Source organism: Chrysemys picta, chromosome 15, assembly GCF_011386835.1.
Source record: "Chrysemys picta bellii isolate R12L10 chromosome 15, ASM1138683v2, whole genome shotgun sequence".
In the NCBI taxonomy this organism is placed as follows: domain Eukaryota; kingdom Metazoa; phylum Chordata; order Testudines; family Emydidae; genus Chrysemys; species Chrysemys picta.
In genome coordinates, this window is record NC_088805.1 from 16473068 (window position 1) to 16586610 (window position 113543).

General features: G+C 42.1%; 2 protein-coding genes across 13 annotated transcripts; both read left to right on the top strand.

Annotated features, from left to right (window-relative positions):
• Positions 1-19550: 19550 nt before the first annotated feature.
• Positions 19551-43126, top strand: TOP3B (DNA topoisomerase III beta). 5 transcript variants are annotated; one of them, XM_005281096.5, is made up of 18 exons: positions 19551-19794; positions 21559-21722; positions 22575-22706; positions 23758-23864; positions 28123-28197; positions 29144-29340; positions 29813-29969; positions 31130-31243; positions 33042-33132; positions 33500-33654; positions 33915-34020; positions 35602-35748; positions 36514-36687; positions 37539-37667; positions 38163-38312; positions 39479-39579; positions 39837-40038; positions 42616-43126. In XM_005281096.5, the coding sequence occupies exons 2-18, from the start codon at positions 21653-21655 to the stop codon at positions 43083-43085; spliced, it is 2577 nt and encodes an 858-aa protein (XP_005281153.1). In that variant the 5' UTR covers positions 19551-19794; positions 21559-21652; the 3' UTR covers positions 43086-43126. The 5 variants fall into 5 exon arrangements, 4 of the variants coding, with proteins under 4 accessions (XP_005281153.1, XP_042697488.1, XP_005281152.1 ...); XM_005281095.5 differs by having other exon boundaries at positions 19788-21395; XM_042841554.2 differs by lacking the exon at positions 35602-35748 and having other exon boundaries at positions 19585-19794.
• Positions 43127-46105: 2979 nt separating this feature from the next.
• Positions 46106-90875, top strand: PPM1F (protein phosphatase, Mg2+/Mn2+ dependent 1F). 8 transcript variants are annotated; one of them, XM_065568394.1, is made up of 9 exons: positions 55630-55942; positions 69772-69902; positions 76396-76595; positions 77360-77548; positions 79249-79392; positions 80786-80879; positions 81378-81616; positions 82183-82658; positions 89560-90875. In XM_065568394.1, exons 1-7 carry the CDS (start codon positions 55767-55769, stop codon positions 81389-81391), a joined length of 948 nt encoding a protein of 315 aa, XP_065424466.1. In that variant the 5' UTR covers positions 55630-55766; the 3' UTR covers positions 81392-81616; positions 82183-82658; positions 89560-90875. The 8 variants fall into 8 exon arrangements, with proteins under 8 accessions (XP_065424462.1, XP_065424465.1, XP_065424466.1 ...); XM_065568387.1 differs by lacking the exon at positions 81378-81616 and adding an exon at positions 85279-85429 and having other exon boundaries at positions 82183-82832; XM_065568389.1 differs by lacking the exon at positions 81378-81616 and adding an exon at positions 85279-85429.
• The last annotated feature ends 22668 nt before the right edge of the window (positions 90876-113543 follow it).

Sequence of the window (113543 nt, forward strand, 5' to 3'; positions counted from 1 at the left end):
CAAGGCAGGACATGGGATTAGGTACCAACATGCCTGAAAATAAGGTCTGGAGAGGAGTGAAAGACATGGAGGCTTCCAAAATGCCAGACAGTGTTGTTCTGGGCTGGGGGTAGGATACCTGTGGTGTGGCTTGCCTGCCTCTTGGCGTGAGTGGGGTTCCGGGCTCTGTGGGGCCGAGCTGCTGCTGCCTGCTCAGGAATGGTTTATTTCAAAAAGTCCTGTTACTTTTCTCTCGCTCTTTTTTTTTTTTTCTTCTCAAAAACAGCATGTTACGCACCAGCATGGATTTCATGTCACTTTATTTTTTAGGATTTTTCTGTTTGTTGTCAGTGTGAGGGGGAGGGAAATTTATTGAAGGAGGAAAGAGAGAGGCTGCCTGTCTGAGAGCATGAAAAGTCTCTGACACAGGGTCAGGTTCTTTTTGTCGTCCATCTTGAACTAAATATCTTATAGCGCGGCTAAGCCATGGAATCTAATAACTATCTCCAGGTATCTGAAGAATATAAACTTCAAGGAGAAAGAGTTCTGTAAGGTGGCCCAAGGGAATACAACTCCGAGGAATGAAATGAAACTTGGTAAAGGAAAATTAGGCGGGATATCAGGCAGGACTGTTACATTGAGGAAGAGACTCGCAAGGGATAAAGTGGACTCCCACTATGTAATTTAAAACATAATCAGTCACAACATTCATGAAAATTCAGCAGGTGGAGTTCGACGAGTCATTCATAACATGCAATTTATTAGGCTCTTTATTCAGCCTCTTTTTCTTGCAACTCTAACACCTCTAGTTCCAGCACCTGTGGCTTGGGCTGTTGGTCTGTCACAATTTATTACAAATATTTGGTACTCAAAATTCAAGCTGTTTGAATTAAACAATTCAGTCACATGTTACTGGGCTGAACTGGGAGCAAATTTTTCAGTAGTGCCTAAGTGACTGAGGAGCCTCTGTTCCATTATGCTCCTCAGTGCCGAAGTTGCTTTTTGAGTCCCCTTGAGCACTTTTAAAACATTTACCTGGGGTGAGTGTAACTCTTAGAATCAGGGCACTGGTGCAAAGACTCATGACTCAATTTGCAATTTTCATTCCTTGAATATTCTACAATATCCCCATAAAATATTTTAGCACACTGTCACCACTTAGTGAATAACAAGTAATAATGAAACTGGTTTTTGGAGTGAACACTCTTGCCAGTGAATTCATTTGTTTGGATTTTTGCAGGAGGCAAACACAAGGAGAATGAGCACAGGCTGATATTCAGAATTCAAACGAATAGTATTTTTTTCTTCAGTTTTTATCCATTTCTAAGTATCAGGAGTAACAGTGCACTGACTGAGGCCCTATTCAGCAAAGCACATAAGCACATGCTTAACTCCCATTGACTGCAACGGGGCTTAAGAATGTACCTAAAGTTCAGCATGTTCTTAGTAGTGATGGACAAGATGAGGTGGTCTTCCATCTCTAACTTCTGTGATTTGGGGATTTAGTTACCTATTTATTTGATTTAAATAATAAATAAAATATTTAAATAATATTTATTTAAAACCAAGTTAGCATCACTTCTTCAAACTTCAGCAAGTTTAGCTGAGAAGCCATTTGCATCCTGAGGAAAGTTTAGGTCACTTGTTTCATCCAATCTAGTTTGTGGGTCCCTAATTGTAACTGTACCCTGAATTTTTTTGTTGGAAACCTCTCAGCATGAGCCAACTGGGATGAGCACTCTCTGAGCACAGGCAGTGTAGTATATATCCAATGCATATTTGCATTAAAAGTTCGTAAGCAAGGTTGATTTTTGTGCAAAACGTATTCGGTGTTTGTGTTTTACTGATCTTTGGAGATTGAAGGTGAGCACAAAGGGGCCACATGTAACAGGACAATAAATCTGGAATCTGCTAGATTTCATAAATGTGGCACACAATGTTTCCCTTCCTGTAGTTGAGAAAATATTGATTTGATCCTTGTTAGGTGATGAATGCCCACAAAATAAAACCCTTTTTCTGGAATGATGACCAGGGGCAGATTAGAGCAGCTAGGAAAGAAATCAGCAAGTATTTATCAAAGGCCTCTAAGGCAGTGCAAACTATAGTGAGTTCAAAAGCAAGAGACTTTTAGTCTTCATACAACTGACAGGGTCATAACGTTTCAAGAATTCCAAGAATCCATGTGGCTGTTCCATTAAACACCCCTGATTAGTGAACGTGCTGATAAACTCCAAGAGTCAGAGGTCAACATTGTGAAGTGAAGGTACCCCAGGTATCTGAAAGTGTCTTCAGAATTCGTACTTCTCTTGTTCAGTTAACCCTTCCTTCACTTTACAAACTGCTGCTGGAAATGCAAAAAAGAGAGAAAGAAACCATCTTTCAAATAATAGTTTCAACAGCATTCTGTGTTAGTATGGAGGGTTCTTTTGAAAGCTATGCAAAAGTGACCTAAGAGCATCACCTTGAAATTGATTTGGGTTGCTAATTGTTTTTTTTTTTTTTATTTCAGATGCATGCTAATGCAACAGATTGAAGAACTAATAAACATGTTAAATACTGCATTTACCCTCCCAGCTCATCCAACCTCCTGATCACCCCCTCTATGTCCCTCCCCTCACATACCCCATCACATACCTCAGATGATAAAATTATGGCAGCAGCCCATCCATTTAACCTATCAAATTGCAAACTGAAATGGAATTTCAAAATACCTGACCGGGAGCAGTCACACAGCTCTGCCAACAAATGAAGCTCTCTGCTTTGTTAACAGTTTTACTGTAGTAGCTACTCTTGCGAAGTGACTGTAATAAACAACAACCTACAAATGAGCTTGAAATGATTGGTAAGACCAGAGAATCACAGCTGCATGTAAGTGATATTTGCTCCTGTATAACATAGACATACTTACCAAAGGCTAGCAGACGCCATGGCTTTCTTAGTGCAAGTGTTAGATTTTAACTATTCTCAGGCCATATCAATATTAGAAAGTTGTACAGGTAGTATTTGTGCCAACATACCACTGCTGACATTGCAATTTCACTAGCGCTCATTCACGCTTGGCTAACCTTTCCTGGTGCAGCGTATGCTCACAGACTAGTGAGTTGTTGTACTGGCAAAAGACACATTGCACTGTAGGTAGGCATCACAGTCCCCGTGCCACCATCCAGTGAACTGCCTGTGGAACTTTTTGCAGTGCATTGTGGAATACCAGTGGTCCTCCCAGGGGATTATGGGAGTGTGGGGTGAAGCTCCCACAATTTCCTCTGTTCCAGCCCATAATCTTATCTTTCATGCCATTTTTTTAAATTCCTACAGGTCCCTCTGGTCTGTCCCATAATTTACTACTGTTTTTCACAACAATTTTCAGTCTCAGAACATACAACACTTCAAACTACATTGTGTTTTTGACCATCTGGAGGGTAAAAAAGTTCATCTCTTGCTCAGTTTAGGACCTTGGCTTAGCTTACCAAGAAGTTTCTGTCAAAGGAAATGTCAGAGAATGTGGGAAAACACAAATGGAGGAGGGAAAAGCCATCTCGGAGACAAGCAATGTCCTGTAATGGCTATAATGATTTTGAAAAACACAAGGTCGCAGATAATTAGGAACCTAATTCTCCTTTGAAAGAATCTGTCAAGCTGCTTCCCTAGCTCAAAATAATTGCTGATTGACGTTATTGCTGTGCTAACAAATTCATTGAAGATAATATCTATGTAGGTTGTACTGCCCATGCTAACCAGATGAAGTTCAGTAATTACTGCCTTGCCTTGAAGTAAGACCAAATGAAGATTTCCATTATTCTTCTAACAAAATAGATCTAACAGGGCTTGATTTTCAGAGGTGCTGAATGACTACAACTTCCAGTGAAGTCAAGCTGAGGTGCAGGTGCTCAGCTCCTCTTAAAATCAGGCCCATGATTGTTTATGCTGGATATATCCATGTGGCCAGGTGCTTTGTGGGGCTACGTCGGAGACTGAGTTCATTTACTGAGAAAGTGAAAGAAATGATTGTCATGCAAATGAAATATTAAAAGAGGAGGAAACAGGCAAAGAGTAAAATTAATTTGTTCCGTGTTCTGGTCACAGTTGGCTGGTTACTATGACAGTATGTATTGTTTCTTTAAAACTCTACCGAGACGCCAGGTAGGAGTGGGGCTGGTGAAGGTTTTAACACAAGCTTTGCAGTAAAAGAGAGAATAAGATGGTGGGTCTGATTCTCCATCCATTGCCTGACACCCTGGGTAGTCATTTATACCTGTGCCAGGAGGATGTAAAATACTGTCACTCTTATCTGGTAGGATTTTACACCCACTTTGCACTGGTGTCAATGGCTATACATCCACATTGGGGCTAGTAACTTTGGGGATAATATTGTTTTTCCTTATTCTACGAAAGTTTTTTCTTCAGTGAAAAAAGTCCAACCTCCAACCTCCAACACCGTTTTGGTGTGGTCCACAAATGGGATCACAATTCAGTTTACATCTAAAAAAGCACCTGGCAAAGAACTAATATTTAAAACATCAGCACAGGCAAGAGAGAGTGGCTTGTTTCTTAGTTCATGGGGTCAAAATAGTATCTGGCAATGGTAGAAATGGATTGGGCTACTATTAGTAAGAAGTTCACTGCTTGCAACATGATAGGTGTTTCCCTGTTGTGACAGAAGCAGCTGCACAGACTTGAACGGCTTGAGAACCACTGGAGTTGGATAAGAAAGCTACATTGTCAAAGCAGTAAAGAAGTAAATTGTTGTATGCTAGTTACACTTGGAATAGAAGGATACTCGAAAGGTGGGGAGAGGGGTGGGTGGAGATGAATGTCTAGTGTGGATTACAGCAAAGAAGTTTTATAATATTTGAAGCAAGTGGCTCAAAAGGAGAGACCACCTAAGTGAAACAGCAACTCCCTGACCAGGTTGAGTCAGAGGGTAAGGATTGAGGAGCAGAGGAAGTAGGGTATAAAAGAAGGGTGCCTCGGATCGAGAGAGAGTTTGGAAAACCAGGAGGATAATAGTGAAACGAATTCTGAGAGAAGAATTCATGCATCTGAAGAAGTGAGGTTTTTACCCACGAAAGCTTATGCCCAAATAAATCTGTTAGTCTTTAAGGTGCCACCAGGCTCCTTGTTGAATTCTGAGAGAGTAATACTTTGCTAGATAGTAATGTACCATCCTTTCCTAATGATTTCTGAGCATTTGATAAGCTATAGACAACACCGCTGAAATACAGCCAGCTCTGGGGTGGAGTGCAATAGCATAACAGTACGTGTGTGCACGCACATGGCTGGAGGTGGATTTTGACCAAAGAGGCAACAGAACACGTTTACTCTTATGAAAAGTACCATGGAATATATAATGTTAGTGCAGAGCAGACAGGACCTCAGTTTCGAAGGTCTCATTCAAAACAGCCATTCAGCATAAACTATATAGATCTCACTGTTCCTTCCTAAGAAAGATGAAAGGATGAGAAGATCCTGCTGGAATTGGATACTGTGGTTGTAAACAGTCTAACAATTTCAAGTCTGGTGCTTTGGCCACTAAGCCATCCCTTCCACCTGGATGGGATCCCAGCAGATGTGATGGAAGATGGGGATGATATGGCTCTTGGTGGAGTGAGGGAGCAGTTTAGCTGCAGTATCTTGGACACCTGAAACTTAGCGTTGGATATAGGAAGACCATAGAGGAAGGGGTTTGCAATAATCAAGGGAAGAGCTAATGAAAGCATAGCTAAGGAGTACAGCAGAAGCAGGGTCTCTTTAAGGATGACATCTGGCCATGTCTGGAGTGAGAGGCAAGCTTAAAGCCAAGGGAGGGATGGGAGGCTAACATTGTATGCAGGTTTTTTTTGTTAGGACATTGGACCAAATCCTCAACTGGTGTATATTGGTGTAGCTCCACTGAAGTCACCAGTTGACAGCAGCTGAGGATTTAGCCTATTAATTTAACACAGAAATTTTAAATACAAGGTTTGTTCCAAAACAATCAAACAAACAAAAAATTGTTTCCCAAACCAGCTAAGATTGCTAAGTGACAGCCCAAAGTTATCATACCCATAATTTATAGAATCCAAGCCTTTAAAAGCAAGGAAATGAATCATTAGGGTCATAATAAAACTTGTGCAAGCCACATAAGAAACAAACATATTTTCTTAAGTATAAAGAAGTATGTATTTCATCACACTACAATCTTAACTTTGACCGATGGATACTTTTAATGTATTCTTTTTCTCTTGAATTCAGTATCTAATTTTTTTCTTTTAATTAATACTGTTAAATTGGAAATATCAGTTAATATATTTATCAATTAAAACTGGAAATTTTTTTGTGATGTATTTATATTGATTACGTACAGTAGATGGAATTTACTAGGAAATGTATAACATTGATTTATGGTGACACTGTATGTGGACTTGCATTTGAGGCTACTTACTATAAGAACACCATTCCTTATGCTTCTTGATTTATAGACTCATAGACTTTAAGGTCAGAAGGGACCATTATGATCGTCTAGTCTGACCTCCTGCATAACGCAGGCCACAGAATCTCACCCACCCACTCCTGTAATAAACCCCTAACCTACGTCTGAGCTATTGAAGTCCTCAAATCATGGTTTAAAGACTTCAAGGTGCAGAGAATCCTCCAGCAAATGACCCATGCCCTACGCTGCAGAGGAAGGCGAAAACCCCCCAGGCCTCTGCCAATCTGCCCTGGAGGAAAATTCCTTCCCGACCCCAAATATGGTGATCAGCTAAACCCTGAGCATGTGGGCAAGACTCACCAGCCAGACACCCAGAAAAGAATTCCCTGTAGTAACTCAGATCCCATCGAATCATAGGCCATTGGGCATATTTACTGCTAATAGTCAAAGATCAATTAATTGCCAAAATTAGGCTATCCCATCTTACCATCCCCTCCATAAACTTATCAAGCTTAGTCTTGAAGCCAGATATGTCTTTTGCCCCCACTGCTCCCCTTGGAAGGCTGTTCCAGAACTTCACTCCTCTGATGGTTAGAAACCTTCATCTAATTTCAAGTCCAAACTTCCTGATGGCCAGTTTATATCCATTTGGTCTTGTGTCCACATTGATACTGAGCTTAAATAATTCTTCTCCCTCCCTGGTATTTATCCCTCTAATATATTTGTAGAGAGCAGTCATATCTCCCCTCAGCCTTCTTTTGGTTAGGCTAAACAAGCCAAGCTCTTTGAGTCTCCTTTCATAATACAGGTTTTCCATTCCTTGGATCACCCTCGTAGCCCTTCTCTGTACCTGTTCCAGTTTGAATTCATCCTTCTTAAACATGGGAGACCAGAACTGCACACAGTATTCCAGATGAGGTCTCACCAGTGCCTTGTATAACGATACTAACACCTCCTTATCTCTACTGGAAATACCTCGCCTGATGCATCCCAAGACCCCATTAGCTTTTTTCACGGCCATATCACATTGGCGGCTCATAGTCATCCTATGATCAACCAATACTCCGAGGTCCTTCTCCTCCTCTGTTACTTCCAACTGATGAGTCCCCAGCTTATAACAAAAATTCTTGTTATTAATTCCTAAATGCATGACCTGGCACTTTTCATTATTAAATTTCATCCTATTACTATTATTCCAGTTTACAAGGTCATCCAGATGGTCCTGTATGATATTCCAGTCCTTCTCTGTATTGGCAATACCTCCCAGCTTTGTATCATCCTCAAACTTTATTAACACACTCCCACTTTTTGTGCCAAGGTCAGTAATAAAAAGATTAAATAAGATTGGTCCCAAAACCGAACCCTGAGGAATGCCACTAGTAACCTCCCTCCAACCTGACAATTCACCTTTCAGTATGACCTGTTGTAGTCTCCCCTTTAACCAGTTCCTTATCCACCTTTCAATTTTCATACTGATCCCCATCTTTTTCAATTTAACTAATAATTCCCCATGTGGAATTGTATCAAATGCCTTACTGAAATCAAGGTAAATTAGATCCACTGAGTTTCCTTTGTCAAAAAAATCTGTTACCTTCTCAAAGAAGGAGATCAGGTTGGTTTGGCACGATCTACCTTTTGTAAAACCATGTTGTATTTTGTCCCATTTACCATTGATCTCAATGTCCTTAACTACTTTCTCCTTCAATTTTTTCCCCCAAAACCTTGCATACTACAGATGTCAAACTAACAGGCCTATAGTTACCTGGATCACTTTTTTTTCCTTTCTTAAAAATAGGAACTATGTTAGCAATTCTCCAGTCATATGGTACAACCTCTGAGTTTACAGATTCATTAAAAATTCTTGCTAATGGGTTTGCAATTTCATGTGCCAGTTCCTTTAATATTCTTGGATGAAGATTATCTGGGCCCCCCGATTTAGTCCCATTAAGCTGTTCGAGTTTGGCTTCCACCTCCGATGTGGTAATATCTACCTCCATATCCTCATTCCCATTTGTCATCCTGCCATTATTCCTAAGCTTCTCATTAGCCTCATTAAAGACTGAGGCAAAGTATTTGTTTAGATATTGGGCCATGCCTAGATTAACCTTAACTTCCACTCCATCCTCAGTGTTTAACAATCCCACTTCTTCTTTCTTTGTTTTCTTCTTATTTATATAGCTATAGAACCTTTTACTATTGGTTTTAATTCTCTTTGCAAGGTCCAACTCTACATGACTTTTGGCCTTTCTCACTTTATCCCTACATGTTCTGACCTCAATAAGGTAGCTTTCCTCGCTGATCCCTCCCATCTTCCACTCCTTGTAGGCTTTGTGCTTTTTCTTAATCAGCTCTCTGAGATGCTTGCTCATCCAGCTTGGTCTACAACTCCTGCCTATGAATTTTTCCCCTTTCTTGGTATGCAGGCTTCTGATAGTTTCTGCAACTTTGACTTGAAGTAATTCCAGGCCTCCTCCGCCTTTAGAGCCACAAGTTCTTCAGTCCAATCCACTTCCCTAACTAATTTCCTTCATTTTTTAAAGTTAGCCCTTTTGAAATCAAAAACCCTAGTCACAAATCTATTTTTGTTTATCCTTCCATTTAGTTTGAACTGAATTAGCTCATGATCACTCGAACCAAGGTTGTCCCCTACAACCATTTCTTCTATGAGGTCTTCACTACTCACGAAAACCAAATCTAAAATGGCATCCCCTCTTGTTGGTTCAGCAACTACTTGGTGAAGGAATCCATCAGCTATCGCATCCAGGAAAATCTGAGCCCTATTATTATTACTAGCACTTGTCCTCCAGTCTATATCTGGGAAGTTAAAGTCTCCCATGATCACACAATTCCCATTAGTATTTACTTCATTAAAAACATTAAAGAGGTCTCCATCCATATCCAAATCAGATCCTGGTGATCTATAGCACACCCCAAGCACTATCCCAGGGGAGGCTCTAGTAGCTTTTTTCACCAATGTGATTTTTGCCCAGACAGACTCTGTCTTATCCATTCCATCACTTCTTATTTCTTTACAGTCTACCTCATCATTGATATACAGTGCTACTCCACCACCTTTGCCTTTATTTCTGTCTTTCCTAAACAGCACATACCCTTCAATACCTATATTCCAGTCATAACTACTATTCCACCATGTTTCTGTTATCCCTATAATATCTGGTTTCACTTTCTGCATCAGTAACTCTAATTCCTCCATTTTGTTACCTAGGCTCCTCGCATTGGTGTACAAACATCTTAATTTTTGCTGTTTGCTTCTCTCACATTCTTTACCCTATTAGGCACAGGCATTCTACCACCAGTATCACCTATTAGACTTATATCTACACTACCCTTCCTCCTTATGTCCATTCTCCTACCCATGGCTGTATCCTTTCTTACTTCATTTTCTTCCCTCTCAATGTTAAAATCCGGCGTGGAAATTACCTGGACATCTCCCAACCATCTCCCCCAAATTCCTAGTTTAAAGCTCTCTTAATCAGCTGTGCCAGCCTCCATCCTAGAAGTCTATTTCCCGCCCTACTCAGGTGGAGTCCATCCCGAGAGAACAGTCCTCTGTCCATGAATGCCTCCCAGTGGCCATACATCCTAAAGCCCTCCTTATAGCACCACTGCCTGAGCCATCTGTTGATCATCATAATCTTGTCACACCTTTGTTGCCCTTCTCTAGGAACAGGCAGAATCCCACTGAAGATCACCTGAGCCTCAATTTCCTTAAGCATCTTCCTCAGCCTGGCACAGTCTCCCTTGATACGTTCCAGCGAGACTCTAGCCATATCATTTGTTCTCAAATGAATGACAATCAGTGGATTCTTTCCTGCTCCCTTAGGATCCTCTTCAGCCTTCGGTCCACATCCCGTATCTTAGCACCCGGCAGACAGCACACCCTTCTGTTCTCTGGATCAGCTCTGGTTACAGGCCTATCTATTTTTCTCAGTAAGGAGTCCCCAGTCATGTAGACCTGCCTTTTCCTGGTGATGTTGCAATTCTCTGGTCTATCCCCTGTTCCCTCTGGCTGCAAGTCCTCTCAATTCCTATTCTCCCTTGCAATCCTTTGTAACCCATCCTGTATCCTCCTGGGGCTCATATTTGGTGTTATCTCCATTGACTCTTCCCCTCTTTCTATAGAACTAGCTGCTCTTCTCTTCTTCCTTGCCTCCCACCTTCAGTGACCACTTGCTGTGCCCCTTCCTCATTTTCCAACTCCACAGACCTGTTCCTGAGCTCTATTTCTCCTTCACTAGCCCGTCTTTTCCTCTGCCTGGTTCTCTTAGTCACATGTTTCCACTGTCCACTTTCCTCACCCAGCAGTCTCCCCTCAGAGTTCTTTGGTCCTGCTTCCATCTGCAAGTCTGAGCTTTTCCCTTCAGACTCCTCATGTCTTTGCTCCATCATCTGCTCGAACCCCCTTCTAAACTCAACCAGAGTTTCCACCTGCATCTCCAATCCTCGGATCTTTTCTTCCATCAGCTCTATCAGGCGGCACTTCATGCAGACAAAACTCTTTTCAGGTACCCCCTCCAGGATCATGTAGAGGGTCTCTCTCCAGCTGCTGTTATTTACTCTGTAATTGTATTATTTACTGTAACTCCTTTGGAAATAGATTGTATGGAAGATGATAAACAAAATTAAGTTGCACTGTATATTGTCCTATGACTGTCCAAACATCAAACAAAACGGAGACAGCATACTTATTCAGTTTTTCTTCCATACTTGTGAGCCTGTTTCTCCTTTACACTACAGCCCTTTTACATCTCTCTGGCAGTGTAAAGGGACCTTGTAGTGTGTGTAAATGTAATTAATATAATGAGAATCAGGCCCTTATGTCTCCAGGTTCTTGCCTTCCTCATGTTCTTTCCCATTAACTTTATTCTAGCACTTTTTTGTCTTCAAACAGTATTGCTGGCTACCACACGTGTCTACAGGATTGGATGTATATAGGATTTGCAGCCTGGATGTCTTCTGGCATAGAAGCTTGTTTACCTGATAACTTTTTTCTCTTCCCCTGGATAAAGGGCTAAGAATCTGAGAGAAAAGTACAAGCAAGATCCATCAAGTTGATTATCCTGTTTGGTTTGGGTTTTTTTCCCCTAGCAGCTAATAATATACTGCCCCTGTCCTTGTCTGAGCACGACAATCACTATTCAAAGGTTTTTTTTATTTTGTAGAATGGAAGCTGACTATAATTTTTATCATACCTATGGCCCTCCAGTAAGATCCATTTCAGTGGATATTGTTTGTATCTATACCATGGAATTCTGTCTGCTCACTCTGAAAGCACAAAAATCATGCACATAGATTTCGTACTCTGAGTTCCAAGCACCTTTTTGTGGCTGCACAGTTCTTACATAGTTTTATAAAGTTTTATGTTAACAATTTGACCTGCATTTTCCTCCTTTTAAATTTCTGAGGCTTCCTTCCAGATGTGTTTCTGCCTGCCTGACCCTGCTGTCAATATCTGTTAATTTCATGGCCATTTGTGTGTGTGTGTTTGGAAACAAACAGGGAAAAGTAAATTTGAAGTCAAGAATGAGCCCAGTGCTTCTGACAGAGGGAACAACATTATTAATCATCATCACCAACAGCGTGATTCTTCTATATCTTCTTCCATCTGACAAAATCAATGTGCTTCACAAACATTAGTCCTCAAAACATTCCTGTGAGGTAGAGGAGCAATATGCCCCACCTTACAGATGAAAGCATTGGATGCACAAAGAGTTTGAGTGACCAAAGTTACAAAGTGACTTGGTGGTACCAGTGGGACTCGAAAACAGAAGTCCAGACTGCAGGTCCTGTTCTTTAACCACTAAATAATCTGCCTCTCAGTAACTGTCAGAGAGATGAGACAGACATTTCACCTAGCAGGGGGACTTTAGTCTGAAATAATCAAGAATAGGAAGTTTGGTGTAGCTAGGAACTGAGATTATTTAGTTCAGTTTAAGCATTTAGCCAAAGATCTAGCATTATAGATTCAATAATTAGGAGTAAGGCAGATGAGTGTATTATGCAATTCAGTGTAGAAAATATAAGCTAAATATTTTAACTAGGAATGAAATGCGTCTTCCTCTGACAAGAAGGATGGGAAGGGGCTGCTTCCTTTTTTATAGCACCCCAATCAGACAGCTATAGAGTGGCATTTTTATGGCTTTCAGCTGCCCCAGACAGAGAGAGACTGAAGAGACAAGGACCAGTTGAAAGGATTGGGGTGGGGGTCAAGTTAGTATGGGCTAAAAATTGCACCTAGTACAAAGGTTACTGTTGGGGGCTGGGTAACTGAGATGAGGGCTGTAGTCCCAATCTAACATTCTGCTCCACTTCTTCAAGAATTCATCTGCTGTCCGGCTTTTAATTCTTGTGATGAGGAATGAACCCCCTTCCCTAATGGCCTGAACACTCCCCCAGAACGGTGATGGGCATCAGTATCAGAACAGAGATAGACAGATACCTTTCCTCCCGTACCAAACTCATTCAACAGAATTTCTAATATACGGGCTAGTTCATGCGACGTGGTAATAATTCTGTGACGCAGCATGAAGTAGCCCTTGTAAAAGGGCTAGGGCTCTGGATCTCCAACCCTTTTCCCACAGCTCACTCTGACTGTCTGTCACACATTTGGCGAGAGAGTTCTGCCTGTCATGGAGAATGCATGGGCCGCAGTTCAGCTTTCCATGTGGGAGATGATACAACTGGGAAGGGAACAATGTGAATTTATAATGTCCTGGAGCCAGGCCCACTGTTACCTAGTGTTGCACTGAAGAAAGTAAGAGCAATGCTGTAAAATGTGTGTCTCTGTGAAGTATTAATCCCAGTTTGCTCACTCGTGCCGTTGATCTAACAGGAGTTTCCAAGATCCCCATTCCAAGTTGTAACCAACTGCGTGCCTGTCTCCTGCTACCAGCCAGAACCCAGAACCTGGCCAACAAATATGTTGCAGTGTCACTGCCCTCTCGTGGATGGAATATGCTAGACCTACTCCAGTACAGCTAAATATCTGGAGCTGTTTGTGTAGTGCAGTGGTTTACAACCTGTGGTCCACCGCCCCCTAAGGGGCCGCAGACTTGTCTAAGATTTCCAAAGGGGGCTGTGCCTCCATTCAAAAATTTTTAGGGGTCCACAAATGAATGAAGCTTGAAAACCCCTGGTTTAGTGTATCACATAGATCAGTGGCTCTCAACCTTTCCAGATTATTGTACCCATTTCAGGAGTCCAATTTGTCTTGCGTACCCCCAAGTTACACCTCACTTAAAAACTACTTGCTTACAAAATCAGACATAAAAATACAAGAGTATCACAGCACGCTATTACTGAAAAATTGCTGCCTTTCTCATTTTTACCATATAATTATAAAATAAATCAATTGGAATATAAATGTGTGTGCAAACCCAGGAAAGGTAAAGTCAAACTGGGCCCAAATCCAGAGGGATCTGCATGCAAATAAACAGGGCTAAAAATGAAACATCCTTCAAGAAAGGAAGATCAAGTGAAAATGTCGAGGCCAAGATGATCAAAGGTGGACTTTGAAGGTAGCCACTGATGGACTCCAGAAAATACCCTCAGGAGAGAGCTTAGATAAGGGCCCTGAACTGAGAAGCCCAGTTCAGCTGGAAGCTGAGGACAGGGATCAAGGAATGCTTGTCAGCTCAAATGACTGGTTCAAGGCAGCATTTCCCTATTGACACAAAAGCAACTACTATGAATACAAGAAACTAAAAAGGATGGGGGGGGGGGGTTGTTTAACTTGTCAACTGGGTCCACTTATGTTGTCACAGGAGGGTTGTGACAGGGCGAGTAAGGCATTGAGAGGGGGAGGGATAGCTCAGTGGTTTGAGCATTGCTCAACTTCAGGGTTTGAGTTCAATCCTCAAGGGAGCCATTTAGGGATCTGGGGCAAAAATCTGTCTGGGGATTGGTCCTGCTTTGAGCAGGGGGTTAGACTAGATGACCTCCTGAGGTCCTTTCCAACCCTGGTATTGTATGATTCTACATCACAGTGACAGAAGCCAGGTAGTACTTAGATAGATAGAGGAGTTCAGTGACTTGCCTGGGCAGTTGCCTAGTGCATTAGGCATTGGCTGTAGAATCAAAGGATCTGTATTCTAATCTTGGGTCTGACAATTTGCTATGATTAGTTAGCACTTTTTACCAACATTTGCCTTGCACTCATAGACTTTAAGGTCAGAAGGCACCATCATGATCATCTAGTCTGACCTCCTGCACATACATGACTTAGATGCATAGTCAATGTGTGTGTCTTGTCAGTGTGCTTGAAATGAGACAGAATTGTGTTTGGGCCATTACAAACTAACTAAGCTAGTACTACTCAAGCCTGTCAATGCTATTTATTTAAAATTTAGAACATTGTTCCCCAGATCCTAAGCTGCAGATGAAGAGCACTCAGCACAGTTCACGGGGTGTGGGTGCATATGGGTTCCTCTAGTACAAGTGCAACTTAGAGCAGCCCCCGGGCTGCCTAAGACTCCTACAAGGCATTCCAGTAGCTAGGATAACAGGGAAGTAGGGATGCCCTGGCTTACCCCCCGAACCTCTATGGCAGCGCGACATTTGTCGAGTATACCCCAATGCTGGGAGGAATCATCCGTACAGTGTGTAAGGCAGTTTTAGCACATCTTTGAGCTAGCAGACAAAGAGATGCTGTTCTTGAGTATACAGAATATGTATTTAGAGCATTAGTAAGTGTTCTTTAGTGCAAGGGGCCCAATTCTCAGGTCTAGCTGAGCATAGTTTAGTGTAGTACCTGAGGAAAGGGGGAAAGGCAGCTGTATGCCAATTTTGTGGCTCCCTGAACCTGGTATTTTGGCCCCCTCTGCAAATTAGAGCAAACTCAAAGCTGGTCTAATTTACAGCTGCAAACAATCCAAAGAGGGATTGCCAGAATCTCTGACACACCACACATGCTGGGATGGAAAGGGTTGGCATAGAGGTGGCTATGTCAGCTTTGTGCTAAGTTGGAATTCCTCCAGGCCTCATGTGGCCAGATAAGCCAGCTGTACAACCCCTTGCACCATCAGAGCTGCACACACAAAGGGACCGGAGCAGGGCTAAGGATCAGGCCCAGGGTTTTTCAGCCACAAATTAGAGAGATGCTACAGTACCTCCATAGTTAAGGATGTGTCATAATTTTTATGTTAAATTGGTCATTAAAATGTTGGGTTTTTACTACAGGAAATTGAAAATATGTATTTGACGTATCTGAAGACCGTTTTAACTTTCATCCTGATTATTCCAGATGTTCTCCAGATGTCTGAGGAATAGACAGTTTGAAACAGCAGAATGCGTTGGCTTTAACAAGTCCCTACTTCAGAGCAGCCAAAGAACTAAGAACTTTTTGTTCATTTTGATTTTTCTTGTACAGGTAATTTCAGTCACCAGTCAACAAAACTTACTTCCAATCAGTCAAATAAAGTGATTTGTTCCTACACAGAGAATGTGCATGGAGAGGTACATTCTTTCCCCACTGCTTCCCACTCTATTCTGTTTGGGTTTGTATGCTACAGTCATCATTGCGGTATCTGGGTGCCTCCTGGCACAGAAGGCCCAATAAGCAGTGGAAATTATGTGGTTCCATTGTGGAGGGGGTTGAGGTAGGGGCCTATTGGGATCCTGCATAAAGGGTTTGCAAAACTTGCCTATTTGGGGGCTATACTTTTCAGAAGTTTCCTCCACTGCAGCACATATGGGCACATCGGAGTTTGTAAGTTGATATGCAAATACACTGATCCATTAACCAACACACCGGACCCACTGTCACCCTCAGAGGGGAGCACAGCATCCTTCAAACTCAACAGCAGAGGTGGAATGGCTCTGCTGCCCCTCTGTGGTGTGGGGAAAGTATTCCATTCTTACCTCCAACCCAGAAGAAATCTAGCCTAACCAGTTCCAGGATCTGGCCCAGAATTTGCTGTCTTCTCTCTGCAGAGAGTACTGCAGTTGGAAAGGCACATTTCTAAGTCAGGCTTCATTTGTAAGTAAGTGGCAAGTGAGCAATCAAAATCTGATTAATATTTTAATATTTTATTCAATCCTTAGTGATCTTGCCAATAGCTTGACCTGAGATAAAAGCCATTTCTATTTAATTCATTATGTGGGAGGAAATAAAGTAGTTCTTAACACTCCATCTTTGTTCCTTTACATTCCAGAAGTCAGAGACAGTGAGAGAGGTCACCTGTAAATTGTGCATCTATGGCAAGGAACCATGAAGTGAATGAAGGATGAAAAGCTTGTCTAAACACAGAAGTTGCACTGGTTTAACTTAAATTAGTTGAATTAACTGGGTACAAGATTTGTGTGTGGACTCTTTTATATTGGTTTAAAACTGATCATATCAGTTTTGCTTGCACATTCGATGTAAGTCAGGTTTAAAGTGACAGAAGAAGTCTGTATACAATTGCACTGGTTTAACTAAATAGGTATAAAATTACACCTTTAGTTATATTGGTAACAACTTTGTTTGTAGACAAACCTAAGTGAAAATCTTAACTGTGAATTTCCCTGCTATTATTAGGATCACCAAGATATTTAATTGTACTTCAATATTGCTTCTTGCATGTTTCTATTTTATTAAGATTCATTGAATAAAGAAAATACATATATGAGAGTCTGAGAGACTTCTAGAATTGATATTATTTTCAACTTATACCAGAATGGTGTCTTAGAAAATAGTACTTAAGGAAATAAATTCTTCTACTAATAGGAAAGATCACCATTGTATTCAGAAACTCTATATAGTTCATTGTGCCAGTGGAATCTAGTTTACTGTAAAATAGAACACTACATGATTCAAGTAATAAACTGGCTTGTATATGTCTACCACAGCCCTCTATTGAATTTAAACACAACTGTTCAACTGCATATCAAAGGACTAATGTAGGGTATTTTCATTTTTTTTATTGTAGCAGAGGTTAATGTTTTGAGGAGCAACTGTAACTTCTGCTTTACAAAGTCTGCACTGTCCGCTCCACATAGAGGTGCCTAAGAAACAGGTAGTGGCAGGAACTGCCATGTGGAAGAGACCCTAGAGAACAACTTGGTGGGGCAGCTTTTATTGCCTTAGTATGGAGAAAATTACCAACAGAGGAGTTAAGAATGAAATTCTCTCTCACCGTGTCCAATAACAGAGGCACGAGGAGGGCAGGGGGCAGCTATTGTTCATCTCCTTTCAATCTTTTCCCAACTTAAGCTCAGCCTGGACCAGGGGCAATTTTCAAAAATTTCCCAACATTGCTTCCAGTTCAGCTCCACTAGTGTCAGCAACATTGGGAGCCCTAGTGCCTGATTCTCTGTTGCCTTGAACCTTGTGTAGTTATTGTGGGTGCAACACACACCTACTTTGCCCTTTGTGGTGGTATAAACTGTGCAAGGTGCAGGATAATGAAGAATCAGACCCCTGGTGTAGAGAGGGCTTCCATGGCTGCCCATGTCATAAGCACTGTGTCCATAAAACCTACTTTGATCAATGTTAGACGACATGGGTCCTGATGCTCCATTGTCCTTGTGCAGTCATTTATACCTGTGCAGTGAGTGCAAAACACTACCACATCAGAATAGTTGTTTTTTACATCCACATGCACTGTTGCAAATGATTGCATTAGGTGCAGGCAGTTTTGACAATGCTCATGATTTTATTGTGACTCTCACAATATTTGGTATTACTCTTAAAGCCCCAGCTCCCAGAGTCAGGTGATTTACTGAGACTCTCAACTTTTTTTTTTTTTAAGGAGGTTTTTAGCCTTCATGGTCATGGACAAAAGCTGGAAAACATGAATCTTAAAGGCTCAAAAAACAGAATAAAAAGAACTCAAATTTATTAGTTTGGGTGTCTATCTTGTAATTTTTCAATGCTTAGAGTGGCAATACTGTGCACTGCCAGTGAGAGTTGGACCCATGGTTCTTTGAATGTAGGGTGGCCAGGTGTCCAGTTTTCGACCAGAAAGTCGGGTCAAAAAGGGGACCTGACAGTGTCCGGTCAGATCTACTGACCAGATGCCCAAAGTCCAGTTAGTGCGGGCAGGGGAGGGGCTGAGTCCTCACCCATGCCAGCCCCTACTCAGCCATGGCCACCTCCGTCTCTGCAGATGAGTCCCTCCTGACCCACGCAGGGAGGGTGTGAGAAGGGAAAAGCAGTGAGCAACGGAGGGAGAAGGAAAGAGGAGCGAATGGGGGGGGGCAGGACAGGAGTGGGGCCTCGGGGGAAGAGGCAGGGCAGGGATGGTTCTGGCAGTCCAGCCGGAGTGTTGGGCTTTTAAATATTACAAAGTCTGCAACCCTATTCAAATAGCAGCTGCTTGAGGCACCACAGTAGCACTGGGGTACCAGTGTGGTTCACGCCAGTGGAGCTGAGCCAGCATGAGCAGATTTGCTCCCAGCCAATGAGCTCCTGAGGGAGTGGGTGGCTAAAGCCCTGTTACAGCCCTGAAAAAAACAGGCAGAAACAGCCTGCCAGCATGGGAGAGCCCCTGGGGCAGAGAGGAGCATTGGAGGCACAGGGAAGGGGTTTCAGAGTAGCAGCCGTTTTAGTCTGTATCCGCAAAAAGAACAGGAGTACTTGTGGCACCTTAGAGACTAACAAATTTATTTGCGCATAAGCTTTCGTGGGGTACAGCCAGGGCTGGCTCCAGCATTTCTGCCGCCCCAAGCAATAAATAAATAAATAAATAAATAAAAATTAAAAAAGCTGTGATCGCGATCGGCGGCGGCAATTGGGAAAAAAAAAAAGCCGTGATTGGCGGCGGCAGTTCAGCGGCAGGTCCTTCACTCCTAGAGGGAGTGAGGGACCTGCCGCCCCCGAATTGCCACAGGTGCTGCCCCTCTCCCTTGGCCGCCCCAAGCACCTGCTTGTTAAGCTGGTGCCTGGAGCCGGCCCTGGCTACAGCCCACTTCACTAGATGCTTTCAGTGGGGAGGCGGAGGTGCATCTCCATGAGAGGGGCAGGAGAGGCTGTCCCTGGGGGAGAAGGAGGGGCCAATGAGGGAAAGCATCTCCCTGAGGACAGGGGGCGGGGCCAGTGGGGGGAATTAGTGAGGGGAGAACAGCTCCCTGAGGCTAGGGGGCGGAGCCAATGGGGGGAGAGCATCTCCCTGAGGACGGGGGGGGCGGAGCCAATGGGGGGGAGAGCATCTCCCTGAGGCCAGGGGGCGGAGCCAATGGGGGGAGAGCATCTCCCTGAGGCCAGGGGGCGGGGCCAACGGGGGATAGCCTCTCCCTGAGGACGGGGGGGGGGACCAATGGGGGGAAAACATCTCCCTGAGGGCAGGGCGGCGAGGCGCGCGCTCTCTCTCTCTCGGAACGGGGGGGTCAGTCCCCTGCAGCTTCCGGCGCGGTGTGACCCGGCAGTGGTTCGGTGTCAATGGCGGCGTACGGAGGCTCTGGGGCCGGTGAGCGTGCCGCTACGGGGGGCGCCTTCTGGGTCAGGGGCTGGTGGGGAGACCCCGGTACCGCCCCAGCGGGACTCGGCCAGTCGAGCGGCGCAGCAGGGGCCGGGACGGGCCCCAGGAACATTTCGCCTTGTCGGGGTGTCTCCGCGGAAGCGGCCGGGCGCTGTTGGGCTGAGCAGGGAGGGAGTGGGACCGGCAGCCTGTAGCCCGGGTTGGGGGCTGCCCTCACCCCGGTGCAGGGAGCCTGATCCCCGGGGGCGGGCAGCTGCGCTGTGACAGGGCCCCGCTTCTGCGGTGAGATCGGGCCGGGCACAGCGCTCCCTGTGCGGCATCCCGTCTGCGAGATCGGGCCCTTGGCGCCCACAGGCCCCCGGTGATAGCGGCTCTGAGCGCTGGTGTCACCACAGCGGTGTGAAAGCCGCCTCCGCTGCCCTCCGGGGACTGCGAGCGTTACAGTCGCTTTACAACTAAGTGAAATCAGTTTCCTGTGGAATTTGCGTCGTGAAACACCTGGCGTCGCTCAGGAGTTTCAGACTAGAGCAACCCAGAGCCAGGGGAATCGGACTAGTATCAGAGGGGTAGCCGTGTTAGTCTGAATCTGTAAAAAGCAACAGAGGGTCCTGTGGCACCTTTGAGACTAACAGAATCGGACTGTGGTTTAGATCAGGGGGTCTCAACCTTTTTCTTTCTGAGGCGCCCCCCCCCCCCCCATGCTATAAAAACTCACAGCCCACCTGTGCCACAACAGCTGGTTTTCTGCTTAGAAAAGCCAGGGCCGGTGTTAGGGCGTAGCAAGCAGTGCAGTTGGCTGTGGCCCGATGCCACAGGGCCTCCCTCTCCCCCCTCCCCCCGAAGCTAAGGGCTTGTCTACACTGGCAATTTAGAGTGCTGCAACTTTTTGCCTCAGGGATGTGAAAAAACACCCCCCCTGAGTGCAGCAAGTTTCAGCGCTGTAAAGCACCAGTGTAGACAGTGCACCAGTGCTAGTAGCTACACCTCTTGTAGAGATGTTTTTTTTAGAAAGCGCCACAACTACACAAGGCACGTTAAAGTAGCGCTTTAGCGTTGCCAGTGTAGACTAGCCCTAAGTTGCTCAGGCTGTGGCTTCTGCCCTTGGTGGCAGGGCTCAGTGCCCTGGGCTTCAGCCCCATGCAGCGGGGCTTCAGCTTTCTGCCCTGGGCCCCAATGAATCTAACACTGGCCCTGCTTGGTGGGTCCCCTGAAACCTGTTTGAGGCCTCCCCAAGGGGCCTCGAACCCCTGGTTGAGAACCACTGGTTTAGATAACCTGGGAAAGGAGGATGGGGAATGAGAGAACTACTTCCTTTGTTTTGGACTTGGACAAACAGTGTTTAAGAATGCTAGTTCCCATTATGGACCATCCATCCTGGAAAGTTGTGTTTGATGAGTGGAAAAAAAAAAGTCATGGGATTTTAAACTAGGCTTCCGAAAGTGGAAATTTCTATTTTCTCCAGTCATTTAAAAGTGTCTGTGGCCCCCAAAGGAGTTCCTGGTTGGAAAACTATGGCAGCTTTCATCCTGGAGTGAATTCTTAGTCAAGCTATAAACCTCTGCATGTTAATAGAAATGCTGACACCACTGGTAAGTAACCACAGGAGTAGCTAAAGAAGTGCTAGGGGAAAGGAATAGCTATTTGAAAAAGAATAGGAACAGGAAAATGTGTATTGTTGCACACTTTTGTATACCATTTTTTCCACAAATGATTTCACTTAATTTCGAGCTGTTTTTTTTTTTTTCTTTTTAGGTCGAGGGGTAACACAGGGAGAACAAACTGTAGTTTATGCTAAGCTAAAATTCCACGATTAAGGCGTGAAGCCCTTTGAACTCCTCAACTGAAAATGAAGACAGTGTTTATGGTTGCAGAGAAGCCTTCTCTGGCTCAGTCTATAGCCAAGATCCTCTCAAGAGGTAAGATGGAAAATTTGCTAATCGCTTCAGTCTTTTTTGTTTCTCTTTCTGACAAACAGTATATTTGTATTGTAGGGACTAAATCCATTAGAACATGTAAGCATAGGGCTTTGCTTGGAAGTGAAGCAGTTTACTGATTGCATGTTACAAAGGCTACTGGACTTCAGGGAAGTTGGGAGCTAAAAAAAACCCTGGACAGCTAACTTGGATGCTGTTGGGCAGCTGTCACCTCCCAGTGTTAATCTGGGCTGCCAGCTGCAGACAGCTGATCATGGGGAAGCTGCATGGCACTCAGAATTTAAAAGATTGTTCTAGAGCTCTCCTACATCATTCCATTTTCCCGTCCCCTCAGACAACCATAAAATTGAAAAATAATGTAGCAGCTTCTGTGACAGGAGTCTGCTTTTGTTATTTAATATAGTATTTTTACTGTACATTGAGGTGTACTGTTGTTGAGAGATGCCGAATAAATAGCAGATCCCTTGCTCTGAGGTTTTTCTGGCTTAAAGGCATGAGCTGGTAAAAGTACAGATCATATATAGAGCAGAATGTGTTCATTATACTTGTATTGATCCACAGGACAAGTTGAGCTTTCAGAAGGAATTTTTGAAAGAGGAGAGGAAGGAAGTTTGGGATATTTTAAATAGATGGGTGTTCCAAATATAAAGTGATATGTTAATAAAGGCCCAAAAGTGGGAGTTGGCAGGAGAGAAACTTGTTTAGAGTGTGGAAAAGAATTTCAGGGAAATCTGAGTTGAGAAACAGAGGGAAGAGCGAATTTCATGATGCAAGAAATAAGATTACTTTCAGTATTTTAGCGCCTGTTAATAATTATTATTTTTATTGTAATAGGAAACATGTCCTCTCATAAAGGGCTGAACGGAGCATGCTCTGTGCATGAGTACACTGGATCATTCGTAGGACAGTGTGTCCACTTCAAAATGACATCTGTGTGTGGTCATGTGATGACTCTGGATTTCATAGGTATTGTCTATCTGTTATCTGTTTGAATTTGCGCAGTTTGTGCAACTATTTAAAAAACAACAACACTGGTGCAAAGTTAACTCTTGACGGTAAAATCAGAGTCAGCGCTGCAGTGAAAATTGGATAAGAGAAAGGAGGGTGAAAGGAAGGATAGCCTTCAGGTTAAGACATGGACTAAAGTCGGAAGCTCTAGGTTTCATGCCTGACACTGTAACAGACTCTGTGTGATCTAGGGCAAGTCACTTACCTTCTCTGCCTCCATTATGGGGAAATGAGGCTAAATTTGCTCAAGTTTGTAAAACACACTGAGATGCTTGAATGGAAGGTACTTTATAAATGCAAAATATTATTAAAAGGGCACTGTCTAAAATGTGATGGAATATTCAAGGCATTGTGTAGTGGCTTAAGTACATGACTGGAAACTAGGAACTCCTTGGTTTCTAATGTTATCTCTGTCACTGATTCACTCTGTGACATTGAAGTTGTCATTTGAGAACTGTTTTTCAATCTGTAAAATGAAGATGATACTTAACTACCTCACAGATGTTAGGAGGATTTAATAGTTTGCACAGTGCTTTGAAGAGGTACGGCACTTGTTAGTGCTAGAAATTACAATCAACAATGACTTTGAGATATGGAAGATAAAAGAAACAAGCTAATGGGACCCAACTGACTGTATAGGAGAAACAATGAAATTGACTATGTATAAAGGACTGTTAAATGCTCAAAGTGAATAAATTGCCGAAATAGAGAAAAATAGCTTTTTTTTCTCCTCTTTAATCTTTCAATTATAGCAATGTGTTACAAAACAAATTTCCTTTAGAAATGTGTTTTTAATTGATGTCCCTTTAAAATATGACCGACCTTAATATAAATCCAAGTTAGAGGTCATTATGGTACCTGGTGGAGGCGTATGAAGGACTGACCTTCCCTAACGAATGCTATTTCTGAAGACAGCATGCTATGATAAGCTTTGAAAGCCATGTGTTTGTACAATAAATGTTTCATTTAAGGTATTTAGAACTCCAGTTAATACTCTTTCCCATTTCAGGAAAATATAACAATTGGGACAAAGTGGATCCAGCAGAACTTTTTAGCAAAGCCCCTACAGAAAAGAAAGAAGCTAACCCCAAATTGACTATGGTGAAATTTTTACAGGTACTCTTTGCGATGTAGGCAGGGGGCTGGACTTGGCCTTTCGGGGTCCTTTCTAGTTCTATGAGATAGATATATCTCCATATATTTATTTAAAGCTGGTGTTTTTTGGGAGGGGAGAAATTAAATGGTTAGTGTTCTCTCTAACTACAAGCATGACTAAATGTGTGCATCTAGGAACAAAGAACAGAGGCTTCATATCCACAATGTGAGGATTCTATCCTGGGAAACAGTGAATCTGAAAAAGATTTGGGGATCGCCGTATATAATCAGCTCAACACGAGCTCCCATGTGATGCTGTGGCCTCAAGGGCTAATGCAGTCCTTGGATACATAACCTCTCTACTCCTGCTTGAGATTACCTTGTTATCTGGCTTCTTTATTTAGCACTAGCGCAATTGCTGTGGGAATACTGTATCCAGTTGTGGTGTCCACAGTTCAAGAAGGATGTTGATAAATGGGAGAGGGTTCAGAGGAGAGCCACGAGCATGATTAAGGGATTAGAAAACATGCCGTATAGTGATTGATAAACTAAATAGATTGAGCTCCCTGAATGTAAGAGAACGTTAAAATTGTCACCCCTTACGGCCTATAAGTACCTACATAGGGAACAAATATTTAATAATGGGCTCTTCAGTCTAGCAGATAAAGGTATAACATGATCCATTGGCTGGAAGTTGAACCTAGATAAATTCAGACTAGAGATAAGGTGTACATTTTTAACAGTGAGGGTAATTAACCATAGGAACAATTTACCAAAGGTCATAATGGATTCTCTATTGCGACAATTTTTAAATCAAGATTGGAAGTTTTTATAAAAGATATACTATAAGGAATAGTTTTAGGAAGTTGTATGGCCTGTGTTATACAGGAGGTCAGACTAGATCAGTGGTTTTCAAACTGCGGGTCACGACCCAGTACTGGGTCGTGGAATGTAAGGCATTGGGTCACGGTGGCTCTGGTCAGCACTGCTGACCAGGCTGTTAAAAGTCCCGTCGGTGGTGCTGCCCGGCTAAGGCAGGCTAGTCCCTACCTGTTCTGACACCACGCTGTACCCTGGAAGCAGCCAGCAGCAGGTCTGGCTCCTAGGCGGGTGGAGAGCCACAGGGCTCTGTGCACTACCCCCGCCCAGAGCACCGGCTCTGCACTTCCATTAGCCAGGAACCTTCCAGGGCATAGCAAGGTCCGCAGTGCCAGGACAGTTAGGAAGCCTGTCTTAGCACCCCCACTACGCTGCTGATCGGGAGCCACCTGAGGTAACAAAATCCCATATCTTTGTCTTCTGGCGATTCGTGTAAACTAGTGAGGTTCTACAATGCTTCATTTTAATAGTGGAAACTGAATCTGTCTAACCCCAACCATTTCCTTCTCCTTTCGGATGATTTTGGAAGGGTACCATGTCCTCCACAACACTGTAACATGTCCTCCAACTCTGCCCCCAAAGGGGGGGTGATTTCTCAAAGTCTGAAATATGTTACTTCTTGAATTGTAGCCATCTGTAACATTTTGGAGATCACCCAGACCAGTAATGTTCTCTTTCACCCCCTGTCTTGTAAATTCGGATGTCTTAATGCTATGCTGTTATGATTCAGCACTCTGACACCAGTAGCCAGCCTGCAAGCATAATCCCACCCTGGCTTCCCCCAGGCTAGTTACTTTGTGCAGAGTGACCTCAACAATCCCTTCTGATCCTGAGTCCCCCCCAAATCTGTCTTCTCGAGTTCTTAACTACCTGACACTTGGACTTTTCCGTGCTGGTTTATCACCCAGAAGGTGTGAAATCTGCCCCCAATTCTCAGTTCACTTTGGCACATACCCTCCACACAATTTGCACAACAGAGATCTGCTTGAGGTAGAAATAAACAAAAAAACTTATTTAATAGAAAAATCATAGATTCAAAGATAAAATAATAAGGAAAAGCAAACGCATACAAGTTACACAGAAAATAAACAATCTCAGGCTTTACACTTCTGTACAATATTAGTTAAATACCCTTTTCCTAATACAAATTACCTGTTTCCTCTGAACAGTTTCCCAGCATGCCCTCTGTCCTAGAGGGGATCCATTGCTTCATAGATAGCACCTCACTTAGATGCTGCCCCTCGGTTTCTGGATAACCTTCACTTCAAATCCTTTGTAGTCTTTTTTTCCTTTTTCTCAGACTGTGGTAATTCATGGGAAGGGAAGGGGTGTGTGTGTCTCAAACTGGGGGGTTCTTTTCAGTTTCAAGTTGTTTCAGGATTTTCCCATTGACTTTAATTGTCCATTGTTGTCTCTTCCTGACTGGACAGTGCTAGGTGCTTGGAGTCTGCCCTGGGAGGTTTCCTCTCTGTCTGATTGCCTCACCACACTGCTAGGAGATGGTGCGGTAATGCAGTATAGTTACAATTACAACTTTCTTCACATATATATGTATACAGGTTATAGTTATGAATGAATACATATATCTCCTAGTGACCATCAAGTCTAGGACATTACAAGCTTTCATAAGACCTTATTTGACATATTTTTATACACCATAACATTGTATATAACCAGTTGATTCACTTGCTTATTCTTTGGGATTCATAGAATCATAGAATATCAGGGTTGGAAGGGACCTCGGGGTCATCTAGTCCAACCCCCTGCTCAAAGCAGGACCAATCCCCAACTAAATCATCCCAGCCAGGGCTTTGTCAAGCCTGACCTTAAAAACCTCTAAGGAAGGAGATTCCACCACCTCCCTAGGTAACCCATTCCAGTGCTTCACCACCCTCCTAGTGAAAAAGATTTTCCTAATATGCAACCTAAACCTCCCCCACTGCAACTTGAGACTATTGCTCCTTGTTCTGTCATCTGACACCACTGAGAACAGCCTAGCTCCATCCTCTTTGGAACCCTTGGTGTCTGGACCCTGACTGTCACACCATTTTCACCGCAGCCCGTATCTTGGGAGTCGTGCCTTTCAGTGTGCTAGAATACCATCTGGAAAGAGCTAGATAAGTGTGCTCCTAAATCTGGGGATATGGCTACACTACAGGGCTTACAACAGTGCAGCTGCATCACTGTAGCACTGCTAGTGCAGACGCTCTAAGCCGATGGGAGAAAGCTCTCCAGTGGACTTAATTACTCCAGCCCCTGCAAGCGGAGGTAGCTTTTTTGGCAGAAGAAGCTCTCCCACTGACAGCACTGTCCACACTGGTGCTTAGATTGGTGCAACTTAGGTCGCTAAGAGGGGTGACTTATTCATGCCCTTAAGCTACATAATTTACACTGACGTAAGCTGTAGTGTAGCCATAGCCTCAGTCTTCCTCGCTACAGCTCTTTGTTAATCCACCAGGCCTTCTCTCTTTTATTGTTATAAGCGGCTGTTTGGTTAGTGCTAAATCCTTGCCCCATTGAATTCAATTTTGCCTTTGCTTTCAGAATTTGACCCTTGATGTGTCACTTTGTACAATAGGCACAACAGGCACACAATTCATCATTTCACAATTCACTTCATTTGTAGCATGCATAAGCCCTGGAAAGTAAGCTGTTCATTAAAACTAGTTATGTCCTTTATTTACCACTCCCCACAAATGCAGTCTCCAGAAGGCAGCTGTATTGCTGGATGTGCAGTGTGGGGGTGGTTGCTTTTACAAAATAATACTTTTTGGAAATCATAACAATTTGCACTTCTGTCCTTCTGAGGATTGAGTGCGTTTTCAAATAATGAATTAAGCTTTATGACTTCCTTGTGAGATGAGATAATAGTATCCCAGTTTTAAAGCTGTGGAAATTAAGACACAAAGGTTAAAGGACTAGCCCAAGGTTATACACACTGTCTGTGGCAGAGCCAGGAATAGAATCCAGATGCAAGGAAGCTGTTGAGGTGTATAGTCATTAAGAGATCCCAAATAAATAGTAGGTTTTTGCTCTGAGATTTTTCTAGTTTAAAGGCATGAGTAGGTACAGTACAATCATACACCAGTGTGTGTTCATTATAACTATATTGATTCACAGAACAAGTTGGGTTTTTTCAGGTGGATTTTTTTGAAAAAGTGGAGGGAGGAAGGAAGGTGGAGAATATGATCCCAGGTGTCTTGGCTACTAGTCCCATGCTTTAGTCACTATACTCCTCTTCCCTTCTACTGTGGCCCTTCCCCCAAATAAAGTCTCTGTTTCATCACCAGTTTGGAATTTGAGTTCACAAGTGTAGAAGATAAATATACTAACATTGAAAGAGTTAGGAACAGAAGGAAGTTGCTTTTCAATTGTTGGAAAACTTTAATTTCTTTTATAGGTGGAAGGAAGAGGCTGTGACTACATTGTTTTATGGTTGGATTGTGATAAGGAGGGGGAAAACATCTGTTTTGAGGTAAGATTTTCATTACTATTTTATTATAAAACCATAACACATGTAGGTTTCCTACACATTGTGTTACCAGGCATTTTGCTAGTTTGTGGATATGTACTAAAGGCTACACAAATTAGACTAGTAGATTTTTAAGGCATGGAATAACTTGGTGAATAACTCATGGATTTTCAACGTCACGGGCACTAGTTAAAAATCATAAATCAATCTTGTAGCTTTTGTTTGTCTGTGGCTAAGGTCCTTCTACATCTCACAGCTGGAATAGTTGTTTTACTGTCTTTGTAAAAACTTGGCCACCACAGTGCTCTGTTAATTGGGAAGGTAGAAATTTTAGCTTGTAGAGGCCACCTTAAAGTACACGAGGGATTTGGATTTGGTACACAATAGGTATAGAATTAAAATTAACAATTTTTCCACAAAAGGATATAATGTATCACTTTGTACAACCTTCTGTACCTATCCCACACCTGCGATTAACACACTACATTAGTGGATTTTGCTATGTTTTATTTAGTGGTTTTAATAAAATAGTGTTCATCTGCAGCTTTATTTAGCACTGTCATAATGACTGAATTGTCTGAGGCCTTAAAAGGTTAATTCAGATTGAAGCTGGCAAACTTTTGTAGGGTGATGCTGTGAACTCACCCATGGGATTTTGCTTGGCAATTTCTTCTTTGCACTTGTCTAGAAATAGTGCTTCACTTTCACCATCTGCCAGTGTCTAGTAAATAGGTGCTTATGATGTGCTTATTCCTTAATGTGTTTCTAATGTGTATATGAGCAATACTGCTCTTGCCAGCGTATTAATGGAAAAGCATGAAATCTCATTGGTGGGAAGAAAGGGGTAATATATTGGCTATTATGTTGTGTAATCTTTGTTATAGAGATGCACAGACATGAAAACCCTTGCCCTCCTATTACTGTTAACACCTGCTTCTATTTCCCTTAGGTTCTTGATGCTGTTCTTCCTGTTATGAATAAACCTCGTGGCACTGAAAAGACAGTTTACAGAGCAAAGTTCAGTTCCATTACTGACACAGACATCTGTAATGCTATGAACTGCCTGGGAGAACCCAATCGTAATGAGGCTCTGTCAGTGGACGCCCGTCAGGAGCTGGATCTGAGAATTGGCTGCGCATTTACAAGGTAACAGAGAGGATTGTTCTTGTACTGATAGTTGTTTACCTAGTTTATACATATAATATTTTTTTAATTAAAACTGTAACCCTAATTTTCTTTTTAATTTTAACTTTTTTGTGAAATTTAATTCCGTTTTTATGAAAGAGCCACTGATTGTCCATTGCAGTTGATATATATGTTCTCTAGCTAAAGAGTCTTCTTGAACCAGGCTCTAAAAATGTTGTATACCCTGACTTCTATCTCAGTCCCTCTTCCCAGTCTCTTCCAGAGGTAGCAGGATCCTATGTGGAAGGATTATTTATTTATTACATTGACTATTAAAGATTTTGGTCACTATTGAAAAAATATTCTGAGGTCTGTGTGTCCTTACATTGATATGTATCCATGTGAGTTTATGAAAATTTCCCCTTTTGAAGGGAATAGAATTTATTAACATGCAAAAAATTTTAAACAATTTTGTCAATATTTTCTCTCTTAGGTTTCAGACTAAATATTTTCAGGGGAAATATGGCAATTTAGACAGTTCACTCATCTCCTTTGGGCCATGTCAGACCCCGACACTTGGATTCTGTGTAGAAAGACATGATAAAATCCAGTCTTTCAAACCTGAAACTTATTGGGTGCTGCAAGCCAAGGTAACTTTTTATGCCATTCATAGTTGTGTGTTTTTGTATATGTGAAATTTAGTGCACATTTTATCAGTAAAATTAATTTTATTTTGTCTCTATGTATTAACTTATGCACTTGTAACAGCTGTCTAGAATTCAGATTGCCTATAATTTACAGTCTAAAGAACTGATGGATTTTTATTAATTTTATATGCATGTGATCACTCTTCATAGAACAGATTCAAAGATGTCAGCTTTAAATTAAAGTGATTATATGCACAGTTTGTCAGCCTTCTTGAATCCTAGCAGTCTAAACTTGGATTCAGCCAGAATGATTACTCAAAATGGGTTGCTTCAGATAAGTAAGTCCCTGCACTGATCCTCTAGTTATAGTCAATACATGATTTAATTAGCCTGTCAAAAACACCGTGCTGAGACTGAGAGTTTTGAAGCAAAGTTTTAACACTCTGTGTGCTAATTGCCAGGTGAGTCCTCTGAATACTTTGGTAGCTCACACCAGTTTCACTAGCCTTGCTGGTGTTGAAGCTCTGAGAACTAACCAAAAAGTTGTGTGTACACTGACTTCTTTAAACAAGTAGTAGCAGGATGATAAAAAGTTAATAGACTGCTCTATCTTAAATGAAAAGATGAAAGCTAATGTGTATCAGTTCTTGTTTCCTTTACCAGTCCTGCATGATGACATTCAGGAGAAGCATAACATGAAATGTTGATTTCTGTTCTCCAAGAGCCTAAGTTTATTAGCATCTTTACCAGGATGGTGCAGGTTGATAATTTTTTACAATCAGGATTTTAAAATTGAATTGTATTAGTCCTCTCTGTCTAAGATAATTACAAATGGAATAGTTATCTATATTTACAAACTATTTTGATTTATCTGCTGCCTATTCCATGTCATTTAAAACACCCACACTCACTAAGGAACTTTTAAATCGGTTGTTCAACATTTCAGTTATTTGACTACTCTGCAAGTACAATGAAACTTATCAACCAGACCCTGAAACTCCAGCTAGGCCATCTACAACCCTGGCCCTAAGAATCCACATCTTTCTCAGAAGTCCATGCAAAAGGAGGCTTTAGACGGTGCCTGGAAGTTAATAATGCTTGAGTGTGTCAGCCTGTACTTAAATACAAAAAACTTAGATTTTTTTCCCCCTACCCCCCTGTAGGTGAACCATGAAAAAGAAAGTTCTCTCACTTTGGAGTGGGATAGAGTGAGGGTGTTTGATCGGGAGATTGCTCAAATGTTCCTAAACATAACAAAGATGGCAAGAGAAGCAAAGGTAAGAACAGTAGTAAGTACAAGTAAAGCCATATATCATATGGCTTAAGTACTAAATAATTTATATATTTTTTCCATATGTGTGTGTGTATATATGTGTATATGTGTGTGTGTGTGTGTGTGTGTGTAATATATATATATATATATATATATTATATAACTTTTAATTCTGAAATAGAAAAGGTATTCAGTAAAATGCCGTTTTTGTCTTGGTTTTAGTTCCATTTAGTGTGCATGCAGAATGAAAGGTAGAAGAGCTATGATTGTGGTTCATGTCATTTTAGTGGTACAGGCATGTAGTCTTCTTAGTGGAAGCCCCTTTCCCATTGCACCTAGCACATGGGGGTCCTCATCCATGGATGGGACACCTTGGCGCTTGATAATACAAATAATAATATTGACTTTGGGAGTTGACATCACTCATGGTGGAAGGCAGCTTCCTTTAGACAAGAAGTCTGTATTACTAAACCTGCTGAGAAATACTGCTTTGTCCTTGCTGGATAGATTTTTTTTTTTATTTATACTTATATGGCAATATTCCTGTAGTGAAACACTTGGTTGTGTGTATGGTTAGGGTTTCTGTTCTGGGGGGTTTGTTTTTAGCAATTTTTAAATTTTATGCAGATGTCCAAAAATAGGGGTTTTCCAGGCTTTCTGTTTGTACATACTGTAAAGAGTAGTCTCTTTGTAAATCTTTCCTAGTATGCTTTAACAGATTTAAAATTTTATGTTTAAAATTAAATATACACAAGTTAAGAGGAAAGGTACTGTACATCTGGGGTCAGGCTTGGGTTATGAGGGATTACAGGTATCGGTTGCAAGGATGAAGAGATACATACATATCACATAACCAGCATAGACCCATCAGACAGCACTACATAAAAGCACATGGGAACCTTTTGTGTGCACCAGCAGAGCCTACACGGACCAAGTAATGCATTTAAGAAATCACACCCCAGTAGTCCACATTACTGCATAGATAAGCCCTTAGATACAAGTAATAATTTCTGGTATTTTTCAGATAAACATCTGGAGATTTTGGGGTTTTTTGGTATAGTGGGTTTTTATTGGTAAAACCTAAAACAGAAGCCATACATACATAGTATTGTACAGTCTGTATAGCCGATTAACTGCCAGTTCTATTCTATGCAGTACTTGTTTGACAGTATGTTTGGATTTATGTGCTTAAACCCAGCAAGTTTCCAAGAATGTGGATGAAGCCTTTAAAAATGTGGATCATAGATAGAACTGATACTGTACGTGGATTAAGGACTGAATCATTAGCTGATTGAAGTGACATGCAGCTGAGGGGGTGGGAGGTAAAGATGTAATAATATAATATATGGAGATGCCTATCTCAGAGAGCTGGAAGGGACCCGGAAGGGTCATTGAGTCCAGCCCCCTGCCTTCGCTAGCAGGACCAAGTACTGATTTTACCTCCTCAAGGATTGAACTCACAACCCTGGGTTTAGCAGGCCAATGCTCAAACCACTGAGCTATCCCTTCTCCCATCAGTAAGCTACCTCTCTCTCCATCTTCTAACCTTGGGGCTAAACTGGCCTCTAGCACAAAGACATATTAGGGCTAGGTTTTCAACCTTTACTAAAACTTCCCTCAATCAAATTTCCTTGAAATAAGAAATATTTTAGGACTTGGGGGACACTAGCCCAGAGAATAAAACAAAATAGATAATACAAGCCTGTGTGGTGCTGTTAGATGATGAATTATGAAACTAATGCTAGTATCGCGAATTAAACATGATCAGAACTTACTGGGGAAATGCTGTTCTGTTTTTTAAGGTAGAATCTGTGAGTAAGAAGGAGAAAGCAAAGCAGAGACCACTGGCGCTGAACACGGTGGAAATGTTACGAGTTGCCAGCGCTGCTTTGGGTATGTAGATAATGTGGAGATATAAACAGTTTCAGTTTTAAAACTGTTCTGAAGAGAAAATGTGTTGGGTTCTGACTCATCTCATGAAATAAATGAAGCACATTTAGAACACTGTGTTAGCATTGCAGGCAAGTGATTACTAGCTACAATGTAATATAAGATCATTGTTTTAGCAAAGCAGAATTGATACAATTTAGAGAATTTGTCAGCAGTGAAGTGTTGGGTAAAGTAGCAGATTCTGGTCATGAAATGCTTTTGTAGAAAATACACACACCATAGTAGTGCATTTAAGACCTGTCATGGGAAAATGTTTGCTATGGCAGAGATTAATCTTCTGCATAGCTCTATGATTTTTTTTTTCTTCCAGGAATGGGTCCACAACATACTATGCAAATAGCAGAACGACTTTATACTCAGGGTTATATTAGCTACCCTCGAACTGAAACAACCCACTATCCAGAAAACTTTGACTTGAAAGAATCTTTGAGACAGCAGACTAATAACCCTTACTGGGCAGAAACAGTAAGTATATGAAGCAAAATTTGAAATGCTTTACAAGTTCTTTCTTGGCCAGTGTTCTAGGAAAAACAGTATCAAGAAATCCATGCTCTCAAATAGCACAAGCATCTCTTAACGGTCTGTAGACCTAAGTAGTCAATATACAAATCTGTAACTATTTTCTGTGGTTTGTGTTCTTATGGATTTGATCTGTAAGCAGATTAGTCTGTAGAGAGACTTGATGTGTTAACTTGTTTCTGCTTTCTCCTTTTCATTTTGTGTAGGTAAAGGCATTGCTGTCAGAAGGTGTTAATCGTCCAAGGAAAGGTCATGATGCAGGGGACCATCCTCCAATTACTCCAATGAGAGCTGCAACAGAAGCAGAACTAGGTACACACAATTCTTACTATAAAAAAAACAGGAGTTTGCAAGAGGGCTGGGTACCTGAGACGGTTTGGAAACACCATCTGGTATTTTCAGGAAAAACTGAGTCACTGATCCTGAAATAGAAGTATAAGGAACAGTAGATTAACGTACAGAAAACTACATTATATTAATATTGAAAATTGACTTAAACTCATAATGGCAAGGAAATTCAGAGCTAAAGATGAAATACTATACTTGTGCCTGTATATTACAGTACCTTAAAGTTCAGTGGGCAATCAATGTATGCTGTAATACCAAAGCTTGACAGAGTGGATTTAGAATGGAATGACAGCTTTTAAGTCTGAATTTATTTTCTATGGGATTGTAAGTGAAATATTTAGTAAAGTAACTGACTTTTTTTGCATTTTCTATAACTTGTCTTTTTTATTTAAATTAATTTTTGCCTTCCTGTACTCTGATCTCTCAAAGGGAGTTTGTATAGTTCAAAAAAAAAGGATAATCCATACACTGTTGTTTAAAAACCGTAATTAAAATCTTTATGGAAAAGAGATGCTGGCACTAATCTATAGTTTTAACGAATGCCTTCAACTTTCCATATTTAGATCACTAAAATAGTCATAGCTTCAACAGAAAAGGCAAGAGTGTTAGGGGATTGAGTGATTGCATAACTCTTTTCCGGAGGCCTACAGCTAGGTAGAACATATTGGGCATGGGAATGGGAATCAAGAGCTGTGTTTTTATTCCCAGCTGTGCCGGCAGCTCATTATGTGAAATCTTGGCAAGTCCATTTAACCTTTCTGCAGCTCAGTTGACCTACCTTAAATTGGAGATAATGATGTTTACCCACCTTTGTAAAGTGCTTTGAAATCCGCAGGTGATACTATAAATGCTGCTGCTAATAATAATAATTAATTAATTAATACTATTACAGAAGCATTGGAAACTCAATGAAATGTAAGCTGTGACTTTGTGCTAAATTAAAACTAGCAAGAGGTGATCTATTGTAACACTTGTGCGAGTGGCCACTAGAATTTAGTAATAGGATTAAAACTGGGGTTGGGTTTTTGCAGTGGGATACAGCAATAGTATTCTAGCACTAGAGATGCAAGTTCAGATCCTGATTTTAGATCATAAATAAAAATAAACGTGAGGATCTTGGCCTAATCCTGTCAGTTGCGCACAGAACGAAATCCGCTCACAATATAGCACAACTGGGATTCTTTGCTCAAGAGAGTATTGGCAGGAGTTCTGTAGCAGACATGTGTGAGGAAACTTGCGTAGCACTTGCCTGACCTATGCCTAGTTCATTCCAGTGCTACTAATCTTTCACTTTCATGAGAACTAAGGTGACTTATAGCTTAAATAAACTCAAGGTGCTATTGTGCAGAATTCTAATGTGTTTTGGGTATACAGGAACTTCAAGAAAGAAACATTAAAAGAGAAAATAGGTGAACTTTTAGATTTGTTTAAGTGCCAGTTTTTCCTGAAAAGTTTATAGAAAACTTTTTTTTTTTTTTAAACGAGTATTCTATAGAGCAACATGAGTAGATTTTATGTGGTTAACAAGGTGTTGTGTGTCTTCAGGTGGTGATGGATGGCGATTATATGAATATATCACTAGACATTTCATTGCCACTCTCTGCGCTGATTGCAAATATCTCCAAACCACCATTTCTTGTATTATTGGTCCTGAACATTTTACCTGTGTAGGAAAGATGGTTATTTCACCAGGTAAGGAAAACATGGGAACAACAGTTTTAGTTATGACTTTCTTCTCTCTCTAGCCCCAAATAAAAAGTTGAGGAGGAATTAAATTAAAAGTGAGGGTTTTGAAGCCGGGGGTGGGGAAGATTTAAAGCATTTTTATTTTTTTTTAGATATTAAAATAAATAAATAAACCAACTCTTGCTCTCATTCCCACACTTGGATTTCCCAGTGTGACCCATTTTAGGAGTTCTGTTCCAGTTGTGCCCACAACATGCTAAGAAGCGCTGCCCCTGCACGCAGGAGGAGACACGAACTGTTTTAGATTGTATGCTCTTCAGTCTTTTATTTATATTTGCTAAGGCAAACTCATTGTTGGTGCTAAAAGGAAATAATTTAAGGCTTTGTGCTAATCTTGCCTAATCACACTTGGTATTTTAAAAAACCCCTCCTGCCCCTTTGAAGTTCGATCTCACACCATTCTATTTCTGGCCAAGGAAGGCTGACTTTTGGGGCCTGCCACCAGCATTCCAGAATCAACACAGAGGGGTTAATGTTGGGTGGTGGAAGCAACTCCTTCTACAGATTCAATGCATTATTTCCTTAATGCTCCCAGCCTTGTCTTAGGGAACAGGAATCTGGTATCCATGATCTTCTGAGTGGCAGTGCAAACAGCCATTAAGTCAGCTTCTCAGCCTTGACTTGTGTAGTACAGCCCCAGTTAGAATTAGAAAGTATCTTGCCTAATGAAAGTTGTGGAATGGTTCAGTTTCCATTTATTTTCATTTACAGGGTTCACCGAGATTATGCCCTGGCAAAGCATCCCGTTAGAGGAGAGCCTCCCCAACTGTGAGAAGGGAGATGTTTTCCCAGTCAGTGAAGTAAAACTGCTGGAGAAACAAACAAATCCTCCCGATTACCTGACTGAAGCAGAACTCATCACACTGATGGAAAAACATGGCATTGGTAGGAACTTGTCTCCCTTACATGATGTAATACTCCTCCCAGAGGGCAAGGAGTTGCCCTTCTGAAGTTTCTCTGTCAGGAATGGCCTTTCAGTGTTCCTGTAAATATGTTCAATGATGTCTTATGTTTCCTCTCAAATCACAAAGTCCTTGGCATCTTTTAGGTGGCCTTCAAGAATCTGCCTGCACATTTCTTCCTCCTTCTCTCCTATCCTCATCTCATTTCGTGTCCACTACTCTTATGGCCAAGGAGCACCAAACCGTATTCCTTGTATAACCCCATCAGTGTTACTCCTCAATTAACCGGAGATTATATGTGCTCCCTCCATCCAAAGACTGACTTTTACAGCATGCTTTGTACATGTTGGCTCTGGTATCTTAATGTATTATGTACATTTCAGTATTATAATATTTATTTTTTACCTAAACTGTTTCCTAAGTACAGTGAACTGCACACTTCCAGTCCTGCTGAAGAGGCCTAGTTATCCCCCTTATTCTAGTGGAGTTTCATTCATATATATATATTGGCCGACAACATATAATACGAGAAAGCTGTTGCCATAATAGTGGTCTCCCTGGAAGCAGCAAAAGAGTTAAAAGCAAAGTACATGTTGCAGAATTCTTGTAATGGAAAAGTCATTCCTGCAGATTTGAAAAGAACATACGAATTATTAAACCAGAAGGGAAGAAGTAGCTGAGAAATGGAGAGTGATGTGGAAAAGTGGGGAGAACTGAATGTTCGCCTTTGCCCAAGGCATGAGAGAGAGTTAATGTCTCCTTTACAACCAGGAAAGGGGAAGAGAGACTAGAATAATTGCATGTAAAGTCGTAATTTGTGTTTGTGCGTGACAGGAACTGATGCAAGTATCCCAGTTCACATTAACAACATCTGCCAGCGGAACTACGTCACAGTGGAGAGCGGTCGCAGATTGAAACCTACAAACCTTGGCATTGTTCTGGTTCATGGTTACTACAAAATAGGTCAGTTGCTGCTGTTTTATTTTCTGTAGTTTTCTTTTCATTTAACTATGTTCCTGGACACCGAGGGATTTTAAGGGATCATTCACTACCCCAGACTGCAGAGCTCATTCTTGTCGTGGAAGCATATGATTTAGGCTGTGCACAATTTGTCCCCCCACCACGTGCTGAGCTGCAGTGATGTCTGGAGAAAGTCTCTCTTCTTCACCCCCTGGGAGAGAGGAAAAGCACAATGACTGCATCTCTAGGGACAGGAGGGTTCATAGAGAAGAAACCAGGTAGTAGACCTTAAAAGGCTACTGCCAACTTACAAATCACATTTGTCTGAGAATGATGTACTTGTAATCCCTAGCATTATAACTAAAAATTTGTCTTTTTTTCAGTTTGCATTCTTTGTTCATTTTGAGAGCGATTTGTCTGACAAATCCCCCCATGTTGTCTGCCAATCTCCCTTCTTGTTTAATTGCTGCTTCCCCATTGTCTCTCTGACTTTGTTAGATGCAGAGCTGGTGCTTCCTACAATCCGCAGTGCAGTAGAGAAGCAACTCAACTTGATAGCTCAAGGCAAAGCAAACTATCAGCAGGTTCTGGAGCACACCCTTGATATCTTCAAAAGGAAGTTTCACTACTTTGTTGATTCTATTGCAGGTAAGGCTCCTTCACATCTAAAGTTCTCCAACTCTGGCTAATTGTTGGTAAGGAGTTGAGAGAATCCATAATTCTTTAGGAGATTTTTCAAGGGGCTAGGTACACAGAGAACTTGAATGAACAGCTGTTAACAGGGCATTCATTCTGGAGTGCCTTTGAGTGTCAGGATACAGTGTCACCAAGTCCAAATGAACCCCTTCCAAGGTATTAGAGTCCAATAAACGAACAGTCTGTCTGCCCTCGCCTAGGGTCTTCAGCCCTAGCTCTGGGCCCTTTAAATTCAGCCCTTTATTTAGGCTCCCAAATAAGCTCCAGACCTTTCTTGGGGTTTATGCCACTTTACCTGTGGCTGGTTGGGAACCTGGGGCTACCCACTGCTCTGGGTTCCAACCCAAGGACCCTATAAATGGCCATGTGTACTTCTCAATTCTGTTAGTTGCTGCTTCTTTCCTGGGCCCTTTAGCTTTACCTTCTATCCCAGGGTTGAGGTTCTAAGGTCCTCTTTCTCCCTGAAAACCCAGCTTTGCAAAATGCATCCAGAAAACGAACTGTGGCTATTCCTTACATTTGTTTGGCCAGAGAGGAGCAACCTGCCTTGCCCCTGTGATCTTACTCTGAGCCAGGAACTGAAGTGCTAAGGGAAGACAGCTCCTTTTATCTGGGCCAGCAGGGTCCTGGTTGGCTGTTACTAGCTCTTCAGGCCCTTGGAGGGCCAAGTCTGTGTGGTTTCCAAAATAGCCACTTTGAAGAAGCCTCTGTAGACAAACTTGCTTCTTGGGGTGGGGTGTAGTAGGACAGCGGGGCCCCCAGCTGGGAGCTGCTAAGGCTGAATACACCCCATCACAACAGCGCACACACAGTCGCACTTGAAATCTGTCACCTGGATGCAAGGTGGTAGATATTAAGAAGCAAAACACTAAAACTGGCTGAAATATATTGTGTCTTATGCATGCTCATTACAGCTCTTTTTAGAAAGCTTTTTTAATACATATATTTGTTTTGCAAACAAAGTGTACAGATACAGCATGTTTGTCACTAAATATTGTATCTGCTTCTGGCCCAACCGACTCCTTTCTCAGACTTTTTGTGCAGAGAAAGGGTGATTTTCACCATGGGGGAAAAGGTAGCAGCAGGGTTCCAACACCTATGCAATTTCTTTTCTGCAGGTATGGATGAATTGATGGAAGTGTCTTTTTCACCATTAGCTGCCACAGGCAAACCTCTTTCTCGCTGTGGCAAATGCCATCGTTTTATGAAGTACATCCAGGTAAGGTAACCTAGAGATTGAGTTTGTACTTCAAAAGTTACTTGCTGAAGATCAATAGTTAAAAATATCTTTTGCCTTAATACATTTGGGTTCAGATGCCTCTCTGTAAAACATAATAGAGCTTCTCCAAAGGCCCAAAGCGGGTTTTCCCCATGGAGCAGATCAGGTGGCAATAACAGTTGGGTTACTGGAGGTTTTGAACCTTACAAAGTGGATCAGAGCTGTCGCTTATTTGGAGATTCTTCTTCTATTTCCAGGCCAAGCCAAGCCGTCTGCACTGTTCTCACTGTGATGAAACATACAGCCTTCCCCAGAATGGTACCATCAAACTCTACAAAGAGCTGCGTTGCCCCCTGGATGATTTTGAGCTGGTGCTGTGGTCTTCCGGATCCAGAGGAAAGAGCTACCCACTGTGTCCATACTGTTACAACCATCCACCCTTCAGGGACATGAAGAAAGGTAGAGCTTCCATTGAGAGAGAGAATGATCAACCACATTGTAACCATTTTAAAAGCAATTGTTTGTTTGGTCTTTTGTGATGCATTTTAGTAGATTCCCAGTCAGTGGTACAAACGTTAAAATGCTGTTCTGTTCAGTTAAATAACTTCAAAACCAAATCACAAGTGTCTATATCTGTTGCCTCCCAAAGGTTCCATATCAAATATGCCGAGTTTAGAGCTGGAAAAAGTGCTTTTTCTAACCAAGTTTCTAAAAACAAGCTGGGGCCTGCTCTCTGCCCCTTGATCGTCACTAACAAAGGTTCTGCAATTGGATTTTAGTTCAGTTAATGATGCATGAGGAATAGTAGAAACCAGTTTGTTCTTTCACATCTTTATTGGCTCTTCTGTGCTAAAAGGAATTCTTTAAAATTGTTCGTCAGCGAAGTAATTGGCTATGACTTAAAGATACACAGGAACAGATCTCTTGAGTAGGAAGGTGCTATTTTTTTCAGTCACATTTCTGGCTGTTCCTGCACTTAAGAATCTAACAGGATTTCCTTGTTAGATCCCTGTCTACAGGGATTGATTTTAACGTCTGAACTAATCTTCTTGATACTTGCTGTGAATTTCCTTTAGACTGAGAAAAGATACTTGCTAGAGCTGGTAAAGCAATGAGTTAAAGGCAGGGAAAATAGGGGATTAACGAATTTTTAAATTCTTTTTATTCACTAACTTTTTTAAATGTGTTCATTATTAGCTCAACTCTAATTTTTAAAAAAGTTATTTTTGACCATTTTACTTCGATAAATTCCACCAAGTTTGTCTGTGTTGGCAAAATAATTGCCACAGTTCCCCAAAATGAATAATTTGAAAAATATCATGATATTTATCAGTCTCAGATTTGGCCAGTTATGTTAAAAATAGAGCCTTTTTCTAAACACCTGTAATGTGGAGTGGGATTTTTTTAAAATATGAAAACCCCTTTACTGTTGTTTGCAGTAATGTATTATTTCTCAGTTTATAAAGCGGGCACTCTGAGCACTGGATGGACAACTGCAGCTGCTTTTATAAATCAAAATAAATTAGAAAGCAGCCTCTCTGCACATGCAGGGAATCCGTCATAACACTCAATATATTCAATGCACCTTATTGAGCATTCCGATGAGAATAACTTGCAGACTAATATGCAGTAAGTTTCATAGATCTCATTGTGGCAGACATGGAGCTGCTGTATAATAATTTTATGAATTCTGTGCGTGACCTGATCAGTGAGATAATCACTGTGTAGCTATATTGGGTTATTGGGTCGTCCCATAGGAATGTATTGGCCTAGCTTAATAGGAGGCTATTGTAAAAGCAGGCAAGAAGGAAACAGAATGGCTCTAGATAAAAGATCCTGAGAGAGAGGAAGGGAGGAGTTGTCAATGAGCTGTCCCTGGAGAACACAGGCTGACAAGTTCTGCAGGATTGTTTGAAACAACTGGGGCCTTCCCTGGCTTCAAGGGAATGGTAAATTTAAGGGAAAGACAGGAATGTGTGTAGATTTGGTCAGCGTCTTAAGATCTTTTTCTCTGAAATGCTTTGGTTCTAAATAAACAATACTTTTCTTTGAGAGGGCTCTCTGGTCACTAGATACCACTACTTGTAGCTCCTGGAGGAAAGGGAACTGCAGGTACTGAACCTAAGTCAGTCTTGCAGAGGCAATCATGGTTGGTACCCAGGGACAGGTCTGAGAGTGCTGGAATCGTGTGATTTTTACCACAGGCAAAGTGGTGGCTCACAGCCTGATACCTGAAAGAGGAGTGCACTCAAGGAGAGATGGCGGGGGGGGGGTTAGAGGTGCGTTTAGCCTGGGAAATGTGAGACTAACTTCTAGCTAAAATGCCAGTTTTTTTATCATCATGATTCTTGTTCATATTAAGGTAACCCTTAGAGGCCTCAGTTGTGGATTCGGGCTCCATCGTGGTATGGTAATACAATACACACACAATAAAAGGTGGTTCCCTGCTCCAAACAGCTTACAGTCTCCATATGAGACAACAAGTGGACATAATAAATCTATTTTCAGTGAGACATAGTGTATTTTCATTATAAATTTCTCCATTACTCTTCATTGTACAGTGACATTGAGAACTCTTCAGAGCAATCACAGTGGCAGTGCAGGGCAAGAGTTTTACCCGTCCTACTTCAGCTCTACCTTAGCTATGATTCACTGATCCTGTAAGCTCCACTGTTGACTTCCATGGAGTAGTTCCACAGTAAACATCAGAATAGTAATGGGTTGATCGGAATGGGGTCTTACCTACTTAAGTCTTGGACCCAATTTTATATCATTGGGTGATTTTTATTTTAACATTGGGGGGGGGGGTCTGTTACTCCAGAACCACTGAATTCTCCTTGTTTCCACATCTAGACTTCTGGGCTGAGAAGACTGAGTTAAGCCTGAGACTTCATCCTTAACCCACTGTATTGTGCATAGGGCTCTCAGGGTATATAGAGTACATTTAGCTCTGTTTAAATCCTACATCACATTTCCTGCAAAATGCAAAAATAGAACATGAAGTTTCTGATGATGTGGTTTTACTCTTTTCCCTAGGGATGGGCTGTAACGAGTGTACCCACCCAACATGCCAGCACTCGCTTAGCATGCTTGGAATCGGGCAGTGTGTGGAATGCGAGAACGGGGTTCTGGTACTAGACCCAACGTCAGGTCCCAAGTGGAAGATGGCCTGCAACAAATGCAATGTGATTGTGCACTTCTTTGAGAATGCCCACAAAGTGCGAGTGTCGCCAGAGACCTGCGAGTCATGTGATGCGGCCCTTGTGGATGTGGATTTTAATAAAGCTAAGTCTCCCCTCCCTGGTGATGAGACACAGCATTCAGGCTGTGTCTTCTGTGACCCTGTGTTCCAGGACCTGGTGGAGCTTAAGCACGCTGCCACGAGGCACCCTATGCATCGTGGAGGACAGGGGAAAAGGCAGGGTCGAGGAAGAGGAAAGGGCAGGAGACCGAACCCAAAGAGACCCAAGGACAAAATGGCAGCTCTGGCTGCATACTTTGTATAATGCTCACACAACACCTATTAAAAATTAAACCTTGTATAAAATTTTGTTTTCTTCTCAGTGCATTTTAAAAATATCACTGATCATTTAAAATTTGTCTTTTTTAGAAAAGTAAAACAGTTTGGATCTTTGTACAAACTTAATTGTTATTCACACAAATGCAAATACTAAAAAATCCCCCTGGGTGACTAGTTCTGACCAACTACATGCTTCTGAATCCTTTTAAAATTTGAACTGGAGTTCATTTATCTGGGCACAGTGCATGGAGGGGACAGAGGAAAATTCAGGAAACTTACCTATAAGAATGACTTGTACGTGGCAGAAAAAGAGACGTAAACTCTCCCTTTGTATCATTCTCTAGTAGCTTTTGTCAGAGCTATAAGAGCTGATTAAGATCATTGTCCCATTGTTGTAACCTTAAAATGAGGCTTTGAAAATGAGGCTCATTTGTGTCTTTTTAGGATGGGTCTTCAAAAATGAGGAATGATGATGGGCTGTTAAATTGTCAACTCAGGACCTGCAATAGGAAGAAAGCAGCACTGGTCACTTCAAAGCTGTAATTACTTACTGTATGAGGAAAATGTTGCCCACGGATTTGTAAGGAGTATGAAGATGACATTATGACAGTGAATATTATAGAATCATAGAAACGTAGGGTTGAAAGAGACTTGGAGTCATTTCATCCATTTCCCCCATGCTGAGGCAGGTTTAAATACACACCGTCCCTGACAGGTGTTTGTCTAACCCGTTCTTAAAAACCTTGAAAGATGGATATTCCACAGCCTCCCTAGGTAACCTGTTCCAGTACTTAAAGTGTGGTGCCCAAAACTGGACACCGTATGCCTGCTGAGGCCTCACCAGTGCTGAGTAAAGTGAAACAGTTACCGCCATGTCTTACATATGACACTCCTGTTAATACCTCTCGGGGCCAAATTCTGACCCCCTGTTCTGGTCCTTTTTATGCTGCTCTTGTAGCATAAAAGGGAGAAGCAGGCCCCAAGGAGCATTCCCATAGGGAAGAAGCGTGTAGGGTGGGCATATGCAGCCCTGTGCTGTCCTCTCTCATGATCCCTGGTATAGGGGCAAGCCAGAAGAAGACATGGTGTGCATGCGGGGAGGAATGGTAAGAGTATTCTGGGCTCCAGCAATTCTGGACTGCAGAGCAACTCATAGGCAGCCAGATAAAGCTGCTGTAAATTAGAGCAGTCCCTAGGAGCTGCACTTACTTTCTGAGAGGCATAGTACAGAACCTGACCCTCATCATACATAATGTGCTATCACCGTTTCCTGGATTTTTGTTTACTGTTGAGCTGATGATGAATAGGGTTTGTGTCATCTGTACCCCAAAGGCTTGTTTTACCACTGGCAAAAGCAGGGTGCCATCAAAATTTTATATGGAGCACAGATGCGGAAGCGACGGGTGTCAGATAAATCTCTGTATGAATAAATGTTGGGTTTTTACCATAGCTCAAAATAGGCATTTGCTCTTGTATGTTTTAAAACTGAGAACTGCATTCCAGCATGAAATATACACCCAGCAACTGGTCGCATGATTCGCTGGCAATAGAAAAATGACAAGCCGCGGCCAATGGCACTGGAGAGCCCTGCTGTTTTTATTGGTCTGTTTTATGCATTTTCTGAACCACTGAACCCAAATAAGGGCAAGTCTCTACTAGAATCGCTACAGCGGCGCAGTTGTACCAATGTAGCTGCACCACTGTAGCGCTGCTAGTGCAAATGCTATGCCACCGGGAGAGAGCTCTTCCATCGGCATAATTACTCCACCTCCCCGAGCAGCAGTAGCTATGTCAGCGGGAGAGCTTGTCCCACCAACGTAGCATTATCCACACCGGTGCTTAGGTTGCTGTAACCTACGTCGCTCTGGAGGTCTGGGGGGGAGGAGGGGTTCACACGCCTGAGCAACTTAAGTTATATTGAAGTTAAGCGCTAGTGAGTACGAGGCCTAAGGCATGACGTCTAAAACCTGCTTCTTGCATAAAGTGTTCTTTTTCTTCTATAAACACTGAATCTTAGTGGAATAAGCGTTTTAGAGCATTAACATGGGATGGCTTCTTTTCAGGCCTTAAAGTTCAGTTTGCAACAGTTTTTTTTCCCAGCCCCATAACAATTAAACATTTATGTTCGTGTCCATGGGGGAGCTCTTGTTGACTCCATTCTATTCTAATCCTCTCTGCTCTTCTGTGCTTCCTCCTTGAGCAGCATTCTAATGGGGCAGAATGAAAATACCTATCTGCTTTAATAGATTCCACTGTCCATGTGCTAGACTGGCAATTGGTGGTGACTTTGCTATGATATATGCTGTGATCGCCCCCAAAGTGTGGAATTCATATCCTCTTGGCAATCTGCCATTCCTTCTTGCTTTTGAACAATACCTGAGAACATTTTTCCCTTCCGAAATTGCTTTTATTATAACTTCTGGCCACAGATAGACAACCTTTCCCCTTCTATCTATGCAGGGCCTCTATTTCCCCTGGGGCCTGATCTTGCAAGGTGCTGTGCATGTTCCAGTAGCAGAGTGCCATCACTGCCACTGACATCACAGGAGTGGGCCTCTAGTTTGTAATTTTGAGGATGGCTTTATTCAATTTTGCTTTTAAAATATATTAATAGATTGTTCAGACTCCCAAGTGCCTGTGTCTTTACAAATGCCCTTTCTTTTGAACGTATTGGCAGGGGTTGGTCCCTGATTGCTGCAGGATGGAAATGGCCCAGCAGAGGGCAGCAAAGAATAAGTAAAATGGCATGTTTGTTGTGGTGTTCTAGCCCTGTTGTTCCCGGGATATGAGAGACAAGGTGGGTGAAGTAATACCTTTTATTGGACCAACTTCTGCTGGTGGAAGGTACAAACTTTCAAACTACACAGAGCTCTTCTTCAGGTCTGGGGAAGGAAACAGAGTGTCTGGTGGCATGGTTATCTTTGCTGTCCTCTTCTGAGTGTGGTGAAGATTTGCACGTCAAGCTGTCACTGGCAATTGTTTCCCACAGAAGAGAAGGCGAGAACAGTGAGGTGACTGGGAATTTTTGAGTATCTAGTTAAAACAGACTGGATGAAAGGCACATTCTGGGTTTTATTTTAAAAAGCACAAAAGGGGGAGAGAATTTTCAAATGGACGAGGCCCCTGGAGATGCATCTCTAACATTCAGGTGAGCTTTGTATATCTCATGCTTATGGATCTTATTGTGAAAAGTCAGATCTGTCAAGTTACAGAGGAGCTATAGCAGTAGCTCACAAACTTTTTTACTGGTGACCCCTTTCACGTAGCAAATCTCTGATTGTGACCCCCCCTCCCATGAATTAAAAACACTTTTTTATATATTTAACACTATTATAAATGTTGGAGGCAAAGTGGAGTTTGGGGTGGAGGTTGACTGCTCGCAACCCCCCCATGTAATAACCTTGCGATCCCCTGATGGTGGTCCCGACCCCCAGTTTGAGAACCCCTGAGCTATAGCTTATAAAATTGATCTCTTCTACCTTTGCATTACTTCCCTAGGGTAAACTCATTGTGAGGATAACTTGCATATATTATTTAAAACCTTTCCTTTAAAATGTGTGTGTTGTGACTTTTCAATCTGTTTTGGAAAAGGAGAGGGTGGGGTGGAAAAAGTGGCTGTGTGCAGGCTTCAGTTGGCTCCTGTACGACATGTAAGACAACAAAAATAAATGATGTGACTTATAGTTTTAAGCTGCAATTTTTGTCCCTGCCTGAGGAGGCACTAATGTACCCTACGGTCACAGCTGGAGTAACAATTAGGCTTCTTGGGAGCATAGGTGCTATATAAGGTGGACAGGCAGTGAAAGAAAGAGGCTTAAGAGTAGTGAGAGTATCAGAATCTGGACTTCAAGGAAACTGGGGATAGGAGATGATTTTATCTGAAGGGAGAAGGGATGTGATCTCTGGATGGGAAGACCGATACAATGAAGAGGACAAAGATAGAACGGGTGGTAGACAGGGTAATGTTAAGGCAAGCAGCAAGAGAACTAATTTATTCCAAGTTTGGGCTCACTCGTGTAAATTGTTTATATCTGGGTAATTTTTGCTCTCAAAAGAAAGTATAATGTTACTGGTGGAGGGTACTTCTAGTGTGCCCCATCCCCTACAAAGATTTAATTTGTTTGAAGTTGCCCACCTGATAGTTTCTCAGGTTTAGAATTTACTTCCTAGATTGCTATCTTTCCAAAATGCTTTCAGGGTTTCAGGACTCATAAATTAAATGAAAAGTGAATAAACTATACCATGATTGAAACACATACAATATGTAGGAATAGAACTTGTTCTCACTACCTTTTGCCCTCATACCTTTTCCAGAATAACTAGAGATGGAGCTAAACTAGGACCTATAATCTAAAATCTGTGCCTTCCCCTGCATTTTGGGAGGATTGAGAATGAAATCACCAGATTCAAAGCTTAAAATTTTGGGATTAGATCCAGACCTATGGAGAAGCCTGTTTTCAAATCCCGTTCAGCTGAAGCTCAAGATGACAGAACCCACTTTCACTTTCTTGGGCCCAAAGTGTGAGAAGAACATGACTCTACAAGTACAAGGCTCTGCCCATGTGGAGCAGTTTGCAGGATTGGGGTCTTAGTTACTAATGGCTTTTTCTCTTTTCAGTGTGTATTTAAAAGCTGAGGGGGCAGGGTTAGAATGAACTTGGCCCTGCTGGCTAAAAAACATAACTTGGGAGCAGAGAAGCCTTTAACACATGGCTAACTCAGGGCTTGATGCTGCATTGTGTTGAGAAGAGTCCTGAACTCCCATTACCAGGAGCTCTTGGAGAGCTCAGCCCCTTGAAGAACTGAGCCCTGAACCATGTAATTTAAAGCCTGTGGTAAAGGTTATAATGATACGTGGTTCTTATGTAGCCCTTTATATTTTCAAAGAACTTTACAAACTCCCTTGTGAGCTACCCACATGTAACAATGCACAGGTTTTAACACAAAGACCCCTCCCAATTTTGTTTCCAGAGATAGCTCTTGTGTTCCAAAATATGTGAATGTGTATTATCAGCTTTTTTTGATGGGATGGGGAAGAAACAGGAACTTAAACGGTCTTGAATAGACATGTCTGGGAAGAATGGGGGTGGAGGGAATAGACTCAGGGATTCAATACATTGCAGCTACACGCAGCAATACTGAAGTCATTGAGTTCTAGTTATTGCTGAACTTGCTTAAACTATAGTCAGCTAGAAATGCTACCCTAGCAGAGTTCCGTAATGGAGTCAACAGCCAGCACAATGGGCAGATAAACTGGTAACAATGGCCAACTCTTTTCTAAAGCTGGTCTAATTGGACACAATCCTCAATTTTTATTTTACACCAGCTGAGGATTTGGCCCCATATTCTTGTCCTAAATGGTATAGGGGTGCTATCTGCAGTTTAGCAGCTGCCATGTTTCAACCTAGAGGTGGCTGCATTTTAGTGGTGGATGAAGTGATTGCTATGTATATAATTATAAAGTTCCTTCTGGATGAGGGTTGCTATATAAACAGAACAGTGAATTTGGTGATCACTTTACTAGGGTTTCTCAGTCGTAGAATCCCTTCTAACTGGCTTTGAAACAATTGTTGTTAATGAGGCTGTGGGGAGACTTTCCCCATTGCAGAAAAATCATAGGGGGGGTGAGAGGACAAATTGTGAATTCTGGTAGGTTAACATAGTCATGGGGAGCCAATATATTTCCCTTACTTGTTCTCTCACTTTTCCAGTTGGGACTTTGCAAAAGCCAATTAGTATAAACCAATGGAGCACAGACTATATTTCCCATAGGATAGGATAGCCTTGCTTTGCTTTAGCTTCCTATGGTTCTGCCTTGGCTGAATTTTAAATGAAAATTATCTTTCTCCTGTTTTTGTTGGAGGCTCCCCAAGATGGCCAGCTTCACACTTTGAGAATTGCTGGTGTAAGGAAACTCACCTTTCAATGGCTAGGAACTCCTGGTTCTTGGGTGCTGCACTCTATCCTGGCTTTCCAGCAGCCGGCTTCTTATTCCTTCATCCTCCAAAATAGTAATTCTGTGTATAAATGGGTTACGTCACTCCATTATTTTGGACTACATCTTGAAGCTACTATAGTATTTGATTTATATAGTGGATTAATTGATGATTGCACAGTTAGGAAGTGATAAGCATAGAATCTTTTTTAATCCCTCTAGTGCAAAGGTAGTATTTCCAACAGTTCTTGGACTGAAATCATTGAATGAATTTGTCCTTCATGTCTATCAGAGCAAAATATTGGCCCTGTTGAATTTTAGTGGTTTATTTTGGATTGGGAGGGGCTTGTGCTCTGGATACTGCACAACTTTCAAGGTGACTATGGCTAAGAGGTAGACAAGTATGGTGTTCTGAAATTTGAGCTAATCTAGCAAAAAGTGAAGCAGAAATGTCTGTGTTTAACTCACAGCTCTACAAGATAGAGGCCAAGAATCCCTCTGTTAAATAGCACCCTAGTACAGAGCAGTTTATATGAAAGGCACTAAGCCATGGCGAGTGGCATCTAAAAGTGGAGTAGTTAAATGACAATCCAGGTTTCTCCTGCTGTAAATCAATAATTAGAATGCTCTGGACGGTTGGAACATTTGGCTTATTACAGCTTGTGATTCAGTGACTCAATATTCATGGCTCCCTGTTAGGTCAAACACAACACAGCATCATTTGGTACATTATTTTGCATGCTGTGTGGTGTGCTGGCTGTGCTATGCTCCTCTTGGAGCTATTCAATGCTCTTGCTCAAGTTTTGCTTCTGCTTTTGTGTGTGCCTGTTGCTTGAGGTTGTTGGGGGAGGGGGGAGATTGCGGAAGGCAGTTTTGCAAAAAGGTGCTTGGCCCAACAAGAAAGTAAAACTGTTACCAGCAGCAGCTCAAAGTGTACACTGGAAGCTGCTGTTGTCGATGGAGTCTGAAGATGGCTAAGGTGTACATAGATGACGTCAAGTATCAGAGGGGTAGCCGTGTTAGTCTGAATCTGTAAAAAGCAACAGAGGGTCCTGTGGCACCTTTGAGACTAACAGAAGTACTGGGAGCATAAGCTTTCGTGGGTAAGAACCTCACTTCTTCAGATGCAAGATGACGTGTTGCCTTTCCTGGGGTCAAGGAGGTGAGGATAGAATATAACTAGGATTAAGGATTTTAAGTTACGAAGAGGGAGATTTAGGCAATTAGATTTCATATCAGGGTAGACTTTCTGACAGAGCTGTTAGATTGTGTAATAGTCTCCAGAGGGAAGTGCTAAAAGGCCCATCTGTTGGGGCATTGAAAATTGAGACTAACTAGAAGACCAAAGAAATAAATTCATTCCCGCACTTGATAAAATAATAGATCTTTTCCATCTCTAGACTATATGGGTCAAATCAGAAGAATGGCATTGTAGCCTAGATGCATCTGGTACAACTCTTCTAGGTGGGTGCTTGTGATGGTTCTCAGCGTACCCAGGACCAAGTCACCTTATTACCTTTATCTCTAGTGTGAACTTATTAGCCACTCAAGGGCACTCCTCTGGGCTATGCCAGCCCTGTCTTTGCCTTGCAGGTTAACAATAGAGGCACCCAAGTCCCTTTGAAGCATTTCCCTGTGATCCAGCTCCTGGTGTTTGCTAGTCACAAAAATCCGAGGGTCCTCTGCCTCCAAAGGAGCTGTGTACCCTAGTTTACCAGTTTTCCATAAACCACCGCTCCTGTATAACACACAGCACTTGTGAGCACTTACAATAATACAAAAGTAGGTTATTTTAAAAGAATAAAGATTCAATTAGAAACAGAGTAATGAAAACAAATGGTTACAATACAAAATGAAATAATAAAATGCAAACTAGGGCCTACAGTTACAAATAGGAAAGATGACTATCTAATAAAGTAGGTTTCCCCCCAAAGTTCAGTATGCCGCAGAGCTGTCTGGCTTCATGGGAACCAGGATCCAACCTTTCATGGAAACATCCCCACTCTAATAGATATCTCCTCAATGAATGAATCCAGAGTGCCTCTACCCATTCTGGATTATACTAGAACAGTCTTTTGTCTTTACTCATAGACAGGGCCATCCCATGTCTGTTACAATGTTCACTTTTTACCTCGAGCTGGTTTTGATTGTTGCTGTTGTCTTTGATAGTTTTCCATTAACTGTCTTATGATGAGGCAACGGTAGACAATTGAGCCTTGCATTACATCGCTGGCTAACCAAGGAGGGGTGGCAACTCCCTCCTGCATGAATAGGCTATCACGGAGCAATGTTAAAAAATTATATAGTACACAGGTTAAGAGAAGAGTACCCAGATGTACAGACATAGTGCTTAGATTATCCACAAATACAAAGTTTGTTTTTAAAGTCATAAGATACATATAGTGCATAATCAGTAATAACCCAAATTTAGGTGTATAAATTTAAGAATACAGTTTAGATATTAGAATCCAAGTATTCGGGTACATCACTCATGAAAAGTTATACAGAGAGTTGGTTGTGGAAAGCAACTACAGCAGTGAGTGAAGATTTGTCCCTCAGTAACTGAGAATTTAGGGTAGGTTGTCCATTTAGAAAATACAATCCATGAGGAAAGTATTTTAGTTACTTTCACAACTGTGCTTCTCATTGGCACTCCAGCTCATCCCTCCTGGTATTGCCGATGTCTGGTGATGTGTTCTATATAGCTGTCCCTCAACCACCTGATTGCAGCCGACACCATGAGTTGCCACATCAGCCAAGTGTAGCACTGACTGATTCCACATTCTCTCAATACTTGCTCATTACTGGGGTCCCATGCGCCCAGGCTCCGACCATCAGCATGTGTCTGAACCTGGTAACTGTTAGCTCTCAAGGTTTCAGCCAGAGGGGTGTATTTCTCCATCTTTTTAACTCTGGTGTCGTGGAAGGTCGGGGTCTTGTTCTCGAAGGGCAATGTGACGTCCACCATCATGATCTTCTTCTGGTCCTCGCTGGTGATGACGATGTCTGCTCACAGTTGGCTGTCGGTTCTGAGGATGGCGGAGTTCATGGCCACCTTCTATTACTCTCTGGTGTGATGCCTTTTAACCTTAAAACCATAAGGGTATAAACTTCAATATAGTTACATTATTCCTTAAATACTACCTGTACGCCCATCACGCCATGATTATGAACACTGATAAGTTGCAAGCTTTCAAAAGAGACTTTATATGTTTCCCTTTATGGATCAATACTTAAGCAATCTATCTGATGTAGTGAGTTTGTCAGGTCTGAGATGAGAGCTGTTTGCAGAGAACAGGGGCACCTTTGCAATGGGGCCTTTGTGTCAGTGTTCTTTTGTAATTTTTTTGTTTGTTTTTTCCCAGAGGGGCCTAAAGGTATTATCAGTCTATCTTCTTTAGTCCTCTTTTAAGATCCCAACTTTGGACCTCAAAGGGATATTTCTGTCTAGTTTAGAGAGAGATTATGACATCCCATGGTACAATCCAGAGCAGTTTGGGGCTGCATCACCACCTGCCTTGCAGCCTGGGTGCCTCACAAAACTTTGCTGCTGTAACTCCCAACGTGGGCCCCACACAAACAGCCAACCAGCATACAGGTCACACCCTGTGTCGGGTGTGACTATAGGGGTGCATTCGGTCACATAGATACTTCTCCATTTCTCTATCAGAGGTGCCAGTAGATGAGGATGAAATTCAAAGTAATGGTTGATGACAAGTCAACAGTATTAATTAAAGTAATTAATTAATTACTAAAGCTGGTTGAGAAACAGGAGGGAAAATCAAACTGTGACACATGGCCAGAAAGGATTAAACATCCTGCAAAATAAATAACCCTCAAAAGACATGTGGAGGGATGATGTTTGTGGTTTTGTGTATTTACATATGTATGAGTAGGGTCGACAATGTAATCAACAGCCCCTGTCTATGCTGTATCCTGGTAGTTCAGAGATCAAAAGAACATCCTAGCATTTAAATTAATTGTAAACATGGGATATCTCGGTATTCACCTCTCTTTGAAATATAATGTGAATGGTGGAAGTACAAGCAAATTGCCTTATGTTAATTCTATAGCTAAGTACGGGTGATGGACCTCCTTCAAAGTCATCCTAATGACCTTTTGTTCCCAGAGGAACTCCCAACTTGTCAAAGAGGACATGAAATTGTATAAAAGATCCTTGGGTGCTGATTCTGTCATCTCAGCTCTGCTTGAGGCTTCATACAGGGGAAGCTTAGGCAAAAGGACTGAGATCCCAGTCCTAGCCTGGAACACCCTGCAATGACATTGGACTATGAACTATTTCTGAAAGAACTCTTTGCAACTACAAAGCTCACCATCTCTCCTATGAATCTGAACCTCAATGAATTGAACTCGTCTGTATGTATATTGATCTTTTAACCATACTCTTTTTTGTTTTTTAATAAATTTTTAGTTTAGTTAATAATTGGCTGTAGCGTGTATTTGGGTAAGATCTGAAACCTTCATTAACCTGGGAGGTAATGTGTCTGACCCTTTGGGATTGGTAGAACCTTTTATTTTATCTGATGAGATAAGATTTTCAGGCATCTTCATTGTATTTGACTTAGGTACGTGGATGGAGGCCTGAGACTGGATCATTTTAAGGTAACTGTGTTGTTCGGACTTCTGAGTAACTGTTTTATGCTTTCTTGGTAAATCTAAGTATTGGAATATCCACCAGCTTTTTGGGGATTGTCTGCCCCATTCTTTGCAGTTCACCCTAACTGAGTGACCAAGCTGGCCCCCACTGGGATCCCAGTCGCACAAACCTTTTAAAAATAGTTTTGCAAAAATAATTTCAAACTTTGAAAACTTTTTGATTACCTCAGTAGCGGATTTAAAAAAAAAATTCTGACAGATTAATAAATGTTTCCTCTTTTTGTTCAAATTCTGATTTTAAGTTGTTTGAAATTATTAATATAGACTAGATCTGCTGCTGCCCCTTCTGTTGGACTATTTAATAGGATTTTGGAATAGGTTTAAAGTGTGCTACTTCCCAGTCACATTGCCCTCATTAACATAGTAGGGGAGAGGATACAACTAAACCTGGAGACAAATGGCAGAAACATGGAAATACAGAGGATCAAGTGGTTCATTAATGGAATACATAGGACTGAGTTGCTTAAGCTCCAGTCTTGCAAAGACTTATGCACATGCTTACATTTATGTGGTGACTAATTCCATTAACCTCAATGGAACTCATATGCTTAAAGTTAAACAGATGTTCAGGCTGTGCAGCAGGGGTACCTTATTTCCTTGAAGATGTGGCAGATATCCATTTTGAAAAGAATCACCTGGGGAGGAAGGAACCTGCTATAGCGGAGAACGTGAGTGTTCTTAAAGACAAGGTTTATCATTTCAGGGGCAATGAAAGCCAACGTTGGGATATGAACATCAGGGGTGGAAATGAGTAAGTGTAGGTGAAAAATACCTATGCCGCTTCTATACACCCCGCTGAGCCATACATATTTAGTTTACAGTGGCACGTCTTAACTTCCACTCCTAACCATTAGTAATTTCTGTCCCTGTAACCTGATGGATGTACCTGCCTCTTACAGGGTGTTAAGGGTGAGGGCAAATGTCTCCCTGCGCTCTAGAGTGGGAGCATCTGCCTCGCAGGCCCAACCAAAACTCTGTTGTGCTGCAATATCCTTAGGCTTAGGGGGAGATTCTTACTTGAGTCATCAGGGAATCTTGTCCCCTTGGCTCCTCAACTGAGCACATGCACCAAATGTCTGAAGCTGCCCTGGGTGCCTACTGAGCAGGATTGCTATGGTAACACCTCAGTAGCAGAGCTAAGGAACCAGAATTTGTATTTCCCATCTCCAGAGGGGATTTCAAAAGGAGCAGGGCAGCCTCGGAAGCCCCCGTTGAGGCTCTGGGCATGGGCAGGAGCAGGAGCCCAAGGGCGCAGTTGCCTGGCCTGCTTTCCAGTGAAACGTTTGCCCTAATCAGATGCTGTGTACTGGAGGATCAGCGTTTTCCAGTGGAAAAGTGTCAGGCGGCTGACCCCAGCAGCAGCCCACGATGAGACTGTCAATGAGGTGGTGTGAAGTATTTAAAAAATCCTTTGCAATATTTTGTTTCTTTGATGGAAAAATTGAAAAAAGGGGGGGGGAGGGGAAGGGTTCTCCAGGTCAGCTCCTACTGGCTCTCCCTGGGCCTTGGCCAATTCTTAATTTGTAATGAAAGAAGTGCTGGGCCTCAACCACTTTTTTACATTCATAACTGGTGCAGCAAGCCCAGAGGAGGGGGCGGGACTGTGAACAGCCCAGAGGGGCTCGGGTCCATCCCTGGCAAGCCAGGCTGGCACAAATTAAGCACTGGCCTTAGCTGATCTGCAGCGGGCAGCTCCCTCTGTGTAAACATCCCCCGCAGTGAAGCCAGAGCTCCCCTCCCCCGTCGCGCCCACTCAGCCCTTGCTGCCCCTCCAGCGGCTCCCGCCCTGCTCCAGACACCACTGACCCCCCGGCCGGATGGCTCCTGGCCCCGCCCCCTCGGGCTCGGCCCCGCCCCCTGCATCTGGTCCCTCCTCTGCCCGCTCCCTCCCTGTTGCCCTTAAAGCCGCCGTCTCGGGCGGTTAGTGGCCTCGCTCCGCACACCCCTCCCACCCCGGCGGCGCGTGGCGCGCCCCGCTCCAGGCAAGGCGGCTGCCGCGCCCGCCGAGCCGTACCAACGTGGCTGCCGCGCCCGCCGAGCCGTACCAACGCGGCCATGGCCATCCCCGCGGAGGCGGCCCGGGGTGTCCTGGGCTCCCTCCTGCGGGACTTCCCGTCCCCGCTGGGCCTGGAGGATCCCCTGCCCTGGAGCGCGCAGGGCAGCGCCGCCCTCAGCAGGGCCGAGGCGCCGGGGGAGCTGGCCGAGCTGGCCAGGCGCTTCCTGGGCGGCAGGTGAGAGCGGCGGCGGGAGGCTGTACGCGCCGGGCGGGACTGCGCGGGAGAGTGACGCTGCGCTGGGGCTGTGCCTGTCAGCCGGGGTGGGGGGTGGGCAGGTGGCCGTGCCTGTCAGCTGGGGGAGGGCTGTGCCTGTCAGCTGGAGCGGGGGGGGGGCTGTCCTGTCCTGTCAGCTGGAGCTGGGGGGGGGGGAGACAGTAGAGCTAGTGGGGGGCTGGCAGGGGGCTGTCCTGTCAGCTGGGCCTGGGGGGTACAGTAGAACTGAAGAGGGCTGGGGAGGCTGTGCCTGTTAGCTGCGGCTTGGAGGGCAGTAAAGCTGGGGGAAATGGGGGTTGTGCCTGTCGGCTGGGGGGCAAGGGGGGGGGGGGGGGACACACAGTAGAGCTGGAGAGGCTGTGCCTGCCAACCAGGAGGCAGCTGGGGAGACTGTGCCTGTACCCCTCATGCGGGGATGAGAGCGGGCAGTGCCCACTCTGCGGGAGGGGGAAGAAAGGAGAGTATTGTGCCCACTGGGGATGGGGGCTGTTAGTGGGGTGGAGGGTTTAAATAATGTGGGTGTATGATTGGGTGGGTTGGTGCAGGGGAGTGAGGGGCTATACCATGTCTCTTTTCTTATGCCCATGCGTTGGGGCACATGCGCTGTTACCGAGTAACTGGCTCTCTGCCCTATGCAGTGCTGAAAGCTGAGCTATCTGTATTGTGCTGACCCTTCCAACTTTGCATGGTAGAGTTGGGAGACCCCTGTGTCTAGGTTGCCTATGCAGGCTTGACAACACTCCTTAAAGTCATCTGGGGCATGAACCAGAATGATAGTCACCCCATGATAAGCGGTGAAACTGGTACAAGGTGGCAAAGATGTGCAGATGTACATTGGTGTAACTGCAGAGAGTGAAGCTCCATGCATGCAAACAGGAGTAATGGCGAGTCTAGGATAGGAAAACATTGCTATCGCTTGTTTAGTTGCAATGGTGTTCACCACGCTAGGAGCTTTAGGTGGACTGGCATATGTGATTAGACTTGCTCTGAGCCAGGTTACATGACGTAATACACCAACATCCTTTTTGCACTAGGAATTCCTAGTGTTGCTAATGTCCGTGGAACTTAACAGATGTGCGGTATGGTAGGAAATCTTCAGAAAACATCCCTAACCTTGACAGGGCCCTTGGTATTGTTGTTGTGCTATCTACTGCTTGAATTGGACTAAGTTTAAAGAGATGTTTTCTTGAAATCTAACTAGTATTAAAAACACAAAACAAACGTAAACACAAGGTTTTTTTAATACACATGCTCCTCCAACCCCTGCAAACTTTTGTGATTTTACAGTCTCATTTTCTTTTAAAAATGTTTCTTTCTTTCTTTTTGCTTTGTGACAGATGCACATAAATGGGGGAAACTAAAGGTCACAATCCTCCAACTGGATTTATGCGCGTGAGCCCGGGATTTCAGAGTGGGTCTTGGTGGGTGCTGTGTTCCACCTGTGTGTAGATCCAGTTGCAGGATCAAGGCCTAAATGATTAACTCCGCATGGAACACAGCTCACTATGCACAAAGGACTGTCAAGTGCACAAAATAAACAAAAAACACAATTTTTCAGACTTACCCAAGCTGACTTCAATTGAAGTATGATACTTCTAACTAGAATAGATACAAATATTTAAACAAAGTTGACATTGTCATTTTCAGCTTCAAGACTGCAATTCTTAACAACTTGCCATTATAAACTTATGCTGCTTTAATGATCCTACATCACAATTTCAAGGGAAATATTTTTTTCTCTTTGATCCTAATTGGTGGAGGCTCCTTCTGATAGACTCATAGATTTTTAAGGCTTGACGGGCCTATCATGATCATCCAGTCTGACCACCTGCACGTTGCAGGACACAGAACCTCCCCCACTCACTCATGTAGTAGGCTCCATAACCTCTGGCTTTGTTGTTGCTTTATAATTTAATCAGTAAATGATGATTCTCTACCCAGCCAGAACAACCATATTATCTTATTATGTAACCCTTTGACGTCTGATTCTCTTCCCTCCCATTGTCTGTCTGCCTGTTTGTTATATTTTGTCTCTGGTAAGCACTTCAGAGTAGGGACCATATCTTATATGTTCTGCAAAGCACCTACCACGGTCTGTGCTTTATAAAAGGTAATAATTACAGGGGATTTGCGGAAGAATATTGTGGATTTATGTAGATTTTCACAGGTCTTCTAAAAAAAAGATGTCTTTGTGCAGTCAAAGCAGCTAGGGATTAATGAAGTGAAGAATGAGAGGAAAATTAAGATTGCTTCCATTTAGGTACACACACACACCCCTAACATGTGTAAACTGTGTATCCAACTTTCTGGTGTGGTGTGTGTGTGTGTCGACATTGCGTAGGGTTTTCAAAAGCATCCAGGTAATTTAGAAGTACCAGTCCCATTGACTTTCTTAGCAACTTGTGCTCCCAAGTCACCTAGGTGACTTTGAAATTCACATCTATTTGTTCAATGACATACCCAAGGCCATAAAAGGAATCTGATTTGGGACTAGAACTCAAGAGTTCCTGGCCCCATTGCAGTGCTCTGACCTCTAGACCACACTTAGAATCATAGGGTTGGAAGGGACCTCAGGAGGTCATCTAGTCCAACCCCCTGCTCAAAGTATTGCCAATCCCCAACTGGTCCCTTTAAGGATTGAACTCACAACCCTGGGTTTAGCAGGTCAATGCTCAAACCACTGAGCTATCCCTCACCCTTGTCTCTTTGACAAATGCAATGATTTTATTTTCAGCACTTGAGTGCATAAAAAGCATAGCTTTGAAAGGATGTAAGTTTTCTCTGCAAAAGTCAAACATTTTAACATAATCCTTTAACTATTTAAAAAAAATGCAATTACAATATATTCCTCTAATATCAGTGGCCTAAAAACTGTGATTGTCAGGCTATTATGGCTGATGTATTAGATTAATACTCTAGACCTTTCCAACACTAGAAATGCAAATTAAGTTTCTGATTAAGGTCAGAAATGAAAAGTAGTGTAGTGATCTCAAGACAGTCCCCATTTATGAACTTGTAACAGTTGTCTTTGATCAGAGCACTGTTTAATGGAAGTGTTGTATTTTAAGTTGGATCTGAAATAAAAGGTGTGCTCTGTGATTTCTAAAGTGTTAGGAGATTAGAATGGTTCTGGATGTGCACTTTATGGATCCCACCAATGCACGGTGGTGCATGTCTTGAACAAACACCCAGCCAACTAATCACCAAGTGAACCAAGATGATGTTCCTAAAAGGAACTCTATGGAGGAAAAAGGAGATCTGTGTTTTGGTCACCTGAAAAAGAACTAACTTTTAGGAACTGGGGCTTCTGCTAGTTTATAGCTGCAAATTCAGGACTGTTCTTGTGTGAATCAGTGAAAGTGGAGAGTCCATGCTGCTTTTGCAGTGCTTTCATCCTATCTGTCACTCATGCTGTTTACACAGCAAGGAGCTTACCCTGTCAGTAGCAGAATTCTTCACATACCTGCCCTCCAGCCAGTTGTGATTACACGGCCTATGTCTGAGAGTTCCTTGAGTCCCAAAACCTCATTCTAATCTCTCTCCCTCCTCCCCCCCCAAACCAGGGTTATTTTTTCTTGGTCTACTGCTAGAAAAATTCAGAGGGAGAGACAAGGCAGCTGTGTAACAAAGCAGAGTAGATAAAAATGGCATAGGGACCCACAACACACTTCTTCCTTGTGGAACACTCTGAAAAATCAGAAATAACTCTTTAATGAAGGACACAGTCATTTCATATTATCCCCTGCCTTTCCGTAGAAGGCAAAAAAGTGAAGCATGGAGTCTCATGCAGCATTGCTTAGGCACAGTACAGATAAATCTAAAATGCTAGATATTGAGGTCCAACTACAAAGAAAAGTTTTGCCATTCAGATTGTGCTCTTGGAGCTGATGCAACTCTGGAACCAGAGGTGAAAAACATAACTTATTCCCAAAAGGGCTGCCATGTGGTGGAGGTGGTCGTCCAAATATTTGCATACAAGGGCAGAGAAATTATTTTTGGAAACGACAGAAGTTTGTGAACACAGGGCTCTACCAGAGGAAGACTCTGGTATTCTGGCAGCATGCAGCCTCATTTTTCATAATCTAATCAAAGACCATAACTAAACTCTCTAGACTGATGGTTTCATACAGTCTCTCTCACTCCTCCCCACCATATTGAGGCTTTGCACAATAAATCATAATATAGTTTTAAAGGATAAAGAATCACAATTAGATTTTCAAACTAAAAACCAGACAAACAAATGGGGAAGACAAGGAAATGGCATGGGAGGAGAAAGAAAGGAAAGGGCTCTAAAAGCCATAATTTAATAGAGAAAAAGCTATTTGATGCATTATGGTTTTTGTTTAAAAGTGGTGAAGGCTGTCCATAGTCAAGGATGGGAGCAAGTTACGAAACTTAAGATCATCACAACATAGATCCAGTCACCTGCTGCTGTAAGATGATTGTCAGTACAGACACTTATCAGGAATAGGCTCTAATATAGCCAGACCTACCACTGTTAGACTTCAAGAAAACAGCAGGGTCAGTTTAAAGCTTGGTGGTCGTTCTTTTCTTCTAGTTTGAGCTAGAATTGTACAAGAAGGCTTTGTGTAGTTTGAAATTTTGGCACTACAATATCCAACTTCTGTGGTGAAGAAGGGTCTTCTAGGTGATCAGATTGCAGTTTGGAATGAAACTCTGCCTGTGATTATTTTAATAATCTCTGCTTTGTCAGTTACTTCATTTCCATCGTAGCCAGCATTGGTGTGCAGGTCAACTCTCGATGAGTCCGAGGGCTTGTCTATGTGGCACTGGCAAAACACACCAGAAGGGTGTGATCTGTAAAGTGCTCTAAAATTCTGCACTCTAACTGCCTTGTGTAAACTCTGCTAGTGCATTCTAAAATATCTAGATTGTATTAACATAGGAGTACATTAATATAAACTAGGTATCCTTAGAGTGCACCAGCTGGATCTGCACACAAGAGTAGAGCACTTTACAGATCACACCCTTCTGGTGTGCTTTGCTGCACCACATAGACAAGCCCAGAATTCATGGACTGACAGCATCTTTGTTTCTTGAGATTGCATCCAGTGTTGCTGTTTGGCAGTTTAATGCAAGGAAAAACACTTGTTGCCTCTGGAGGGAGCCATGTTCTGACATCCACCAGTAGGAGAAGGGTTGCTGTGGCAGGGCTTTTGAGAGGAATGAGCAGGGCTGCCTGGGGGGGGGGCAAGTGGGGCAATTTGCCCTGGGCCCCACAGGGGCCCCCCATGAGAATATAGTATTCTATAGTATTGCAACTTTTTTTTATGGAAGGGGCCCCTGAAATTGCTTTGCCCCAGGCCCCCTGAATCCTCTGGGGAACCCTGGGAGTGAGTGGAAAGCTAAATGGGATTTTGCAAAGGTCTCTGAGGACCACCAGTTTTGCAATTTATGGCGAAGAAGCAGCTAGCTAGCTCAAGCCCAATCTAACTCTTGCTCTCAATACCCTCTGTTTTCTTTATAGATGGCACTATGAATAATAGTTTTTTCTAGCTCTGTAATTATGCACAGCACTTTACAGTCACGGTCAAATACTTTCCTTGTCTGAGAGATTGTGCAGTCTGAGGCATTGATCCTGTAAAGACTTGCACATGGGCTTAACTTTATACACTGTGAGTAGTGTAATTTAAGTCAACAGGATTGTTTGCATTCTGCCAAGTTAAACACATTCCTAAGCATTTGCAGAATGAGGGCTTGTGAGAGCTTAAATAATGCTCTTATATTTTTTGTAGAATTTTTTATTTGAAATATATTTCCAGGTAAAAGTCACCTGCCATGAAGACTTACAGAAAATGGATCAATGCGTAAGGTATCCAGAAATGCTTTCCAGTAGCTTTAAAAGTTTGAATTAATCTGAAATGTTATTAATTTACCTATACTAGAAAATAAAATGAAATGTGTCCCTAATGTAGAAATGTTCCAGATTCCCTTTTCAAAGGAGCTGAAATTTATTAGAAGATGGTGGCTACTTGGTTACATACAATATAAAACACAAGCAGGTTTCCTGTTTGAAGAGACTCTACTACAATAATTGTTGTGGGACTCCTCCTAACTTCCTGTTTTGACTCTCTCCCCTACCGCCAATGCCTTTCTGGCTGTTTTTTTTTGTTTTTGTTTTAATCTTATGTTTGTCAGTACACATTCACCATCCTGTTGATGGTTTTCAATAAATGTCAAATATTTCCGTTCTCAATAAGTGTTTGTCCTCTCTCTCTTTCCTTCAGTTAGTGTTAAATTTCTTTTCCAGGCATTCTGGTTTCAGAAAAACACTTTTTAAAAGGAAAATCTAAATTATTTTAATTTTGCCTCGAGATTAATTGGGACACCGGTTCCACTATATCGCAGTAACGCTCTGATCCAGCATTCCCATTTTTCAAAGGGCGCGTTATGTGCTCTTTATCTATTATTTCACCTTTTTCCCCATTGCATCCTGATTTATTTTCCCTGACAGGGAGCCAAGTATTACTCAGAGATATGCAGATTATGTTCTATGGGAAGTATCTGAGAGGAAAAAGGGTGCAATAGTGCTGCCATACATCTGGTACAGAGTACAGTTGCATTGGGAGAGAAAATAACTGGAAGTGCCTGGAATTATCTCAGAACTGGAAATAAGTCTTAGAGTGGGGGAGGAAGGAAAATTGTGCTTCTGACAAGTGAAATCTTCAGTCCTTGTGCAATGTGAGCACATTTTTCAAAAGCACCTAAGTTACACTGAGACTTAGGATAAAAAATCACTTTAGGTGCTTTTGAAAATGTTATCCTATGTGTATAAATTGAAAGTCAATAAATAGTTTTCATTAGGCTTTTAAATACAAGATGGATCCTAATCACTCTTGTGGTTTAGTCTTGATTAGCTTGTGATGTATACAGATTCCTGGAATGTATTCCAGTTACATTATTTTTTAAATTAATTATATTTTAAATCTATAATAAAATCTGCTGTTTTAGGCCGGGCTGATAGAGCTGCCTATTAAAGTTGCCTGACACTTCCTGTTATAAGCAACTGAAAACAGGGTCTTATAACTTTGCCAAATCTTAACCATTCAGGTTGAAATTTTCCATGCTGGGTGTCTACCTCAGGATGGATGTTTTGGAAAACTTCAGCCAAAATGGTAGAACAGTTTCCAAAAATGAGGCTAGGGAAAAATGTTTTGTCTATGTTAATTCCAGGGACCTTTACTTTGAAAAGCTCTAGCAGCCCCATACTTGGTAGGAGGGACTTGAAATTTGGCAGGAGAGTGGCTTTTGTGTTTGGGCTTCTTGCTGTCCCCATGAAAATCTGCCCACATTTGGCCAGGTTAAAGCCTTTGAAAAATTGTACATGCTCTTTAGAGGTGACTTAGATTTTAGCAGTTAAATTCCCTAAAGAGCCAATCACAGGGAGTATACTCCAATGCAGGGCAGAGCAGGACTTTTCCTGCAGTTGCAGCTCTGGGCTGCTGAGAGCCATGTTGTGCCCCAGAACTGAGAGCAAAGATATGCATCCAAAGAAGTGGGCTGTAGTCCACGAAAGCTTATGCTCTAATAAATTTGTTAGTCTCTAAGGTGCCACAAGTACTCCTGTTCTTTTTGCGGATACAGACTAACACGGCTGCTACTCTGAAACCAGCAAAGATACTGTCTCTTTCTTGGTTTCTCAGGGCCAAACCCCACCCCCCAATGCTGGGCACAGGCAATGTGGAGGAGGAATCTGCCTGATCTGAATGCAAAGAGGAGAAGAGTCAGATCTATGCAGGGGGAGCAGATTGGGACAAGGAGCTTGAAGGGGAAGGGGGCTGTGAGCTGTGGGTGGGGGAGGGGAGGAATAACTGTGGCTGGCTGGGAAAGAAAATGGACTTGGAACCAGGGAGAGAAATAGGATCACAGTAGCACTGGGAGCCAGTAGGAAAGGGAAGGCTGAGATGCACTGACTGGGCAAGGAGACTGGAGCTGAGAAGCATTTGGACAAGGGGAAGGAGGTGATGTGGGGAGAGGTGATAGATATGATGAGGAGCCAAGGTGCAAAGAGGGAAGATTGTGATTAGGAGCTGGAAGGTTGAGAGGGGAACTTGGGATGCCTGGGCAAGGAGAGTGGGACAGGAATTCTGGAGGAATGAGGCTAGGACTTGCTATGGTAAAAATAGTATGTTAAAAGAACATTATTCGGGTTGTAAGGCAAGCACTCAACAATTAGGAAATGTGAGAATTAAGGTTGTCAGTGTTTGCTTTTGTGTAATTATGTATATAAAGAGAAAATGATCTGTCTTGTCCCTATCCTTCCCCTGAATCCTCCTTAACAGCTCCTATTCATCTCTCCGTTTTTTGGGTGATGCTGGTAACTTTGTTTTGACATGACCTCTGCTTTCAATAGTACTGTGATCCAGTAGTTTCAATAGGGAATGGATTCACGTGACTTGGATTTTTATATATATATATATATATATATATATATATATATATATATATATATATATATATATATATATATAAAATACAGTAGTGCAAAGTATGTAGAGACATTAAAAATATCTTAATGGAATGTAGTGGGCATACCAACATTGTTTTCACAGCAAGCCTTTAGAATAAGAGTGACTCATCCAGGAGTTATAGATTGTTGGTGATATCTCATGTGAAGCATGACTTTACAAATCATTCTTTCTGTATTTGGTGGGAACAGCTGTACTCTGTAGTAGCATGATTGAAGGAAATCATGAGATTAACAGAAATGGCTGCCTCTTTCAGAAACCCCATTGTTCACACTAATCCATGGTCTTGTTGGAATCAGAAGCATCTTTTTAGAGTCCTGCACACAAGATGAAAATGACATAAATGTTAATGTGCTGTCATTTATTAACATAGCTTGCTAAACTAGCCAGTACATTTGTAGGTCTACACTACAGGGCTAAGTTGACCTAAGTTACACAACTCCAGCTACGTGAATAACGTACCTGGAGTCGATGTACCTTAGGTCGAATTATTGTGGTGTCTACACCGTGCTGGGCTGACGGGAGAAACTCTCCCATCAACTTACCTTATGCTTCTCGATCTGGTGGAGGACCGGTGACGATGGGAGAGTGATTAGCGGTCAATTTAGCGGGTCTTCCCTAGACCCAAGTGTCGATGCCCCAGTAAGTGGAGACAAGCCCTAATAGTTGTTTGTGGCCAATGAAGCAGAATTTTGCCTTAAAATTTAATTTTAAATGAAGCTTCTTAAACATTTTAAAAACCTTATTTACTTTACATACAATAGTTTAGTTATATATTATAGACTTATAGAAAGAGACCTTCTAAAAATGTTAAAATGCATGACTGGCACGCGAAACCTTAAATTAGAGTGAATAAATGAGGATTCGGCACAACACTTCTGAAAGGTTGCCAACCCCTGTTTTAGCCAGTCCTTCAGCCACCCACTGGCTAGGTTGTCAGTGGCACTGGAGACCCGATCAGCATAGCGCACCGTAGCCCAGAATCCCTGAGTGATCTGCCAGCCTCAGCCTCCCAAATAGCTGGGATTACAGGAATACGCCACTGTGCCCAATATGGTAGATAGTGCTGCTAGTAAAACCCTATAAAATATAGCTCAGAACATCTAGGTTCGTTTCAGGTTTAAAAAGGACACTGCAAAGCTATTTTTCCACATCTCACTTGGCAGTGTCCTGCTCTGCTTCCTGAAAATGCTAAGGAATCTTCAGTGAATTTCCTTTTGGGGGCTGAGTGGTAATTGGCAAGAATGGAAGGATGTGATGTGATGGTTTGTAATTCTTTCCTTCACTCGGAGGGCAGAATCTACCAGGAATGTTGCACACTTCCTGTGATTAGAGGTCTCGGTGAGACTTGTGCATTACAGCATTTCCTGTGCTTTAAAGTTCTGTCTAGGGTCCAGCCCATACTGAGCCAAGGCTTTTGAAGGTAGAACCCTGCCTAGCCTGGAACCAAAGTATTGAACACTATTCTAATGTCAGCTAGAAACCTGGTTGAGCTTTCAATTCCATTCACAAGGCACCATCGGTAAGTCTGGAAAAGATCCTTAACTGTGGCTCTTAATGGCCATTCAAATGATTTCTCTTCCTGTTTCACCCATTTTCTTTCCTGCTGTTTTCCTCATAATATTTTCTGTTTCCATTTCTGGAGATAGAACTTATATTGACACTTAATCATGGTACAAACACTTGCACCATTTCTAGGCTAAGATAAAAGGTGTGATGCTAGACTATCTTAGGTAACATGTTCTAACTAATAGCTTGTCTACATTAGATGTTTCAAACATATCTGGCTGAATGAAAGCTCAGATGGGAGTATAGGCTTTAACTTGACCAGCCTAGCACAGGTTAATGTATATGCTACTTTGTCTACACTAGACTTTTCGAACATGTTAGCACCTTTACATCATAGGCCTTGTCTACACTACTGCCTAAGTCAATGTAAGTTATGTCACTCAGAGGTCTGAGTCTCTCCTCCTACCCCCCCCCCCCCCCCGCAACGTAACTTACATCAACTTTAGCATGGTGTAGACACTGCTTTATGTCCTCAGGAGACACTCTCCTGGTCACGTAGCTTTCACCTCTTGTTTACATGCAGTAATTATGTTGACGGGAGAGCGTTCTCCTGTCGATGTAATGCGTCTTCACCAGACATGCTAAATCAATGCAGCGGTGCCAATTTAGTGCTGTAGTGAAGACAAGCCCTTAGTCTAGACAAGGCTTAAAGCCTGACTTCCTCATGCTATACCTTGTTCTGCAATGCAGAGACTAGCTGACATTTGCTGAAGCCAGGGCCGGTGCTACCATTAAGGCAAACTAGGCAGTTGCCTAGGGCGCCAAGATTTGGGGGTGCCAAAAAGCAGTGCCCCCAAATTTTTTTTTTTTACAGCGTTCCTGGGCTGGGCTGCCGGCGGCGCGCTGACACCTGCAGCTCAGACTCACTCTCCCAGCACAGCGGCCGTTCCATGCAATTATTGTAATTGCCAGCGGGGGTGGCGTGCTCGGGGAGGGGGCGTAGCAGAGGTGAGCTGGGGTGGGAAGTCCTGCGCCAGCTTCCCCTCCCCGCCCTGAGGCACCCCCTTGCCCCCGCGGCAGCTCCCCGCCCCCCTGTTTGGTGCCGCAAGCCTGGGAGGGGAGGAGAATTAGAGCGGGGGTGGCGTGCTCGGGGAGGAGGCAGAGCAGAGATGAGCTGAGGTGGGGAGCTGCCGCACGGCTCCCTGGGGGGCGGGGGGAGCTGCTTTGGGGGGTAGCGCCTCAGGGTGGTGGGGGGAGCTGCTGCAGGGCTGGGGAGGGGCGCAAGGTGGAAGTTTCGCGCCCTAGGCGAAACTTCCTTGCACCGGCCCTGGCTGAAGCGTTCTTGCGCTCATGTTGTATTTAATTCTTCTTCCTTCATCCTCCCCCCCCCGCAAAGATGCAGCAGCTCAAAAAGGGGGAAATAGAACATTTTCAGCTTAATACTTGCCTACTGCTGTTGCATTTCTACGTAGGTTGACTGCGTTTCTCATTTGCAAGGTGGTCTTAAATCTTCGAGTTGTCCATTTCGTCAGCGCAGTCATGCTAGCATATTCCTAGTAAGCAGATGTGATTTGCTTTTGTCTGTTTGGATTGGATAGGAAAACAAAGACCTTTTCAGGCTTAACCGTGCACTAAAAGAAATGGCAAAGTAGCTTCTGGTTTTCCAGTGCTTTGAAATGAAAGGAGGACTGCAAATACGCTTCTGTGTGGTTTTGGGGTACTGAAGTCACTCTCAAACTAAAATAGGACACCCCTGCTACAGAACATTGCATAAAACAAGCTTCTATATTAGCAGCCAGCCGACCTGCATGAAGATTTCTGTTTGCTGTAGCAGGAGGCACATGTGGCCATGAATACTTGACAAAGTCTGTCTTTCTTTCAGCAAGGATTTTTTAAATACAGTAAAAGCTGTTTTCTCTGGCATGTTGGGTAAATGGGGGGTTCTGGTAGGTGAAAAATGCCAGTTAAATAAAAGGAAGGAAGTTTGGGTGCAGGAGGGGGCTCGGGGCGCCGGATCAAGGGAGTGCTCACCTCTGGCAGTTCCCCGCAGGTGGCAACCTGTCCCAGTAGCTCCTAGGCAGAGGTGTGGCAGGCAGCCCTGCACACTGCCCCCACCCTGAGCGCTGGCTCTGCATCTCCCACTGGCTAGGAACCCCACAGTCAATGGGAGCTGCAGGGGTGGCGCCTGCGGGCAGAGGCAGTGTGCAGAGCTGCTTGCTGCCCCTCCACCTAGGAGCAGCCAGGACAGGTCACCGCTTGTGGGGAGCCGCCCGAGGTGAGCACCCCCGGATATGGGACCTCGCACCCCAGGTCTCCTGCGCCTCAACTCCTTTCTGGCCCCGCGCCAACCAGACTATAAACCAGATCAAGATCAGAAATGCTGGTTTATAGACATTTCCGGTTGGTGAAGTGCTGGATAAAATAGCTTTTACTGTACATTTGAGCTCTTAACATCACTAGGAACTATAAATGTTCTTTTAAGATTTGAAAACGGGGGGTTGAATCTTTATAGAGTATTTATTACGTTAAAGCCAGCCAATTTATGCAGGCCTTTCCAAACTCTTTCCAGGAAACCCCGCTCCCACCCAAACTTGTCCTTGACCTGATCCAGATGGCTTACTGCTTTACTTCTTTGGATGCAGTGTTAATATCCTGTGGATATTCAGAGACTCTCAGAGCCATGTTTGAAGTCCTGTGTTCATGAACTTCTTCGTTCCCAGTATTCTTGTTTTTATTTCCCTGCCTCTCCTCCCAGAGATCGTCAGCTGTGAATTCTTGATGCCTGCTACACAGATATATTACATATGAAAGGATAATTTTGCAGTCACACAACTTTAAAGTTGGAACAGGCTTGCCTTGAATCTGCAAATTCATTATTTAAAGCCTTATCATGAGTCTCTTGTGTGTATCATAAAAAACTCTCACTGTGCATGTACTATATCTGTTCAAAGCCTAGTCCACAGTGGACACAATGGACACTTTTTTCAGTTCCTCTCTGCCCTGGTTTTGTGGATCCTCAGCTCAGGAGAACCTGGGGACTGTAATGCTAGAGGCAAAACATTCCAACTTCTCTCTGACCTTATGCTGTGCTAAGATGTTACACTTTCTCTTTGCACAAAAATTCAGTCACCTTTCCCTTCACCCATCCAAAGTGTATTGGAGCTCTGGATGCTATGTGTTTGGTGGTGTGCACATACCATATACTGGGATTACGATATGCTTTGTAATAACACAATGGATAATTATCCACTTTTCAAGGAAGAAATTCACAAAAAACCCACCAAAAGAAATGAGTATTGGGGGTGGGAAGGTGAATAACTCCTATCATATCTGTTTAAAAATAAATAAATAAATAAGACATGACACACAGTGAGAGACGCAAAGTGCCTGAGCTCAGTCCTAACAAGGCTCTGTAAGTAACAGTTCCCATCACAGAATGCAAGAGCACAAGATTTAGTCTGTGATTGAAAGAGTAAAGATGAGGCAGAATTCAAAATCACACTTCTTGTACCTGTGTTCTCAAGGGAACTGCTGTCTTTGAGTCTAAACTGAGTTTAGAGACTTATAAAGGTCTTTGTATACTACAAATACTGGTAATAATAAAGTGTGACACTTATTTTCAGTGGTCTCTGGAGACTGTTAAAGTTACATCCCTGACCAGGAGTCACAATTATTAGTAGCTGCTGGAGCTTTCTAACTTTTTGAGCCATGAGGTTGCTGACTTCAGGAAGGCCACGGTTCAGTTTAAATTTAATACAATATATTTCTTTTTTTTTCTTTTCTTCACATCAGGGATGCACCGCCTCTTCTTGCAGCATCTTTGATCCACGCTGCAATTGATGAGGTGCTACAGACTGATCTTTCTGTTTTTAAGAAGCAGAGTGTGGAAGGGGAGGAAGAAGGAGACCAGGGGAAGTTCACCTGTAAGTATAATATCCCTCTGTGGATTTCCACAGGGTGTCTGCTGGAACACTTGTAGTTTGAAATACTTCCTGGAATACCTGGTGGGATATTTTGGCAAGCCAATAGGAGCAGAGCTTTCATCATGCTGCAGAATGTGGGATGAAGGATGGCTTTGTGGTCGAGGGGCAAGCATGGAGTGTGGAGACCTGGACCAAGACTTTCAAAACTGATTAGTGATTTGGGGTGCCCAGCAAAGGGATGTGATTTTCAGAAAATGCCAAGCTACCTACTTCTTGAAAATCAGAGTTGAGTCACATTGGAAGGAGTAACTGCGCTCTAGCTCTGTTGCTAAATGAAGAAACTTCTGTGAAGAGTTGATTCAGTCTTTCTTGAGTTGTTAACCTTTTGTAATTTTGAAGTGCATTTGTTTCTTTACATGAGTAACCTTTTCAATGATTAGCTAGCGGTAGTCCATTAATGTGCCTTTTCAACCCACACTGGAATCAGTGGGGTCTCTACTATGCAGCTACATTAAACATTGTAAGTGCAACCCATTTAAATCTTTGAGCATCTCTGCCCACACTCAGGATCGAGGTGACAGTACCTATGGTCACGCTTGAGCCTGCAAGTGTCAAAATTCCAGGCCTTTACATTTGGTGAAACAACTACCTGAAGGGGGGTTCCAAGGAGTTAGGCTGTCCTCAGTGGTGGCAGATGACAGAACAAGGAGCAATGGTCTCAAGTTGTACTGGGGGAGGTTTAGGTTGGATATTAGGAAAAACTGTTTCACTGGGAGGGTGGTGAAGCACTGGAATGGATTACCTAGGGAGGTGGTGGAATCTCCATCCTTAGAGGTTTTTAAGGCCCGGTTTGACAAAGCCCTGGCTGGGATGATTTAGTTGGGGTTGGTCCTGCTTTGAGAGGGGGTTGGACTAGATGACCTCCTCAGGTCTCTTCCAACCCTAATCTTCTATGATTCTATAAGATCATCAGTACTGTAAGGACCACGTGATGATTGGTGGAGAACTGTTCTTGGACCTTCTACCTGGTGCCTCCATTTCCTCACAACCAGTTGACATTGGGGTAGGGAACAGACAGTTGCACACTGTTTGAGCACTGTGTAACAACCAGTTCCATCACATTTATTCACTAGAATTTTTAACTTTAAGCCTTACCAAACCTCCTTTTACCATTTGATTTGGAGCTAGAGTGAGGGTCGGATGCTGCAGGAATCCGAAGCTAGAAATGGAAATAATCTCTTGGGTAATCTAGTCCATCCCAGACAATGAACGTTATTTCCTGTTACACACATTCTCCAATCTGTTTTTAAAAGCCCTACAGGATGGGGCTTCCACTTCTTACCTTGCAAGACTAATCCACTGGCCATTAGATTTCATTGTCCAGAAATCTTTTCCAATATTCAGCTTAAATTTTCTTTCTTAACTTCATCCCGTAATTCTTGGCTGTATCCTTTACAGCTCCCTAAATATTTTCTCTCCCTCCTTGATGTGTACAGACTTCATGTGTTTGTAGACTGTTATCACTCCCCCTCTTTATATGCAAAGAGCTGGTTTCAATCAAATTGGCCAAGACCTAAATAGCTAGTGCTAACTCTCCTCCTCCAGAGTATAGAAAAATTATGTGGTGGTAGACTTTAATAGAGAATGTGGGAAGGGAAGTGCAGGAAATATAAACAAAATTGTTTTTAAACACAGTCTTCTCAAGACATTTAGCAGGTTTTTAGTCCCACAGATTCAGGAAACATTTTTCATTCATAGGCCAACCCAGTTTGCTTTCTTAGAATTGAGCTGATAGTAAATTGGCTCCATCTCCTGGGATACTTGAAAACTGCAGGCCCTTACGGAAAGCTGAGCTACTTAGGGCTGGTCTACACTGGGGGGGAGGGGTCGATCTAAGATACGCAACTTCAGCTACGCGAATAGCGAAGTATCTAAGATCGAATTACCTGGGGTCCACATGGCACTTGATCGACGGCCACAGCTCCCCCGTTGACTGCGCTACCGCCGCTCACTCTGGTGGCGTTCCGGAGTCGATGGTGAGCGCGTTCGGGGATCGATATATCGCGTCTTAACGAGACGCGATATATCGATCCCAGATAAATCGATTGCTACCTGCCGATACAGCGTGTAGTGAAGATGTACCCTTAGAACTGTGATCATCTCTCAATAGCTGCAAGCATTTCTTTATGAAACTGGCTTGTTCATTCCCGCAATATCCTAGATGACATTGTGGATGCCTCATAAGCCTTTCATAAATTTTCAGTCTCATAGGCCTAGCTTCTGCCATTCTTACTCACTTGAGTAATACCTTTCTCTGAGAGCAGTCCCATTGATTTAAATAGAACTACTTAGAATACTCGATGTGAGTAAGGATGGCAAAATAGCCCATGATGGACAAAGCACTAGTAATCATAAGTATTCACTCACTGCATATAGACTGCTGCTGTTTTCTGATTCATTGGATTTAATCCTTTTGTATTCTGACTGTGCCAACAGAAGGTTGCCTAGAGGGGGACACAGTGGTGCTAACTGCCCATGCTTCCTGTTTTTTGGGGGGAGGAGGGCACAGTTGACTGCTACAGCTCCCAAAGTAGATAAAACCAGTTAGTAAGAGTTGGGACTAGCACAATTCCCAGGCAGCCTCTGCCAGCGGGGTTCCTATAGAGCCTGGCTGGAATTTAAGTTGCCTTCACCAGTTAGAATCCTCAGGGCAGTATGGTCATGATACTGCTGATTACCACCCTCCAGGATAATCTACTTTCCAAAGCAACTGCCACACAGGGTTAAGGAGATGCAATTTGTGCCCTAGGTACTCAAGGTGAAAGTGTGGCTCAATATTTGTATCCCCTTGATTGGATTCTAGATGTGGGTTTCTTTCTTTTGGGGATAGGGTGTGTGGAGGTTAGAGTTCTGTAGCCAATGTGATTTCACCAGTGTAGTGCATGTCACTGGGTGAGAACCAGAGATCTATGTCATTGTGGCCCTATGTAGTCTAGAAAAGCAAGCTTAAATGTTTTAAACAAGGGTCATTCTTATGGCACTAAAAGAAATTCCAAAAACAGAAAGGCAAACCAACAAACCTACCTTTTTGAAGATGACCTTGCAAAAATTTTAGTAGTCTGAGCAGTGTGGTGTAAGGTAGGAAATGGAGGCACAAGTCCACTCAATTTTGCCTTTATTTATAAATAAATCACTTTCTGAAAATTTATAGTTTCTGATCATATATTTGGCAGATAATAAGTAGATAAGATGGAACAGCTGGGGGCCCAAGTTACTGAGTTTCAGGGTTCTGGGTTGCTCTTAGACACTTCATGATGATCTTCTCAGTGTCTGGTGCAGCATTCTCCTACTTGGTCCCTGGTTTGCTTATTTTTTGTTTGTTTAATATCTTTCCACATGACCTATTCATTACCTTTCTTCCAGTCAACATTGAGTATTGAGTCTTGTGTAACCTGTGCAATACACATGTGCAAGCTTCAATTAACATAACTTTTGCTGTCTACGCTATTTTTGTCATGTCTCCTTGTCACTGTACTACTGTTTTTCCTCAACATAGGGATTTTTTTTTAGCATTACATTTTATCTTCAACACAATACATTCCATAAACAAATCACCTTTGTGCTGTCAGCTATGAGTATTATTTAAGTAAGCCTACATAAGAGAGAAATTGGCAAGACAACTCATGTCAAGCAAAAGCTAAGCTATAGACTTAATATAAGTATTACCCTGGCCTGTCTAAGCTTGTTCACTACACATAATTTACTGTTAATAGTTTGATTAATGAAATGTAACCCTTATTTTACCATTCAGCAATTCTTCAAGTTTCAATATCATAATTCAATAAATGTATATCATCCTACATTATTTATTAACATAACCTTTACTTTTTATTTAAGTAGAAAAATTATGAAAAACATATCGTTAATGTCATCCTATTATCTTTTCCAAACATTGGTTTCCAAGTAACCTTTTACTCAAAATGTAGCTTGTAAATCATTTAAAAAAACCTGTCCGCTAACCATGGCATGGAGTTCACAAACCACTTAATTCTTACATAAAGAATAAAAACAAGAATGGAAAAATATAAAGCAAAACCAGAACAAAAATCACAGAAAAAAGAGAAATGAGACAAGATACAAAGGGACAGAAAAAATAGGAGTTGTGGAAAGAATATGGACAGAAAGCAAAAAGGACGCAAGAAACTATGCTAGAGTATGAGGGGATGGGGGGGAAATATAGCACTTGAAACCGTCCAGCTAAGCACATACCTGAACTATGTATATGTGTGTTTTTATTATGGTTTCCCCAGGGCCGGCTCCAGGGTTTTGGCCGCCCCAAGCAGCCACCAAAAAAAAACAAAAAAAAACCCGCGATCACAATCTGCGGCGGCAATTCGGCGGAAGGTCCTTCGCTCCTAGTGGGAGTAAGGGACCGTCCGCCGAATAGCTGGACCTGCCGCCCCTGTCCGGATTGGCCGCCCCAAGCATCAGCTTGCCAAGCTGGTGCCTGGAGCCGGCCCTGGGTTTCCCTTGCCCTACTTTTCAGTTGCTTATTAAACCCACTTGTCTTGCCTTAACTGTAGAGCAGGAGCCATCTTTCACTCTGTTTATACAGTGCCTAGCACAAAGGGGCCTCGCTCCTCACTGATTCCCATAAGTACTATTATAATACAAATATTAAATAACTTTGTTGATTTGCTAGGATATACTTTAATCTTTTAAAAAGATAAATTTTTGCCTTGAGATGAGACTTGCCATGATAGACTAGAATACCATTGATCTTTCATGAAAATAGACTTCAAACTAATTTTAAAAACTTGGGTTAGTGACACAATATCACCATACTGTTTAAATGCCTGGTTAAGGAAACGTGCCTCACAGGCATTATGGTGTGTAATGGCATGCATATTTAGACTATATTAACCAGCATATGTAGATCATCTAAATTGATCTTCTCAATTTAAAAATAGCTGCATATGTGGTGAGTGCATGTCTCAGAATTAAATATCTTGCCTATTTAAAATTTCTAAAAAATAAGTAAATCAAAAGTGATTATATCACAGACCGACCACTTGCCAAAATTTGCTGCATTAAATCAAAGCTCTTTTCATTCTCAGGGTGCAAGAAAGTATCTGAAACTGGACATCCAGTACCATGGATAAGAGAACGTGCTTGAGAAACTGGAGTTAATGCTGAGACATTCTTAGTGCTAGCAAGAGTTGCTATAATATAGAAATTGAGAAGGTAGTTTACCCAGTAAAGAATTTCAGTGCTGTAAAGTAGGAAGATCTGTGATAGTTAATTGCTTTGGCTGTATAGATGCTCTACTCACCCTTTAAGCAAGTTGATTTAGCATTGGGTGATAGTTTTTACTTAGACAGCAAACTTAAAATTTCAGCCTACTTGAGAGACCCTGCATTGCTAAGCTAGAAATTATCACAAATATCACAGTTTATTGCTCACCAGACTGAATGCTGGGATTAATGAAATTTGAGATGAGTCCAGGAAAGGATTTGAGTGTCTGGCTAGTACTTTTTATGTTGCTCTCTACGGGTGTTGTGATTCTGCTCTGTAATGGCAAAGCAGTAATGTGGCAGAGATGGTCTTCTGTCCCTCATGCTTTTAACATCTGATAGTTCACTCTCTGTGTGAAAATGATTAAACTGTTGTCTTCTTCAAACACTTCTGCAGTCTGATTAAGCTGGGCTACTACCCAGTTGATCCCTCAAGTGATACGTTCTGTGTGTATCCATTATTTTAGGTGACTGTAATTCAACTACACATAACCCGGGTCTAACTCAGACTAATATTTGTGACTTGTGTCAAGACAACAGCAGCCCTGTGCACAGTCTTAGAGTTTTCTGATCTGCATCTAATTTTCTTTATAAACGGATACACTTCCACCATTATGCACAATACATTCCACTCTCAATTCCCAGTACTGAATCTTTTATGTCCAATCTACTAAACTGACTTTGATCCTCGTTGTGACCTTAAGCGGTCTATTGCCCTGGAGAACTGTCTGCCATTTGATAGCACGATGAACTTCAGAGGTAATAACTATTTAATAAACTGGGTGACTGAAAGATCCTCTTGTCCATAATACTGTACTGTTGGGTCAGAACTTTTTGCCTGTGATTCTAAGAGGGGTTTGACTCAGAAGCGTATGGACCAAGCATCATAATATATACTTGTTGCTTCTTTTTTCATAGTGTCCCAATGGAGTGACTTTCGGAGGAAGTGTTCTGTGTATCCATAGGCACTCTTGTACCAGTGGATTAAAGGGAGGGATAGAACTATGGCTCCAAGTCAGAGGCTAGTACAGGCAGAATATGTTGAGAGAATGCATGTAGACCTAGGGAAGGAAACTTGTAGGAAAAGACAAGTGAGGGGTAAGTAGGAGAGAGGATATTGGGTTTGAATATCATCATTTGTTTTCCTCCTCCTTTTCCCAAACATACAACTAAGTCACCTACTGTCTCTCTGCCATCAGTGCTGGATGGAGGCTCTTTGCAGCGCTGTTTCTTTAATAAGCTGCGAGACATCTGCTGTGAATGGCAGAAGCAACTGCCATCCCTGAAGTCACTGAAGCGCTTCCTGCTTATTTCCAGCCATGCCATCCGCAACGTCCGCCGGAAAATGGAGGACAGACATGTTTCTCTCCCAGAATTCAATCAGCTCTTCGGCTTGTCGGTAAGTGTCTGGGGCCAGGAGAGGTCAGTTCTAGCATTCAAATACCCCTTGAAACACACTTGTGTCCTAGTATCACAAAGTGATCACTTTTGGGAGGTGCTACTAAGGATTTACTGACAGCAGTCCTTTTATCAGGTCTGTACTGGAGCAGAGACCTACTGGATCTGTGTATTTGGGCTAGCTATATAGCAGTTTTTTGTGACATTGATATGCTCCCACCACAAGGGGGAGAGAGGGAAAATAACTCACTTTGGAAGTGGGGGGCTGTTGCTATATTTTGTGAGAGAATTGATGATGTAAAGATGAAAAATAGCATTTTGGTTGAGGATTCAGGGATGCTTACTAAAGATATAATGGAACCACGCAACCTTCCAATCTGCCTTCTCAATTCCTATTCCTTTTCAAGAATCTGGTCAGTGATCAACAAGGAGCAAAGAAAAATAACACATACCCCCATGAGATGCATATTCTATCTATTTTACACATTGGTAAACTGATGCAAATTACCCAAGGTTACACGCAGTTAGTGGGAAAGCTCAGAGTAAAATACAGGCATCCTAATTCCTACTCTCCAAGTCAGTTTGCTAGATCATGCCACCTTACTTTCTTTTCCCGGGGAAGATCATGGTGTTTGTGGCTCTGTGTATTTGCGTAGCATTGTGTCTATGTGCCTATGTGCACACATTCTTTCACTGAAATAATTGCCAGATTTTATGCAAGCAACTTTTATTTATGAACTCTTTGTATCTCCCTCCTGCCAAAAGGATGACGTTGATCGAGCATACTTTGCTGTATTTGATGGCCATGGTGGAGTGGATGCCGCCAATTATGCAGCAACTCATTTGCACATAAATGTTGCATTACACAAGGAGATTCTTAAGAATCCAACTGAGGCCTTGAAAGGCTCTTTCCAGCAAACTGATGAAATGTTCCTTTTCAAAGCTGAAAGAGAGGTGAGTGCGTAGAGTAGGTTGCCCACCCTCCAGGACTGTCATGGAGTCTCCAGAAATTAAAGCTTGTCATGTGATGAAACCTCCAGGAATACATCCAATCAAAATTGGCAACCCTAATGTAGAGCCAGATTCCATTGTAGTTAAGCAATTGGAGAATTGCTTGGGTGACAGTAAAAATTAATGGTGTTATGCAGAGAATTTTGATCTCATACAGTTAGACTTTGAATTCATTCTGATTTTGTTTGCCAAGTATCCTAAGTGGAAAGTATTTCATTGGTCAAATTAAATTCTCCCTTCTCATAAGAACCAGTGCCTGCAAGTTCAGGGAGATGGAAACTTTGAAGTGAGGAGTTAGTGCTATTTCAGGATCCTTAACCAGGATCCTTAACCTCAGGGAATATACAGGCAACAAAGAGTTGCTTCCCCGTGAGGGGGGGGGGGGAAAAGACTAGCCCCAATTGTATCTGCATAATTTAATACAGAGGCAAATAAAATCTTTGTATTTATTTTCTTAAGGCTGGTTCCACTAGCACCATCACTGACCTTTCTCTTCCTCCTTTCCCCATATTCGGAAGAGTGAAGTTGGTGCATGGCAAGATAACTGGAGGATGAGAGATTTTAAAAATGAGTTAAACGAGGTTCTTGAGTTCAAAGTATTGTAAAGGAACTAAAAGTGGTAAAGGTCAAATGAAGGACACTCTTCCATCTTTATAGCAGCAGCATTGAAACTTGACCATTCAAAGTGCAACAAGGATGGCTTTTTATAATGGACTGTAATACAGTAGTGAAGAAATGCTCACCCTGAGAATATTTTTTCACTGTCGCTGGGAAGGCAGAGATAGGGTGGCTACATCTGTTTGTATGGGGAAGAAAAGTCACGTTCAGTACTGAAAAGGTTCTTGCTGCTGAAGTTAAAATCAAACTGATGCCTCTGCTTTTCAGAAAAACCCAAATAACCAAATGGTTCTGGGCCCTTTGAAGCTAACGCTGGAGTTAGCGAAGACAAGGGGAAGAGAATAACTATAGCAGTGTCAGACACTTGAATGCTAGAATAGAGTTTCTTCTAAACCTGTGTTTTCTCTTATGTCTGCACCTTTTATTCAGTGGATTGCCATTCACAAAGGTCTAAATTGCTGCATAGTTAACGACCTTTAATTAACCCTAATTAAGGTTAAGATTTTGTCATGGTTATTTTTAGTAAAAGTCACAGACCGGTCACGAGCAATAAACAAAAATTCATGGAAGCCGTGACCGGTCTGTGATTTTTGCTGCTGCGGCTCCATGGTTTTCCCCTGCCACCGTGGAGGCTGGGAGCTGTGGGACCAGTTCCCCCTCTGCCCATGGCATCTGAGAACTGCAGAGTGACCATATTTCCCAAAGAGAAAACAGGATACCCCCAGCCTCTCTCCTGAGGCGTCCCGCTCCCCACTCGAGGCTGTCACCCATCACTGGAACCCTGACGAGGGCCCCCTCAGAGGTCTGCCACCTGTTGCTGGAACCCTGCCATGGCCCTGCTGGCTGCCAGCTCCAGAGTCCCGCAGCCCCTGGGGCTGAAGCAGAGAATGTCACGGAGGTCTCTGGAAGTCATGGATTCCGTGACTTCCATGACCTGCATGACATAAACGTAGCCTTAACCCTAATTTACAATGTTATGATGTTAAACTGCAGTTTAACTTGCACTGCTCTGTTTCCCTTTGTAGAGGCTGCGGAGTGGTACAACAGGTGTATCTGCCTTAATTGTAGGGAACAGGTTACACATAGCCTGGGTTGGAGACTCCCAGGTAATGTTGGTGCAGCAGGGAAAAGCTGTGACCCTGATGGAACCTCACAAACCTGAAAGAGAAGTAAGCCTGTTTTCTTTGGCTCTCTCCTCTGATGGCTGTAATTAATTTACTTTTGGCTCACTGAATCTCTTTAAATGAAGACCTGGCCAACTACCAGCTGACACTGAACTGCTCTCTTTGTAGACAGCTTTTATAAAAAAGGTCTCTAGGTAGCTTTGGAACTATTTGGAATCTCTAGATTCCCTGGAGTGTGGCACGTATGCAAGTCTATAACTAGAATGACAAACTGAGCTGATGGTATTGGTGGCTGATCTCATCCTTGCAATGGATGAGGATACGGTCTGTTAGCAGTTGTTAAATGGTCATGAGTTACAGCTTTTAAATGTAAAGTCTCTAGCAGGACTAGATGGATCCACTTCTCAGTGATTTCATCCCTTTTAAGTTGGACAGTTATGGAGCATAGTAATGATGTGTCAGTCTTGCCTTTCTCCTGTCTAGTTGTGTGTTCTCAATGCATGTTTTTCCAAAGGAAAAAAGGATTGTGCTGAAGAACAGACTTGATCTGTACTCTCAGTTGCGAATGCCCTTAAAAAAAAATAAAAAGAACCTTCTGAAAACTGTAGTACTATGGAATTTTGCATACATAGCAACCATGAAAAATCTACAACTGCGAGCCTTTTATTTAACAAAAGTAACTGATTTTTTTTAAAGTCACCATTGAGTTAGTAAATAAACGTTTTAATTTCAGACCTGGCTTACATAATAGCATCGTTCAAAAAGCAGTAATAGTCTAGTATCATAACTGGCTTAATTAATCTTACATTTCTTTTTATTACAGTAGGTCAAATATAACTAAACTGATTTATGTACAAACTGAAAAGGCAGTCGCAAGTTTTTAGGGATGGCATTGCATGAACCTTCTTCTTTATAGTATGAACAATATAAAAGTTTTTGTAGGGCTTGAGGAATATGGATTATATTAATGAAAATGAAATTTGCCTCTAAATGCACTTTTTATTTGTACATCTAAAAACCTTAGCTTTACAATTATCCTTTTCTTCCTACTTCCATTCACAATCTTAAATATTTGCACAGTGATGGGGATATTGCTAGTTTGTTCCTATAGAAATGACCTAGACAGGGATTCTTCCCTTTTGTTTCACGAACAAGCAATGGTGCAGTCATAGGGAAGATGTCTTGTCGTGTCTTGTTCATGTATACTCAACTGAACATTGCAATAAGACTGTTTGTTTTGTTTTTTTTAATAAGCACATTTTTCTCTGAACACTATTGATTCCCATTTATTTAAAAATATAAAGCTGTTTGCATCCTACTATAAGTATACAAGTTGAAGGGATTTAAGATTTTTCTCTGCAACACTGGCTAGCAGTGAATTTAGTGAGATCTGGGGTATGCTCTTAGTATAAAGAGTTGATGTGCTTCTTTCTTCTAGGATGAAAGAATGCGAATAGAAGCCCTAGGTGGCTGTGTGACCTACATGGACTGCTGGCGGGTCAATGGAACCCTTGCTGTTTCCAGGGCTATTGGTAAGTAAGGCCATCTAAGTTAGTCAAAATTGAATTATCCTTAAACGCATAATCTAAAAAATCCTGGGGCTGAATTAAGTAGACAACCATTCATTAATAAAGAGATTATAGTGTTTGCCCAGCTTGGGCCAAAGAGTAAATTGCTTCTATTATTGTAATTGCTTGAATAATGGAGTATTAAATTGCTTGGTCAGCACAACCCTTATCAGTTTTTGAAGGAAAAAATAAAACTAGTTCAATTCCTTCTTTGAAACCTCTATAATAACATATCATGTTGCAAATGAAAGCCCAACAAGCTCGCAGAGTATATTGTACATGATACTAGAGCAAATATTGGCTTCTGATCTGATAGATGTCTGAATATCTCCATATAAGGTGGGTGAGTTAATATCTTATTGGATCAACTTCTGTTAAATAAAGAGACAAGCTTTTGACCTTAGAGGTTTTTTTATTTATCCATTTTAGTATCTACAAGTTGTTCTCTTCACTGTGTTTCAGAAGTCAAATTGTAGTGTCATCCTTCAAACTGCAAATAGCTAACATAAACATTAGCAGTGGACCATTAGCATTTAAATGCTAATATTCCCAAATGCCGTGCAAAGAACTTTCTTGGACGCTTGCCACTTAAAGTGAAATGAGAAAAGACCTTAGGCAGCAGCAGTGAATGAAGAATTGTAATGGCTGAACTGAAGCAAGTTATCATACATTTATACAGTATCTTTTTTAATTGAGAAGTGGTAAGCTTGTCTCACTTGTGTTGAAATGAATGTGTACAGGTGGAACTGTTGATTTAAGTATTTGGGCACTCTGCTGCATGAAAGGGGATGTTCTTATTCCTGTTTATCGCTAATGAAAATAAACTTCCTCCCTGGCGTTCCAAGGATTTCACAAGATACACACTTCTCTCAAAAAAAAACAAAAACAAAAAAAACCCAACCCCAAAGTATCCCAGCATTTTCTGAGGGAGGAAAATTTGAGGTTTTCCTTGGTGAGCTCCTCATATCATTCTGTTCTAGAGGAGCAGTATAATGAGCCATGGTACCATCCCCAAAACACAGTAAATGCCCTTAAATCCATATGAATCCCAGGGGATCGTCAGGAGTTGAAGTCCTTCTCCATTGGCTCTGTAGCCCCCACCCATCTCTTTCCTTCATGGGGCATTGAAAGAGCTGTGCATGGATCTCGGAGATATGATCTGTCCCTAAAAGAAACCATTGCAATGCTGGGAATCATAGAAACAATTGGCTGGTGAGGAGAAAATGGCTCATATTGAAGTAATCAGATTTGTATCTTTTCTTGTTAGGTGATATATATCAGAAGCCCTATATCTCTGGAAATGCAGATGGTAATTCATTTGAGCTGACAGGTTCTGAAGATTACTTGCTCCTGGCCTGTGATGGATTCTTTGATGCCATCAGACCATATGACGTGGTGGATCTGGTCCTAGATCACTTAAAGCAAAACAAAGGAGATGGTCTCAAGGCAGCAGAGAGACTGGTGTCTGCAGCAAAGGAAAATGGATCCAGTGATAACATCACTGTCTTGGTGGTCTTCTTAAGGGATCCCCAAGACATCTTGGCAGACTGCTTGAGAGACCCTAAAAGCCTCAGTGTTGATGAGGGTGCAGAGGATTCACCCTTTAACTTTTTCAGCTCTGAGATGAACAATCAGAGCGACAGCCACACAACGACAAAATCTTAACTCACATATGTTCCACAAAAGAAATTTTCTTTCCATTGAAGAAGCCTCTAGTAGGATGGGTAAAATGTCAGGAATAAGGTGACCAAAAGTCCACAAAGAAAAATGTCAGAGCTCATCTTACTATATCCATTGTCCCCTCTTCCCCTGAAACAGCTGAGCAGGCTGGATGACTTGTGCAGCTACTTCTTCCCTGGAAATAGTTTTAAAGTGTTTGCCAGGTTGCCAGTTCATGTCCCTCTTGTCCTGGAGGTGGTAAGGAACGTATAAGCTAATGGAGGAGAATACTTATTTGTATTATGCTTATTTGGCTTCTGCTTTAATTTAAAATAGTGCTTAAAACAGAAAGCTAACATGCACATAGTTAATTGTAATGTTACCTATTTTGGGGTGGGGTGGGGAAAGCCATCATCAAAGAGAAGCTTTTTACTGCACACTATCTCTATGAACAGGTTCAGTATTCTAGAGGATTAGGTGTCCAGGAGTGGGATCTTGTGTTCTTCCTTATATATCCTCAGAGACCTCTCAACTTCATCATTTGGTACCAAAGACAACATTGTGAAAGAGGGTGATGTAATATAAACCTCATCCTTTTAAAGAGCAATTTAACTTTTTGCATTTTATGGGGAAAATAAAATGAAACACTTAAGGAGGGAAACTAGGAATATCCCAAACAGAAGAAGCAATTTGTAGTTAGTTACTTTCTGGCATGGTCTGGTAATCAATTTAATTGACTGATATGGAAAGACTAACTATAGAGTAAGGGTGAATTATTTCTGTGACACAAACACCCTTTATTAGCTCTTTGGTAACCTGAAAAGAGAGGACACTTGCTGACTGTGTTTGAAAGGGGTCCATAGAAATTGTGTGTGTATATGCTCTGCCAATTCAATAGGCCCTGTACTTGCCACATCCTTTTTTATGGTTCGCTATAAACAAAGTGAAGTATTTTATTTTTTTCTTTTTTATAAAGTTTTTGAGTATTTACTGAATGTTATGATTGTGGGAACTTTTTTTGCAGTGTTACTGTATTTTGTTGTGGGGTTTTTTTTATTTAAATAATTAGGATTTTTAAAATGTACACTTTTGTTGTCTGGCTTTAAAAACTGGCCACCTTCAAGTGCCTTAAATGTTTCAGAAAAGGATGGGAAAGGTTAGTTTTCTATCAAATTCAGGTGACCGTGTTCTAGTTATGTTTTTAAAATTTGATTTAATTAATATAAATATTTTAATGCACTTACAGCTCTTTCATTTTTTTGTGAATGACTGAGCAGGAACTATGTTCCAAGAACATCTTGTTTTTCTGTGTTGCCAAACTTTGTGTTGATTGTGAGACTCCTGATATTTAGTGTTTTCTTAAAGGCCCCAGCTAGCTGGCCTCAGGTTATTTACCTGAGAATCTTTGATTTCGTTTAAAAAAATTTCTAACCCTCAGTTTTGTAGAGGAAAACAAACCCTGTGTGCTCCAGTACCATTGTGCAGATGTTCAATAAAAAGAACCCCAAGTGTTTAATTAAAAAAAAAATGTTAGGTCTGACTCCTGGTTGCTGGATGTTTGGCAATACTTCATTTATGATATATATTTGATACAGTAACTTTCTGAGGAGGTGAGTTGAGATTATGCTAGAGAACCACGTGACCGGTATATAACATGCCTGGGTGCAAGCATGCAGAATGTGTGCATATATAATTGCATTGCTTAGCAGGTAGTAGACTCATGACAGTCACGATCAGTGCTGCTGGAGCCGCTAGTCTGATTCTGTCACTGTTCCCATCACCGTGACACTTTCTGTATTAGCAGGATCTGAGAGCTGTATTGCAAATTTATTTTATAGCTTTTTTGTATCTGAACAGGAAAAGCAGCCCATCAAGTGGTGGGATTGTAACATCACTTTTGACTTTGGCACACTGTTGTCATATAGCAGTCCTGTTGGTTAAAATACCCTGAATATTTTAAATTGGAAATGTTTTAAGGGGAGTAAATGTCTATGGAAAATTGAGATTTGTCTTAGCTTGATCAGATAGCAGCCTTAAAATAATGAGGTGGGGCGAGGAGGCAGAGCAGCACTGATTGTGCTCATGCTATGATAAGCTGTCAGCTAACACAAGAGAATTCAATTATCCAAGTGATTTATTTGTCAGGTTACCCCAAAAGATGGTACAATTCAACATGGTAACTCCCTTTGTAGGGGGTGGGGGAATATTCCACCACCTAGTAACTCTGACAATGGCTCTGTTATTGTATTATGGAAAGGCAGTAACCTCTCCATAGTTAAGGTTGAAACCATTTTTCTGTTATAAAGAGAAATTCTGCTAACCTTCTAAACTGCTTGGGAGAAGCTTTCTCTACTGCAAGTGAGCTAGGTAAGGTGGTAGGTCAGAGGGAATTTTTTGTGCCAAATCTGGCTGTTCAATTTTGGAGACTTCCCTGATTATAAGAATAATTCAGTGAATCTTTGTCATATCCTACCTCTAGAATGATGCAACCCAGAAACTTCGGCTTAGGTTTGTTTTCAGGGGTTTTGGTGACCACTAGTGCATTTTGGCATCTTGAAGAGACAGGTCCCCATATGGAGAAATAGAACATTCTGTCTGTGTCTTATGGACCTCTCAGGTTCACTGTTACTTTTCTCAAAACCAGGATAGCTTATAGAGGTGGTGTAAGATTTGGAAGATTCATAAAGTTGCTGTTTTGTTTCAGAACTCTGCCAGCATTTCAAAGATATGGAGGGAAGCAGGCAGACTTTAAAAGCCAAGCCCTTTGTCCTACCTTTCTGTTATAAACTTCTGCCCGGTAATGCTGCCAAAATTAAACAAATCCACCTGAAACTTCTGACTGAGCTCCTTGCCAGGTGAGAATATCTTAACCAACTATCAAGTGACTAAGACATGATATTTTTCAGATATGGGAGCTAAAATGAGTACTATCCCTATTGTGCTATTAATTTTCATATTTAAACTCCCTTTAAAAATGAAACTAATTGCAGAATTTCTAGTCTGCCTCAACAAATGGCTGCAGAATCCCGGAATCTTTCTGTGGAACTTAAGTTCAGCTTCCGGGACTAAACACGCTCTTGAAATAGAAATGGGTCTATCATCCATGAGTGTACTAGAAAACTAGTATAATTGTCTGTCTGATCAAGAGAAGTACTGGACATGACACACTTTAGATACTGGTAGCAGAGTTCAAATGGGCACCATCAACTTAAAAATCACATTTGTCTGAAATTTATTTTTTTTTACCTTCATGTGTTAAGGTTACTATAACCTGAGCAAGACGGGGGCAGGGAGGAGAATATAGTCTTTATTTTGTCAGTCTGTTTCTGCATTTAACAGCAATTTATATACTGTTTCCTCTGTGTAGTCAGTCAGATTTCCCTGATTCTGGGGGTCTTTTACATAGCAATAGTAAAGGCGGGGAAAGTGATGTGAAACCACAAAAATTGGCTGAGGGACTCAGGGCACATGTAGTACCTGAAACTACTTTTCATCTGACTAGATTTCAAGTTGGATTGTGTCCCTTTTAAGAAGTAGTTTAGCGTAACCAAGCACTAAAATACAGTAGTCTTTAAAAACAATGCAACACACACTTAAAAGCCTCATCTTCTGTTAGATGAAAACCTGCTTTTTTCATGATACTTAGATATGGTACAAGTCTCCCTTGTGCTTGAACAACTCAGTTCTAATCCTTTTTCCTTTTATTCTTTAGTCCTTGAAAGAAATGTAAAATAAATTAATAAATCAAATGTTCTGGGTCTAACCTAAACAAAAGGACCAGAAATTCATAACTCATGGTTGTAAACAAGGAGAGTTGTTCAAGGGAAAAGGACTCCTGTCACAGCCTGTTAATGTCTGTTTGACACGTAGTTTTTTGTAGAACCTTTGAGAGCTAGAGAGAGAGATAGAGGCAGAGCAATTTTTAGAACAGTGGGGGAAGGGGAATTAAGTAAAATCTACCCTCTAACAGTGACAGAGGAATGAAAGAGAGCATGCAAGACAGGAACACGTTTAAGTGTTATTAGTGCCTATTTTAAAAAGGAAGTGGGCTGGAAAATAGAGCTACAAATGTCAGTTTCTTATGGAGAAATATTAAGTTCTGGAAGAAATTAAAAACACTTTTAAAATGGCAGAACGAGAGTGATGACCTTGTCTTATAATAGTGAGGTGTGGGGTCAGGAATGGGATCAGAGTAAAAGCATCCTGGGTGATTTCTGTGACCTTGCTCAGTATTGTTGTGTCCTTAGAGGTTCATGCTGATAAGTGGAATTCTTCTAAACATATTGCATGCAAGGGAACTAGGCTGAGATATACAGTTCTGTGTACACAGGTTATTGGCTATCGCACAGTTGCTGCTGTAAGTAAATGCCATGAAGTGTTAATGAATTGATACTGCTGGTTGGATCTGATAGGATGAGTAATTGGCATGGAGTTGTTTCAGCAGAGTTGGCAGTTGAATAGTGTTAATCACAGTGATGACTTTAATAGCATTTAATAGACACTTATCTGAATTCAGATCAGATGATATATTGCTTTAAAAAAAAAAAAAAAAAGCATTCCCAGTGCTATTAGCATTATATGGTAGAAAGACACTAAAATTGCCAGAAGAAAGTTGTGGGTTTTGTGTTTTGTCTTTCTTCCCCTGTTTGAGAAGTGCTTGCTTTCTGGGTTCTGGTTATAGGTCTGCTGCACTTTCCATTAGAAACCTGTGCTTTCACTTGATATTTTAATAAAAGAACAGTTTTGAGCTGAAACTTAGCAGCCACCTCCCACAAATCCTAAAAGGAACTTTCCAAAACAGAGATGCTATTAAAGACTACCAAGGAAATACAGGTGTTTTTTAAATATGTATTAGACAATAGGTTTTGGCTCCTCAGGTGTCACTAGAGATTGCTTAAATCACATACAAGTCTATGAAGGGTATATATTGAAGGGTTGTTTCAGTTGAAGCTTCTTAAGATTAAAAAAGCTATGTTAAAAGGAAATTCAAGGTCTGACTTGACAGACAAAAGCTAGGAAAATTGGAGTTAAGGTTGCTACTCCATTCTTAGCACTTAAATGCCACCGTGATGGGTGTTCTACAAACGCTGAAAGATTAATGGATCACTGTGCACAGTGTGAGGTTATGTATTGCCACATGTGTTGTATTTGAGTAAAAGCAAATGCTTCTGGGGATGTGTGGGGGAAATGTCAGCCTTAACTGAATTTTTCTGATCCTTGTTAGTCTAACACTTGAAGACTGCAGATGGTTTTTATATATCTAGATCGCTGTTAGTTAAATTTGGATTAAAACTTCTGTTCATACTTACAGGTGCCTTTAGGCACTAGTGCAATATCCTAGTCACAGTGTGCTAGGCAATATACTAACACAGAATAACAGCCTCTTTGCAGTTGTTCATAAGTTTGGACTCGTTTCTTTTGGGTTGAAATTTCCCAGGCTTCATCTCTGCCCAAAAATTAGTGTTTGGAAAACTAATGCAAAATCATTTAAACTGTACTGAATATTTAATGGTTTTCCCCATGCATCTATTATGTGTATATCTTTTCAATTGGGTTGTGAACAGGAAGGGTGGTTGTGACCTCCCACCGCTTTCTTTCTGGTTAAGTGGAGGAGGTGATTCCAAAAATTCCTGTTGTAACAGTGTCCTGGTCTGGAGCAGCCATTTGGTTGGCAGAATGCTACCATTGGAAGGTCTATGCTACAAACCAGAACCCCATTTCTACCAAAAGGGTTATAACTTGTAGCATGGACAAGACTAGGTTAGTCCCATCCACACTATAAGCTTGAATTTTGGTTCAGTGCAGCATTTTAAAGTCACTGTTTTCATGAGACCCTCTGAAAAGAAGAAACCCATGCAAGCACCCTAAGTTGTTCTGCAGTTCTAGTTTTGTGTGGGTTTTCCAAGCTGTGCACATTCCTGCCGAGATTGTTTACTTTCCTGTGCACCAGCAACAAAAGACAGCTGTGTTGGCAGCATAGGAAATTTTGCAAAATGCAACGTTTGTCAAAAAAAAAGGAGGACATAATCAATAGAGAGAAAAAATGTTTTCAAGCTTCTTGGAATACAAACAATGGAATACAACAAAATCCAAGCTAGAAAAAAGTTGGCAGCGCACTGTCTGAACATATCTTAGTTAAGGAAACAACTGTTTTAAGCTAACGCATTTTGTCTGCTTTATTTTATTGACGGGTTCATGTCTTGTTGCTGATATTTCTTTATGCTGAAAAGTACATAAGACAAATATTTAACTTGCTGAGGACTGGGGATCTGTGTCTGCATTTGTCCTAGTTAAAACATGATTTACCAGAGCTTTCTGCTTTCTCAAGTCATGAGCCATATTGCACCAAATCTCAACAACACTTTAATATCACTAGTAGTGGCTTTTTTGTGATGATAACTCATGCATTTGGCCAGCCTAGTGACACTGCTCTATATTGTCATACTGAAGACCCTAGTATCTCCTCCCCTGGTGGATTGATCTCCAAGGCCTAGCAAGCTATGGGAGGTAATGCACTCAGCTCCTAGGGTTTTGTGTCATTCAGCAGTGACCTAGTTAAGGTGTGACTTTTTTTGCCAGTTGTGAAGGGAGTATTGTCCATTCCTTGGTCAAAAGGATGGTGTCCTTTAGGACTCCAAGGATAAGGGAGACATAGCTAGAAAACAAGAAGGATCTTAAGGGCTTCTGAGGGGGATCCCCCAATGCAATCCATTTGTGTAGTTGCCTCTGCATATTGTCCTTTTCTAGCTGTCTAATGTGACTCTAGTTATTGCTAAGCTATTTATTAATGATGCTGTTTGCTCTAGGGTTTGAGCAATATAGTATATAAAATATGTCCTCCTTCTTTGCTAAAGATTCTCTGTGATGGGAGGAAATGTTATACTAGTATAAACAATGCATCTATTTTTACCTTTAGTTCTAGAGATCTAAGTCTGCCTCTTATCCCCTCCTCATTTTTCCTTTTCCTCCCACTTCTCCCTTGCAGCTCCTCATCTAGAAAGGAAGAATTTTCTTCCTTTGGAACCAGCATCAAAGTTTGTGTGTGACTCAGACAATAAACTCCACCTGAATTGTTGGCTCAGTGCAGATGCCCTGTATAATGTTGTCCAGTCTGATTCAAATTCCTCTGGAAAAATACAGATCTGTGGTCTGATGCTGCAAATAAGCCTATGGCATTGGGAACATAGGAAATGCCATACAGAGTATACAGGACTAGATGACCCACTGGTTTGATGTTGCTGACATTGGCCAGTACCAGATGCTTCAGAGGACGACTTTAATCTCCTATTGTGCCATAACCTGCCAATAGAGGATGATTCATCTTAAATCCAGACTGTTAGAGCTGCTTGTGCCTGTAGTATGGGGGTTTATATTACTTAACTTCTATCCTTGTCTGGGACACGCCTTGCTATCACCCTGCCTGGAGAGGAATCACACTTGTTTCCAACCATTTTACACTGGTTTGAAAGGAGAATTATTTGCCTCCTCAGTTCTTCCTTTGTTCCCCACACCAAGTGAACAAAAAAGAAAGACAATCTGATACCTATACTTTGTACTTTGAGTGACTGATCAAACTTCTCATCCAAGACATTTCTCCAGTGTTAGGTATATAATATAATGTAAGCACAGTATCAGACATCTCGCAGTAATGTTAGACTTTTGTAACTATTTGTATTGATTGAAAATGCACATAATTATGATCAGTATTAAAACAGTTTTTGAGTACACAACTATTGCTTTATTCTAGCAACCTCCTCTCAGCATGTTGGCTAATGAACCTTGGATGAAAACAAGAAGGGCCGATTATTCGAAATAAGGGATCTGTTGTGTCATTTAAACATAGTCCTCGCTTATTTATCTTGACTGTTACTGTGCGCTTGCAATTCTGAGCAGAGAGGCTGCGATACAGCAGGTTTTGTAAGCTGTGGCTTAAGCAGTTATCCAGTATTTTAAGACTTTCTTTCCTATTTAGGCTGACTGGTTACTTGTGCATGAGCTGTAAACCTGTTATTAAACATGCTATGCATATTGTATATTCACTGATGTGAATTGTTCTAACAGTGCTTGTGTGTGTTGAGTTAGGATGCTACATTGCCTTATATATTTAAGTGTATTGCATGAAGTTTAATTGTTTTTATATTGTCACTTTTGTATTCACATAGTGCCTCAAGTATCTATTTGCTTATTGCAAGAAATGTACATTGTTTCAAAACAGTGATTGAGTAGCAAAGGGAGTAGGGGCAAGAGATTCCCTTACTGTAGGACGTGTTTTGAAGTGTTAATAAATTGCAAGGATCCAAAGACTTTGTTATTCGTTTCTTCATTTTAATCACAGAAGTGGCTTAAAAACACATGGGCCATATGACTAACTTCCAAGATCATGTTTTTCCATTTTAGGCTGGCAAATACAGCTTAGTCTTGTCAGAATTTTTCAGTAGGCTTTCTACTGGAAAAGATTGCTGGAGCTCTAGAAGGAAAGAACCCTTGCAGTACCTAGAAGGAAAGAACTTTTTCAGCACAGAACAACAGGTTTGAAGGTGAAAGTGTGGGGGGAACAAAAACTCCCTTTAATGGGGGGCATAGGATAGGAGCAGGAGTGAGGGGGAAATACTGAGATGAGGTGGAGGGGTGCACAGTTGACTCCAGGCTGGGAAAAGGCATCCCAATAGTTGCTGCTGCTGTTCCTAAGGCAGTGGCAGCTGGTGCCCTGTGGGCCTCAACCTCCCCTCAGTTACTTGTAACCTGTGCATGAATGCACCCTGTCCTGTCCCCCACACCACTTTAGCTGGCACATGTGTTCCTGCCTCTTCCCTGGGGATATCTCTGCTGGGACTTGCGGTGGCTGGTCTGGACTGGGTCAAGGAGTCCTACCTGCTCTCTGGCAGCCAGCCTGATCTTGTGTCCTTTGGCTCCTTCCCCCCCATTCCTATGCATACAGGTATGGAAATGTACCCAGGTCCCACTCTTCTGCCCCCAAAATACCTTGCAGAGGTGAAACATGCATCTGCCCCCAGTATTTCCATTGCAGGAATGATAGCTCCCTCAGTTCCATCACCTGTGAATGAAAGGGGACTATTGTGAAGACCACCATAAAGTTGCCTTCAAAAATATAACAAGCAGCCCTTTGACTTGAGAATAGTGGTTTTGAAAATCTCTCTTACAATGAACATGGCTAATGGGAAAAAAAATACAATAATTTAATATGGTGCGCTTTTAAAATGTTTCGTTACTGAGGATACCCTAAAACCAAAGTGTCAAACTTTGTCTTCAGGTATATGCCATTCTATTCTAATTCATTGGCTCATTATGTGTTTCCTTTGCTTCTCTATATCCTGGAGTTAGCAACACAAACTACACCCAGGATTGAGTTGGCCCAGTGGCTAATGTTCTGCAGTGCCAGGGAAATGGGTAACTATTTGAAAACGGCTGACACTTTGTACAGCTTGGCACATTCTAAAAGCAAAGTAATTGCTCTTCAGAAGTATCATTGAGCTAGAAGTAAGACAGCCCTGGCGGGCGATGGCTTAGCAGTATCTAGAGGGATGGGGATACATTTGCATTAACCCTTAGGAAACTGGTGAATACCCAGACCTAGATTGGAGAATCTCTGCCTTAGGATATTAGGCAGTTTGTGATCCACCAAGCCTTTGCCTGACTGTTCCTGCTTTTACAGGATCCAAGTAAATCCATAATCTAGAGCAGTGGCAGTTCATTGAGAGCTGTAGAAGGGGTTGCTATTAGTAAAGAATCCATGTACAACTTGCATTCACTTTATATGTCCTGCACATCCCCATTGCTCCCTGGCAATGGGTGTCAAAAGGACCTATCTCCTCCCTAAGGACTTGAGTCCATTGCCACTGTGATCAGATACGGACTTCAAGGAGAGCTGGATTGTATCTTGGTACTGAAGTTCCATCCTATCATTGTATTGGTCCTCCTCACTGGTACCTGGCTTCAGCTGTCCCAGAGTTTGTTGCTTTGCAGGTAGGCAGAGTGAATCACCAGCGTTTGTTCTCAAGTCATCTACTAGGGGGCCCGTGACCATCCCTTTCCACAGCTCTTCCTGGCCAAGTGTCTTCACCCAACCTCTTCCCTGTGGTACAAGGCAATGACAAAGCTAATCAGCTACACCTATGTACTGCTGGGGAACTCAAGCAAGAAGCAATGTTCAAAATAAAGTACAAGAGAATAAGGTGGGTTTTGATCTAATATACATTAAGTAGGTGTAGCTGAATGTGGGTACCCATGCGGACTAGCTCCAGCAAACCAAACAAAAGTTGACCAGGGCAATGGGCTAGTGGATAGTATTACACCTTGTCATGTGTAAGATGTTCATCAATCTTAATGTTTTCCTGCTTAGGGACATTATACTGCAGCCAAGAGCCTGCCTCCCAGCCCAGTAGACGGACTTGAACTAGCAGGGCTCAAGTTAGTGCACTAAAAATAGTGTGGATGTTGCAGCTTGAGCTGCAGTTCATGTTCTCAAGCCCACCTGACCAGCTCAAGTTGTTCCATCCACACTAGTTTTCGTGCACTAACTCAAGCCCCACTAGCCCAAGTCTGTCTATCCAGGCCAGGAGGCACTCTCCCAGCTGCAGTGTAGACATTCCCTTGAAGAAGTGATTTTCAATCTTTCTTCATTTGCAGACCACTACAAAATTTCAAATGGAGGCGTGGACCCCTTTGGAAGTCTTAGATAAAAGTCTGCGGACCTCCGGGGGTCCACAGACCACCGGTTGAAAACCACTGTTCTAATAAGTCAGTGTGCTGAGCAGATGGGAGAGAGTTTAATTATCCATTAGAATGGGCAGAATGTTTAAAATGGGGCAGCAGCTATTTAAACATCAAATGAGAGAGAGCACTCATAAATGTTCTAAATATGCCTGGGAAAACATCAACTTGCTCATGTTATACAAGCATTTATGGCACATTTTTCCCCTTGAGGAGAGTCTTTCATTCTGAATAAGCCAGAAAGCAATTATTCTAACTCCACTGTTTGTAATGGAGCAGATTAGCTACAATATTTGAGTATGAAGTTTTGAGATTCTATTTTCCTGATCCTAAAATAGATTCTACTGTCATGTAAAAGGATGTACTTTCCAAATCACGCTCTGGGCAGCATAGCAAATACCTCCAGGAAACTGTTACATAAGGTAACCTACACTCCTGTCACTTTCTGGCATTCAATATGATTTTTCTCTCTTGCTTTTTCCAAAAATTTATTATCTATCTATCTATATGAAAAAGCTCTGAGTTTCTACTTCCCACTTAATGGAGTCAGATTTTTAATATCTGCCATCTTGTTCTCTAGCAATCTTTTTAGTGGAGTAACAACAACAAATGCTGGCTCATAGAAAAAGGCACTTTACAAGCATCAATGACTTAGGCTTCTGAATGCTGGCTATGAATGGCAAAACTCCCTTTGACTTCAACAGAGCCAGGATTTTACCGGGGGGGTGGGGAGGGACTAAAGCTATAAAATGATTTATTTGGTATTTTTTCAACATTGACTGGGCTGTTTAGGTGACGTTTATTCTTAATGCCTGGTTTTCTTGACTTAATTACTTCTGTGTTCCTAATTGCAGCTGAAGAACGATCATCATTAAAATCAAAAGGCTGAAGGCCATGGAATAAATCAATAGTTTCCAGGGGCCTTGCAGAAGTCAATGGCAGACATTCGTATCCTGAGGAACAAGGCCTCTGATATGCAGGAGAGACAGATGCTGCAGGCATCTGTGCGTTCCTTTCCTTTAGGTTTATGTTTGTGTTTCCTGCCTGTAGAGGGCTCTCTGTTACCTTTCGGCAAAAGAGTTCTGAAAAAGGTTTTTGGTGGTGCCCGCTGGCACTATTAACAAACAAGCAGCCAATGTTGCATTCCTGCTTTTTTTGCCTTGTCTCTGGAAACTTGAAATGTGAAATGTTTTCATAGTACATTAATACCTGTCATTAATGCCTGTGTGGTTTATTGTGCTAAGTATACTTGTGAGTGCAGTAAGCCTGCCACTGACACGATTAAAAAAAAAAAAAAAGCATAGAAAGGCACAATCTAGTAGTTTGGACCCTACCTTTAAATTAGGTTCTGTAGAGCCTTAAAACCCCAGGGCCATCCAGTCCTGTTTCCATCAGTGGCCAATACCAGTTGCTTCAGAAAAGTGGACAAAAAAACCTGCATTTGGAAGGGAGGGGATAACCTGTCCCAGGGAAAGTTTCTTCCTAATTCCCATTAATTAAAGGTTGGTTTAAGCCCTGAAGCACAAGGGTTATATCCCTCTGAAAATTCTTTTGTTGGTGTTTTGTGCTTTTCCTGTAAACATGCATGTCCAGCGTTGATAGTAATATCGGATCTATATTTGGGTCCTGCAGAGATACTTGTGTGAGCAAGTGTTAGACTAGGCCCTTCTTTATTACAGAGGTGCTGGTTGCAGGTAAGGCTGAGCTTCATTTTGCAATGAAAGGGATTCAGTCTTTGCTTTGTATGAAAAATACAGCCTAGTGTCCCCCAAACTTTCCACACTTACTCTTTGCGTGCAGAATATATTTTCCGACCATTCATCATTAATTACTTTATGAATTGAAAAGTGGGTTCTTTAGGAAACTTAGCATCCTGTCAGCTTTTTTCTTTCCCCAGATATCTTACCAATGGAATAACTGACACTTCAATATAATGAAAATTTAGTTGACATCTTGAGCAGCACCTGCAAGTGAAGAAATTAGGTTGTAACTAAGCTAAATTAATGATTGTATCAAATTGTTTTGACTGTACAGGTTATAGCCAGGCTCAGGTAACTTATGTGGCGCCATTGTGACAAGGAAATTCAACCAATCACCAGCTTTTCTCTACAGGTATTTTGCAAGCAATTCTATTAGTTGCAATGACTCAGTGATCTAAGGGAGGCTGGACACTTGTCAAGAGTTTTCATAGGTAGATTAACAGGCCCAACTGTGTCTGCTGTTTAGAGGCTCACTGGCTGCATAGTAGCTCTGGCATCAGTGTTTGGAAAGATTCCCATGACACTGCAGCTTCAGCTTTATTGCCCATTGGAACAGCGCTACTGGCAGAACTGAGGCAGCAGTGTTGGGAAAGCCTGTAAAGTACAGACACTAGCATTTGGCTCTCCCTACTTTCCTGCATATAGTGCCAGTCTTACTAACACAGCCTCTAAACCAATGAGTCAACTGCAAATTTCAAGGGCCAAATTCACACCAAAGCAGCCAGTGTATGGTAGCATTCTCTTTAGGTTTCTTGTTTAGTGTTCAGGTATGATACTTTTACAAATTAAGGAAATTCCAAGACACCAAACTGTTAAAATGGAATTAAGGTTGAGGTGTAGTGGTCCACAGACTCGTACAAATGCTTTCATCATAACTCTTCCCTGCAATAACACTATATGTTTAAGGTACTTTGCGTGCCTTAATTCTGTATTTCTTTAATGTGTTTTTGATTTCTTGTAATGCTGGCTTTTGGGATAGTTACAGCATCCTTTTAATGGTTTTTATTGAAATGACTGATTACCGGTACGTATTCCCAACCTTAACGCTGCCTTAACATAGTTTTCTTTATTGTAGTTTTTGTTTTAGCCACTTTCCTTTCTATTATTGCCAGATATTAGATCAGAGGGTGCTGCTGAAAAAGCAGCTAGCTTTTTAGGAGAGGGCAGCAGGGGGAGAGAGAAGGGATTCAAGCAGTGTTTAAGTAGTCTAGGAAAAGGTTTAAAAATAAATATTCAGAATATTAGTGAAAAGTTGTTCAGAAGTTCCCCCTGGTATTTTCTCCAATGCTATCAAAAGCTACTCTTTGACTGCAGCTGCACTGCAGAAAATTGTTGTCTAACATCTTGTTTTTAATGAAATTTAAAATCAATGGGCTTTTCTCAGATAGCAGCAATAAGCCACGTCAGGAGGCTCATTAGTAGGCTAGTGGTGAGGGTCCTGCATGGCTGAGGGCCCCGTGTCTCTCAGCAACTTGCTAGGAGCACTGAAGCTAGATCTGCCAAAGCACTCTAGTCCTCCCATAGGGAGACTACTCCACCAGCTAATAGGTTTCATGGTCAGGAAGCCTTTCCTGTTATTCCGCCTTAGTTTTGCCGTTCTTCATTTCATCCCACTACAAATAGCCGTAGCCCCTTGGAGCGCTCTGAACACGTATGTTTCATATTAGGGAGGGGATCAAACTGCTTTTTTTTAACTCTTCGTTAAATACCTAGTAGTGACTCAATTTTCAGTGAATATTGAACCAGATTATTTGATGTCCTCTACAGCTCCCAGAGCTGCTCTCGGGCAGTGAGATCTGGAGTGGGCTAGTTGTATCCATCCACCAATAGGTAAGACTGCTGGAGCTTGGAATCCATCAGTGATCCATGCAAGCGTCTGTGACATGCACAAATGCCAGCAGCTAATGAAATGAAGCAGAGATTTCATGGGCTCACAGGGGCTGTGCAGATACACAAAGTCTTAGTTGAGATGTCCTGGGAAGACAAGGACTCGGGGTGAGTAAGAGACCACCCGGGATGCTCCCGGCACTGAAATGGCTCTAGAATGGGGCAGCATAAAAACAGCTTGTGATGGTAATGGCTGCTATGAACTGTTAAACTCCCAGCAGCAGCAGAGAGGCAGGTGCATGGGAAGTAGCCACAGTGTGAGTTTCACAAGGACTTGTTTGATCTCATCTGTTCCTGGCTTAAGACTACTGAAGGGGGGGTTGGCCATTGGCCTTTGCTTTCAGATGTTTTGCCTGATCTAATCTCAGTCTTCGACAGATACAAATACTTTAATAAAGGCAGAAGTTTGGGGCAACTCAAAGATTCCTCCCATCTCTACTTCAATTTGTAGGCTTGCAATCTCCTGACTCTCTCATTGTTCTGCCCTACTCATTCCTAGGACCTTCTGCCCTACTCATTGCTTTGCTATGCTTGCTATACATATTAAGTCAACTTCTTCATTTTGCTAATATTTGTAAGTGTATTCAACCCACTTTAAATTGCCCTGAAGCTTCAATTGGCTGCATATTTCACTTCCCGTACCTGACCTGCTGTGTAGTGTTGCTATATGCTTCTAAAGCCACTGCAATGTTTTATCCAAGATGTACAGTGGCAGTAGTTAGAGAGGTTGTGTGGTCTAGTGGGTAAACCAGGGAACTGGGCATCAGGACCCCTGGTTCTACCTCCCTGGGTGATCCTGGCTAAAGCCCTTTGCCTTTCTGTGCCTTAATTTGCCTATCTATTTAGGTTTCAAATGCACTAATCCCTGTGGTATCCTAGAATCCAATCAGAAGAACAGTATTCTTCTACCTTTTGAAAGACACTGAATAAATGCCAAGTATTGCTTATTTCAGTGATAAGGTTTGTCAGTCTGTAATGCACTCTAAGGCTTGTATATTAAGGGTTACATAAATCAATAAATAACATAACATGCGAATAATAGCTGTGGAGACACCATGGTAATGAGTGCATGTACAAACGTAGATAGCTAGATGCTATTTAACGACCAGTTCCTAATTGTACAGTATATGTTTGCTTCAGTTTTTTTTTTTTTTCAGTCTATATGAGCTGCTTGGAGCTCTATTATCAATGCAAATTATTTACATTTGTATGCAATATGCTCCTGCTTTAAAAGTGCTTTATAGATTTCAAGCTAAACTCATCCCTGCAACTCCACTAAAATCAACGTTAACGTTTATGCAAGAGCTGTTGGTTCCTTTTATTTTAATTAGTTTGATGGGTTGCTTTTCTTTAGGGGAATGTGCAGCATTTCCCAAACATTATTGATCCATGTTACCTGTGCCACCTTCTTAAACTGATGTTTGAAGAACCACGTGCAAATTTCTCCTTTATGTGCACATTTATTTTAGGTCACAATAGCTTAATTTACTACAAGTCTGTAAATACTTGATTTAATTGTGGAGTGTATCTGATGGAGATCTGCCTGGGGGAAATTAGATGTGAAGGGAGTTAGGCTGGGGAGTCAAAGTGGCAGGGTTAGAAGCCATGAGGTTTAGAGCTGGCTGAGAATTTTTCAGTGAAACTGTTCGCAGTTGGAAAATGCTGATTTGTAGAAACTTATGTTTTCCAGGAACCCACCGGTTTTTACAGAACTTTCATTGGGACGGTTTCTCATGTGTAGGATAGAATTTCTAGTCAAAACGAGAGAGCAGGACACCTCAGAAAAGCCTGGGGGCAGGACGCTCACCTGGGATGCGCAGACCAGGTTCATAGTCCCTACTTGGTTTGATTCAGATGAGTGCCCTGACCACCCGGCTATTGGCTATTCTAGGATGGGTTGGTGGGGCTCTGTCTCTCTCTGGTTTTTCATCTTTGAAAGGTCTCAGTTGTTTGTCCTGACGCAGAGTGGGATCATTTTTTAAATAATGAAAAGTTTCACAAAACAGGAAAACTCATTTTCCCCACTCAGGTCTAACAAGGATTCTGGCTGAAGTGTGGGGAGGGCTTAGGAGAGGAAGGGCAGAAAGGGCTCTGATGGGGTATGTATAAAACCAGGGTGGGGGTAGAGAGCTGGGGGAGTTTTGTTTGGAAGTGTGGGACTTCACCTGGCATCAGGCTGTTTCAGCTCCAATTCACCCTTTTTTTCAAAGCTTCATGTTCCCAGTTCCCTCTAAGCCAGGAAGCTGCAGCCCCTGACCGTTCTGGATTCTTTCCCTCGCGTCTCCTCCTGTCCTGGTCTCATTGTTCCTCCCTGGTTAAGGGATTTCACAGCCCTCCTGCACGGGGTTGTGAAGTGACCCAAACAGGCTTCCCCAGCCCACCAGTATTGAGGTTCCAGCCCCATTCCATGAGGCCTCCCTTGGTCCTGGGACTCATGTTTGCCCTCTGGATCCCAGGGCCCTCCAGCCGCCCGCCTCGATACTGGGCCATGATTCAGGAAGGCTTCCCCATCCCACCCCTATCCCTCCTGGTTCTCGTTCTCATCCCAGGGAGTTTCTCTCTCCTCACTTGATGCTTCCCTGCAATTCTGCTCTCCAGGCTGTTAGCCCTCTCCTTTTTAATCATCCTAGAAGGCATCTAACACTGTATTTTATCATGTTAAGGAGGTAGCTCCCTCCCTCTGCTAGTCTGCTGCTCCCTTGAATACATTTTTCCTTCAAGAAGCCATGTCATGGAATGGGGTTGGCTAGCCACAGGCCCCGCTACCCCTTAAAGGAGACAGAGAACCCTATTACAGCGCACCTCTATCAACAAGCTCACATACCACTGTTTTTGGCAACCTATGCTCTAGTGTTTATAAACCCTTCTGCTCCTATCCGCCCAGATCCTGTCCATCTCCACCCTGCCCGACTCCGGTCCTTGTCTCTCTCCTTCCCCTCTTCTTTTCTTCTCCCCCACTGTACAACTCCTGCTCTCCTCCCCCCAGCTCCTATCCTCTTCCTTGGAACTGTCACCTTCCTGACACCCTGGGAAAAAATATCCATTGATGAATGGGGAAAACTCACAGAAGAGTTCCGTGGCCTCCACCAAACTTTCTATTTCTACAGAATCCCTCCAAAGATGGAGCCTTATCTAGCTTGTTTTGTGTTCTTCGGCACTGGAGTGGAAGCAGCAGCAGTGGTAAATCGGCAAACGGAGCACTTCGAATGTGGCCGGCAGTCTAACCACCCCCGTTATATTGCAATGTAAAAAGCAGATGCCAGACTTTCCAGCTATGAATGTTGTGGCCCAATGCAGTCTGTGCCTGTGACGTACTGTTGAGGCGGTACATGTGCATGCATAATAGTATTTGCTCTTTGAGAAATGTCTTTCCAAGTAGCTCTCTGCTTCAGCACTCTTGGGATAGCTCTTACTAAGGCCTGGTCTACCCATAAAACTTGGGTCGACCTAGCTACATCATGCAGGGCTGTGGAAAAAATTTACACCCTGAGCACCATAGTTAGGTCGAACTATCCCCCAGTATAGATGTGGCTAGGTCAAGAGAAGGATTCTTCCATTGATTTAGCTACTACCTATTGGAGAGCTGGCCTACTTACACTGAGGAGAAAAACCCCTTCTGTCACAGTAGGAAGCATCTACGCGACAGCAGCCCAACTGAAGCACCGTAGCTGCGCTGCTGTAGCATAGACTTAATCTAACTCACTAACTGCCTGTGGTCTACTTAAGATTTAAAATCAGAATGAGTAGAGCATAGGAAATTGGGGAGATAAAACCTCACACAACATCTGGGAAAGCTTCACTTTTAATCATCACAAATAGTGAGATCTGTTCAGATCATTTATACAGGGGCTGGGTCTGTTTTACATAACGTGGTGTCTAGCCTGTGGTGTATAAAGTCGGATGCTGTCTTGCACAAAAACTGTGGTGATGGGCACCCTTACAAGAACTTAGATCTTTAGAATAGATGTTTACACATGCACACAAACATATACACTACAGATGGAGAGATGATAGCTGTGTGATGAGTTGCAAAGCCACGTGATAAATAGTCAAAGATGCATAAGTCTATCTCACCTACTTTCTGTCCATGAGCCTCTCTCTCTGTTTTAACATCCTCTTCAAGTAGCTCATTAGGTCCCCTTTTCAACAAGTGCAAGGGCCAGAGCAGGGTAAAGGGTCCTGAAAGCGTGTAACTGACTAGGGGGGAAACTTCCTGGTGCAGACGCAGCCATAAAGCTGTCTTCTATGGACCACATTGCAAGATCTGGCATAAGAGGTGTGTCCACAGGATGCACCATTAGGGAGATCCCGGGCAGGTCTGTGGGCTGATAGGGCAGCCCCAGGAGGTTGCCCTAACTTAGACAGGTCCCTGGGTTTGTCTTCTAAATTACACCAGGGGACTCCCCAGCCCCCAGAGCAGCCCAGGAGCAGGATGGCACGAAGGTGGCTTAAAGCCACCTTAGTTCCCCCTCCATTACCCCTTGGTATGTAAAAATGTCATCACTTTAAAGTCATTGTATGTCCATTGGGTTAGAAATAGGAGCTTTATTCCATTGGGAAGGAGGATTCCTAGCTTCCCAGGGGGAACCAGCATTTGCTTCTAGCACTGCAAGGATTTGGGACATTGAAGTGTTTACGGGAGGATCCTTGCCGCTTTGACATGGATGTGGAGCAGCCTTGAAGCAGTGGGGGAAGAAATCACAGTAGGCTGGGGCATTCTGGTTGTCCTTTGTAACACAAGCTCATGCTAACCATGTTGAAGCTGAACAAAAACCCTATTAGAGCAGAAACCAAAGTTCTTTTAATTAAGATCTTACTTACACTAAGCCTTGGCCATCTGTTCCACCCCCTCAGTGCGAATGCCACGCTCATTGTTGATTACATAATTAAAAATGAAAATATATTTTGGTAGACCGCAGCATAGGCATCTGTGGTGATTTTTCTCTTAGTTCTGACCCATCCCAACCCTTAAAAAAAAAAAAGTCAGAGGGAAACTGCTTCAGCTTTGCTAGAACTCTATGTAGCAGTGCGTCACACTGAGTTTTCTTGGGATGTGTCTAAACTACTTTATTATATTCTATGTTGACATTGTTTTAAACCAGCCCGCTACAAGTTTTTACTCTCGTCCAATTGCTGCCAGATTAGTTCATGTCTAAGATTTGTTTTTATTGTTGCAGTAACAAAAGGGAAAGGGAAGAAGGCATTTGAATCCCACTTTGTTAGAACTACAGCTCCATGTGAGAGAACTTGAAACCTCTTCACTCTTAAGCTAATCAGAAATCTCTTGGTAGCAGGAAGCTGCCCCCTAATCTCAAGGCTCTTTAAAGCCCCAAGAAGGGGTTAACTTGAATACAGAACAAGAAAGTTTAGTGAACAGAAGAGGAATGATATAATGACCGCTGAGATCAGCTGGGCTGCTCATGTTACAAACATGGGCCTAAGTCTTTCTGAGGCTGGGGGAGGAGGGGAGGGCAGCTTTCCTGTAACTGGGCTAGAGCAGTTATTCAGGTCTTTTACAACAAATGAAGTCACCAGCGTGAGTCACATTCCCTTTTGCTCCTCTCTGCCAAGTTCTAAGCACCAAGGGTGAGTGGGGGGAGCCGGGGGGGACTCAAAAAGCAACAGAGCAGGAAAGTTGGACTGAGACAGCCCTCCATCTAGATATTCTTTGACGTTTTAGGACTGATGGTGGGTAGAGATAAAAGGTCTATAAATATCCTGTCTGTGAATTTCACAACAATATCACCTGTCAACCCCTCAGCTGAACAAATAAGTTAAATTCTTCAATTAATACACTGCATCATTACAGATTACATTCTTGTGCCATATGGAATGAAGGCCCGATCACTGCAAAAGACATTAACCTTTTCTGTTCAATTGAAAGATGCTCTAGCCTTGGGAAGGTAAATGGCATATGCAGCTGCTGCTGCTGAATCATTCTAGTTCCAAGACAGGACTGAGCAAAACACCAAGATGGTTATCTGACGCTAACCCGATCAGACAGCGGTATCTTTCAACACTTTTTGAAGCTCTGTCAGTGTTCAGCTCTATTTAATAAATTACCAAGGAGCTTTTTCTCCTTTGCTCCAGGGCTCATAATGAAGTTCTGAGATTCTCAGTATTGTCAATTACCTGGCATCTTTCTTTCTTTCTTTATTACAAATAGGAACATCAGTTTACAGAGTGTTTTTTAGAATGTTTGAAGCTTGGAGGTAAAAGTGTCGCAGGAATGTTTTTTTGGTTTTGTTTTTGCATCAGACTTTTTAGCACACATCCTACCTGCTCTGCTCTGTCTCGTTAGTTCTCTTCTGTGCAAATCAGCCAAAACCAGAGTAACTTATTACTTTGTTTTTCTTAAAAAAATCTGATTCAGATCAATAGGACACAGTGTGATTTTTGTAAAGAAAAAAAATGCTAGACAAACATGAATGTTTCTACAATTCCTATATAAGGATATGGTATGTTTGTGGCGGGGAGGAGGGGTTGGTGGGGTTTTTTGTAGCTTTTATAAATTTGATAGATTAAGGCCAGAAGGAGTTACCAAAGTGATCATCTAGTCTGACCTCCTGCATAACACAGGCCATAGAACCCCCCCCCCCCAAATAATTCCTGTTGTAGCTAGACCATATCTTTTAGGAAAAAATCCAATAATGATTTAAAAATTGCCCATGATAGAGAATTCTCTGACCCTTGATCAATTCCAATGATTAATTAACCTCACTGTTAGAAAAAAATTATTTCCAGTTTGAATGTGTTTAGTTTCAGCTTTCAGTCACTGGATCTTTGTGTCTTGTGTTTCAAGACTTGTAGGACAATATCACACTTAACCATATATCAGCAAGAGAAAAGCAAAGAATCGCAGTTAGCAATGGATTTCTCTTGGCAGGTTTAAATATGATAGTATTTATATAATGCTCTAAATGTTCATGGTGCTTTAAAAACAAACAAAAGACAATATCCCTGTCTTTAAAAGCTTATGGTCAAAGGGCCAAATTCTCATCACTATTACACGTATACTAAAAAATCCACAGTCGCTCCACTCAGTGGATTTGGATTTGTACAGGTGTCAGTCATCAGAATCTGTCTCTAAGGCTAGGTCTACACTACCCGCCTGAATCGGCGGGTAGAAATCGACCTCTCGGGGATCGATTTAACGTGTCCCGTCGGGACGCGACAATCGATCCCCGAATCGGCGCTCTTACTCCACCAGCGGAGGTGGGAGTAAGCGCCGCCGACAGAAAGCCGCAGAAGTCGATTTTGCCGCCGTCCTCACAGCGGGGTAAGTCGGCTGCGATACGTCGAATTCAGCTACGCTATTCACGTAGCTGAATTTGCGTATCTTAAATCGACTCCCCCCTGTAGTGTAGATGTACCCTAAGACATTGATATGATGGAGGGAAACAAGCATTGAAAGGCAGGATTACAGAAATAAGATACACGTGATTGTTTTGGTGAGTGCCTTCTTTTGCAGGTTATGTATAGTTTTTTTGGTTGTGCTTTTTGGATACAAGTATTAGAAGGTAAAACTAGTGTTTGTCTGCCTCAGTGCAGCAGTGGGTTTTTAAGGGAGAGATCTGAAGAAGCTAAAGCACAGTGGGCTGGGTCAGGAAGGGTTTCCAGACATGGGTAACTGCATGGAATCAGACATGACAAGGAAAGCAGGGGAAGGCAACAAAAGAGTTGTTAGTTGTGTGGCTTAGGCACCGCTATGGGACTAAAGGTGTGGGAGAGAGAAGGAGGTTGGAGTAACCATTAAAGTACTCTGCATGGTAGATGAATTTTAGTACTGCATTATGGCTAGATTGGAGAAGAGCAATGCAAGAGACAGAGAGATGTAGATAGCAGTAGCAGAGATCATAGATGCAACCACCAGGGAGAGTATCAGGGATATGTTTCCCCCCCCCCACACACACACACTTTTTATTATTCGAGTGTAAGTGAAGATTTGGCACTTATTGCATTCCCACTCCTTGCCCTCCTCAACATAGATTCATAGATTCTAGGACTGGAAGGGACCTCGAGAGGTCATCGAGTCCAGTCCCCTGCCCTCATGGCAGGACCAAATACCATCTAGACCATCCCTGATAGATGTTTATCTAACCTACTCTTAAATATCTCAAGAGATGGAAATTCCACAACCTCCCTAGGCAATTTATTCCAGTGTTTAACCACCCTGACAGTTAGGAACTTTTTCCTAATGTCCAACCTAGACCTCCCTTGCTGCAGTTTAAACCCATTGCTTCTGGTTCTATCCTTAGAGGCTAAGGTGAACAAGTTTTCTCCCTCCTCCTTATGACACCCTTTTAAATACCTGAAAACTGCTATCATGTCCCCTCTCAGTCTTCTCTTTTCCAAACTAAACAAACCCAATTCTTTCAGCCTTCCTTCATAGGTCATGTTCTCAAGACCTTTAATCATTCTTGTTGCTCTTCTCTGGACCCTTTCCAATTTCTCCACATCTTTTTTAAAATGCGGTGCCCAGAACTGGACACAATACTCCAGCTGAGGCCTAACCAGAGCAGAGTAGAGCGGAAGAATGACTTCTCGTGTCTTGCTCACAACACACCTGTTAATACATCCCAGAATCATGTTTGCTTTTTTTGCAACAGCATCACACTGTTGACTCATATTTAGCTTGTGGTCCACTATAACCCCTAGATCCCTTTCTGCCGTACTCCTTCCTAGACAGTCTCTTCCCATTCTGTATGTGTGAAACTGATTTTTCCTTCCTAAGTGGAGCACTTTGCATTTGTCTTTGTTAAACTTCATCCTGTTTACCTCAGCCCATTTCTCCAATTTGTCCAGATCATTTTGAATTATGACCCTGTCCTCCAAAGCAGTTGCAATCCCTCCCAGTTTGGTATCATCCGCAAACTTAATAAGCGTACTTTCTATGCCAATATCTAAGTCGTTGATGAAGATATGGAACAGCGCCGGTCCCAAAACAGACCCCTGCGGTACCCCACTCGTTATGCCTTTCCAGCAGGATTGGGAACCATTAATAACAACTCTGAGTACGGTTATCCAGCCAGTTATGCACCCACCTTATAGTAGCCCCATCTAAATTGTATTTGCCTAGTTTATCGATAAGAATATCATGCGAGACTGTATCAAATGCCTTACTAAAGTCTAGGTATACCACATCCACAGCTTCACCCTTATCCACAAGGCTCGTTATCCTATCAAAGAAAGCTATCAGATTGGTTTGACATGATTTGTTCTTCACAAATCCATGCTGGCTGTTCCCTATCACCTTACTACCTTCCAAGTGTTTGCAGATGATTTCCTTAATTACTTGCTCCATTATCTTCCCTGGCACAGAAGTTAAACTAACTGGTCTGTAGTTTCCTGGGTTGTTTTTATTTCCCTTTTTATAGATGGGCACTATATTTGCCCTTTTCCAGTCTTCTGGAATCTCTCCCGTCTCCCATGATTTTCCAAAGATAATAGCTAGAGGCTCATTGTAGGTGGGTGCATCACTGATAGCAGAACCAGACAATCAGCCCCTGGACAGGGGAGCTGGCAGTAGGAAGGGAGAGTAATGGATGGAGTTTTGGAGACATAGTAGAAGAAACCCAGAAGGACTTAGTGTCAGTCCTCAGAGTGGAGAAGGGTTAAAAAATTACACGTGGGTTGTGGTCCAGTGGGACAGGGAGGATAGTAGTCTTGGCAACAGTAAGAGGAGGAAGGGAAGAAAGATGACTTCAGATGAACAGGCTGCTGCTAAGTGCACTTGAGTTGAACAGAGAAGCACTCCGTATACAAGGATAATAGCTAGATTAGATAGATTGGGCTATCTAAGACTTTTTATTATTAATAATCTATTATTGATTTTCATAAAGAAACAAACAATGAAAAGTACAAAAAGATAAATGACTTACAGGTGGTATATATTTCCAAATACGGCATGCTTCATGATATCGCCAATAGAATTATGCAATTTTACAACTTGCCAAAGTTACAAGACCAGACAATACTACATAGACATAACATGCTAGAGTGGAAGTAACTGATTAAAATAGGAGAAGACATATATGACTAAGGAGAGAAGAGAAGGAGGGTATTGGGGGTGGTGGGGGAACAAGAGGCGGGATTAGGTGGAATGGAACTCTAGCATTCTTTGAGCCATCTGAACACTTTTATCCAAATGTATCTAGAAACATGGTCCAAATTTCTTCAGATCCATTTAATTGCTTTCTCTGGATAAACTATTCTTTCTTTGGCTGCTAATTCAGACACGTCCTAATACCACTGCTCTATTCTGGGCATAAGCCTACTTTTTAATTTGTGTACAATCATGTGCTTGGTGATCATTGGTTCTTGGGGTCTGCAAAGTCTTTGTGATGGACTAAACCCAGTTGAGCAGGTAAACAACCTAGGATATAATTTTCAACTGAGATTTGGCTGCTTAAAGTGAGCATGGCTTTAACTGTTGTGTCCACCTCTTTCCACAGCTGCCTGACTGTTGGACAGCCTCACAGTATATGCATCGGGTTTTTTTTGTTCCAGCGCAAACAAACATCAGTAGATAAGGCCCTTATCTTGGACAGCTTTGATGGTGGCCAATACATTTTGAATAAAACCTTTTATTGTATCCAACAGCCTGAGATCCACAGAAGTATTTTTAACGTTCTGTAAAATGCTCTGCCATTGGCGTTCTTTTAAGGTCCCTGATAAATCTCCTCCTTGTGCTTTCACAAAGAACTCCTCCTAGATATTACCATGATGGATTCATTAGGAGTTCAGTTTACCCCCATGAGGGGAAATCCCTAAGCTTGGGATTTCATTAACAGGACGACTGCTGTATTTTTATTATCTGAGATAAGTTGCAGTAAAGGTTGTTCAGAATCTGTTGGGAATTTATTAGCATATTGGCATTTATCCAGCTGTACTTCATGAAAGTGATGGGAAATGGTGATGGTACACTGCCCTTGTATAAAGTGTTTGATATGAAAATGGAGTACTTTGGAGATCTGTAGGAGGGCTGAGGGTACTCACCTTACTAATACTCATTTCTCATGGCACTCTTTCCGAGTCATCTGTCCAAACAATTTGTAATTGATTAACTATTTGTATATGTTTACATCATAGGGTCTAGTAGTTATGGCACAGGCCTGAGCATCAGGCCATGTGCCTCCTGCTCTCCTACTTGCTATGTGATTTGAGACAAGACTGTGTGTGTGTGTGTGTGTGTGTGTGTGTGTGTGTTTGTTTTCCTGTCTGTAAAATGGGGGTGATTACAAACTGCCTGTCAGGTAGGAGTTATCTTCTCAAAGAACGGCTGCCTTTATCGTAATAATAGAAAATACTTCTTGCTGCTCTAGTCCAAGGATTTCAAAGCTCTTTATGAATAATGAGTAAGCTGCATGGCACCCCGGTAAGGCAACCACTAGAATTATTTCCTCCCCATTTTATTGATCAGGAAACTGATGCACAGAGAGGCTACCTTGTTTGCACAAAGTTGCACAAGTCAGTAATAGAACTGAGAATAGAACTCCTGATTCCTGGTCTGTTGTTCTAAACACTAGACCATGATCCATCCCATGGGGAGGAGGAGGAAGAGGGAGATGTAGTGTGTATGAATATATCTACATTAAGTATAGTGTAGTTATATTTTCCATTTATCACATGCACCTATCATCCTCTATGTATATCTGAAATTAAAAAAAAAAATACTAATGCAACCAGAGTAACTCTCCCACTGTTAGGTCTTCCAAAAGCCAACAAGCCATATGTCTTTTTAATTAACTACAATGATGTTAACTAGATCAGAAGAACAAGAAGAATAAAGTACTAACAAAAATGAATGGAGCTGGCAGAATGGGTGGATCCTTATTGACAAGATACATCCGCTCATTCCATTCTGGAATTCAGGCTCCAAACCATTCCAGCTGGCAAGATTTTTAATTCTAGTACACAGAATGTTAGTCCTTTAAAGGAGCAGTAATTATACTGAGTCAACCTCAGGTCTTAAAGTTCCATCCACCACACTTACCAAACAATCCGGTTCAAACACTCCACTGAATGAAGTCTGGAGAAACAGATAAGTCTTGTAGTCTGCACTGAGGTCAACAAACCTACTTAGACGGGAAGCTCTTTGAGGCAGGGACCATTTTTTTATTGTATTTTACATTACCAAGGCCAATGCTAATTTCTTAGCTTCCTCTGTAGTAATTATGACTTGACCACCAGCACAGAGACCATCTTGGACCAGTTTCAAGATTTCAGCCTCATTTATTTCCCTGCCAAATATTTATTATCTGCCACCAGGGTAAGTTGCACTTTAAATTCAGTCTGTACAGCTGTAGAATTTGCACCCCTGTTTCTTACAAATCTACTGGTCCGGGCTTGTGTTAATGTAGCAAGAATAATTAACTGAGAAAACAAAGCTGTTGAGTGAGAGATACCACACAGCAAGTACGCATAATTCTGTGTGTCTGTACATACTGTGTGTTTGATTAGCTATTTTGACTGTTATGGATTGTTGTTAGAAACAAATCTTAATTAAATCTAAATGTTACTTGTGCCATTTCTAGATACTTTATCCTGTAATTATGCCGATTTTCATTCTCTGCATACAAATGTTGTATAAAACCCCACAAACATTAATTAAAAAAAAAAACATTCACTCACTCAGACGTCTTCCAACTCACATCTAGAAACAAAGGCATGGGCCAGAGGTTTAATTCTGCTCCCACTGAAATCAATGGGAGATTGGACATTGCCTTCAGGGGGAGCGGAATTGGCTCCCATTCAGGGCTTACTTTGTGCCAGGGCTGAGCCCCCAGCACCACTTGGCTTGGCAGTTCATACCCCGGGCTCCTGGCCAGCAGCTGCTGCTCTCTGGCCGCCCAGCTCCGAAGGCAGCACCGCCACCAGCAGCAGTGCAGAAGTAAGGGTGGCAATACACCATACCAGGCCACCCTTACTTCTGTGCCGCTGCTGGCAGCAGTGCTGCCTTCAGAGCTGGGTATCAGGCCAGAAGCCACTGCTCTCTGGCCACCCACCCGGCACCTCTTTCATTACAAATGAAGCCTGGCTTCCATTCTATTCTTGTCTGCCTTGCACAAGTACCGGTAGTCTCTTTGATTCGTGGCAGGAAAATCTCATTTTGTTGATAAATACCACGGACACCACAGGCCATTTTGTGTTTGGATATTATTTTTCTTGTGCAACATTTACTAACAAATGCTTGAAGTTTTTATAGTGTGGTCAACATTGTATCTCCTCACAATAAACAGGAAGCCTTAGAATGTACTTCATTACCAGTCTAGCACCACACAAATTCCAAAAGATAACGGCTCAAACTTTTTTTTTTTTTTCTTCAAAACAGTGTATCATCACTTCCTCTAGGAAACCCATGTAACTTCTGCCAAGCTCCTCTCTGCTAAGCCTGTGCAAAATTGCAAGTTGTTAGTTTGAAAATGAACAGTGGGTTATCAACTTTACAGATGTCAGTTTCTACACTCTAATGTATGTAATATTTATATATAATACGCTTACATACACTCTGAGGTAGCCGCATAGTGGGTGTGAATTTAGTCCTGGTGCAAAGTGCAGGTTTGCCAGTAGAAGAGACTGATATTTTCTATTTATCCACAGAACTAGTGCAGCATGGAGAGCAGCAATATGCATCTCCCTGCAAGGACTTGCCAATATCTTATGTTCAGAACATACACACAAAGATGTTAGATAAAAACATAAGTAGTTATGCTGAAAGGTTGAAACACATCACAACTTTATTTCTTAGAATTCTGGTGCCAACAAGGAAACTGGCTGTGATGGTGGTTTTTGTGATGTGGAAGCTTGTCTTCAAAGAACTGGTCTAAGCCCACCTACTCATTTCACATAGGTTACCAACCAGCTGTCAAGTGGCAGCTTTTGTCACTAAATCACCTGAATGTGAACCCCAATAACTTTTATGGGAAAAGCTGTGAATGTCATTACTGCAATATATCAGGGGGTAGCCATCTTAGTCTGTATCCACAAAAACAATGAGGAGTCTGGTGGCACCTTAAAGACGAACAGATTTATTTGGGTATAAGCTTTCGTGGGTAAAAAAAACCCACACTTGTGCAACATGTGCTATCTCATCCTGCTGTGTATGTTTCTGACCAGGGAGTGCCTATCACTTTAGCCAGATATAACTGCAATAGACAAGCACCCTGCACATCTCTGGCACTGTAGAGACAATAAAGTAACATTACTGATTGATGAGCGGCTCCATTAATGGTGATAGCACCCTCTTTATCTTACTTGACATCAAGTTCCAGTAAGTTTTTTAAAAGTTTTGGCCTTGAGACCCTGATCTTGCAATTGGCTCCATGTAGGTGGACTTGTGTGCACAGGCAAAGTGCTGCTGACTTCAACGGGGCTTCACCCATACAGAGCCCGATGCAGGATTGGGGCCTTAGATATCCCAGTGACTGATGCCTTACAGTACACCATTAGTAACCATCTGGCAGCAGCCATGAAGAAACCAGTCAGTAAATGGGAGCAGCAGCAACAAAAGCAGCCCCCTCAACAAGTGCTGACTATTCACCAAACCAGCAGCTTTCTAATGCGACCAGCTTCAATGCTTCTCTTCTCTCTTCCAGTATCATATTTGCTAATCTGTCATTGAGGCTAACATCCTGGTGCTCCTCCCCCCCCCAACTACTACCCTACCTGACTCTCGCCTGTCCCCCATTCAGCTTATCCCCACCTCAGCCTCTTCTCCCTCCACCCTCCTGTTTATTAACTCAGTCCCTCATTTTCCCCCCTTCAAGCCCAACAGCTATAAACAAGAAATATTTTTAAATGGAATCATTGCAATGCATAGACAATCTGAAAAACCCAACGTTCTTGTTGCAATCCTTGCCCTGTACTCCCCCACCTTTGCTTGTGATCATCACTTGTCACGTCTACATCTTGACTGACAACTGTTCAGGGGATAAACTACATCTTTTACTATATGTCTGTAAAGTCCCAGACCCTCGGTAGCATTGAGGAAATGAACAACAATAATTAATAATACAGACCTAGAGTTTTTCCTCATTTTTTGTATTATATTGTTTGCTTAACAATGTTACAAGAAATTAAACAGGGTGAGAGGCTGATTTTATACATTATATTATTTTAATGGAGACTTTTTTCCTTTAAAATCTTGCTGCCTTCAAACGTATAACTCCAGTGCAGGAAAACTACACACACATACAAGGTGCTTGGTTACATCAAGAGCCTCTATAACATTTTACATACATATTATGTTGTTTTTTCTTTGGTCCTGTGTAATTATTTTTATCTGGATGTTTCAATTCCTTTATCAGTTTCAACTTGTTTACTGAATTTTCAATCTCTAGATGAAGAAGTCTCATAAGGAGTCAGTTTCCAGAAGTTAGAAGATCTAGATAACATTAAAGACCAGCAAAACCTTCAACGATATTGAAATTACTCAGATGGTGATTGCAGCTGACTGAGACACTGTGTGCTTTGAGGCTGGGAAATTTCCATTACTGAAGTACAGGACAATGCCTGAATGCTGTTGCTGCTACTGTTGTAAAATAAAAGCAGCTTAATTTCATACAGATGGCAGCACAATATCAGCATATTAATTGCAAGGGTGAGACTTATGCAATAAGCTTTTAAGACTGCATTAAAATGGATCTTTTTAATATTTAAAATATAATTGTAAACCACTCACACACAATTAGGAAATGTATCATTGACTTGCTAATGCAACCAAGCTTCCAAGCTGCAGTTTGATGGCTTATTTGTGAGCAGTGAGTCTGACAAAAATATGACTGTACAAGCTTGCTCCTAGAACAAGGAACGAAAGAATGATATACAGAATTCTATTAGGTAATTAAGAGAAGGTGGCTATTGACCATATAGTCCGAGGATTGGTAATCTTTGATGTTTTCCAACTTCTGTTTAGTCATTCAGTGAAAATAAAAAGAATCCAGAGTTTAGATACACTGTATTAACGTTCAGCTATGATGAATTTAAATATTTACCAAATTAGGTCCTGATCCTACCTTCCTTGTACAGCCTACACCTCCATTGAAGTCAATGGGCATTTTGGGTGGGCAAGGAAGACAAAGGGAAAAAAAAGAGGTATAATTAAATGCTGGGAAAACAGTGTTCGATTTTTGTTTTCAGTTGGCTAGACTGAGTCAAGTTGCACATTGATATTCACTGAATTACTGTATGAGAAGACAGGCTAGCTATGGGGATTGGCTATATAGAGGACCTGAGTCTCATCTACACTTAGGCCATTTTACACTGTCCTCGTGGTGTAAAGTGGCCTTAGTGTAAACGGAAGTCAGACCCTGGGGTTTCAGCTCTAGATTACCAGTTTAAAGCAAGCCTAGTTGAGTAGTCTCTAGAAGTTGTTAGCATCTGATGCTCTTTAAGAGTCTAAGGATAGGTCCCAGTGGACCAGTGTTCACATCTAATGTATTTAAGATTTAGATCACATTCATCACCATGGTATCTGAGTGCCTTACAAGTTAAAATATATCTTTTTGAAATACTTCGCATTTCTCTCCCTCCACACCCACACACAGATTTGGGGCTTTTTAAAATTACCAGGGGAAGGCGATGTGAAATG

Bases quoted from the DNA above. Each gene is read 5' to 3' on its own strand.
- TOP3B (XM_005281096.5), top strand. From the start codon at position 21,653: ATGAAGACAGTGTTTATGGTTGCAGAGAAGCCTTCTCTGGCTCAGTCT. The intron at 33,133-33,499 runs GTATGTAGATAA...TTTTTCTTCCAG, and splicing joins AGTTGCCAGCGCTGCTTTGG to GAATGGGTCCACAACATACT. The intron at 37,668-38,162 runs GTCAGTTGCTGC...TGACTTTGTTAG, and splicing joins TCATGGTTACTACAAAATAG to ATGCAGAGCTGGTGCTTCCT.
- PPM1F (XM_065568393.1), top strand. From the start codon at position 55,767: ATGGCCATCCCCGCGGAGGCGGCCCGGGGTGTCCTGGGCTCCCTCCTG. The intron at 76,596-77,359 runs GTAAGTGTCTGG...TCCTGCCAAAAG, and splicing joins ATCAGCTCTTCGGCTTGTCG to GATGACGTTGATCGAGCATA. The intron at 77,549-79,248 runs GTGAGTGCGTAG...TTCCCTTTGTAG, and splicing joins TTTTCAAAGCTGAAAGAGAG to AGGCTGCGGAGTGGTACAAC.